The sequence below is a fragment of the Stegostoma tigrinum genome, chromosome 16 (assembly GCF_030684315.1).
Source record: "Stegostoma tigrinum isolate sSteTig4 chromosome 16, sSteTig4.hap1, whole genome shotgun sequence".
Taxonomy (NCBI): Eukaryota; Metazoa; Chordata; class Chondrichthyes; order Orectolobiformes; family Stegostomatidae; genus Stegostoma; species Stegostoma tigrinum.
The window spans coordinates 27237330-27381508 of NC_081369.1; the positions used below are offsets into that span (position 1 = coordinate 27237330).

General features: G+C 40.5%; 1 protein-coding gene across 1 annotated transcript; it reads right to left on the reverse strand.

Annotated features, from left to right (window-relative positions):
• Nucleotides 1–15525: 15525 nt before the first annotated feature.
• On the reverse strand, nt 15526–114734 carry nkd1 (NKD inhibitor of WNT signaling pathway 1). The gene is made up of 10 exons (XM_048547109.2): nt 114544–114734; nt 114386–114418; nt 114145–114257; nt 66078–66135; nt 44105–44211; nt 37224–37319; nt 23752–23890; nt 19586–19670; nt 19127–19257; nt 15526–18490 (listed from the first exon to the last, which is right to left on the reverse strand). Exons 1-10 carry the CDS (start codon nt 114566–114568, stop codon nt 17901–17903), a joined length of 1377 nt encoding a protein of 458 aa, XP_048403066.1. The 5' UTR covers nt 114569–114734; the 3' UTR covers nt 15526–17900.
• Between the last annotated feature and the right edge of the window lie 29445 nt (nt 114735–144179).

The following is a 144179-nucleotide window of genomic DNA, read 5'->3' on the forward strand; positions in this document are numbered from 1 at the left end:
ATTGAAACGTCAAACTGGAATTACGCAAGATGCAGTAAGAAATGAAAACATTGGACTTCAAAACAAATACAAAGACTTGAAATAGAAAGAGAAATGAGATAAACAAAGGGAGATGGAATTAAAAAGACTTAAATTTCAAAGAGATGGGTAAGTTAAATAAATTTAGTTGGCCACAAAACAGCTTAGGGAAAGGAGGAATCAAAAATCTGTGGTTGGAAGAGGAGCCAGTTTTAGAAAACAGATAAAAAGGCTGTCAAATTAATAAAAAGAAGCTGGAAGTGAAAAAAAGTGTGAACAAACGCACATTTTCATTGAAAAAAGATTAAACATACCAAAGCCAACAGGTGACAATTAATTCGGTGACCTATCACAGTAGTAGGAGTGTGTAAGGAATTATCAGAAAATGAGGTGAATGGAAAGGACGTAGGTATTAAAATTGTAGCAGTGGTTCAAAGAAAATGTGTTTCCTGGAATATACTAAAATGGTTGAAAGAGTAATGAAATATCTTTTTTGAAGATTGATAGGGAAAATCAGGCCGCTGGAGATTTTCAAGCATTCGTCTCAAAACAGGAGGTGTTTCCTTATGCTTTGAATCAAGACAATGAATCAGGAGTACAGAGTCCTCTCCCCATCCCACAGATCCCTTCCTCCAGCTCCAACACTCTCCTTCCACCTGGACCCCTTCCTTTGGCTTCTTACCTGCACTCAACTTGCTCATCGAGAACTGTCGACATAATATTAGTCACCTCAATTTCTCTGCCCCCCTCAACCATTCCAACGATCTCTTCCTGAACTGATTACACTCTGTGCTCTCAGATCCAACCCTGATCTTGTAAATAAGCCTGGTGACAGTGGTGGTGCTGTTGTTGTCCAGCAGACTGACCTCTACATTGCAGAGGCTGAGTGCCAGCTCTCAAATACCTCCTCCTATCTCCCTCTTGACCATGGCTCCACCATAAACATCAGGCTACCATGTACATAATAGTCACTAACCTCATTCCATCTGGTGCTCACTCCCTGACTCCCTCCAAGCTCATTGTCTCCCAACACCGCAGAGTTCGCTTCTACTGCCTTCCCAAAAATCCACAAATAGGACTGCCTGGGCAGGTCAATTGTTTCTGCCTGCTCCTGTTCCACAGGACTCATCTATTCCTATCTCGATTTAGTTGTTGTTCTCTTTGTGCAAGTTTCCCACTTACAACCGTGAATTCTGTGACACTTGATGTCAATTTCAGAATTGAGTTCACAAGCTCCAGCCAGCTCCTCATTACCATGAATGTGCGATCCCATTCCACCTCCATCCACCATCAGGATGGTCTCACAGCACTCCTCTTCTTCCTGGAAAATACACCTGAACTGTCCCCATCCACCACTGCCCCCCTCCAATGCGCCAAGCTTGTCCCCAATCTGAACAAATTCTCCTTTAACTCCTCTCACTGTTCTGAAGAAGGGTCACTAGACCTGAAATATTAACTCTGATTTCTCCCCACATATTTAGCTAGACCTGTTGAGTTTTTCTAGCTATTTCTATATTTGAACGAATAAAGGTATTGAGAGACACTGGAGCAAATGTAATGTTTTGGTATTTCTTATTGTAGACTGAAACGCAAAAAAGACCGTTTTAACCAAGGCCTGTGGAAGGGATTGCTTCACATTTTAAAAGCAAGTTGCTGACAAGTATTGTAAACACTGATTATACTTTTGCTCATTGAGGAGAACGGGGAGGTTACTGCAGATAGGCTGGCACGAGTGGACATGGACAAAGTGAAATTCAGCAGGCAAGAAGTAGCTGATTGGTCTGTGAAGCGGTAGTTAGTTGATGATGATAAAGCCAATCATTATGATTAGCTTCCAGGTAGAAGATAGAATTTATAAGCATTTGGAGAGGTGAGGAATAACTAGGGATGGTCTGCATGGTTTTGTGTGAGAAAACGGTGTCTCACAAACGTGATTAGGGAAGTAACCAAGACATTTGATGAAGACAGAGCAGTAGACATTGTTTACTCAGACTTTATAAATCTTTGACAAGACTCCGCATTGTACACAAATTAGTAAAGTTAAATCACATTGGATTCAAGGCTAGCTTACTAATTGGATACAAAATTGGCTTAACAGAGACAGTGTGTGTTGGTGGGGGATTGTTTTTCAGACTAGACGCCTGTGACTACCAGCGTGCCATAGGGATCTGCTGGGCCCACTTTTGTTTGTCATTTACATAAATGATTTAGATGAGAATATAGATGCACAGTTAGTAAGTTTGTGGACAACGCTGAAATTGGACAGGGAAGCAGGTTAACTAAGATTACAAAGAGACATTGATCAATTGTGTCAATGGGCTAAAAGTGGAAAATGGAGCTTAATTTGGATAAATGCGAGGTATTGCATTTTAGTAAAACAAACAAAAGCAGGACTTGCACAATTAACAGTAGGGCTCTGGGTACTGTTGTAAAACAGAATGGCCTAGGGGTACATAATTCTTTGAAGTTTGCGTAACAAATAGATAGGATGGTTAAGAAGCTGTTTGGCACACTTGTCTTCATTGCTCAGCCCTTTGAGTATAGGAGTTGGGGCTTTATATAGACAGAATGTTGGTGAGGCCTGTTCTGGAGCACTACGTCCAGTTTTGATCATTCTGTGCAAGAAACGGTATTATTAAGCTAGAAAGGGTTCAGAAGAGATTTACTAGGATGTTTCCAGGAATGGAAGATTTGCATTATAAGGAGAGTTTGGATAGGCTAAGTGTAGGAAGTTGAGAGCTGACCTTATAGTGGTTCATAAAATCATGAGAGGTAGAGATAAACTGAATGGCAGGTGCTTTATCCCTAGATTGGGGGATTTCAAGACTAGGGGGCATATTTTTAAGATGAGAGGAGAAAGATTTAAAAAGACATAAGGGGCATTTAAAAAAAACAGGGTGGTTTGTGTGTGGAATGAACTTCCAGAAGAAGTGATGGACATGGGTAGAGTTACAATGTTTAAAAGACATTTAGATAAGTACATGAATAAGAAATGTTTGGAGGGATATGGGCTAAGCACAAGCAGGTGGGACAGGTTTAATTTGGGATTATGGTCACCTTGGACTAGTTGGATCAAAGGGTCTGTTTCCATGCTGTACGACCGTATGACTCAATGAATTGCTTTGTTAGTATTTACCATTAGATTCACTTGGAATGAGTTGCAGGATTTAGGACTTCTAAACGAACATATTAACACGAGGGGAGAGGACAACAAATTAATTTTTAAAAAAGTTAATAATCCAAAGTTTAGAAATTACACCTCGAAACTCTACCTTTAATTTCCAAGACCAAACTGACCTGTGTGTGAGAGTTGGCAAAAAAAATCACTTGAAGAAATATTGATCACGAGAACACACAAAAAGATCCAAAACGTTATTGCAGGAGACAAAGTGTTAAAGTTGTTATCTGTTTCTTGGGAACTATTAATAGCATGGTTCACCGGACCTTATCAAATCAAGAGCTAAATGACACGAATGGGGAGGCAATAGCCTAGTTACATTATGACTAAACTATAAATCCAGAAACCCATGTAATGTTCTGGGGACATAAGTTCGAATCCCACTCTGGCAAATGGTGGAATTTGAATTCAACAAATCTCTGAAATTAGGAGTCTAACGATGGCCACAAAACCAATGCTGATTGCCAGGCAAAAAGATCTCACTAATGTCCTTTAAGGAAGGAAATCTGCAACACTTACTTGGTCTGGCCTACATGTAACTCCAGACCTGCTGCATTGTGGTTGATGCTTAACTGCCCTCTGGATAATTAGGGATGGGCAATAAATGTTGGCTTGGCCACTGACAACCATATCCTACGAAATAATTTTTTGAAAATTATGTAGTGAGAATTCAGGACAAGAGGTGTGTAATGTCAATGTGTTGGAAATATATTACAATAGGGCTGATAGTCAGGAGAAAAGTGTACTTACTGTATGATGGAAGCAAGGAGTAAAACAGAAATATTAGATATTAGATTTTGTTGATAGTTCAAATGTTGCAAATGGAATTTTATTGTGATTATTTTTTTAAAATACAGTAAACAAGTCTAAGCTTTCTGTCAATTTGGTATTTAAAAATTAAGGTAAATTGGAGAGCTGTGTGTGTTTTGATAAGGCCTTTTTAAAGATTAAAGAAAAGGTTCCTGTATTGCTGTGCAATGTATGAACCATATTGTTTTATTTCTTGATCCTTAGAGCTGCAAGAAAAAGAACTGTTTTTTTTCAAGATAAGAATTTACCAGGACGGCTGTATGATTTCACAGAAAGGAATTTGAAATCTGTTACAATCTCTGTTTCCTTGTAGCTGTGGGTTCCTGCAAAGTACAAATGATCAGCAGCTTAGGAGTTGTCGACAAGTGAAACTGATTGGCTCTCAGCTGATTGAGCAGGTTGGAACCGGAGATAGCGGGAACTGCAGACGCTGGAGAATCCGAGATAACAAAGTGTGGAGCTGGATGAACACAGCAGGCCAAGCAGCGTCTTAGGAGCACAAAAGCTGATGTTTCGGGCCTAGACCCTTCATCAGAAAAAGGGGGAGGGTGAGAGTATTCTGAAATAAATAGGGAGAGAGGGGGAGACAGATCTAAGATGAATAGAGGAGAAGATAAGTGACTTGAATGTGGACTGTAGTCCATTGGGGGTGATCTGGTTCTGTAGGCAGGTATTAAGAAAGGTGATGTGGCTGTAGTACCTGGTTGGCTTCAGGGCGTGGTCGAGCAGTTTCAAGGCCGAAGAGATTACAAGAGAGTTGCAGTGGGAGAGAGATCCACTGAGGTTTGTCCAGAGAGAGGATGGTAACTTCTACAAGGTTAGGTATCCCTAGAAGTGGCTTCGCAGTGAGGTTAAAATTGTATCAGAGATAATGCTGCAGAATCTGAGAAACAAAGTGTAGAGCTGGACATCAGGTTGGAACCGGAAACAAGTTACAGAGGTGTGGACACACCGAGAGACAGAGACACACAGAATGATTTGAAATTGTCCTCCACAGCAGATGCTGTCAGTTCTCTGAAGTAAAACAAAAGTTTAAACTTGAAGAAAACTATTTAACTTGCTTGCAGCATATAACTTCTAAATTGATAAAGCAGAGACATTTTCCACGTGAATCAGTCATTCCACATGTCTTACAAGTCAGTGGGAGCTTCCAGAGAAAGACAATTGAACACCAAGCACCTGGCTAACTGAAGAACAGTCATCTCATCATAGGAATCAAGAAGCAGAGACGACTGAATTGACTTTCCAACTTTTCTGCCAATAATCTATCTCCCTTATTGACAATAGAGTGCTGCAGAAACACAACATGCCTTGAAGCATCTGTTGAGAGAAAACCTGGACCATGACAACTAGACCCTCATCTTCCCGCTGCAGATTTCCTCTCCAGTGCTATCTAGATGTCTTGAACTCTAGCACTAGGCAAATAAATGGCCATCTAGATGCATGGTCTTTGCACCAGTGAATAGTGTCAACTCACTGATTATACCATCCTCTGCTACCACTACATTCCTGTTTCCTCCTACTATTTGAATAGTTTTTTGTATCATATTACTGTGCTTGATTAGATCATCCAATCTGCAACTCCCCTTCTCATCCAACAAGCTGAAAGAACTTCAAACCTGTTTGAACAATGGAAGGGTTAAGGCTTCTCTGCTTTTGTTTCTGTGTTACTTTATCTGTTCTATACACAGTTACACTCCTTGCCCAAGACCACTGACCACATCAGAATACTCAATCCAAAATGGATTTATTTCCTCTTAGTTAAAGAATCCAAGTAATTTTCTCCCTCATTGATGCAATCCAGTATGTGTAGTTTAGCCTCCAGCTCATGAATTTTCAGCAGTTTGCACTGGATCATATTGGCAACCAGGTGGTCCCACGTGCTGCAGCTGTGACACAGCACCCATCCTGCTATCCTTAGTATGATTTAATTAGCTACTTGAGCAAATATAACATTAAGAAAAATAGTTATGTTTTAATACATTTTATAACCTTACCACTAGTTGCAATGTTATTTTGAATCTTAGGAACTGAATAAACACTGCATCAATATATTGCACCAGTCTACTGTGCTGGTTATTGCAAAGCAAGCCTATATACATTGCACAACACTCTTGCCTTCCAAATGCATATTCCTTTAAACTAATAGATATCTATCAGAAGGAACACTACAGCAATTAGATCTTAGTTTTATGCATGTTCCATCTACAGGGAATTGTGTTTCATAATAGTCCAGTCATCCACGGTGTCTGTGAACACCAAAACACTTTGTCGGCAAAGGCCCTCAAACATATCTCAGCAACTATTATTTCTTCCATAGTATGGCTTTTATTGCATGAAGCTTATCTCAAAACACACCATAATTACATTGCTCCATAGAAGGGATAAGTATATTGCAAACACAAGTTTGAAAATATGCCAAAACGTATTGTGTATAGTCAAATAACAACGTCAAACATCAAGCCATATCATCAGTTTCTCAATACACATTTTGGCAACATACTGCAACTCATAACCATCTTCACACTTAATGAATATTTCCATATGATGCTGATAATAATGTTGTTAGTACTAAATTACAAAGAAACTAAGCATAATACCCAAAATATTACTTTATTTCAAAAATAGAAGCATTGAAGACAGCAGTCAGCTTTTTTTTAACTTTATTCTATGTTATCCTATTCTACTTGTACTGTAGAAGGTTGGAAGTCCTTGCTGACATATAAATTATGGGGAGTTCTGATCAGATTTCAAAGTAACATCGAGCTCTGAATTCTCCAGAGCCCCAAAGCAGCTGATTTGCATTAAACTCTGACAGACAGCTAATGCGACAATTCAGCTGCTTCCAAATTAAAATCAAACCCCAGGATATATATCAAGCAGGTAATTCAATATATCCCAGTGTACAGGCTGAGAGAACTAGCCGCATGTCTATCATTTAAACCCTAGACGGATAGTCTTCTGTTCAAATCAACCTAATACAAGCTGAAAGCGAACTCTACAAGTCTGACACTATTAATAGAAATTTTAAAATGTTGAAAAAATATAGAATAACACAACTTTATTTTGGTGAAAATCACTCACTGGGCAGACTTTTCACTTGTGCCACAAGATCCCAATGTCAGGAGGAAATGCAAGCCTGGATCCCAAATATACCAACACCAGGACACTAAGAGTGAGTTGTGTGGAGGCAGGCAATGGAGTGGCTTCCTCCAGGAGTCCCGTCCAATGAAGGATGGACGACAGTTCTGTGAGTTAGGATGACCAAGAGGAAGCCATCCAGCAGTAAAAGACAAACAGCCCACCAGTGGATTTGGGAATTGAAGATATGTGAAGAAGTGATGCCTCAGCGTAGAGGTATCCTGTTAAGACTTGTGAAAAACTTGTAATATAAAAAGTAGCCACCATCAGACGATCAATGCAGATGGGAATCTTCTCCTCTGGCTACACTTGGGGTCACCATTGGACTCATGGCCAGACTGTGTTTGGGTGAGGCAGGGGAATAAAAGTGTTTGGTAAATACAACACTCCAATCCTCGAATCCATTTCAATTCATTAGCCAGTGTTCCCTCTTAGCACGGGGTCTGATTGTTGACAAGTCAATTCCAAACACTAAATATTTTGAGTCCAACTGCTCAGACACATTATGACTCACCTGTGGAGCAGATGGGATTTGAACCAACCTCTGGTCCAGAGTAGGGGTATCATCACTACACCAGAAGAACTGTCAGTCATCAATAGTAGATTGGTTTAAATACGCCTTTTAAATCAGTAACCAACTACTGCACATGGTTAGCCATCACATTTCTCAACCAATATCTTAATAAAAATGACAATATACAGGGGGGTCCCCGAATTATAAATGTCTGACCTACAAATGCATAAACTTACAAATGCGATCGCATATCGGTGTAATTTTAAATATCAGAAACATGAACATTTCCTCTACTGCAGATAGCACTTTATATTGTTGTGCATGGGATCCTGACTTGCATACAAATCAACTTACAAATGGACTCAAGAATGGAACTGTTTGCAACCTGGGTTCTGCCTGTAGTAACTTTGGTTTGGTCTTATTGCAATCAGTCAGGCATGTTGGGATATTTTATAACAGTAAAATTGTATTTAAAGTGACTGCTGTTATAGAGAGCTTTGTTAACGTTATATGCATTTACCCTTCATTTATTGAGAGAAACAGTATGTTAATGTTAATTGCTTATTGTTACACACGTCACAGGATAAATCTTCTCCCATACACTTAAAAGCAGTTTGTGGATTTTTGGCACCAATTCATAAAAGGTGCCATATAATCCAAAGCATCTTACAAATTGATGTGGGTATTGAATTTTGTTCATTAAACTATTTGGAATGAACAGGAATAATATGTTTTGGAGACACTGATAAGAGGTTAATGAATTTAGTTAAAATTGATTGTGGATGGAGTTTTAGATAGAATGACAGCAAACCTTTTCAAAAATTAATAATATATAGGTTTAAGCTGTTACAAATTCAGCAGTGAAAAACTAAATTTGATACAGCATAAATAGATTCTTGCCGCTGAACTTCTGCAAAAGGAGAAGATGTAATGAAATTTAAAAATATTTTCACATCTATGATTTTAGCAATATATCCATACTACAAATCATTAAATTGCTGTTAATATAATCCTTCATTTCATGGTGTACAGGTTAAACTACATCCTTTGTAATCCTCAAAGGATGTAATTTTTTTAAACAGTATTCAGATAATGTGAGAATTAGGAAAAGGTCACATTGAATGAAACCTTTACCCTTTCAGACATTGCACAGTTTGCAAAACCTGTCTTCAGTTAAGTAGAATTTCTACACAGCAAGATTATCTGAAGGCTTACAAAAGATTTAATCAAACTGGTCTGAAACAGGATCTGGAGGGCAAGTGGCCAATTTAAGTTGATTCTTCCAAAATACAAAAAATGCCACTCTAGTTTGATGAGGTTTTTTTTAATGTTCCTCAATTTCCCACTGGAAAATAACACAATGCATCATACGTAATAGCTTAGCAAAACAACTAAAAAAGTTATGTTAAATATGAATCAAAACTCAACCTCATTATTTAGCAGCACATATTGGATTTGTGTGGATGTGCACTTGATTGTAAGTAAAAGGTGCTGGGTACTCCTGCAATTTGCAGTGCATTAAGGGAGTTAGCTAGATACCAAGGGCATGGCAAATTTCTCCCCAGGAACCTGGGGTGGATTATACAATCAAGACAGCAAGTGAGAGATATAAAGATCGTCACCTTCATAGGTCTCCTGGATTAAGTCAGAAGTGCTGAAGGCTGCAGATAAACTTCCCACCTAAAGTCCCCTCGAGTCCTGTTAGTGGCTAATTATTTGGGATTTGGTTTAAATAAATTTTGGGGGGCTTGCTACAAACTTTAATAGGAATTGGACCTTTTCTGATTGGGCAAACTCTCGGGCACAAATGTCACACTTGCTGAAAATAGCCGTCTAACCTCACAATAGCCTCTTTCCCTTTGCCTGGGCCTGATCCCAAAGAGCTTGGCTCATTGTTCTAAGAGCTCCTCCACTGTCATAGACCCTGGGCTAGCCACAATGCCAGCAGTAACCAATACTTACAATGCCCCTATTGGGACTGGAAAGCTGCTAGTCCAATGATTGACTGGCAGCCTTTGTGGATGGGCACTACCCTGTTAAAGGCATGGGTGCTCCAGTGTCAGGTAGTCATTTCTTGTTGATATTTAATCCAGGTGTAGAGCTGGATGAACACAGCAGGCCAAGCAGCACCAGAGGAGGAGGAAAGCTGCCATTTCGGGCCTAGGCCCTTCAACAGAAATGGGGGAGGGGGAACGGGGTTCTGAAATAAATAGTGAGGACAGACAGGTCAAGGGGGCGAGATAAGGCCTCCTCCCACCTCAAGAACCACTCCCATTTCCTACCTACTAGCCTCATTCCACCCCCTTGATCTGTCCATCCTCCCTGGACTGACCTATCCTGTCCCTAATGCCCCACCTACACTCATTTTTACTGGCTCCACCCCCCCGCCTCTTTGACCTGCCTGTCACCTCTCCACCTATCTTCTGTCCGCCTCCCCCTTCCCCATTTCTGGAGGAGGGTCTAGGCCCGAAATGGCAGCTTTCCTGCTCCTCTGATGCTGCTTGGCCTGCTGTGTTCATCCAGCTTGACACCTTGTTATCTCAGTTTCTCCAGCATCTGCAGTTCCTACTATCCCTGATATGTAATCCATTCAGGGTTTTGGAAATGTCATAGTGGTGTTGCCACCAACTTCTGCGCTTTACCATAAATATCATGTATCCAACATCCTGCAGTGCCTTGGGTAAATCATGCAAGTGGCTGGCATTGTGACAAAGATGACAAGCAAAGAGCTCTCACATTTCATTTCTGGATTGTGACAGGATAATTTCCAAGATGTCCATGAATCCTGCCTGATATTTTTGGCTCAGAGCTACAGAAATGACAAATTAATAGCTCAAAACCACCTCAGAACTATTTGTATCCATGACTGTACATGAAATAATAATTTCAATTATTTGTGTTAGAAGATTTAAGATCACTAAGAGAATAAGAACAAAATAATTAGAAGCAAAAATTATATATTTAAACCATGACCCTGCTCTGCTATATGAAATTTATCCATTCTCATAAATCCTCACTTCTGTGTTGATCAAAAAAAAAACATTAGTTCAGTTTTGAAAAAAACTCGATCACTACTGGGGCAGAGAATTCCTTAGACTGATCATTTTCTAAGAAACAAAACCTCATCTCAGTCTCTCAAGGGAGGTAACTAATTTTAAAACTGTCTCATGTTCCAGGTACCCTCTACAAGCGAAATATTCTCTCAGCATCTCTGTTAGGGCCCTTCATGATGTTATATTTTTCAAAAAGATCACCTCATTCCTCTAACCTCTAATGGCTATAGACTTAGCTTGTTTAATTTTTTTTCATCAAAAGATGACTCCTTCATCCAAGGAATTGCATGAGTGAACCTTCTCTGACCCATCTCTGAGGCAATTCTATCCTTTAGGTAATTAGACCAAACCCCCACCCCCCCCCCCCCCCACCACTGCATCCCAAAACCAGCCCCAGCCTGTTTCTGCTTCCCTAACCTGTTCTTCCTCTCACCCACCCCTTCCTCCCACATCAAGCCGCACCTCCATTTCCTACCTACCACCTCATCCCGCCTCCTTGGCCTGTCCACCTTCCCCTCCCTACCTCCTCACCTCTACTCTCCTCTCTACCTATCTTGTTTTCTCTCCATCTTCGGTCCGCCTCCCCCTCTCTCCCTATTTATTCCAGTTCCCTCTCCCCATCCCTCTCTCTGATGAAGGGTCTAGGCCTGAAACGTCAGCTTTTGTGCTCCTGAGATGCTGCTTGGCCTGCTGTGTTCATCCAGCTCCACACTTTGTTATCTTAGACCAAAACAGTTCACTGTATTCCAAATGCAGTTTAAGATTGTGTATAAAAGTGAACAGTTGTGGCAACAATTTCATACTTTCATATGCAAATCCCTTTTTAATAAATGCCAACAAGCCATTCACCATCCTAATCGTTTGCTGCTCTACATACCATCTTTTTGTGATTCACAAACAGGAAACCCAGATTCCTCTGTACCACAGACTTCTGCAAATTCTCTCTATTCAAATAATATGCTGCTTTTCTATTCATTCTGACAAAGTAGTCAACTTCTGTTTTTCTCATACTAAAATCCATTAGCCAAATATTAACTCACTCACACAACTTTCTTGAATAGAAAGGGATTGCACAACTCATGTAGCCTACCTAAATCTCTGTAGACTCTATGTCCTCTCGACAACTTTCATTCCTACCTATCTTTGTATCATCCACAAGTTTAGCTGCCATAAATCTGGTCTCTTTATTCACGTCATCGATTTAGTTTGCAAATAGCTAAGGCCCCAACACCAGAAGGTGTGGCATTTCTAACTAATGCAAAGGGCTTTTGACAAAATTAGCACAGCTGTCCCACAGACTGGTCAAGCAATACTTTGACATTGTCTGTAAGAATTGATTCCACGACTATCACTATGTTCCAGACACCACCTTCACCATCCCGTGTCCTATTCCAACTGTGGGACAGGCCTGCCAGAGGTGGTGGAACAGCGGGATATATTCAGGCACAGGGAGTTAGCCAGACTGTTTTTGATATGGACTCCTAACTCAATAAAGTCTCATGTCATTAGATCAAACATTTACGTCAAACTCTTACAATTACCATGTACTGTTCCTCTAGGTAATGAATTAATACATCAGAGGAAGCACTGCAGTGTCAAGGGCACAAGAATGTATTCGGAGTTGGGGATGTCCATCACTAGCTGTGGCTTGTTAGCATGACTACTGGCTGGGTTCTAAAGGCTAGAGCTACTAGACAGGATCTGCTACGAGGGGAAAAATCTACTTGACCTTGTATTCAATCTCCCTCATGCAGATGCATCTCTCCAGAACAGTATTGGAGGGAGTGAACACTGCATAGTCAACATGAAGGAAAAGTCCCACCTTCACAATGAGCAGAGCCTTCGTCGTGTTTGGTGGTAGTATCATTGCACTAAATGGAATAGCCTTCAAATAGGCCTAGGACCTCTATGAGACCCTGTGGGCCATCAGCAGCAGCAGAATTGCAGGCAACCATCAATCTGTGGACTGAAGGTCTGACCAATCACTCACTCTACCACTCCCACCAAGGCAGGGGATCAATAAATGTTGAAAGAAGAGAGCAGGGCTGCATGCCAAAAGTAGCATTAGTCACACGAGTGTCAACATGGTGAAGCTACAACACAGACCTACGTTTATGCGAAACAGCAGAAACAGTATCGGATAGACAGGGCTACGTGATCCCATAACGGATTAGATTTGAGATCTGCAATCCTGCCACATCCAATCATCAATGGTGGTGAACAATAAACAACTAGCAGAAGGTGGAGACTCCACAGATATTCCTAACTTCAAATGATGGGGGAGTCCAACATATCAATGGAAAAACAAGGCAGAAGGCATTTGCATCCATCTGCAGCTAAAACTGCCAAGCTATTGATCTATGTAGATTCCTCCAGAGATATTCAGCATCACAGGTATCAGTTTACAACTAATTTGAAATGCCATTCTCGATATCAAGAATTGGCTGGAGACAATAGATATTGCAAAAACTTTCCATGATAAATCTGAAGGTATGTGCCAGAATTAGTCACGCCCTAAGTCATGCTATTCCAGTACAACTACAATACTGGCATCCATATGACAATGTGGAAAATTGTCCTGTCCACAAAAAGCAGGGCAAATCCAATCAATTACTACCCCATTAGTCTACACTCAATCATTAGCAAAGTGATGAAACAGGTTGTTGATTTTGCTATCCAATGACAATTACAAGCTCACTTTGATAGTAAACTATTCAACAGTGTATATTTAAGGAATAAAGCACTTTTTTTAAAAAAAGAGATACATCTAGTTGAACCACTGCATGACACTTGGACAAACATAATTGGGATCAGTTGTAAATCAGATCAACTGAAAATGTGTTAAATGAGTTAAAATCTCACTATTTTATGAAGGATGCCATCTGCTTATACAGGCTTGGGGAGTTCGAGGAGTATTGGGATTGCCACTGTAATCAAGAGTCAGTAAAGTACATTTTATTCTACCAAAGGGTTCTCCCTAATGAACCATTTGGTTTGTGGATATCATCTGACTGAAGGTGTTATTTTAACAGGCAAAACTGAAAAGTGAGTTACATTTTATCTGGAGGCTACAATGAAAACATTTTTTTCCCCAAATCTAAACACTGTTAGTGTACATGCAGCTCAGCCCCATTCTTCGGTTTATATACAGTTCAGTCTGTATAACAAGCAGTGTTATACTTGTATAAGATTGTAGCCTGTTGCATAACCTACAATAATACATACTGCCTTAGGATACAAGTTGAAACTGCAGGCTATGATACAGATTTCCCAGCCAACAAAATTTATAATCTTTGTTAAAGATGGGTCTAACTTAACTGATTGAAAAGTATACAACAGCAATTACTTACTAGCTTAATGGTGATTGAATGACACCATCGGGAATTCATTTGTCCAATATCGATTAAAGGTTTCTTAAATGAGTACGTTGTCGGTATGGGGGAGCTAGTTTGGAGAATGGATTGAGAATGATATAATGGAAAACTCAATTCTTATCAGTTCATACTAAACATGTTTGAAGCATTTACAATAGTCATGTTAATCGATTGTGCTCTCATAATATTAATCTCTCGTTCATTCGCTTTCGACCTCAGTAATATCTCCAGCCGGTGTTCCTGAAATCATTGGCATTGACGAAAATGTTAAATTGAAAACAGAAGTAGACAAAAAGATACAAAAATCTAAAAACATTAATTATTTTTGTAATAACAGCACTTGCTTTTGATGCTGTATCAACTATTCAAATGTCTCAAATTAGTTTCTTTAATCGTTGGTTATATTGCTCTCGATGAACATATGGTTACCCTATAAGATTAAAATGAGCCTGATAAATCAAATTCTCAAAAACTTTAATTGATTATAATTTATTTATATCTCTAAAATAATTCACTACGTATTGCTATGTACAATTTGTAAGTGTTACTTTTGTAAACATAATTTTCATGATTCTGTACTTCCAATAGGTCCCCTTTCATTTAATGTTATTTCACAACAATTACCAATTGCTGTGCACAAACTATTCCAGATGCACTTGCAATCTATTGTAAATACAAAAAAAAGACTGATTAGGTGTTGAATTCTGGTTGCTTGTGGGTTCCCAATTTTGATACTTCAATAGACTCAAGTGACTACATTCAAAGAAGCCAATTTGGAACTTTAAGCACTTTCATCATTTATATTTTATATTTATATTTAGTACTGTTCAATATTCTCTTCTCAAAATGAAGAACAGTAACATATTTTAAATAATGACAATACTAAACAATAACTAGCCTCCAAAATCATAAACCTATAAAATTTGGTTCTTAGTAACCATAATTACACTGAAGACGTTTCCTCAAACTGTCCCTGCACCAGAGGTATGGTGGCCCTTAAGTTAAATCACCACCAGTCATCTCTTTCCCTAATGAGAGAGCAGCTCTATGGTCTGGTAAGACAATGGCGACTCACACTCACATTAGCAGTTTATGTCTTTGATTGACTTGCAGGCCTCGTGTCCAAATGTTCCTTTTTTTTGCGAGATAAATAATGTAAAAACTTTGTGACAGTGTATACAATATTTCTTATTGGGTCTCATGAGGGTCTGCAGAATTGCCAAAATGGTGGGAAGTCATATAGATCAAAAATCACTGGTCCCCAAGGACCCATAGTGAAATACTGCTGAACAATGCCAAATAATTAGTCTCTGGGACACAGGTTTGTTGAGGTGTTTAACTAATTTACCTTTAATGAAAAGGGGTTCCTGTTGGCACAGTTTTACTATTAAATAAATAAAGCATTTAATCAAAACCATCTATATATACTATACAAAATACTGAAAAGATATATTTAATTAAAGGGATACCAAAAAAACTTATTTCCGAAGGGAACATGATTGCGTTACACAAATAGTTTTACAACTGAATGGTACAATATGTAGTCAATGCAAATTTAAACACTGTTCTTCTACATGGCTGTCAGAAAACACTACACATGTTGGGAATGTACACAATGTGTAAGATATACTAGTGATGGAAACAAGATTGCATTAGACTCAAGTTTGTTAACACAGGATTGCTAATAATTAAAAAAAAACTATGACACCAAAAAAAACCAATATGCTTAGCAGACATGTCATTTTCAGTCCAATATATATTTTATAAATACAAAGTATACTTAGAAGGGAAAGACCGCTACATGAGCAGTGTTTGTAACATACCTAGCATCAAGGTACAACTCTGTCTAAGTTCATATAAATGAAAAAGTTCATGGCCTCCTTAATTCCTTAGTAAATCTGAAAAGAATCCTTGAAATATGCTTAGAATTTTTTCTTCAAGGACGTTGTTGCAATAAAACAGCATATTCTTTAAACATTTCCTTCTATAATTTGAGAGTGGTGATTTCACTGCCCACGGCACTGTCTTTTCACGCCTATAGAAACTGGACGTGTCTTTTTTCACAGCTGTGAAAGAAAGCCCAATTCACACAGCAACGTACTGCAGGTGATATATCAGAATAAATGTGAACATGGGGTAAACATACCTACTTCAGTCTGTGTTGTTCTACTCTGCATAACACACAAAGCTGTGTCAGTTTAACTGACACAATTTCCAAGCGGACTGTAAAAGGTTATCCTCCCCAAAATCAATCATTATTGGTAATACATCACATGACCTTAACGGTAACAATAGTCTACCGTGTGATTTAAGTTTATTTTGCTGCTTAATACAAGAATAATTCTCTAATCAATTTCTGATCTGAAACAAGCATTGAAATTTACTACTAAGCTTTTTCTGATGCAAAACTGATTTTTTTTGCAGGGACATCTTCATTGCTGTGTGTAAAGGGCTGAACATTTAATCATCAACAGCAGCATGCAGTGTTGTAGAATTCCTCTGTGGTACAGTTGAGACACTATACAATTATCAGGATATCTCACTCGTTCACAGCCTTCTTCCATTTGTGCAAAAGACTCACCACAACTAACTCCCAACAGGCTTCTGAATATCATTATAGGTGAGGTATCTTCATTTGATTATCTCCTATGCTAGTTCAATAAAAGTTAGAGACACTACTTGAAAACTGAAGTTGGCTGTATCAAGTTGTGTCCCATCTTCCCTGTGCACCACTCATGAAGAAGTCCATTGTCATTCCTCTCAGAAAAGACTTCTATTTCAAGAAAAAGTCAAACCACAGTTTTAAAAGAAAATGCACCTGAGATAGAATATATACTTGTTAACTTCTCTGAAATGTGTATAGAGCATTGCACCTTCGGTGTCACACAGTCCCATAACACAGGGTCAACTGTTATGGTGACCTTGAATTTCTCCAGTTGGTGGGACTGGAGTGACAGAATTTCAGTGCTATAATATTGGGGTTAGTTGCATTCATACACATTCTTAGAACTTCCACTGCATACATTTCTGAAACGCATGTGAGTGACGACATCCAAGAACTTTAGACGGTAAGCCTCCAATGTGCAACACTGTGCACTAACTACTGCACAAAGTTTTGAAAAATTATGCACAGATTTGACTAAGCCATTCACTCCACATATATGCAGTCAGATTAGAACCAACCTGGGAGACATGCCACTGTCTTTGATATTTCAAAAGAATTCGAACTGGTGTTCAGTCACAAAACATTCAAAATCAACAACTGTTCACCAGAAAGAAAATGAATTTAAACAATCAAATAAGGTACGAAAAAAATGCACCATATCTCAGCACAAATCTTTCAGAACACTTAGCAGCGTTTCTTTCCTTTAGGCTACATCTCAAAAAGGTAGAAAACAATTTGACTCCAGAAGGAAGAATTAAAACTACAGTATTATAACAACTGTAGAGTTGTCAAATATGGTTAACATGAATCTTAGTACAGAAAATATTTCATATACAGAAATGCAAATGATACTCCGGACAACACAAAAAAGTTACAAGTATGCAGGACATTAAAACCCCCGGTGGCACATTTTAAAGGTTAAAGAAAATAAAATCTGAATTAACACGAGAGGTAGCCAGCTGTTCAAAAGTCTTCGAGTTTCACTTCATGTCATTATTATTCACTGTCAAAGTAATGAACTTTGCATCTTATAATTAATATCAACAATACTGTGTGGACTGAAGGTGATAAAATCCAGTCAGAAATCTCTCCTTCAAACTGAATATTGTGGCTTTTAGTTCTTATTGAATATCCTGGTCTTCCCTGTTCATGTCTGGTAGAAATGATGGTAGTGGTGATGATGTTCATGGTGGTGATGATGTTCATGTCTCTGAACAATCCGACCAACATGGCCTTCGTATAGCATAAGGGAAGGCAAATCCCTCACATGCTCTTGCTCTACTACTCTTGAAGGGGGCTGGAAGGCTTTATACACTTGATGGTTATCCTTAGATCTTTGTTTGTGTTTCTTGTGACTCTGTTGATGTTGTTGACCAAGCTGCATGGGTAGATATGGAATATTTGGGCTGACTACAACAGGAGTGGAGGTCAGTGGCATGTAGGGGCTCTGTGAAGACTTGTTCTTGCCAATCCTTCCAGCCTGGACTGACGCCATCATATTTTTGCTCAGGGGTCTCGGCGACTTGACTAAGTGCTTGCTACTATCCTGATTACGTAGTCTTTGCTGTAATTCAATCATCCGAGTGTATGAAGAATGATTAAGGTGACTGTGCCCTGCATCCACAGTTTGAGATCGCCTATGGTGACTGTGCATGACCTCAGGATCATGGGAACGGGATCTGGCATGTTGAGAAGCTTTCACATGATTTTCCTTTCGAGATGCCACTGGAGGTGAACCTGTGGAATAAACACTTAAGATCAGTCTAAAACTTAAAGATGTTATTTATTAGGGCCCAAATGCCAAGTCCATCTTTGCATTTTGTTGCTTGCCCTGACTTTATGCTTTTCTCCCCCCCACACAATGCTTGCTCTAATTTGTCTGATCAATATTGCTCACGAACCAGTGCTTGTGAGGTATATGTAATAACCTAAAAATATACAACCTCCAGGCTATCCTCTGTGCTGTAACATGTCTCCTACTTGTTCATGTAAGCCAAGATTGTAACCACTTGTACAAGTAGTCCCATCCAACCCAGTATGGCCACTGGATATCAGTGGTCAGACAGACCCATGGGAAATGGATCGAAAGAGGGAGAGATAATGCACTCATGACCTGGCTCAGACATCTGATACTGCACTTGCCCAGAGTACAAGAGTACCCAATTAGCACAGTAGCCAGGCACAAACATGACAAATAATGCAATGGCCCTCGAAGCAGGTAAAATTTCTTTTGGCACAAATGGGGATTGGCTGATGCATTCCAGCCGAGAACTGAAATCTACCCTTGATGTCGAAACACAGAAATAAGTAGCCACATGTCTCCTGCAAAAGAATTACAATATCTTTTTTCTGTTCCAATTTAGATTCTTGTACCTGGTCCAAATTTTGAGGTGTAGTTTTCTATCCCTGCCAAGTCAAGGTAATGGTTTCTCCTTTCTATGTTTTCATCCACACAGTGGCGATGGCAGTTATTTTGTGGGGGATGCTGGTCACTGTTGTGACGTCTGAAAGAGAGTAACTTGATATATACTCATTGCATAGGAAATTTAATCCAGGCAGTATTCAAGTTGTTTGTCAATCAGTTTTTGCAGGCAAAAGATGACAATAATTTTTATAGGATATCAACATACATCGTGGTAAACTGTGAAGCACTGATGCAATTAATTTTTATATTGTAGGGACATTTCAGTGTAGAATAAATGGGGTTGTAAAGCAATAACATGAAATAAAGATCATCCAACATCATCATAAGTAAACGGTGATCACAGAGACTGTCTAAATGTCAGTGAGTTTAACATTTCGAGAAGAAATGGAAAGCTTTTCTTTCATTACCTGAGGGGAGCACGGGTTTTCTTCTCAAAATTCTTTGACTCCTCCGTACATTTATTTTCAGGCCTTTGCCATGAATTGTTAACATCTAAGATGGAGGAGGAGGTCAAAAGAATCAGCTCTTTCACTTGTAAATACAGTTTATTTTATAACCAAATATTTATAAGCATGAGAAGTCACATCAGGAATACTGACAAGAGAGTGGAACTGTAGCTTCAAGTAGCAAATCCTGAATTTCGGCCAATCACGTCACCCACCCTCTCCCCATTTTTGACCTTGGCCAGAACATTACAGTGGGTCTGTATTGAGGCCAGTGTGTGTTTTTTCAATGGACGGAGAACAGGGTTAATACAGTCCAGCAGACCCATAGGTAGGCTGCTTCTACCAGATGTTAAAGACATGCAGGAATAGATAATCTTCCTCACAACGTGGGGGAGATTATTTTTGAGGTTTTCTACTCCAAACGTTAATCTGCTATCAGTAACCACAAATTGACCTAGTTCCAATTTGAATATTTCAAATGCCTCTATGTTTGCTTACCAGCTGGCAGCATATTTAAACTTGAAAGATTGATACCTATTGATTCTGACTGAATGAACTAAAACCACATGCGTACTTACTTTAATAAGCCTATTTATGTTATGAGAGGGGTCTTTTGGTGCAGCGTTAGCGATCCTGCCTCTGAATCAGGAGGCCCAGGAACGGGTCCAATCAGCTCCAGAGGTTAAGATACACGTTTGAGACAAATGGGGGTTGAAACCAGGACTCCTAGCTGAGATAGGGACACTACCCAATGCACCACAAGAACATTAATGCTTAAACAGGGACTTGAACACTGGATCCTCAGATGACAAGGGCTATACTTCACCAACTGAGCTATCTGAGCCCCATGCCACAGATATAGGCTTGGCTCATTTGGTAGTACATTCACGTAGAAGCCAGGAGCACAGGCAGAAATGTTGAGCGGAAAATTCACTGCCGAACTATAAGTGTGCTACACTGTCAAAGGTGACACCATTCAGATGAGACGTCACTGAGAAGCTTAGTTAGACTCCACTTGGAGTACTATGTGCAGTTTTGGTCTTCTCTCAGGACGAACATTAATGCCCTGAAGGGTGTGTGATAAAGATTCACCCAACTTGCTCCCAAGTTAGTGTGTCTGTCCTATGCAGAGAGATTGGGGAAACTGGGCCTGTATTCTTTTGCGTTTCGAAGAATGCCTATCTTTTGTTTTAAAACGTTGAAAGCAAATTTCACCATCTACCACATATGGGATTTGAACTCTCATCTCTAGAACATTGGAGTGGGCCACTGGATTATTAGTGCAGTGACATTCCCACCACAATACCACCTCTACACTGAATAAAGAACATCTCATACTATAAAATATTTTAACACATGCTCCCTGAAAGTTACAAGACCATGTGACAAGCAAAGGTCCAAAGCACATAAGTCAACACATTTAAGTCATGTAAGATCAAGCAAAAATATTTAAAGGAGACGTGCATTTAAATGAATCATCTGCATATTCTAAAAGATATCAAAGGGGGCATTAGAGCTAATTCCATTTAATTCCCTCTCTTGCCACAATTAAATATGCCAAGCGAGCACTAGGATGGCAGATTTACCCATGATTCACGGTGTCAGATGTTAACTAGTCATAGGGAAGAAAAGCTAGTGTCCCTTCCTGAGAGCACTGTGTACAATTCGGGTTGCCTCGCTATGGAAGGATGTTATTAAAATGGAAAATGGAGAAAAAAGATTTGCAAGGACGTTACTGAGACTGGATGGGTTGAGTTCTAAGGAGAGGCTGGATAGGCCTCTTGGAGTGTCGGAGATAGAGGGGTCATCTAATAGAGGTTTATAAAATCATGAGGGGCATAGATAAGGTGAATAGCCAAGGTCTTTTCCCCAGGGTAGGGGAATTCAAAACTAAATGGTGTAGGTTTAAGGTGAAATGGGTGGTGTATATGTGGAACAAGCTGCCAGGGAAGTGGTAGATACAGGTACTGTTAGAACATCTAAAAAGACATTTAGACAGGTGCATGAACTGGAAATGTTTAGAGGGACAAAGGCCAAACACAGGTCTAGTCAAGTTTAAGAAACTATAGGACTATGGTTCTATCTGTCCTACACGTGACTCTAGACCCACAACAATGTGACTGGCTGTTAACTGGCCCTCTACACAAGTTGTGTTGAACAATAAATGGTGACTTGGCCTGCAACGTCCGCATGCCATGAAGATGCAAATCAAAGCCTGCCATCCTCCTAGCAGTCAGAATACCCTCAGCCTGTGGAAATTCATGGTGCCAACTGCATTTTTAGTCATTTCAGCAAACTAAAGAATGACTACAAGGTACGATGAATGGTCCCTGATGACCTGGCTGAGAATTGACTTGAGCAAGCCACATAAGACGTGTGTGCTCTCTGCTGTATGAAAGCCACATTATAAACATGCCACTTGAAAGATTGAAACAATACCTCCAACACTTTTTCCACACTAGGGGAGCCGGGCAATGTCTTTTAAGGCAGAGAGAGAGACACACAGAGAGAGAGAGAGAGAGAGAGAGAGAGAGAGAGAGAGAGAGAGAGAGAGAGAGAGAGAGAGAGAGAGAGAGCGGCAGACAGACACAGAGAGAGAGAGAGAGAGAGAGAGAGAGAGAGAGAGAGAGAGAGAGAACGAACGAGAGAGATTGGGGGCCAGAGCGACAGAGACAGAACACAATATTCCCGTCTACATCTTCTCCTTCTCTGGTGTGAATGAGAGTGAGTGGGGAAGATGGCGTTGGCATTAGTGACACTGTTAGAGCATGAGCCTTGATGGGAGGTAGGTTCAGTTGCAGGGAGCATGAGCGTGAGGTATTGAAGAGAAGATGGTGGCATTTATGCTGAGCATTTCTCCATGACATTGCCCTGATCTGGGTGGTCGGGTGTTGCTGCCTCCATTACTGGACTTCAGGGAAAGTGAAGTCTCTAGTCAGCACCACCTCTCCCAGCAGAACTTCCATGCCACTGCCCACAAAGCAGGGCATCATCAATTTCCCTCCGTCTTCCAACTCCAGGGCAAACATCAGGAACCATGCAGGGTTGGCTGACTGCATTTGTCCAGGTATACAATAGGTTTTTAAAGATGGCCCTGGCAAGGGAATGCCAGGGAATTCTGGGATACACTGAGTGAATATTGTTCCTGAACAGGAGGTGGTAAGGTGGGGTGGAAATCAGACATGAGAGATGCCATTGGCATGTCGTATTAATAAATAAGAGGAGTTTGATCAGAGACATGAAGAAAACCCATTGGGTCTCGCAAAGAGAATCAGTCCAGACCATTGGGTGTGGCTCACACTCAGGCCAAACAACTTACAATTCAGCCCAGACAGTTGGTAAAAGGTGACATTTTCAGAGCTGCAATCATAATTACTGATGTGCCACAGGGATCAACACTAGGTCCACATTTATTTACACCCTATATTAGTGATTCAGATAACAAAAGTGAATGTATGATGTGTAGGTTTGCAGATGACAAAATAGATGGGAAAGTAAGTGGTGAGGGGTGACTGTCCTAAAAGGGGTATAAACGAGTGGGTGAAAATTTGGCAGAAAGAACATTCTGTGGAGAAATATGCGGTTGTGCACTTTTGCAGGAAGAATGCAAGAGCTGAACGTTATTTAAATGCAGAAAGCTGCAGCACTGAGGGGTTTGTGAGGTTGGCGTATCCTGTGCATTGTACAGAACATTCACAAGTGAAATATATGTGGTGAAGCCTCCACTCAGTTCTGAGACATGTCCAGCTTGAACACGGTACATTTTTAGCCATTTAATTTAATTGCACACACTCTTTTACATTCCTGCATCTTGAAAGGCTTAATTAATATTTTAAATATTAAGTGGCAGGGGTGCAGGGAAAAGACATTTCAGAACACCCTTCTTTGAATGCACCCTGACACAAATTGCGAGCTGACACAAAACAGAGTATTTTGGCCTTATTATGTATAATTGTTGAAGCAACGATGAATCCAAACCTTTGCAAAGATCGCCTATAACCTATTTAGCTGAAAGCGCGATCTTCACAAAGATCTGTCAATTTAAATTGAGTATTTTGACAGAGGGTTCTGGGAATTCAGATTACATAATCATTCATTTGTACATAAGTGTGATAAGCTAGTCTGACCTGTTTGATTGTCTTTATTTTTCTGGCTTGCATCAGGCGTCACAGTTAGCTTTACCCGCAATGTTTTACTGGAACTCGGTGAGTGGTTCACAGATGCATCGACCACCTCATAGATTGTGTGCAGAAGACTAGTGATATCCTGCAAAGGTAGTAAAACAAAAGTGGTATAGTAATTTTTCAATGACGATGCTGCCTAAAATACAGACATTGATAAGTTGAGCTCTGTTGAGAGTTTTTATAGCATATGCAACACCTTTATGAATGTTAAAATTAAACGCAGAAGAAAATGAGGAATTATGTACCCCAGTCAGAAAGCTGCATGTTAACTTAAATGTTCCAAAACCTAACAAAATAACCTGGCAGGATGACTTCAGTCGGAGAACAGTATTCTTTTACCGATCATGGCAGCATTCCCTGTTTCCTTCACTATAGCCTTTGAATGAGACTGTCAATATAAGGCCAATCTTAGCTATAAATTCAAAATACAGGAATTTATTTCACTCAGTACGATCACAGTCAAAGATAGCATTGTTGAAAATACAAATACATCTTATTCATACCAAGAACAAATATGGCAACTTTCATGTTGGAAAAAAAAAGAAAGTGATGCAACGTTAGATTCGTCATCTTTGGTCAACTAAGAATGTCAACATTGACAAGGGTCTAGGCCTGAAACATCAGCTTTTGTGCTCCTAAGATGCAGCTTTGCCTGCTGTGTTCATCCAGCTCTACACTTTGTTGTCATTGACAGAGTCAAGTTGGGTGCTATCTTCCTAGGATGACATCTAAATTGGAGGCAAGCCTGGAAGAGGAAGTCACTTCTGGCCAGGGATGGATTGAGTTTCCTTGCAAAAAAATCATTAAAGATGGATGTGAGCTCCTATTAAACAATGAATCTTAGGAGCAGGCAGGACATTCTTGTCCCAGAAGGGACCGGACACAATAATAAAGGCCATTTGGACAGCCATTTGCTCACTGAAAGTGTGGAGGATCACTCAGCCTGTGCTAGTTGTCTCCAGTCGCCTCTGGGGGATACTCTCATCTGCTGTTGTCAGATGTGCAGAACACAGTGAGACAATGTTGGACAAGGTGGACGGTGTATGGCCAGAAACTGATTCTTCTCATCTCCAATCACCGTCGTAGCGGACAACAAAAGGAGGAGAGTCTGCAGCATTTCTCAGCTCCAGCTTGTCCTCTTTTTCCACCACCGTCACATCAGCGACTGAGGTCTCCTGAAATGGAGAACAGTGTTGACGCTCTGAAGTTGCTGAGCTCAATGTTACCTCCTGAACATTTGAATTCAACAATTCACAGCCCAAACTGCATTCTGATTTCATCCACTACTCCCCTCTGCTTCATTTGTATATGATGACTCAGCAGAGATTTTTTTAAAAAAATACTCTTCACATCTAATATTAATACCTATTCTTGAACTTTATCTGTCTCCTCATTCCATTCGCTCTCCCTTCGTCTTTTATTCCAGGCACCCTCACCATCTATTTCACTTGCCACTCCTTCCCTTTAGACAACAACATCAAAATAGATTATTTTCCTGACCTGTTCAGTTAATGAATAAGTTACGCTACACTCAAAATGTTAACTCTTTCTCTGTTCACGGATGCCTCCAGGTCTGCTGAGCTTCTCTGGCACTTTATTTCACATCTCCAGCTGATATACTTTTATTGAAGGTAAGACCGCATATTAAGATAACAGACATATGGGTTTGCTCTCAGCAAGGCCCATAATTGAGCTTCTCTCCAGAAGGCTGAGATCACAGGAGTACACAGTGCTGTTCACATACAGTTGAGAGCAATTACTGCACAGACAAGTTTCTATTTACACAGTGTGACTAATGCAAATGATCATCATACTAGCAGAATCCAAGTTAAGCAGGATGCTTTAATTAACGAAGCAAAAAGAAATAATGTCTTAAAATGTCCAACAAAGTGTGTCCCAAATAGGAAGCAGCAGCCTTGCAACAAGCAGTTGTGTTTTTTTGAAATTATATTCAAACAGAAGAATAGTTATCCGTAGTTCTGTCAGCTCGGAATGTGTTTCCATTGGGTGTTACCGTGGCCCAGTGTTTATTACTGCTGCCTCAGTGCCAGGCACCCAGGTTTGATTCAGCCTCGGGCATCTGTCTCTGTGGAGTTTGCACTTTCTCCCTGTGTCTGTGCGGGTTTCCTCCGGGTGCTCCGGTTTCCTCCCATAATCCAAAGATGTGCAGGCCAGGTGGATTGGCCATGCTAAATTGCCCATAGTGCCCAGGGATGTTTAGGTCAGGTGTGTTAGACGTAAGAAATGCAGGGTTTCGGGGGCGGGATGCTCTTTGGAGGGTGGTGTGGACTCATTGAGCTTAATGGCCTGTTTCCACGCTGTGGGGGTTCTGTGATTCATTACCTTTTTCACGAGGCTGTGTGCATTTGTCTTACCACTGGCCTCTTCCTGCTCTATGACACAGGCTTTGGGGTCAGTTACAATCATCACCTACACATTCCTCATTAGAGGAGGCATCTCTATTGCTCTATCACAGCACTGGGGAAGGACGTTCCAATGGCATGGACTCCACATGAATCATGACAGGTCCAGAGTCCTGGCGTATTGTGTAATAAGGGCTGTGGATAGCCTGCAAACTGAATAGTTGTGGGGGTGGGTTCAGTTGCATGAAAAACTATGGAAAAAGTGGTGGTGGTGGTGGTGGGGGGGGGGGGGGGGGGGGGGCGCAGTGCTCAAAGGTTAAAGTCTCCAGAACAAGTAAAATCAGACAGAGAATATCGAACAGGTCAGAAACTTAACTGTTGGCACAGCAGATAAGGAGACAACTATGCAAAGGCAGAAGTCAACACAGGACAAAAGGTGTTGTGTTGCAGTGAGCTTATAATGCAGGCAGTACATTAAACAAGGTAAATGAGCTTGTAGAACAGATTGAAATGGGTACATACTATGTTATGTGGACCACAGAGACATGGCTGCAAGAGGACCAGAGCTTGAAACTAAATACCCAAGGATACAGTCCTATCAAGAGGATTGCCTGACTCGGTGGGATTGCCTTATTAGGAAGAAATGAAATTAAAATCGATAGCAAGAAGTGATCTGGAGTCGGAAGGCATAGAATCTGTGTGGGTAGAATTGAGGAACTGCAAAAGGGGAAAGAAGGCCCTGATGGGAGTTATTTTTAGGCCTCTCAGAAATAATCAGGATGTGGGGAAGAAAATAGAAAATGCATGTAAGAAAGGCACTGTTATAATAATCATGGGGGACTGGGAAAGCCAAATTGGTAGCGCATCTCAAGAAGAGGAATTTGAGCAATGTCCACAAGATGATTTTTTTGGAGGACTTAGTGATATCACCAAATCCAGGATTGGCTGTGTGTAATGAAGCAGACTTGATGAGGGAGCTGAAGATGAAAGGCCTCTAGGGGGCAGTGACCATCATATAATGTAATTCACCCTGCAGTTTGAGAGGGAGAAGCTGGAATCAGAGGTAATGGCATTGCAGTCACCTTCACACAGTTGTAAAGGCACTAGGGAGGGGCTGATCAGAGTGGATTGGAAGGGAACATTAGCAGGGAAGATGGTGGAGCAGCAATGGCAGGAGTTTCTGGGGGTAATTTGGGAGGCACGGCAGAAATTCACAAGGAAGACACATAGGAAGGGGAGGATGGGGCAATCATGGCTGACAAGAGAAGGCAGGGGCAGCATAACACAAAAGAAAAAGCAAACAATGTGATGAAAATTAGTGGGAAGCTAAAGATTGGTAAACTTTTCAAAAATAAAATAAAGAGGATAACTTTAAACGAAAAAGCAATAAAGGGAGAAGATGAAATATGACCACAAACTAGCTACAGATATAAAAGAAAATTGCAATTTTTTTTTAAAAAAGATATCTAAAAAAGTAAGAGAGAGGCAAGAGCCTAGATCTTTGTATCAAAGGGAAATTCCTGGGACTTTCCAAATCAAATATCAGTGGCTTTCTGTATGTACTGGTGAGTCACTGACATTCTCAGTGGAGCTCTGGAACAAGCCGCTTGCAAAGGAGCTCAGGGGCCTGGGTGAACTACAAGGCAACTGGTGCACAACTGTCTCTCATTCCTTTCAGGCACAGATATCGAAAAGCTGCAATATGTACGACACCACCGTGATGAGTCAAGGGCAGCTGACACCTGTAGATTCAGGTTTTGGCCACTGTTCATCATCAGTGTAGTCCCCGGTTAGCTGGATCAGGTTTCTCTGCTGTCTATGCTGCTTCTTTATTCTCTATTCCTAGCTCCTTCTCAGCTAAATGCTGCTCGGAGTTTTTTTTTGGGGGGGGGGAAGAGAATGGGTCGTTGTCTGTTACTCAAGTGACGGTTTCAGGAGATCTCTGTATACAGTGGATTGATCCATATGGCCATCATTTTCTTTGATGGCTGCTGTTCAACCCAGCTCCATTATGGCACTGCTGTAAACCTAGCATCTCTGCTCCCTGGACTTCCTTGTCACACACCGTCAGATCCAACTGATATGGCCTCAGAGGGCAGCTCCATATTGCAAAACATATGTGCAAGGAGACAATTGCCTAGAACATGCAAAACAAGTCAGTGCACTTTCTCAGACACTGTGGTGAGCTCTCCTTCAGCAAGGAACTCAACTGCAGTCACCTTGCTTTGAGATGAAAGTCCTGTCACCCACCCTCCTTACCCGCCACAAACCACTACCCAGGAAACTGGAGCCCCCAATCCTGAAAACTGTTGCATTCCGCCATCTGGGCCCCTTTTTAAGGTTTGAATCTTTCTCCAATCCTCCTGGTGCAGCCATATATTGAACATGATGGAGGTGCCAATCAGCTCACAATGTATTATGCCTCCATGCCGATGTGAGATCCGTTGCTATATAGTGCCATCAGTTCTGGAGTATCGCTGGTTCACTGGGAGCGGTTTTCTAAGCTCTATCATTTATAGGTTTCCCCTTCAGTCAATCAAAGAAAATTCAAGTGCTAATCCCACACACTGGAATAAAATTATCCTCCCTCTTTAGATACTGCTTTTTTGACACTGATTGCCACTTCATTGTACAGAAATTATCGTCAAAAGAAATGAAACAGACAAATATATCTGATTCTCCCCCAAGTAACCCATCAACCTCGACTCCTTCCACACACACTGCCAAGATTCGTATCATTTGTTACCCTAGAACTTCCTGCTTTTCCATCAATCCCAGTCTTGTCAATGTCGTTTTCCTATTCTCTCAGCCCTCCCCTGCTGAGTCCTGACCCTGATCCCACCCATTCTCCAAGCGACCTTCACACTGTCGGTGAACAATTTTCCAAACTCTCCAGGAAGAACGCTCACTGGATCAGTCAGTCACTGAAGAGCTGACTGATGAGCTTCTCAGTGAACCACAAGATATCACTGATGACCCGCCCTGCCAGAAGTTGCCAGCCACAAGCCAGTAGTTCCTGGTTCTTGGAAGTTGCCATTGGATGCCCAGGCTTTATGAACTTAAACAGAAATACTTCTCATTGTGGGGTGGGGGGTCTCTGGGAGGGTCTGACCTCCAGTGGCCAATGCCCTGAACCTTACCCAGTCCCTGATTTACCGCAGTTTTGGGCAAACAGAGGCCTGCCCCAAGAGCTAACTGGCAGATTATCCTCACTTCCGAACCTGGAAACCTGCTTCTCTCGAACATCTGGCAAGAGAGCAGATCATTGGCCCAGTGATAACTTGACCCCTCTAGGTCACTGTTAATTCACCTCATAACGGGAAACTAGGGGGGCGGGGAACATGGCAAATCAGGGATGTCACCCATCAACTTTCACACCCAGCACTTAAACACAATAGTGTTAGGGAGACAAATGAGGAGGGAAACTCACCCCAATTGTTTGCTGTTCAAACCACTTTCATTGCCACTTCTAGACAGGGGACTATTGCGCTCTGCAACTAGGCACATCAATTTGCCTTTTAAGGTTGGGTAGCCTTGTTGCAAAAGTTTACTTTGCCACTGAGATTCTGAAAATTAGACTCTTGCCCAATTCAGTTCCCCTGCCTTGCCTCAAACCAGAAAAGTCTATTTGCAAAGTTGGATGTAAGGGGATAGCAGTACTAATTGTTGGGCAAGAATTTCTCTGGTAACTAATGGCAATGTATCTACAATATAACAAAATGAGAGGCTGGGTGAACACAGCAGGCCAAGCAGCATCTCAGGAGCACAAAAGCTGACGTTTTGGGCCTGGACCCTTCATCAGAGAGGGGGATGGGGTGAGGGTTCTGGAATAAATAGGGAGAGAGGGGGAGGCGGACCGAAGATGGAGAGAAAAGAAGATAGGTGGAGAGGAGAGTATAGGTGGGGAGGTAGGGAGGGGATAGGTCAGTCCAGGGAAGACGGACAGGTCAAGGAGGTGGGATGAGGTTAGTAGGTAGGAGATGGAGGTGCAGCTTGGGGTGGGAGGAAAGGATGGGTGAGAGGAAGAACAGGTTAGGGAGGCAGAGACAGGTTGGACTGGTTTTGGGATGCAGCGGGTGGGGGGGAAGAGCTGGGCTGGTTGTGTGGTGCAGTGGGGGGAGGGGACGAACTGGGCTGGTTGAGGGATGCGGTGGGGGAAGGGGAGATTTTGAAGCTGGTGAAGTCCACATTGATACCATTGGGCTGCAGGGTTCCCAAGCGAAATATGAGTTGCTGTTCCTGCAACCTTCGGGTGGCATCATTGTGGCACTGCAGGAGGCCCATGATGGACATGTCATCTAAAGAATGGGAGGGGGAGTGGAAATGGTTTGCGACTGGGAGGTGCAGTTGTTTATTGCGAACTGAGTGGAGGTGTTCTGCAAAGCGGTCCCCAAGCCTCCGCTTGGTTTCCCCAATGTAGAGGAAGCCGCACCGGGTACAGTGGATGCAGTATACCACATTGGCAGATGTTCAGGTGAACCTCTGCTTAATGTGGAATGTCATCTTGGGGCCTGGGATAGGGGTGAGGGAGGAGGTGTGGGGGCAAGTGTAGCATTTCCTGCGGTTGCAGGGGAAGGTGCTGGGTGTGGTGGGGTTGGAGGGCAGTGTGGAGCGAACAAGGGAGTCATGGAGAGAGTGGTCTCTCCGGAAAGCAGACAGGGGTGGGGATGGAAAAATGTCTTGGGTGGTGGGGTCGGATTGTAGACGGCGGAAGTGTCGGAGGATGATGCGTTGTATCCGGAGGTTGGTGGGGTGGTGTGTGAGAACGAGGGGGATCCTCTTTGGGCGGTTGTGGCGGGGGCGGGGTGTGAGGGATGTGTTGCGGGAAATGCGGGAGACGCGGTCAAGGGCGTTCTCGACCACTGCGGGGGGAAAGTTGCGGTCCTTGAAGAACTTGGACATCTGGGATGTGCGGGAGTGGAATGCCTCATCGTGGGAGCAGATGCGGCGGAGGCAGAAGAATTGGGAATAGGGGATGGAATTTTTGCAGGAGGGTGGGTGGGAAGAGGTGTATTCTAGGTAGCTGTGGGAGTCGGTGGGCTTGAAACGGACATCAGTTACAAGCTGGTTGCCTGAGATGCAGACTGAGAGATCCAGGAAGGTGAGGGATGTGCTGGAGATGGCCCAGGTGAACTGAAGGTTGGGGTGGAAGGTGTTGGTGAAGTGGATGAACTGTTCGAGCTCCTCTGGGGAGCAAGAGGCGGCGCCGATACAGTCATCAACGTAACGGAGGAAGAGGTGGGGTTTGGGGCCTGTGTAGGTGCGGAACTGGCAATGTATCTCCAACCAGGTTAGAAACGGTCAGGGAATACAAGAACGTGCACAGCAACCAGAGGAATTCTTACCCTGAGTAAGGATAGGATCAAGACTGGCTGCAATACCCAGAGTGCATTTGCAGTGCTGACAGTGAGTAACTAGATTCACAAGAGAACAGTCATTTAGGTGTGAAACAGGTGCTGCTGCTTAGTTATAGGGTGCAAGATTGGATTGTCTCTAAATGCTGCTAATCAAAACACACAGTTTTAAAGGGCAAAGTAAACTTAGTGTTATACTTTTCATGAAATATCCACTTGTCATCCTTTTAAGCTGGTGACAGCTATTCTTACAGTATTGCAGATCATAACCTTAAAGACAATTTAATTAACACAAAACATTTACAATGCAGAGAGTGTGAAAGAACCCCAAACCAGGATGAACAACATCAACATCAACAACGATCAATAAGGACTTTATACTGGAACATTTAGAAAACACTGGCAGGATCAGACAGAGTAAGCATGGATTTATGAAGCGGAATTCATACTTGACAAATCTGTTGGGGTTCTATGGAGCTATAACTCGTAGAGTTGACAAGGGGGAGCCAGTCAATAATATATTTGGTCTTTCTTGGCATTTGACAAAGCCCTGCATAAGAGATTAATATGCAAGATTAAAGCACATGAGATTGGGGGAAAAGTGTACTGAGATGGATAAAAAATTACTGGTTGGTAGAAAACAAACAAAATGTAGGAATTAACGGGTCCTTTTCAAGTGGGCAGGAATTAAGTATTGGGGTGCCACAGGAATTGGTGCTGGGACCCTAGCTATTCACAATATATATTAATGATTTAGAGGAGGGAGCAAAATGTAACATCTCTAAGTTTGCAGATGATACCAAGTTGGATGGGAGGCTGAACTGTGATGAGGATGCAGAGATCCTTCAGCATGATTTCGAAAATTTGGGTGAGCAAGCAAATCAATGACAGATGCAGTATAATTTGGATAAATGTGAGGTTATTCACTGTGGAAGCAAAAACAAGATAGATTACGACCTAAACGGCTGTAAATTGGGAGACGGGAGTGTGCAGCAGGACCTGGCTGTCCTTGTGCACCAATCGCTGAAGGTAAGCATGCAGGTGCAGTAGGTGCTACAGAAGACAAATGGTAGGTTGGCCTTCACTGTGAGAGATTTTGGAGTACAGGAGCAGGGATGTATTGTTCCAGCTAAACAGGGCCTTGGTGAGGCCACACCTAGAATATTGTGTGAAGTTTTGGTCTCATTTTCTGAGGAAGAATGCTCCTGCTCTTCAGGGAGTGCAGCGAAAGCTTACCAGCCTGATTCTAGGGATGGCGAATGACGAGAGATTGACCGGGTTAGGACTGTTTTCACTGGAGTTCAGATGAATGAGGGGTGGGGATCTCAGACTCAAAATTCTAACAGGACTAGACAGGGAAGATGCAGGGAGGTTGTTCCTGATGGCGGTGTGTCCAGAACCAAGTGGCACAATCTGAGAATTCAGGGTAGACCTTTTAGGACGGAAATGAGGCGATTCTTCATCCAAGAGTGGTAAGCCTATGGAATTCATTACCACAGGCAGTAGGCAATGCCAAAACAGTGAATATATTCAAGAAACAGTTAGATATGGCATTTGGGGTGAATGGTATCAAAAGGTTATGGGGAGAAAGCAGGGTTAGGCTATTGAGTTGGATGATCAGCCATGATGATGGTGAATGGCCTCCACCTGCAGGAGGCCCCTCAAGCCTGCTCCTATCTGCTATGTTTTTATCTATTAGTGAAAGTGTGTTTTTATATTCAAATGATCAAATACGAGATTAGTAGTATGATGCTGAGAGCGCTACACCTGTCAACAAAATGCGATTTCTAACTGCAAAACATCACAGTGAAAAAACTATTCAAAGTCAAAGTGCAATTCTGTCCTTCATAATGTCTACTTTTACGTCCGAGAACCTTATTGTTGCACAGTGCAAACAACCCACAGGCCATGAATAGGTCTGCAAAAGGTACAGATCTGTTTTTTTTTTAAAGAAAGATGATGCAGGCTGTATATGGAAGTGCTGCTGCAATTATTCCTCATTGCCCCCTCCATAGTCAAAAAGCAGCATTCACCTTTAGTGATGGCAACTTTCTTCTAAGCAGAAGCAGCAAGACTTTCAGATGTACAATGTCTTCAATGTGTTCTCATTGTTATATCAGATTTAGATTTGGTAATATACTAAAAATACAAAGACAAGGCTTCATCTGCTTCCAATTTATAAGCCTCTTAATTGTACAACAAATTACACTGTAGTGAGATGTAAATGACCAGGCAATTTTAGTCAGCAAAAGATTTTAATCATTTTTAAGAAACACAGCAGTAAAACTTTTGGATCAAACAAATTAGATTTAATAATTTTAGTCCCCAGTATTTTTGAGAGGTCCCTGTGAAGGTAATTACAGCATAACTAATGATTCTCAAAAGACCATAAGAACAACATCAGTGAGGCCTTCAACAGCTTCCAAAATAAAGAGTAGCAGTGAATGAGATTACCTGTTACTTTTTAAATTCACAAAGCCTGGCAATTTATCTTGGAGCATAACAAAGCATTGCAAAATACTTTTAATTGGGACTAGTCTATAAAGATGATGTTTCCTAATTAATCTTCCAGGAGGTTAATTTCCCAGTGCTCCTTTTGCATCCCAGATTAGCAAATGAATCTTTTAAAAAAGGAAACTAGTAATTTGGATAAACATTATTAATCAAAAGCCTTTACATCTGTAAAGGGTATTGTCTTAAATGAAAAAAAAGTGTGTAACAAAGCTTCATTCTTCATGTAAATACAAAGTAATATGGATGATAGAAGTCTGATCTAAAACCAAATCGGCTGGAAACGCTCAGCAGGTCAAGCAACGTCTGTAGAGGAGGACAGGGGACCATTTCTAGATCCAGAACCCTTCTTCAGAACTAGATAGAGAAAGAATAGTTTTTAAAGGAAGTTCAGAGGTGGGAATACAAGAAAAAGAAACAAAATAATCGTACACAGGATGGATTAAAAGATGTATTTTCCCAGGCCAATGCAGAATGGGACGGCAGGGGAGAGGCAGGAATATGAATGACATTTTGCAGTCTTTCTAGCATTCTGTCACTGGTAGGTATATTGCAGCATGTGTAAAGACAGCCAGTTAACTGGAGGTGATCTCCTGTAGGTCATCACAGCTAGTACCTGAGTGTCTCACTGACAAGGCCTCAAGCAGCAATGAATACAGCCAACCTCAATTCGGTAAGTGTATCCCTGATCAGCTTGATGGACCTTCTGGGTCTCGATCATGTTACTATCAAGGAAAGGCTGCAACATTGACACACGCAACCTTGACACACCATCTGTTGGGATTGTCACATTTCTCCGTCTACAATGTGCCTTTGCAAAGGAAGTCTGGAGAGAAACGCAGTGTTTTTTGTCAAGGCTCGTCCTGAGCATTTCCGTAATGCAGGAGTCTGTGCTCTATGGTCTGTTGCCCAGGACGCACACCAAGACAAACACTACCGCTCCTGAAGGACCATCAACTCAGTGAAAGATGCTCTTTGGTCTGTCTGAAACTTGCTGGTCTTCCAGTTGAAAGAGTTGACCCCGAGTGAGTGTGTGTTGCAGACTGGCACATTCCAAAGTCCAGGACTATGTGCTGAGGGGACGCACTAATGCTAGGGGCAGAAAGACTACTGTCTGAGGTCTTTCTGCCAAAGTATAATGAGGGTCTATTCAGTTATCAAACCTGATGCCTCAGATAAAGGCATGTTGGTTAATTATAAGTACAGAGAAATCCAAACCCCAATGTTTGTTTTCTTGTCTGTAAGTAAAGATGATATAGATCTGAGAAGCATCATTAAATGTATACTACATAAAGATTTTCTTTTATGAATACTGTATATTTTTGCAATTTAAAAATAACTGTCCTTAATTGGACACCAAGCTGAGGCAGCCATTTTCATGGCCATCTCCCCAAAGATTGCAGAGTCTGTCTTGTTATCATGGTCTGAAAAGCTGAAGTAAACTCAGCCCTCAATCATGGATTTACGATGGTGCAAGGCAAATACTTCCTGGGTGGGGCAAGGAAGAGGCTGCCTGCCAGATGAGTTGGGGATGGGTGGGGTGATAGAAGGTGGATAAAGAGAAACAAGGCTCTTGTCCTTTCCCATGGACATTGGGACTTCAAGTATGAGTGGGAGTGCATGAGAGCTCGCACGTGCAGGCGAGGGGGGGGGGGGGGGGGAAAGAGGGAGGGAGATGGTGAGTGTATGAGAGTGAGTAAGAGTGTACGAGAGCGACGGCGCAAGTGAGCATACCAGAATTCAAGAACGTGAGAGAGAGTGTACATGAGCGAGAGTTGAGAGAATCTGGAGACTGGGAGTGAGCTGACAGATGCACACACCCCACCCACACAAAAATCTATCAACGTACTGCATCTGGAGACAATGAAAATCCAGGCCGATGACAAAGGACGCTCATTTTTGACCAATTTCTTATATATTCCATCTACAGTGTATGCCACTGGAGGAGAACACAAGGTTAACTTTAGTTCAATCCAACTCTGTAGTTTGGACCACAGCCCCTCCTCCTTCCCTGATGGGGTATGACTGGGGGCCTGCTTTCTCTCTCAAGTTCTTCTTCTCGAGCAAAAAAGGAAGGTTTTATCAGTTTGCTCTATTGTTTGGTAATTTTCAAAATGTCTTTTTTGGTAATTTCTTAGCATTTTTTTAATGCCTCAATTGTGTTTTTCGATCCTTGTTTTGTGCGTCAAACTCAACAGTCCCAAAATGTGCATTTTAGTGCCATGTGAGAATAAATTTAAATGTGACTCCTCATGATAGTAGGTTGGACATCCCTGTTCTAAGGGCACCTTAACACTGGGAAATTTTGAGCTCATAGCAGGCAGCAATCGCCACCTTCTAACAGATGGTCTCATACCTCCCAGTGAAACCTGTCCATTTCCCGAAAATATATGGACATTTTTGGAAAACTCTTACTCTGCACCCAGAGAAAAGTTCTCAGGTTCCACTGAAAGTGATCCACATCAGTAACAGCAAGCAGTTCTCTGCAATGAGACGCAGCCAGAATATTTTGCATGCTTGAATCCTATTTAAGCAATATAAAGCAAGCAAGAACTTACGGGATATTTTTAGTGAGATGAACAAGCTCTTCAAGACAAAACCAATGCAATTATGACTCAGCAGCAAGTTACCATTTATTTAGCTGCACGAGTGCCACTTTTCTGGTTGCAATTTTTCTAAATATCTGCACGAGAAGGCTCAACAGATCTGTTGGAATGGAACAAGCATTTTTTTTAAATAGATGTATATAAAACTGATTAATAGCTTGCCTAAGTGTTGGCAACATGATTCAGCTGCAGTATCAAGACAGGAAAATTTTGCCGAATAGCTTATTAATCCACTTCAAAATGTGACAAACTTCAGCTTTATTCCTTGCTCGCTGGAACCTGATAATATATTTGTCCGCAGTCAGCAGGCACTTTTTTTTATTGAAGTGACAGACTGGAGATACCATAAACAGATTACCAAAATGACCTTGATGTATTCAGTAGCTCAAAGTCTCATATTCAAATATTGGTCTGCTTAAGTTTAACAACTGTCAAAAGGCAGTCTTACATTTGCAATATTCTACTTTAACATTCACATTCAATTACAGCAGGAACGTTTTAAGACAAACCAGGATCCAAAGAAAGTTATATCTTTAAACAATAAAAGAACAAAAATGTGGTGAGTCATTTGTTTGGTTTACCTCACGAGTGACTTTCCCATTGTTATCGAAGTCATAGAGTGTGAAGGTCCATTCTTGCCTGTTGTCATCTTCTACTGAAACATCACATTCCAACTCCTATAAAATGCATTTTAAGAGCAACTTTAGACTTTCTCTTAGCATTATGTCTCAATACATTCAACACCAAATTAAACAAAGTTCTAAGGCAAAAAATGGCCAATGTAGAGGACAGCTGCTTGTAGGAAAATCTACATTAAAGCAGAAGTGTCCCAAAACGGAAATGGACAGTGCAGGACCATCATGTACCAATAAAAAGGTAAAGGGTAGGATAAGTACATCAAGAGAAACCAGTTGTTGAGGCATGTACAGGAAAGAAAATGAAGTTTTTTGCATGTAGAGGACTCAAAAGAAACTCTAAAGGCATAAAGTGCAGGGAATTACCTAAAAAAATGAAGCAAAGAGGGGTCAAGATAAAATGCTGCCAATAAAATACGGGAAAATAAGAAAAGATGTTTTGTAAATTTATCAGCAGCAGGAAGATCACTAGAGAAAGAGTAGGGCCCATTAGGAAACAAAGTGGTAACCTGTGAACGAAGCCAGAAGACAAAGTTAAGGTTTTAAATGAGTATTGTGCATCTGTATTCACTGCAGTGAAGGATGATGTAGGTATATAAATCAGGGAGGGGGACAGTAATATACTTGAAATACAGTGATTCACTTAAAATTAGCATCAAGAGGGAGGATGTATGAGCAAATTAACATGCTTAGAATTGGATAAATCCCCAAGCACAGGTGAGATTTATCCCAGGCTGCTGTGGGAGGCCTGGACAGAGATTGCAAGGGGCACCGCCATTAATTTTCAAATCCTTTCAAGCCTCAGAAGAGGTGCCAGAGGACAGGAGGACAGCTAATGTGGTAGCGTTATACCTGAAGGATGGTAGGGTTATACGAGGAAGGGATGGGCCAGTGAATCTAATGTTGTGCTAGAGAAACACTTGGAAAAAGTTCTGAAGGACAGATTTAATCTCCATGTGAAGAGGCAATGATTAAATCAAAGATAGTCAACATGGCTTTGTCAGGGCAGACCATCCCTGATGGTTCTGACAGAATTTTTTTTTGAGGTGGCGACTATGTGCGTAGATGAGCATAGTTCAGTTTCTGTGGTCTACATGGACTTTAGTAAGGCTTTTGACAAAATGTTACATGGGAGACTGGTCAAGAAATTAAGACCCAGTGGGATCCAGGGTAATTTTCCAAATTGGATCCTAAATGGGCTAGGTGGGCAAGAGAAAGGATTTGGTCAAATCGCGTTTTTGTGACTGGAAGGTAGGGTCCCGTGATGGGCTGCAGAGTTTTGTGCTGGGTCTCTTGCTGTTTGCAACGCTCATTAATAATCAAGACCCAACGTAGAAGCTTTGATCAGTCAGTTCACAGGTGTCAGGAAAAGTTGGCGTGGTAAAAAAAAAGTGAGAAAAGCCTCAGACTACAGGATGATACAAATGGGCAGAACAGTGGCAAATGGAATTTAATTCTGAACAGTGAGGAGACGCCTTTTGGGAAGGCCAACAAAGCAAAGGAAATGTGAAATGACTGGCAGAACTGTAGAAAGTAGGAGATTTGAATCTTGGTGTGCATGCACAAAATCTAGTAAAAGTCATTAGAGTGTGGGATCATGGATAATCTCTCTTTTCTTACTTGTGGATACTGGCACTAACTACAGCGTGTACCAGTATCATCCAGGTACAAACTGAAGTTCAGGCCTTTGGCTTTTCTAGTCAGTGTATCTCAGTTCCATGCCAGCAGGAATGCTACAAGCTGAGTTGCTGCTGCACTTTGCTCCCTTATCAGAAATTCTATATAATGAATGAGTGAGGTGTAGAGCTGGATGAACACAGCAGGCCAAGCAGCATCTCTGGAGTAGGATTCTGCTGTGTTCATCCAGCTTTACACCTTGCTATCTCTGATTCTCCAGCATCTGCATTTTCCTATTATCTCTAATGAAAGAGTGAAATTGGTTTGAAATGAAACTATCTTAGGCTTGGACCTAGTCAATGTACCAGCAGTTAAGTGGCCAACATCATTTAGTGTCATACTCCATCAAGGAAGAAATCAAACGAGACTGCTAAACAGGATTGCTTCCAGTCAGAAAAGGTTCCTGTTTATGCCAGTCCATATTAGGTGAGTTTAGATCCAAGACAATGGATAGCTCCATCTGTAGAAAGCCATCAGCAAGGCAAGTAGAAATGGGCATTGTTCAAGCTTTTACATGGCAATGGGTATTAAACATGACAAAAGGTTCAATAGCAGCTGAGACTCCAGTTCAGGCAAGTGCTACAGTTACGAATCAATATTAAATCCAACACCAGAAAAGATACCAATCTTCAATGTCAGCCAGCTGGAAATGAACTTATGAAAATGTGTCTTCCAAGTAGTTACTTTGCCACTCGAAGATCCATTCTGCCCATCTTCAGAAGACTACTCCCAGATTCTCAGGTTCTCTCTCTCCACAAGTACTACTGATTAATAATGACGGACATGATAGTTCTACTTTTGCAAGCAGCACATCAAATGCTTAAAACATACTTTATAAATGATTTTCCTATTTCATCCGCAGAATATTTTATATCAAATGTACTTAACACAAACAATAATGGACTAATATAACTAAGATGCCATTGTTGTCCATTTTGGTCAGAGGAATAGAAAGGCAAATTATCTAAATGGAGAGAAACTTCTGAGTGCTTCATTGCAGAGGGATCTGGGTGTCCTTGTACATGAATCACAGAAAACTAACATGCAGGTACAGCAGGTAATAAGACAGATAAATGTAATTTTGGTATTTATTGCAATAAGAATACAATATAGAAGTAGGGAAGTGTTGCTGCAACTGTAAAAAGCATTAGTGAGATGGCACCTGGAGTTTGTGCACAGTTTCGGTCCACTTACTGGAGAAGGAATGTACTGGTATTGCAGACAGTTCAGCGGAGATTCACCAGATTGATTCCAGAGATGAGGAGTTTGGTTTATGAAGTGAGATTAAGCAGTTTAGGCCTGTAATCTCTGGAGTTGAGAGGAATAACTGGAGATCTAATTGATGTATACAAGATGCTAAAAGGGATCAACAAAATAGACGTAGACAGAATGTTTCCTCGCGAGGGGGCAATCTATCATTGTTTTAGGATAAGGGGTGGCAGATTTAAAACAGAAGAGGACAAATTACTTGTCTCAAAGAGCAGAGAATCCGTGGAATTCGTTAACCCAGAGTGCAGTGGGCGCAGGGGCTTGTGTAAAGTTGAGGAGATAAACAGGCTGTTAATTAGTAATGGGTTGAAGCTGTAATGGAAAATGGGCAGGAAAGTGGAGTTGATGAGAACAGCCATGATCAAATCAAATGGCGAAGCAGGCTTGACACATGACTCCTGCTCCTCTCAGTTCTTATGTTCTCATCTGCTCTCGCTGATTTGCACAGAGGACCAAAAATCAAAAACAGAGCAGAAATGTGAAACCAGGAAGTACTTGCCAAACTAACAATTGGATAGAGATAATGGGAACTGCAGAAGCTGGAGATTCCAAGATAATAAAATGTGAGGCTGGATGAACACAGCAGGCCAAGCAGCATCTCAGGAGCACAAAAGCTGACGTTTCGGGCCTTTCACAAAAGCTGACGTTTCGGGCCTTTTCACAAAAGCTGATGTTTCGGGCCTTTTCACAAAAGCTGACGTTTCGGGCCTTTTCACAAAAGGCCCGAAACGTCAGCTTTTGTGCTCCTGAGATGCTGCTTGGCCTGCTGTGTTCATCCAGCCTCACATTTTATTATCTAACAATTGGATAGATTCCAGTTATCACCCAAATGATTCCATCACAATACAACAATTTTTCACCCAAGTGATGCTATATCATTAACTGCTTTCCAAGTATTGCGTATTCAGATTTATACAGCAGCCTGTTGGTAGCATTTAGTTGAGATCATACAGCTGGTAAGCAAAACTGCTGCACAAACATGTCAGGATTGATTTTATATACAAATACAAAAAAGTATTGGTGCCATCTGTACAAATTTGTACAAGAGCTCATCCTGAACATCAGTTAAAATCTAACAAGCAACTGTGTTTCTTTGAAATTATGCATGTTCTGCTTTGCAACTTGGCACAGAATTTCTCCACATCTGGCACTAACATTGCAATATTATGAACGCTGGGAACAACACTTAATTCAGTCAAGAAAAACCTGCACGGAAAACTACCAGACCTAAAATTTGGGCACAAAATTGGCAGATAAAGTACAATGTGGGAAAATGCAAACTTGTCTACATTGGCAGGGAGATGAGAAAAGCAGCACATTGTCTGAACAGAGGGAACTTTGAGGTACAGAGGGGTCTTCTCTGCTATATGTGAAACATGAAAGGTTAATATGCAGGTACAGCAAGTGATTTCCTCTTATTGCAAAGGGACTGGAATATAAAAGTGGAGATCTGGACCACCATGGTGAGTTTTTTGTCTCCTGATTTAAGGAAGAAGTAAATGAGTTAGCAGCACCTCAGAAAAGGTTCACTTAATGGATTCTTGGGATGAAGGTATTGTTTTACGAGGAAAGTTTAGACCGGTTGTGCCTGTATCCATTGATTTTTGGAAGAATGAGAAGTGATTTTGTTGAGACAAGTACGATCTTATGGGTGCTTGACAGGGTAGATGCCAAAAGGACATGTCCTGATGTGGGAGATGCCCTCAAGGAGGTGCTGGTGAGCTGCCTTCTTGAACTGCTGCAGTCTTTTTGTGGTAGGTAGACCCAAGATGCCATTACAAAGGGTGTTCCAGGATTTTGACCTAGTGACACTGAAAGAATGGCAATATATTTACACTGGATCTGCTGCAAGATCGAGTGGGCTGCTTTATCTTGAATGGTGTCAAGCTTCAAGTGTTGTAGGAGCTGCATGCATCCAGGCAGGTGGGCGGTATTTTATCTCAGTCCTGCCTTGTGACCTGTAGATGGTGGACCTGCTTTGGGGAGTCAGGAGGCAAGTTTCTCACAACAAGATTCCTAACTTCTGACATTTTCTTATAGCCACACTATGGCCAGTCCAATTGATTCTGGTCAGCACTAACAACCAGGACGCTGATAGTGGGGTGGTAATGTCATTGAATGCAAAGGCATGGATGGTAGGATTCTCTTCTGTTAAAGGTATTCATTGCCTGACGCTTGCATGGCATGAGCATGACTTGCAACTTGTCAGCCCAAGCCTGGATATTGTCCAGATTTTATTGCATTGGAACACAGATACTGAAGCAGTCTGTGAGTCATGAATGGTGCTGAACATTGTGCAATCATCCAAGAACATCCGATTTCTGGCCTTATGATGGAGGGAGGATCATTGATGGATTAGCTGAAGTTGGTTGGGCCTGGAACACTATGTTGAAGAACTCCTGTGGAAATGATCTTTAGCAGAAATGACTAACCTCCAACAACTACAACCATCTTGCTTTTTATGAGGTGTGACTTCAATTGCTTTCCCAGATACCTACTGAGAAGAACTTTGCTAGGATATTATAAATTCGGACCAGCGCAAGACAATAGCGCTTCACAGGACACTCCACAGCACTGAGGATGTCACCTAGTAAGGGGACAAACCGTCTATTAAACCTCCCAACTCAACAAACACACCAACATCTACAGCCAGCATCAGAGCTACATATCTTCACTGAAACCCAGACTCCAAAGATGTGCAGGTTAGGTGGATTGGTCATGAAAATTGCAGGGTTACAGGAAGGGAGCGCGTCTGGATGGGATACTCTATGGAGGGTTGGTATGAACTCAATGGGCTGAATGGCCTGCTTCCACACTGTAGTGATTCTATTCAACTGTATTTTCCACAGAATGGTAATCAGTCTGTGACTGTCACACCTCACCGTTATCTTAAAGAGCCCTACATGTGGGCTTCTTTGGAAATATAGCACATCCCTCAATTATGACAGCTCCCTCATAGTGCAAGATAATCGAAGAAAGGCAAAGCATACCTATTTTTTCCACAGCCATCAGCAGTGGTATTCTGTGATTTGAAGATTCAGCCATGTAGGTAGGGTTAGGTTGGGCTGCGGGTATCAATTCTGAGAAAGGGTTAGTCAAGGGTCCCAGGTGAGTGGATCTTCAGCAGGGGACAGTTTAGTTGAGGGTATACATAGTAAGTTAAAAGGAATCAGTTCAGTTGTTACATGAGAGCATTTAACAGTCTAACTTTTCCTGAGTAACTATTTACTTAATTGCAGTGGAATCCTCCAAACTCTGGTTTAAATGGATGCTTTTGCAGGGCTCCAGGCAGAGGCTGACTACCCATTGGAATCTTCAGTTTCCCCAAAAAACTCCTTTAGAATCTGCAACGTTGTGTACTCTGCAAGGTCCTAATGCACAACTCCCATTCACATTACAGAAACAACCACCTGGCCATTAGAAAATGCAGGCCATTCTGTTTAGGTTACAACACAGCAAAGACACCTGGGGAAGTCTTTGCTTTCTATTTCTTCAAGGGTGCAGGCCAGGTTCTGCTCATCTCTAAATTGCCCTTGAGAAGTTTGCGGTGAGCTGCCTTCTTGAACAGCTGCAATCCACATGGGGCTGGTACACTCACAGTGCTGTTAGGAAGAGAGTTACACTCAATGACTTAAGCCTCGTGAGGCTATTTCAGAGGGCACTTAAGAGTTAATCGCACTGCTGTGGGTTTGGAGTCAAGTTTAGACTGGATGAGGTGAGGATGGCCAATTTCCATCAACAAAGCAAAGTGAAGTGGGTTAATACAACAATCAAGAATGGTTTGTCATTCTTTGACCACATTTTATTCCCAGGTTTAATAATAGGTGTCATTGTGTACATTTTGCTCATCCATAACAAAATCTGTCTACACAAACACTCACTTCAAATTTCAGTTGTTTCTTCACACCACTTTGTCCAGTTCCTTCTTTTTCCATTTTCTTTTCAGTTGTAATATTGAAGTCATCAGTGTTCTCTGGAGGTAGGGCAACTTTAAATTAAAAGAGAGATAAAAACAAGTGGTTAATTTATTCCTAACATGTAGTTAATTGACTATAAAGAAGTACCACTACCTCCAGTAATTTATGCACCTAAATTTGATCATTTTGGGGGTGGCACAGTGGCGCAGTGGTTAGTACAGCTGCCTCATAGTTCCAGAGTGCTATTCCAGCCTTGGGGAACTGTTGATGTTGAGTTTGTACGTTCTCCCTATGTCTGCATGGGTTTCCTCCCAGTGCTCCAGTTTCCTCTCACAGTCAAGGATGTGCATATTAGATGGACTGGCCGTGCTAAATTGCCCATAGTGTCCAGGGCAGGGATGTGTAGGTTAGGTGGATTAGCAATGGAAAATGCAGGGTTAGGGTGGGAGGAGGTGGTGAGTGGGATGTTTCTCGTAGACTCAATGGTCTGTTTCCACACTAAGGATTCCACTCTTTTGATAAATATATATGTATCCTGAAAACTCTTGAACATACGAACTTTAATCCTGTCTACAAAATTATCACCCAGAGTGCTATTAGGAAGGGAGTTACCAGGATTTTGACCCAGTCAAAGTGAAGGTATGGCAATATATAGAGTCAACTTGGTGTGTGACTTAGAGGGGAACTTGCAGGTAGTGGTGCTCCCATGCATGCGCTGCCCATGTCCTTCAGGATAGTAGTCGTCATGGGTTTGAAAGGAGCTGTTAAAGGAACCTGGTGAATGCTGCGGTGTTTCTTGGAGTGGTACACATTGTTGCCATGGTGTTACACTGGTCAATATTTAAGGTGGTGGATAGGGTGACAATCAAGTGACAGCTTTGACCTGGAAGATGTAGAGTTTCTTGAATGCTGTTGGAGATGCATTCATCCAGGTAAATAAAGCATATTCCATTGCACTCCTGATTTGTGCATGGAAGGTGGTGAACAGAACTTGTGGAGTTGAGTTATTTGCCTCTGAGCCACTCTTACAGCCAGAATATTTGTACAGCTGGTCCAGTTTGGTTTCTGAACTTAACAAACTTTTCTGAAATTAACAAAACTAAATCAATCATAAAATCAAAACATTTTTCATTTAAAGTGTTTAAAACTGCTATCGGAAGTGCTGACTGATTCTTTGCAACTACTGCTGCACTCCTCATGTCGTGGATATACAGATTAGATAGACAGAGATTAGTTAGGTAGTTATTTTGTTTATTGGAAAACCATCAGTTCCCAAACTGTGACCAGTACAAACAAAATAATTCAACTTAATTCATAAAGAGCATATAGCTTATATGCAGTCACGAAAATAAAATGAAAGTATAAAAGAATGAAAGGAGAGCACAACTGTGACCATTTCAGTACGTAAAGTACTGTATTTATTCGCAAAGTGCAGGTCTACTTAGTAAACAGAATCGGAGCAAACGTATTCAGTTTTTTGCATTTTCTATTTGTTACTACACTTCACAGGTTGCTGTCATAAAATCAGAAACTCAGCAAATTTGGCACCATTTGTCAAAAGCGAAACAGCCCAGGGGTTTCTGGTGAAGAGTCATATTGAATTTGAAGCATTAACTGTTTCTCTGTTGATGCTGCCAGACCTGCTGAGTTTCTCCAACACCTTCTTTGGTCTTATTTCTGATTTCCAGCATTCGCTGTCTTGTGCTTTTAATTAATACAGATTTGTTGCCAAGTGGACTTTGTTAAATTCTCACTCACTTACATACTAATGAGTTTTTTTTTAAAAAGTGATTTGGATTATTAATAGCTCAAGACTCCCAACCTCCTGCAAACAGGATAGTATTCAATGAGTTCACTAATTTCCTTTAGGGTAGGATAATCTGCCATCCTCACCTGAGCTGATCTATGTGTGACTCCAGACCGATGGTAACATGGTTGGCTCTAATACCCTCTAAAATATCTTAGCAAACCACTCCATTGTGTCTAACCTCCAAAAAGTTTTATAACAAGGAATAAGTTGAGACAGATCACGCAGCATTGACCAACACATCAGAAATAACAAATTTTCTGAAGAGGGGTCCGGACCGAAACATCAGCCTTCCTGCTCCTCTGATGATGCCTGGCCTGCTGTGTTCATCCAGCTCCACACCTTGTTGTCTCAGACTCCAGCATCGGCAGTTCCTGCGATCTCTAAATGCATACACAAACCTTGTCAACTCTACAAAGTTCTCCTTACTAACATTAGGAAGCCTGTGCTCAAATCAGGGGAGCTTTCTCACAGATTAGCAAAGCAACAATCCAACTAAATAATTCTTGAGGAATCATGTTGCTATATTATGGCATAGATTCCTAGCCAGGCAAGTTTGTACCTTTAAGATATGATAGGACATTCCAACATAAAGACACTTGCCTCACCTTCAATTTCTCTGCATCATGGACTCCATATACTGTCATCAGTCAGTCAATTGTGTATGTAATGTACAGTAACATCAGTAAGCACAGCATCCAGACTGAGTAAATAATTAATTTGTGTTGTAAAAGCACAGCAAGACATCAATCTCAATAAGAATCAAAATCTGCAGTATATATTATGCCACCCAATATACAGAAAACACAAAACACATCATCATATATTACAGACAATGCCCCCAAGCACCACCATCTCCACCTCTGGCCAGATGCACTTCTGTTAACAGGGCAGGCTAACCAGCATTGTAGCATACAGTTGGGAGGGAGCTGCCATGGAAATTCTCAACATTGACCCAGAACACAAAGGCATTTCATGGCAGCAGGCTTAACATGGGCAAAGAAATGTCCTACTGGTTATCATCCATTGCCCCTGATCCTCAGCTGATGAATCAGTACTCTGTCATGTTGAGCACCACTTAGAAGATACATTGAAATTGACAGGGACCCAATATACTCTGGAAGGGGAATGTCAATGACAATCACCAAAGTGGCTCAACTGCTAGAATGGGCACGTGGCAGGTGATGAGCTAACCAAAAAAAAAAGAGAATGGTGAAGATGAGATCAAGAGCAATGTATAAGTAGCAGGTGCATCTATCCATGACAATATTAGCAAGAGCGACCACTGCACAGTCCTTGCGGAGATGAAGCCCTGTCTTCAGAGAATACACTTCATGCTGTGTGGAAGTAATGCTGAATGGAATGGAAATTCAACAGATCTAATAATAATCCATCTAATAATGAAGGGTAGCCATGAGTACAGATAGTTTGTGCTTCAAACTAGCTATGTTCCTAGCCAAGCTGTTTCAGTACAGTTACAATATTTTCAATGTTCAAAATTGCCTTGATATGTCCTACCCACAAAAAGCAGGACAAATACAACCTAATCAATTACTACACCAGTCTACTCTCAGTCATCAGTAACAGTGAAATACAATGTCATCAAGGGTGCTAATCAAGTGTCAATATGGAATTGGGGTGGGGTGTGGGGGGTGGGGGACAGTAAGGGGGTTGGTATTCACTCAACTCGTCAGACTCACACTTGGCACAAAAGGAAGATGATTGTGTTGTTGGAGTTCAATTCCAGGACATCTCTGCAGATTTTCCTCAAAGTAGTGTCCTCGGGCCAACCATCTCCAACTCCTTCATCAATAATGCCCCCTGCATCATAAGTGGGGATATTCAGAAACAATTGCATAATGCACCATTCACAACACTTTTGGATACCGAAGCAGTTCATATCCAAAGGTGGCAAAACCTGGACAACATTTAAGATGAAAAGTAGCTAATAATGCCTCGCACTTTCATGCTGGGAACAATGGCTACATCCGGTGCATGAGCTAATGCAACATTTCCTAACATATTGTAAACAGCTTCCCATTCCCCGTACATAGTTGTATATGCATTAGGACAATGTCCTAGTTTCCAAAAGATGATCTGAGCTATCCCAAGAGAAACAGAACTGACGTTGTAAAAATCCTCTCTTTACTATGGGACTAACTGTAATGGACGTTAAGATCTGAAGGGATTGACTCCCTCATCCTCCCCCAGATATTGTGGTATGTTGTTTGGGTTACCATTAGAAGCATCTTTTCTTTCACTGCAAATTAAGCAGCCAAACAGTACTGCAACAACTTCCGGAAACCACTAACTATTTAATTTAGATTTTGAGTCAAATCCCATATTCTGACCTCGGTATTTTTATTTAATTAGGTGATGGAATGCCAAGGAAGTGCAAGATGGCAATTGCTAGATTGGAATTTTGTTATGGGTCATTCAAATATAGCTGTAGAGAAAGGCAGAAGACACACAAGCTATTTAGGACAAAAAAACAAAAGCTTCCCAAGACCACCTCCCCCAAACCCCAAACAAAAAGATTGTCACTTTGCCGAAATAGAACTTTACAATCTTTCAATAACAACAAGATAATGTCTGCAGCTTCCCACAAACTAAAATGTGGCAACCTAAATGTACTTGCACTATTTTATTTTACAAGTTTATCCTGACAGAACAGTGTAAAATCACAAATCAGTGCCATGGATTTTACTCTGAAAGATGTTAATTTCAATCTTATTAGCTTCTGGAAAATGCATCCAAAGCAGCAGATTTTACCTTTTTTTGTGAACAGTGCATCGAACAATAAGTTGGTCTAATCACTGGATCTCCAAATGGCATGTTCAGAACACAGTTTGGGCATTCAATGGGCACCAAAATACAACAATGTTTGGTAAATGAAGCTCTGGAGCCAATAAGCTGAAAGGTAATGTACTGCCATTATTGCCTGCATTTGGATTAGTCTGTAACCTTTTCAATCAGTAAAGTAAGCAAAGTCGCCATAGGTCCAAGAGGACCAGGAGGCTGGTCTGTCATTAGAGAGACAACTGCTGGGATTTAAACTAAACAACCGGCTCATGATATACATGGGTGGCTGAGGCCTTTCTCCATGGAAAATTCAGTAGTTGACTTGACGTCCATCCATTTTTTTGTGCTGGAGTCACAATTGGCTTGGTTTAGCTAATGCCCAGCTGGTGAAGATATCGCCGTGTCACGCAAATCATATTCCTCTGGAAAGTTAAGGTCAAGAACCTTCACTCTCTTGATCCCGATTGATCTTGGAAAAATAAACTCAATGCTCACATTCTGTTTTTGTTCCTCGATCTCTTTTTGCACAACTGCTCTCCTTGATGATTTTCTACAGTTCGGTGGAATTTTCCACTGTTTGCCCATTTCTCCAGGTCATCCAGACACAGAAAACTTTTGTTACGATTTGACACATGGAGAAAATACAAACTTCAATATCATCTGAAAAATGTGAGCAACAGATTTGTTTTAAAAAAAGTAGGAAGCTACAAACCGTGCCCCCAGGGAATTCTGATCATCAGGCTAATCAGAGATGCTTGCTGTGCTCTCTGTCAATCAATCTGAACTTCTGTGAAGGTATATTTTAATCATTGCAGCAAATCAACACCTTTCTGCCAAGCTGTCTCATCTTAGTTTCTGGATGGTTAGCTGGTCATTTCATCGTTGAGCACTGTACTGAAGACCCCTTTCTGTCTCTGCTTCACACAAACTAGCCTAGTGATGTGTCAGCAGTATCTCTAGGCTTCTCACCAGCAGTCTGCTTCATTGCAGTGTTGCTACTGCCATCCCTGACAACTATTTATGGCCTTCCAGGACATGCCTTGCAGGTGACTGGGCTAAATGTAGCAGGTTTTCATACCCAAAGATACAATGCTTTAGAGTTCCAGCCTACAATGATAGCAATCAGGCAGAAAAATGCCACGTGAACAGGAATCTTTCTAATTTCCCTTCACCACAACTGGTGTTACGATGGGGAAATCAAGCATGCAGTAGGAGTTAAAGCTCCCAGTAAGTATATTGGGCTGCATTACTTTGAAATCCTGAGTCACAGCCAGCAGCTCCTTGCGTGCCATATTAACAGCATAGTCTTCCAACGAGGAGTATTTTGCAACGAATATCTCAGGATTAGTATGTTATTTTGAAATCAAAGAGTTTTCCTGTGATGGAGAAGCTCCTGATAAACAGTCCCAGTAAACCTTGCCAACTGGAGTGGTTCCAGGTAAATATGAGCAAAGGTTAACTTTAGCTTAGTCTAGTTTTGGGCCTGATTTACCACCAATTCCAATTAACTTGATGGTCTATGAAAACAATATTTGTTGAACACTTTTAAATTAAAAGCCTCTAATCATTTCATTATTCTAGAAACAAATTAACATATTAGCCATTACTCATTTTTTGTGACTCATTTATCAGAAGGAATGTCTGTTATGCATAGTCTTAAAAAAATACATTATTGGTAACCTGCCAACAAAGCAAATAATTTTGTAAGATGGAAGCTGTAGCTGTAGAATTCGGCCCGCCCTTAAATTAATACAAATCAAACTCAAATCCTTGATTTGTATGATTGAGAAACTCTTTGGTAACTAATTAAGGGTGACACGGTGGCTCAATGGTTAGCACTGCTACCTCACAGCACCAGAGGCTTGGGTTCGATTCCATCCTCGGGCGACTGTCTGCATGGAGTTTGCACGTTCTCCCAGTGTATGCATGGGTTTCCACTGTGTGCTCTACTTTCTTCTCACAGTCCAAAGATGTGCAAGTCAAGATGTTTGGCCATGCTCAATTGCCCATACTGTTCAGGGATGTGTAGGTAGGTGCATTAGCCATGGGAAACGCACAATTACAGGAAAAGGGTAGGGGAATGGGTCTGGGTGGGATGCTCTTTAGTAAGTTGCTGTGGATTTGTTGGGCTGAAAGGCCCGTTTCCACACTGTAGGGATTCTATTAACTGTGTTAAAGCTTTAGTTCATTTCATGGCGCATTGCCTTGAGGTGACACTGCAAACACTTGATCACTGAACCTTGCTATTAACAACTGCGCCTATCCAAAATTTGTCAAGGTCATATAATTTCAATGTATCCTACTAAGTGTATCTCTCAACATCCATTTCACATTTGGACCAGCCAAAAATAGCCTCTCTCGTAGTCAATGAATGATACACAGCCCTCACTGCTTTGCTAACATCATTGCACTACAATGAGAATCTTTACAGGTGGGTTTCTTTATCTGCTTCCTACTTAAAAAAAAAATTGACAATCTGTCAATAAGCCTTTTACCTTCGGGTTTTATTTCAATATATGAGTTAGAAGTATGATTGTTTTAGGAGTCAACATCATTGATAAAACTGCCTTGTGATATTTGTAAACCTTGTCTTGATTCCATTGTACATATCTAAGCAAACACCATAGATGACAACAAATCCTCTTTTAAAGACTGGTATAGTGTAGAATAATTGTTATTTGCTGCATAGTTGAATAAATCAGTAGTCATTAGTAAATAGAAATTACTTGGATCAAATGAAAATTTTAGATACCTGTTGTGAAAGTTGGAAATGATTAAAACTCCACTTTCTGTAATGGTGTACTAAATCTGCTCCCCAAGCTAGATTTTTAAACTAGCTGTGTAATCCAGTTAATCACATAAATATGGAAATAAACCATATATTCCATTTCTACCCGTTTCATTTAATCCTTACTGAAACCTTATCAAAGGACAACAGCTATATTGAAAAAAGGAATCTGCACAACAGGAGTTCAGAAATATATATGGAACATAAAAGCAATGAATTATATGGAAGTATGACACAAAGTTATTCTGATTTTTCATTAGATTCCTATGGATTTGTGATTTAGAGCACAGTTATACAGCTGCTTGCTGTGAAGTGAAGGGAAGTAGTGAGACATCACCCATGGATTGCACTGCAACCCTCTTTTTGATTTCTTCCTTTACTTTCAAGACATCAAAAGGCAGGGCTTTCTGCACATCAAGTCAAGTTGCCACAGTCTCACCAGACTGGAATTCCCTCCCTAATGGCACTGCAGTCTACTTACAGCACACAGACTGCAGCAGTTCAACGCAGCATCTCCCATGACAGCATGAACGAGAGCCTGGTGGTGATTTAACCTGAAGGCCACCAACCTCAGGTAAGGGCAGCGGTTGAGATGGAGAGTCCCTCATGGTAACCTTAGCTGGTGTCAGGAATTGAACCTACACTGTTGGCATCACACTACTTCGCCAGCTAACGGAGCTAAAACAATCTCATCTCTGCATGTACTTAAGCAACACTCCCTTGTCTCTGGTAAATTTGATTGGGAATGCTTTACGATAGTTCCATGCCTCCATTCATATCCCACATTTATGGCTACTCTTTCGTGTGCTTATGTGATCATTCATGACTGCACACTTCCCTGGGGGCAGTGCTTCATTCTTCCTATGTGTCATACAAAAGAAAGCACATTTGTTTAAGGATAAGAGATACCTCATATTCCATTAACTCACAAACTCTGACTCGTATCGTATTGGACTGGTGGTAGTCAAGGTTTTAAGAACGGACTGCATAACTTTAGATGTTGCAGTGAAGTCTATTGAGGTGCTATCCACAAACATTCACTCACACCCACCACCAACACTCAGTAGCAGCAGTGCGCACTAACTGTAGGATATATTGCAAAATTCACCAAATATCCTGAGATAGCACCTTCCAAAGGTCAGGGGCAGCAGAAGCATGGAATCACCACCACGTGCAAGCTCTCTAAGGTGTTCACCATCATTGGAGGTATATTGCTGTTCATTCACCGTTGCCGGGTGAAAATCCTGGAATTCCCTCCGTAATGGCATGGATAGTCTACCTGACAGTAGACAGACTGCAGCAGCACAAGGCAGCAGCTCTCTCCCACCCTCTCAAGGGCAACTACGGATGGGCCAGCCAGCAACACTCACATCCAATGAGTGAATAAGTTATGAGGTGGTATGGTGGCAGTGGTTAGAACTGTTGCTTCACAGTGCCAGGGATTAGTGTTTGATCCCAGCCTTGGGTGATTGTCTGTGTAGAGTTTGCACACTTTCCCAGTGTACATGTGGGATTCCTCTGGCAGTGCAAAAAAATGTGCAGATTACATAGATTGATAAAAGCCCCAGGTGACAATGGGGTCTGATGAGATGTTCTTTGGAGGGTTGGTGCCTCTTCCTGCACTGTAGGGATTCTGAAAAATTCCAGGAGAAAGTGGCCCACAGCAGGGCAGGGACAGCCAGGAGAGGTGGCATGGCGCTCAATATTCAGCTCCTCGGCCCTTACGAGGGGATGCTGGCTTTGGCTGTTCATGTGGTGATATTGAAACCTCCATGTCCTGGCAACCAAGAAAGATGTGAGAAAGTGCTGCTCTCCCATTGCTCCTGCTGTGGAAGCATTCTCATCATGTCCAATCTCCTACCCTTTGTTTGTGACACAGTCTCCCTGTTGTCTCCCACTGCTACTAGTGGCAGCTACATTGTTGTGGTAGCCAAGAGAGCAGCCTCACTACACATCCCCTCCTTCACTTTGGAGGAGGGGCTGCTCAGTTTGCATGCACTGGCATCTTTGCCTCCAGCATCCACCGTGAGCCCAGATCTTGATACCTCGGGGGGGCAGGGGTACTTTTTGCTTGATCACAATTGGAAGCAGATACATCAGTCCTCAGTGTCTACAGTGAGAGAAAGAAGCAACACCCTAGGCTTCTGGCACTCAGACAGGACAGCAGGCACCTGCTCAGTCCCAGGCAGGAGAGAAATCCATGGTGCTGGCAATTAACAACTTCATTCCAATGCACAAGCAAACACAGGAGTGTTGGAGGCACTGGAGAAACTGACGCAAAAGATTGCAGAACTATACCAATGCTGTGTGTACCAGGCTGCCTCCAGCACATGCGAGTCTGGTTACCTCCACAGATATGTTGGCAGCTGCCATGGAAATCCAAGTCTAGTACCCTCAATGTCTGCTGGATGTACTTACAGATGAGCACTCCATCACTCTAACCAGTGATGCACACCACCAATTGCATGGCGCCAACAGCAGGGAGGGAGGGAAGAAAAAGAATCGAGGGACCTACACTTCACAACTGCTGCCCGCCCCTCACATGGATACTGGGCTGTCCCAGCTGGCAGCCAGCCAAAAGAAGAACCACATACAGGCCCCAGTTCAAGGGCACGACACATTCAGCATGTTTGCGCCCTCTAACCTCAACAAACCACCGCACCCGCCCCCACCCCAACCCCCACCCCCCCACCGTTGCTTGACTAAAGCCCTAAGGTCAATGGGCTCTACCATACGACATGCTCTCTCCACCCCTGCTAGGGAGCCTGGGATTGCAGCCAGTCATGTGGGATAGAGAGGAAGGTGATCTTCTGAAGGCACATTGGTTGGCACGGGTGAAACATCACTAAGTACATTCCCACTTCTGTAAACATATTCACTGTTTAATCACTAGCTGTGTGAGCGAATATCTATCTAGCAGCAACTACAACATTTAAGATATTAAGCTGACCCTTCCTGAACACTACATTAGGTTGTACTGTCCATTATGTGAAATGGACAGCTCCTGCATCATGCGCTGGCTATAGCAACATGGAAAATGTTTGCAACTCTGGCAACTAAGATGAATCTTCCAGGTCACAATACATTGTTTGCGCAACAAACCATTAGTGGCATTGATACTGGAAGCTGCAGGGTGTGCTTGAGTGTTTGGGCCAGGATTTGTAGTCCATGTAGCAGGTCAAGGACTAAACGTTACATACAGTATTTAGTGAGAGCACGTTTTTCATCTGTCCTCAATGGGTGCCTGTGTAATGCTATTGTCCTGTGAAACACCTCACACAGTCTAAAACTGAAGCCCTTTCCCCTCACAAACAAAACACTGCAAGCTACAGAGGTACAGCAGCCCCAATCCTGATCATCCCAAGTGGCCAACTGACTATGCCTAAGTCCATGGACTGATATGGGGGGAAAGTGGGGCAGTCTTTGACTTACGGTGCCAGAACCCCACACTGAAGGGTGTCTCCCTTGACTTGACTGAGGACTACGCCTCTTAGATTTGCTGGCGCATAGTGCATGTACAAGATTAACATCAGGCAGTGCCATATAGCGACACATCCGTCCCCTCGACTGGTGAATGTGGACAAACATGACAAGCTGCCTCACATTTTAAAATCAGCGCTAAAAGTCAAGTCACAACAAAAGAACTAGGAACATCTAAGCTCTGGCTGAAAGGCAAAGTGCAAAATGCAAAGCAAGGTATGGACACTACAAGAATCCAAGCAGGTGCGAAGCGAATGAGTGTGAAGAGATTGCTAAGGTAGGGCCCCGAGATGCTGGAAAATATGTGCCTGTTTCTGCATGCAAAGTGTCCTTGTAGCAGCATTATAATTAAAAGTATCAGCGTGCTACAAAATGCAGCATGGAGATCAAGAACTGGGTTGCAAGTGGGTCAGGGATGTACTAGGAGGGTTGGAGGAGGCTGGTACGCATCAGATTCCATGGACTGGGAGGGAAGTGAGCAAGTGCCATCACTGTCCAGACAGTATGCACTGCAAGATTGCTGACTGGTGCCCAAGATGAAGAGCTGAAGGAGCAAGTGGCGAGGTGCAGTTGCGAGGTAAACACTCCAATTTGAGTCAGGAACTGTCGTCACCTAGTTTCAATTTGATAGGTAAGAGAATGGGAAACTGAATATTAATGAGGTGAGATTAGCTAATAAATGAAATATTAGTTCATACTAATGCATTCAAATAGACCTTTCGCTGTTCACTCGTAACAATCTCATTCAACACTTCTTTATAAAATGAGGCATTTTACTCTTGACATCAAGAGGCTCCTTAATGCCAATTTCACACAGGTTTCCCAACATTCTTCACCAATGCCCATTACACCCAGTGCCTGGGAATATTCCACCCATTTTATACTGTGTTGGTAGCAATAAGCATTTTACTAGGACAATGCTACCAGTCAAACAGAAAGTAGAGGGTTGATGGAAAACTTGGCTGAGAAGCAGCTAGTTAGTTCATTATTCTTGTGACTTGGTGTGATGCTAGATAATATGTATTGGCTCCATTACAGCACAACACAGTCTGAGGAAAGTAAAACTCTATTAATTAATTCATGTTCCAAAATTTCCACTGGCTACATCTGTGTTGATCAGTTAACTGACCACGATTCTCCCACTTCAGCACATAAAATCATATCTGCGTCTTTGCAATGATAAAATGTTTGCGCACACCTTGATCTTTCTTTATGGATTTAATTGGACCAAGATATGTTGTAAGAATTGCAAACTGTAGCCTGGATCATTCTAAGTTTGCATTGCCAATTCTGTCTTATTCACGGTTTATCCTATTCGGTAGCAACTGCCAAATTAAATGCTTTATTTCACATTTTCACTCAAAACACTTTGATGCTTTTTTCTCATGCTAAGAAAATACATTTTGGCCATAGATCAGACAGGATTAAATGCAGTAACTAATTCATTAAGTTAAAATTTAAACACTGTTTCTATGTTAGCCAGAACAGTGAACTTTGTTTTGAAGATCAAAGAAGATTCCAACCCTTCAATCACCAAAGCCGAAGTAAAACTATTCCCAGCATGCTTCTTTCAGCTACCTAAAACTTTGTGATGCCATTGTTGGGAACTTCTATCTAAGAAATTAAGCAAAATAAGCTTTCAGGGTTTAAAAATTATAAATACTTTAACAAGGCACATTCATTTTTATAAGAATTCAGTAATGATGCCCAACCTAGGTTCACAGGAAAAAACTTTAGATATCTTGGATGCAGCCTGGGCAGAGCTGATCAATCTGACATTGGAACGAAACCCAAATGCATAACAGAATTAAAAGAAAAGAGGGTTTTACTATCAGTAACACTGGTTTATTCAAATTGTTACAGTCACAGTCAAATGTGACATTACAGAAAATCAAAATCCTCATCCTCACTATCAAAAGTGCTCTTTAAAATTCCTCTCAAAATGAAAATAGTGCCTGCCTGTTTATAATACAAAATATTCTTCATGCCTACTGCTCTAATCAGGTTCTGAACATTTGTACATGTAGTAATTAGCAATATTTTTAAAAATAAAAGTTGCCATCCAAATATCATGCTGCGCTCAAAGCACACTGCCGTTATAACTTCTAAGATGAAATGGTGCCATGACAGTTAACATTAGATTGCTGAACTTCCAACTAGACAGTATGAATATAACAGTCTGAACTATGCTGTTCTAAGAAACATGGAGCGGACACCAGTTCACATTTAGACCATTGCAAAGAACGCTTCAAAGCAAAAACAAAAAGTAAGACTGGCTCCACCCTGTAAAAACAGCCTGATAATTGGCTGATCATAGATCACTATTAATGTTCGCCGTGGTTGAGTGTGATTGATGTGGACAGAAGTGAAAAATAAATATAACTATGGAACAGCAACTTGAGAAAAGATGCAACATGTTTCCTGACTCTGTCCTCACCAACCTTCTTCACGACTCCATGAAATGTAAGTGCCAGATATTCGGCAACAAGAGTTAAACAAATTATTTTCACATACCCAAAACTAGTTAAGAGTTATAGCCTTCAAGTTGGAGTTCCACTGAGCCAGCATTTGCTCATGTGGTAAACATCAAAGTTTTGAGCTTTCGTTCAAAAGAAATACTAAAGTGCCAATTTCTCACCAAACCATTCCTTAATTCAGAAACCTGCTACCTCACCTCTCTGTTGCCTAAGACGATATAAAAAAAAAATTTTTATTGATTAAAATTTTATTCTTGTATATTTCATCCTGTAAAAAAAAAATGTATATTCATAATTTTTACAAATCAAAAGAGGAAATCTCCATGCCAAAAAGGGTTATTTGTAAAATAGGTGTCATTTTAATCAGAATATATACTTTTCATTCTAACTAGAATTAATTCTCAACTTAATTTTTATGTCACTTTTCCCCCCAGTTTAATGAATTTATAAATTCATCTGGCTCAGATATAGGCGTTGGTTTTCACCGACTCAGGATAACTTAGTCACCCTTGGTAGGTGGGAACCAGTTTCCAGATTCCCAGCCCCAACAGCAGGCTTTCTGATTTCAATAGGGCCTTTTAAGCCATGACTGATTCTGGTTGAAAGCCTGCACCCAGCAGTCCTAATCTGGCTGGCTCCACTGCAAAGGTAAGCACGACCTACTCTATCGCAATTTTCAAGGATTTGGGCCTTTTTTTTAAATGGAGGTGTTTTGTGGTGCCATCAAGGGATCACAAACCATAGTGTGTGAGAGGGAAACATTTGAATAGTATGCTCAACTGCACCTCCCCATGCACAGCTCTCCTCCAAAACGCCAGAACAGAACTCCCGACATATTCCCTACAATCCATCATCACCCCCCAGCCCAACCCGTTGCCATGGCTTCCCATTCAACCTCACAGCTGCCAGATTAAGTAAGTTTGATGTTTATGCACCCACTATACATGTAACGAAACAATGAACCCTGTAGTTACAGTTGGATGTGTCAAAATGATTTTAAAAAGTAACTGACAATGTTCCACTATGTTAAAAAAGAATTATTTTTACTACTGCCCAATAATAGCGGCAATCGTTCAGACCCTTTTAAGTTTAAAGAACTGAAACTGCGGTATGCTGAACCCTCTTAGCCTTGTTTAAATAAACACTGAAATTGACAGTGAGATCAGACAGCCAGGAGCTACAATTTAGGGAGGACTCAGGTGTTACAAGACCTAAATGGCCTCGAGGTTCATTTGACTCATTGTTGGGATGAAAGGATTAACTTATGTAGATGATGTTAAGCAGGTTAAGACTACATACGTTGGAGTTTTGAAGAATGAGAGACAACCTCATTGAATAGGAGTGATCTTGCAGAGACTGGACAGGACTGATACCCAAAGGATGTTTCTATTTCTGGGTAAGACTAAAACCATAGGACATAATTTAAGAATAAGATGACTCCTTTTTAAGGCAGAACAGGATTGACATTGTTTCACCTAGATCTCCTTTATTGTATGGACAATTTCCTTTCCCAGAAGACAATGGAGGTTTTAAATTTATTGAAGGCTGAGTTACCTACATTTTTGGTAAGCAAGGAAGACAAGGTGATTATATGATGCAGACAAGAAAGCAGAATTGTTACAACAAACCAATCTCATTGAATGGCAGAGTAGGGTTGAGGGGCCAAAAGTCCTACTCTTGCTCCCAACTCCTATGTTCCCATAGTTTCTGAAGCTTATCATAAAAAAATGCAACTGTCAATATAGGATTTACTGTTTCCGCATAAGGAATTCACAGAATACAGAGATACGGACAGCAGAGGCATATGTCAGCACAGTCTTGGTAAGCCGAAGGACCTGTTCCTCTGTTGGTCTGTTCTTCATACATTCAAAAGTAGGCGAATAGTATCAAAGCGCTGTTGCCTCACATGAGGGGCCATAGGGGTTTTCTACAGATTTTCTTTAAGTGAGAATTTGTTTTTATAGAATCCATGTGCAGACTGCGTAAAAATATCCTGACTCTACCCGACAGTTAACCATACAGTTAATTAATCCCTAGTGAACAATTATCTCACAGTTATTAATATAACATGAGGGGTATAGAATGGTATGGGCAGGGGTATTGAGGCACCATAGAGAATGGGAGGGATCATGATCTGACATCGTTGGGGTATGGGGTGTGGGTGGGACTGAGAATATAGTGACAGATGGAGAGCTTTTTCTCCACCCCTCCTCAATTACGATTGGGTTGAAGTCCCACAACATCAAATCAGTAATGGCACACCTCCACAACAGACAGTCCTGTGCCCTCTCCAAACTTTTTCTGTTATTGGCTGGCCCAATGGCAGGTGACCACCCCCTACCAACATAGGTCCTGTTCTGGAGCATACTTTCTCCTGGGGTGAGCATGTCAATCTGGAAGCATCCCACTATCTGCCTGGAGGATGAAAATCCAGGTCGAAAAACTGACAATTGGTCAAAGTTTTTGTTTGATTACCTGCAGTATCGTGTCTAAGATTGGCACCAATTTTCACCACTGTAAACCAGCACAACTTTTTGTAATGCTGCCAGTTTTGGACTCCTGCATAGTCAGGGGAAAGTTCTGTTTATTATCCATAGTTGAAACACACTTACAGAACTCTGGAACTTTTTTAAATTATTACCATCCTTAAAAAGCACTTTTTGAAAAAAAATTACCAAGTTTAAAATATTTACTTCATATATGTTATGCACAAAAAGCAATATGCAACTTTCTCTTTGAATTCAAATAAAATCACAAAGCTAATTACCAAGCTCATGCCAGTTTGGCTGTAGTTGAACTACATATTCTACATCACTGTGAAGCCCTAAAACTTTCACAGCAACCCAAGGCATGCAGTATTACTGCCCTAGGAGTTACTGTCCCATTCACTATCAAGTGAAGTTAGGCTGATTCTTCACAGACATTTCCTTAGACTTCATTACACCCCCAACATCCTTGACATAGTTTACAAATCCAAAAATAGAAAATTCATCAGTGTTTCGGAGGAGGACTATTTCACAGATTGATTACACCTCAAGTACCAGATATAAATTACACAGAAGTAATTTTTCAATCAACTGGCTTGTTTACAGAATGAAAATAAAAGGGTAATTTTCTGGCTGGCAAAACGTAACAAATGGTATGCCACAGGGATCAGTGTTGGAGCCGCACTTTCTTCCAATGTATCAAAATAATCTGGATGAAAGGATTGCTGGTGAAGTTGCTAAATTTCCTGATGACACAAAGATAGCCAGGAAAGTATGTTGCGAAGAGGACATAAAGACATATGTTAACTGAGTGGGAAATATCTGACAGATGAAATGTAATGTTGGAAAATATGAAACTCGCAATTTTAGCAAGAAGAATAAAAAAATGCATATTATCTAAACAGGGAGACACTGTAGACCTCTGAAATGCAGACAGATTCAAGTGCCTGTGCTCAGGTTACTAACTGTTAATATACAGGCATAGCAAATAATCAGAAAAGCCAATGGAAATGTTATTTTTTATTGCAAAGGTAAGGAAAGTAATGAGGTTCTGCTTCAGTAATACAGACAGCACTGGTGAGACCACATCTGGTGTATTGTGTGCGCTACCGGTCACTTCACTGACGGAAAGATGTTAATGTACTGGAGTCTATTTAGAGAAAGTTTACAAGACTAATACCTAGAATGGGCAAGGTATCTTAATCAGGAAAGATTGAACAGGCTTGGCACGCAGCTGCTGGAGTTAGAAGAGTAAAAGTAACTTGACTGAAACACCACCTCCCTCACCCCCATCCCAGACCCAAAGAAGATTTCCATCCTGGGCCTCCTGCAGTGCCACAATGATGCCACCCGAAGGTTGCAGGAACAGCAATTCTTACTCCGCTTGGGAACCCTGCAGCCCAATGGTATCAATGTGGCTTTCACAAGCTTCAAAATCTCCCCTCCCCCTGCTGCACCCCAAAACCAGCTCAACTTGTCCCTGCCTCCCTAACCTGTTCTTCCTCTCACCTATCCCCTCCACCCACCTTCTGCCGCACCTCCATTTCCTACCTACTAAGCTCATCCCGCCCCCTTGGCCTGTCCGTCCTCCCCAGACTGATCTATCTCCTCCCTACCTCCCCACCTACACTCACCTTTACTGGCTCCATCCCCATCTCTTTAACTTGTCTGTCTCCTCTCCACCTATCTTCTCCTCTATCCGTCTTTGATCCACCTCCCCCTCTTTCCCTATTTATTTCAGAACCCCCTTCTCCTCCCCCATTTCTGATGAAGGGTCTAGGCCCAAAATGTCAGCCTTTGTGCTCCTAAGATGCTGCTTGGCCTGCTGTGTTCATCCAGCTCTACACCTTGGTATCTCAGATACTCCAGCATCTGCAGTTCCTATCATCTCTGATACTTAGAAATCTTTTTCTTAAATATAATTCAGTGACTTGGCCTCAACAGGGCTGCAGTCGAGAATCCCACAGGTTCTCCACCCTCTGAGTGAAGAGATTTTTCCTCATCCCAGTCCTAAATGGCTTACCCTGTATTCTGAGGCTGTGACCCCCGTGTCATGGACCCCCACCCCCAAGACAAGGGAAACGTCATCTTTGCATTGTCAGTGTAGATCCTGTTCAAAATTTTAAACATTTTAATGAGATTCCCCCTAATTTTTCCAAACGCCAGTGAATACAGGCCTGGCTGACCCAGTCTCTCCTGACACGACAATCTTGCCATCTCAGGAATCACTGCACTGGATGGGGGAAAATGATGCTTCGAATGGTGGAAAAATCTAAAACTCAAGGTCACTGTTTAATAATAAAAGGAATCCCCGTTTCAAACAGAGATAAGTAGATCTTTGCCAACTTCCTCACAGAGAATCCCGTATCTTTAGAACTCTCAAAACTCAGTGGAACAGAATATTTGAATATTTTTCAGCAGAGATGGATGGATTCTTGATAAGCCGAGGGTTGAAAGGCTATCAGCACTCAGCAGGAATGTGGATTAAACAGCTGAGCCACTATCTCACTGAGTGACAGGGCAGGTTTGAGAGGCTAAGTGACCGACGTTGCTCTGATTTAGTATGTTTGCACATAATTATTTTGAAACCTTGTTTAAAGTCAATTTTGCATGCACAAATTTGATATAATTAGTATTATTATTCTTAACTCCCCTTTTCCAGAACAAATAAGCCATGAAGAGTTCAAAGTCACAGACTCACAGTTGAAACTGATCAGCAGCAGTAGAAGAAAAATGGCCTGATGTGTGAAGCATGACGCCCCCCTCTCATCTCTTCTTCTCCGTCCACCCTGACCCCAAGTTAAATAGCATGAAAATTTGTGCTTCAAACTTTCTGCTGAGACCATGGTGACGACACTTTATTAGGTACGAGGAGAGGTTGGATAACTTGCATTGCCTTCACTGGAAAGACAGCGGCTGACAGGCGACCTGATAGAGGACGGAAAAATTATGAGCAGCACAGCGAGGGTGGATAGTCAGAAGCTTTTTCTCCCCAAGGTGGAAAAGTTCAACCACAAGAGGTCACAGGTTCAAGGTGAGAGTAGAAGTTTAGGAAAACATTTTTCACAGAGGGTGGTGGGTGCCTGGAAGGCACTGCCGGTGGAGGTGGTGTAATTAGGTACCTTAGCAACGTTTAAGGCATATTTTGATAGACACGAGAATGGGAGGCGAATAGAATGATAGGGGCTGTGTACAGGCAATAAGTAGCGGTTCTAAATAAGGGCTAGGAGACAGTGCAGGCTTGGTGGGCTGAAGGGCCTGTTCCTGTGCTGTATTGTTCTTCATATTCCTATTTTAGAGATAAAGAAAAGCTTTGGTCTTATGATAGCAGTGGCCAAGTGTATGATTATACGTCATTATTTTATAGATCATCTGAAAGGAGTATTAATCTCTAATATCTTAATGCTAGCATAGACCTTAGATCAAAAACATTGCCAGATTTTCATTAGATAGGCACACAGACACAGACACACAAAAAAGTAATGTTCACTGAAATGAACCTGAAGGTTCTAATAATGGCACAGATCTTTTTAATAATAATGTGAAATAAAAATAAGCTTTTTTTGTCAACATTTTCTAATTTTCTTTAATGATGCATATTTTAGATTAAGACATCCCAGAATGTTCTAGTAAGTGAATACACTTATCAGAATAACAAAGGGCAGTTACTCCTTTAGGTATGTAGAGTTTAGCTTTTACAGCTGTCTCACAATCCAAATCTTCTGCTCATCTCCAATCTCGCAACAGATAAAAGAAATCAGCAAACATTAAAGATAGATGAGCCAATGGATAAGTTGTGCAAATGATTATCTAAGCAACAGTTCATTGCTTTCCCCCCTCTACTTTAAATAACACCTGACCTTTACTGAAAGCCAGCCTTCTTCCCTAGAGATTTGCAACTAATACAACTGCTCAAACCATTAAAGTCTACAACATGGATTCCCCACATTTTGGCAGGGTCTGGAAAGATCCACTGCTGGAAGACTCCATCTGTCTGACCATGTATCACCCTGAATGTAATAGAGATGAATGGTGACAGCTGCAGAGACTACCTACACCAGATAAATTTCAGCAAGCTGTTTGGCCAATACTTAAGTTACAATTTCAGGACCTGCAGATTAAACTTGGCAAGAGCGAGTGGGTCGCGGGCTATGCCAAAAAAAAATTGCTCAGGAAACCTGGTGCCTGAGTACAGATGGGAAGACATTCATGTGGCTTGAGTTGCACTTTTCCCAGGGGATAGGCTGGTCTCATGGCTGTCTGCACCCGCTACATGCTCAGGTGACAAAAAACACAGAAAATACACTCACATCATCACACAAGAAACAAGAAGGAAACAGAGCCTTAAACAAGAAGAATCAGCACTTCTGACTGGAAGGCTGTATCCAGCAATTCCTAGGAAATATAAATGTCAGGTTGCTTTTCTCGCCCAGTTACTTGTCTATTCTTCCACACTCCCACACTAAATTGGGAAAATATATGAGTTCCATCCGAAGCAGCACTTTGCAGCTCTTTGCACTAATACACAATGCTGACTTCACGTTAAGTGTCATTGTCAGTACTTTGGTGACTTGGTCCACGTACCAGAGTTTGCTGCCATAAATCAATGCAAAAGGTTTCTGATTATAATATGTATTGAAAGCAATTAGTAGAAGAAGATAGGGCATGTGGACGCCAGATAGAGCAGAATGGATGGCAGGAATAGCAAAGAATATAAGAAATGGTGAGGGCACAGCTGGGAAAGAGAAAGAGGAATGATGGTAGTGAATAAAGGGGAATGTTGATAGCAGCAAAGTTGTGAACAGGAAATAAAATTGATGGTAGAGAAGAAGGGAGAAACAGGCAGCAAAGGGCTGGAAGAATGACAAAAGCAAAAGAGCAGCAGTTTGTGATGACATGGGGATGAGCTGAGACAGTCACTTTAGACTTGGGAATGAAATGATGGAGAAAAAAGAGGAGGTGGTGAGCGCAAAAGTATGAGCATGAAATTAGAGGTCGCAGTGACATCACAGAGATGATGAAGACAGAAAGCAAAGTGAAACTGGTTCCATTCCACTTATCAGCAAATGTTGTCAAATGGTTGGGAGCTAAATTTGAAGTTTTAGTCAGCTTTTGCTTTTCTAAGAATTCTGGTACCTATCAACATATTTACACATGCAGTTCTTCTTCTCACAATTAAAGTGTTTACAAGAGGTCCATTTAATATCACACGGAAGCTACTGTTCAAAGCAATAAAGATCTGAAGGCTGAATATACTGGAACAAAAAGCACATTAAAGTCTTCACTTCTAGGCAGATTACAGCTGAAATGTTGACTCAACCCTATATAAAGTAGCCACAGAGACACATCAATCAAAACAATAAATGAAATCCTATGCTTAGTAATACCAAACATTCTACACAACTTCATCAGCTTAGTTATAATAACTGACATTGTGATTTCACAATTTGAGAAAACACTAATGATGTTAGCTCAGCAAATTGTTTAAAAAAAATTCCAGTTTATTTAGGCAGCTGTCAATACCAATTAATTGGCAATGGCCAAAAGAGTTTTTATGACAGGAGGTAAAATAAGCCTGATGAAGTGTTTTTGTACAGTGCCTCTTAATGCTTTCTAAATCAAAAGAAAATAACAGCAATGTGGAAATGTAATTTAACCCTTTCTAACTACTGAATTAGATTTGATAAGCAAAATATTCATGCCGGTAATTGTTATGACTGAGATGCAGGAAAAGGTGTGTTAAATAAAATCAAGGAGATGATCATGTTGAAGAATGAGTTGATTGTAAAGGGTTTCAAACGTCGAGACCCTTTTTACCAGTGATGACCAACATAGAACTGTGCTATATGTTTCACAGTGACAAATAATGTGCAGCATTACACGTTCACTGACAATGCACACATCCAAGTTGTCAATTCATCCACATATTTCAACTTATCTGAACATGAATAAGAAAGAAGAAATGATACCTAATTATGCCAGCTCTGAAAACTTTACAAATCAACTGTACCTTTTAGACTACATAAAACAGGTAGCAACTGACTCACAATTTGGATGTCAAATGAAATAAATATGAAACATAACTAAAATAATTTACCTTCTAAAGGATAATGTTCTTCACTGTATCCTTCTCGGCTATATTCACCAGCTGATCCCTGCAAGACACAACACAGTTACCTTCAGGTGTGAAGCTCTGAGGTTTTCCACCAGTAAACAGAAACCAAAGAACAGAATATTGTGGCTACTGTGCTGGGAGATGTGAAGTTAAAGCAGAAAAATGCTGGAAATACTCAGGTCAAACTGCTTAGTAAATATGGAAAGAGTTAGCATTACAGATCAATGATAGCATCTAGCTTAAAAAAATTGTAGGAGTTCCAGTTCTTATAACAGAGCTATATAAACTAGAAGTCAGCAAACACACTAGGCTTACATTATCGGAGGGCTCTTACATCAGTGGCAGTGCCCCTACCCCTGGACCAGGAGGCCAGATTCAAGTTCCTCTCATCCTAGGGGATTGTAATGACATATCTGAACAGCTTGATTAGAAAAGCACTTAGATACTTGATCAACTCTTAGTCAATCATCAATGATAAATTATATGGTGAAGGTTTTCCAAAACGCTATGTTAATTTTCAATTCTGGTGCCTTGATCCATAACAGTTCTCTTCATGTGGTATCAGGAGCGAACAAGAAAGAAATAGGATCATGTAACTGTCCCTCACCTGACCAGAAAACTCAACAACAATCCCAGATAATGAAAGAGAGAGAGATAGGCCAATTGATATACAAAAGACAGGGAGAACTAAACCTTCCTTCGGAAAACAGCGATCTTTGCCTCTGAGTAAAAGCAAAATATGTTCCAGTGAACTGCCTCAGTTTACTTGTTAGGATGGAAACGGACTTTAAGTTTGCAAGTTAGGCCATACAGTTTCCAGCTTCCGCAAGGTATGTTTATCCTTTTCTGCCAACTTCAAATTCCTACAAAGGACCCTACTTGTACCCATCCACCAGAGATCAAGCTCTTAATGAATACATCTGATGTTTGGGACAGAAAAGTATTTCTATATTAATGTGCTTCATGGCTTGCTGTAGTCATGTGACCTCTACCATGTGACACCCACTGTAGGCACCCAGGGGCATGGACAGAAATAACTGGACTCAGCGCTGCTCTTAGCCAGGTGTGTTCCTGCCCCATCTTTCCACCGGCACAGGGAGCCTTCCCCTTACCCGAGCACAGAAACATTAGCTACTGACCTGAACAAAGTGCCGCTAACCTCCCAAACTGAATACAGCAGCAGCACACATCAAGAACTAGACCATAGCACTGCCTCCCCAACAACCCAAACCCTTCCTCAGACCGAGCACAGCGGGTCCCTTGATGCCTCTGGTCACATGTACTGAATCTCTTACGTACCCCATTGTGGGCCCTGCACACACCTATCTTAAAGCAAAATTAATAAAGGCACAGCACAAACAATGCTGTTGGCCTGTGAGTTTGTAACATGGTGTCAGGATTGAAAGATTTGTTAATGACCTCTTGATAAAAGTACAGGTCCACTGCTCAAATCGCCCTCAACAACCAATTGGTCTGTTTCCAAAGCACCAAGGCCTACATCTGCCCTTTTAACACTGCACGTCCCATCATTCAGTGACACAACTGCTCCTTCCGGGTAAAACCATCACTTGTTCTTCCTGTACAATGCTCATGAAAGTGGTCTCCTTTTCATTAGGAACAGATGCAGATTGGGGAACTCTGATGGTAAAGACCATTATCAATCATCAAGAACGACTCTGAGTTTTAGATCACCTATTGCTGAATTATGTCTCCCAGTTCCACTCTGGCCTGTGTGCTCAACATCCTACGCTGCTGCTGAAGCTTAATGAAGCTGGATCAACTTTCCATTCTTTACAACCTTCTAAACAGTAAGTCCAGCGAGTTTAGATCATTGGGAAACTGACAACTCTTAACATCCGTTCTTTTAGCAAACAATTAGCTTTGCTGCTTCTGTCAGGCTTCAAAAGCCTCCTGGAAACCCATCTATTTAGCAGTCTTCATATACCCAAAACTGGCCTTTGCCTACTGCTAATTGACAATTCCGTAAATTTCACCAAGATGTGCTGAACTTCAGGGGGAGCATTTTGAACCAGGTCTTCATCCAACGATAAAGGAATTTATGCGGAGTGATTTAAGTTTAATAGGTGAAGATCATACCAGCCAGAAATTCCTGTATTTAATTCATAGCCTCGGATCAGCAATAGCCTTCAGTCAGGAGATACAGTTGGTCTCAGGGAGTATGGAAAATCAAAAATAAAGCTCAGTTTCCAACAAATGAATCATAGAATCCCTATCATACGGAAGTAGGCAATTTGGGCCATCAAGTTCAGAACAATCCTCCAAACAGCATCCCATCCAGACCCACCTCCCTACCCTATCCCCACAACCCTGCATTTGCCAGGGATAATTCACTTTTCCTGCACATCCCTGGACACAATGGGCAATTTAGCATGGCCAAGCCACCTAATCTGCACATCTGTAGACAGTGGGAAGAAACCGGAGCACTTGGCGATGACACTGGGAGAAGGTGCAAACTCCATGCAAACAGTGGAACTAAACCTGGGTCCCTGGCACTGTGAGCCAGCGTGTAGATAGTATGCGGAAACAGAATCTGGGTTGGCTGCAAAGATTTCTTCAGATAAAGGCAGTTCATAATCAATCATTCATTCTTTTGAGTTACTCATTAAAATTGTGGTTACTTGAGGAGATACCAAAGGATTGTCTGCACCTGTACAATTATACTCCTGCTGCAGCTAGCACCTTCAGAAGGCAAGGGAGAAAATTGACGCCCTGTATTTCCTGCGAAATTTGCAAGATGGGGGAAGCAATAACATTCCTTCCTTCTCTTTAAAACACATTTTTTCCACTATTCAAAGCCTGAGTTTAAAATATGACCACTGCTCAAAAGCCACAGAATATAAACATATCGCGCACTTCTCACATTGACCTCCCACAAACCAAAACATACACTTCCGGCTAGGTCACCAAGGACCAGGGATGTGCTCAACTACCCAGATTTCCAGGGAAAACAAACAAACCTTAAAGATTACAGAGAAGGCTGAACATTCCTTTTTCAGGCTTTTCAAGGAAATTAGGGCACATTCACTGCTGAACAATTTTTTTTAAAAAAGCATTAAACATGTAGATGCTGCTTTCCCTCTAAATGTCAAATGTTACCAGACATGGCCTTTGGACACTGAGCTACAAATGTGACATCCAGACACCAGCCTAATAGACAACTGGGCATAAAATTGGGCAAATAGTTGATGGTTTAATGCTACAAACAGCCAAGAACATGGAAAAAGCCAAAGAGATAAGAGGCCTCATGAGGTAATTGGCCATTGGCAGGGGCAGTGGGTGTGAAATGAGAGTGGGTGAATTTGAGACTGCTGTTGAGAATTTGAAGTGCTTGTGGGGCTCCCAAGACCAAGAGGCCTGGGGTCAGTGTAAAGGCAGGGAAGGAGCAAAATACAGCCCCCTTGGTGAGATTCATAGATCCAGAATGTAGCTCAGCTCATAGTACAGGGAAGCAGCAAGCAAATTTGACCAAAAAAATTCAGTAAAATCCAACCACAAAGCTGACCTATCAGAGAAATGTCAGGCCCATGAGGAAACTGGCCAGGGTCAGCGAGGTATTCCTCCAGTCGCAGGTTGGATCTCCCTGACAATTGCAGGACAGGTTCACTCTGAGCAACGCATAAGTGGTTTGATCACTCATCTTGCATTGATTACAACTGGAACTAGATGGCTCCAAGGTGGCCTTATAAAAACATATTCATTCATGGAATCTGGGTATTTATTGACCTGCCATTGAATGCTTTGCTAGGCCACAGAGGCTAGTTAAGTGTCAACTACAATGCTGACAGTCTGGAAAAACACACAGGCCAGGTTAGGTAAAGATAGCAGATCTCCTTCCCAAAAGGGAACTAATGAACCAGATGTGTATTGGCAATAAACTATTACTATTTCTAAAATTCCAACTTTTTTAAAACTGACGTAAATTTCAGCAACTGCCATGTGGGATTTGAACACATCTCCCCAAAATAATAGCCTGTGATGCTGGAAAGCCAACCTAATGGCATAGTATCCATCACCTCTCTCGATATCATGCTCTTTTCACATGAAACTCTGACATAACTCAAACCCTCCTGATGTCTGGAAATTAAATTCAGCTCTCTAAGGTTTTTTTTGTATTTGTCGTTATTTTTGACTATGAACAGAAAAGGGGTGTTTATTAAAACCAGAGACTATGAAAGGAATTGCAGCACTTTAAAAGCAAGTTGCTGGAACTTGTTGAGAGAGAGTTACATTTATGCTGCTGTCACTACTTGGAAAACAAAGAAGAGATAAGACACCACAACACCGGGGTACGTACAGAATAAGATTCATCCAGCAATAGAAGGTTGATCAGTTTGTACAGTTGCAGTCAGTTGTGGATGTCAGAAGTCTGGCCTGACCAAAAGCCTGATAACAGTTCTCTGAATGGCTGCCGAGCAGGCGATAAGCTTGGGTGTTTACAAGAGGTGAGAGAAGCCTCTGAATTGTTGAAGGATCAGATGTTGTGTCTCTTTCTCTGCAGTAAAAGTGACTTAAGCCCAAAATAAAAGCAAGTTATTTCTTCCCAACTGTTATGGAAAGCTATAGCCTGTAACCAAAAACTCAAAGACTTTATATGTGGTGAATCAAATTACTATGTGCCTCCTGCACAAAAGTGAAAGTAGACTGGAGATCAGGCGGTCTTTGGAAGCAAAAGGAACATCGTCAAATCCTGTAGTCTGGTGCCAGTGAACCTTGCTTCCCCAGTAACATTCCCTCTACCCATAACACTAATAAGTTTTTCTTTGTCTACGCCCATCCACGTGTGCACAAAGGTTTTAAAAGAGAATCGGAGTTTCAACTAGCAGAGTCTTATGCTGTTCATTTGTTTTGCTTGTGGTTAGTACTTGTTTATATTGAATAGTAATCCTTGTTAAGGACAGGAACCTGGTTGACATTTTTCTGTTAGCCAGAGTCAATTGGACAGTCAAACTCGGGAGTTTTGACTACATTGATTTAATCATTAGTGGCAATCCTAGAAGCTCATGTATCAGCGCACCTTCCCAAGTGGGTTATGACATCTTGGAAATAAGCTGTATCAACAATAGTCAGTATGCTGATGTAACATCCTGCATATACCGTTCGGCCAAAGCTATAGGAATTTCTGAATGTGTACATTTTCTACAATAGTTACCAAAATACAGTAACCAGGACATGATCACCATGCACCGTTTAACAAAATAAAAGCAAACAATACATTTGGAGCACTTACATTTTCAGCTGCAATATAAACCTTTGATACAATTAAGTTAGATGATGCAAGTCAGAAAATGGAACAAAAAGCGACATTCTAACAACGGGCCGAGAGTGACGGTGGAATCACAGGTTTGGCACACTTGTATCAGATGGCAGCAAGTCCATCTCTTGCCATTCACTCTGCCCTGATTACTGTACAAAAAAAGGAGTCAGTCACTTGGATCTACATGCATGATGTGTTGAAAGGATCACAACACTGAACTGATAAAAGAATTCAATTTGTAAAGCACGCCTAGAGAGGTTTATCAAAATCCCACAAGAAGGGTCAGGCTCATCACTGATCAGATTACTAAGATTTTCGGTACAGTCACTTGACGTTGGTCCCATAGGCTCCTCTCACTGGGTGGTCAGTCTTTTAACGTGAAAGACAGTGCATTGACCTGGATTCTTTCATGTTTGAACTGTATGTCTTGTCATTTAAACCAATAGTGAATGTTTATTAATAGGATCATGGAAAAACTACTGACACCACGTATGCATTGCATTTCTCAGACGATTCAAGCAACATGCACTGGAGATACTGTGGCCACAGGCTTCTATTTATGAAGGATGAAATTACAATAGTTAAATCTATTTTGGCCACATGCAAGGACTGAAAAGCAAAACATGTTTAGTATCTTCTCTTTCTACATTCCAACAATATTTCACAACAAGCCTTGTACAGAATTCTCATTTTATACTCGTAGCAAACAAAAGTCAGACGCCAGGATAAAATAGGAAACACAGCCTTATACTTGCATCAATTTCTTCACTGAAATTCATGGCCAGAGGAAAAGACCCATTATGTAGCAGGGAACTGACCAAATTTAAAATCAAGTTTAAGTGTAACACAAAATGTTTAATGTCCAACTTATTTATAGTACAAACTAACATGACAAAATATATTATGTTCATTTAGAATCTATTTATATGAAACATAATTGCCTTCAATCCAAATATTTTACAATTAAAATGCATGACAAGAGGCTAGATCTTCCACTATTCAGCAATTTTGAGAAAGCACATCAACATAAAACAGGAAAAGAAATGCAATGAAATATATTGCACTTTTTTTAAAAAATGGCTTAATAGTAACTTAATTTTCATTTGCTTTGCCAAAGCATGAGGGATGAGACACGGAAATGAACAAACCCGAGGGCGATTTTAACCTCACCCTAACCACCCTGAATCAATGTGAACTGACTAGTTATGGTTTTTACATGTTCAACAGAACAGGCTCAAAGGGTACCTAACCAAGAGGGCAACGAGATCCTTTTTTCCAAAAATACCCATGTCAGTTCGAGATAATATTGTAGTTGGGCTCTGATGATCTGAAGAATGGGCTGAATTGAAAACAGCCTGCCCGACTGACCTAGAGAATAAGTGAGGCAATTTCCTTACGCAATCAGGAGTAGCGGGTGAGCTCCTTTGTGGAAGCATTAGGCAATGCCTGCCATGGAAATCATACTTCCCCCAACCTTGTCCTAGTCCTGACTTTGCAAAGTCCCTATGGAACAGTGCTGGTGACATACTTGTACTCAGGTGAACGGGAAGGTGAATCAGTTGGAACAGCATTCATACAAGGTCAAAGAGTTCAAAAAGCTCAACCCCATCTCTCTACACTACTGTTCACAAGTTGAAAAATAGGATCCACTTAAAATCAGGAGCCAAGAGATATACAGAATACCTTGGAAGTTAATTGCTTATTGTGTTCAGAGTCAGGGTGGAGGGATGTGAATGGGCTGGTCCAGCTTAGTTTCCATTTGGGAATGACTTGAACTAGAAATAAGAAAAGACTGACCAATGAAGCTTAAAGGTTTAAATAGCAATTTAGTCTCACTTTCAAAGTCAAAATATTACGTTTTGAAATAACGAATAGTTAATTATGCTTTTACTGAATTAGCATGCAACTATCTTTTTAATGATTTACGAGCAATGATAAACATATGCAAAATGCTATGGTCAGTAATAGTGTCAGCCTCACCTCTGAATCAGAGACTGCAGTTTCAAGTCCTACTTCAGAGGTTTAAGCACATAATCTACAGTAGCACCTCAGTGCAATACTATGGAAGTGCAATATTGTCAAAGGTGCTGTCTCTCAGTTGAGAAGCTGAACCATCTGGATTTTTCATGAATGTAAAAGCTGCAGTAGCTATACTGAAAGATGAGCAGTGTAGTTCTTACTGATGTCCTAGCCAATATGTATTCCCCCACTTCTACCTACAGAAGCAAATGACCTGGTCACTAACACATTTATGGGGTCTTGTTGCGCGCAAATTCCCACATTACAACAGTAACTACACTTCCAAAAGTACATTATTGACTGTAAACTGCTTTCAGATGTTCTGTGGTAAAAAGGCACCATACAAATGTAAGCTCTTTCTTTTACTAGAATCCAATTTGTCATGATAAATAAAGGTGAATCTGGTAAACAGAGTACAAATGGACAAACTTTGACTTTTTGGTATGTTTGATTTGACAAATTGGGGTAAACTTCAAATTCATAAAATTTCTAGCTGTGGCAACTTTGAAGCAGCAACATTTGGCCAGTAATGTGTATGCTCACTGTAATTGAGCTCCCCAAGGTCAACATGGCGTGAAAGATCTCTACAAAGTATCCAACATTCTTATGTGCAAAGCTACAGAGGACAGAATATTTCTAATAATAATAATAATAATAGTAAGGGTTTATCACTTGTGTTTGATCATCTAATATTCTCAACATAATTTTTGTCTGTAACTGAAATCATTGTTTTATTTATGTCTCAATCCCTAAAAGTTAAACAGATGTGGAACAGCAAGGTTTAACCACAGCAAAATTCAAATGATGTTTCTTAATAGCTACGTGATCCAATAAGACTTTAACGGCAGTGTCAGAATTTGGATTATGGACAAATATACCAATACGTCAAACACACAAATTTTATGTTATATGGTTGATTTTGAAAGAGTCAGCACATTTTGACTTTTGATAGCATTCATTCATGACATTTTGTCTTTAAATCTACCAAGCACAACAGAAAACTTGATATTTCCCAGGAATTTAAAAAGGGAGTTACAAAATTGACCCTGATTTTAAATTCCAAGTAGGTAGCAAGGCAATTTAGGAATTTTGCCAAATGGACTGAGACTCCAATTACTTCAGCCCCTGGAACTCAGAACCCACTGGGCTACCTCCACCTGTCATGAGCAAGAAACTGGCAGGGGATAAACAGGAAACTAGACAACTGTGTGGCCTCCTGCCCGAACCAGGTAAAAATGTGTCAAATTCCAGCCCTTGTGCCAAGGAGGTGCCCTTGTCGAGCAGAGAAGGTAGAAGTTCAGAATGGTGAATTCATGCCAGCTTTCCAGTGTATAAAACAGATGTTGAGATTTTAACTGCCCACTTGACAGTGTGTTTAAACTTTACGGTGAGTTTCTCTTGATCACACAAATCAGGCAGGTAGAGCTAATATTGTCTTTTTAAAAATATGTTTTAAAATATTTTACCTCATTTACAAAGAATCAGATTAAAATCGAGTGAATTGTCTCCATATCTAATACGTTTTGCCAAGGAAACCAAGATTGTGCCATCAGGGATGCTGAGCAATTCAAGATGTGGAAAAGCACCAGAAAAACAAAGCAGAGATGTATTTGGAATGTTCAGTACAAAAAAAATATATATTTGTTGAAAAAAATCTGATTACATCTGGTTTACATAATTGCAGCATACCTATCTACTACCCTCATTTAGCCATCAGTACTCCATAATTGTCAACATTGTATTCATAGTCGATTATCTTCCAAATAAATTTACACAATAAGACGACTGTAATTTTCATAATCCTATTCAAAACCACCTCTGTAAAACCACGTTCCAGATTCGAATTTTAATTGCTCATCCTTTTCCTTTCATTTATGAAATGATTTTTAAGGATGATTTATGATAAAGCAATGAGATAACTTACTTACTAATGATTGGTGATCATCTTTCAACCTGCATGTGTTCAATGTTTTTGGGCAAGTTCTACAGCAGATATGAATAGAATTTCTCCAACAGCTGGTGGGGAATAGATGTGCTAACTGGAACGGAGATAATTATTCCTTCACTAAATTCACTATTTCTCTTTCGCCTGCTAAGTGTTATGTCATGAAGAACTCAGTGATCAATAAAACAAGGTCTGATCCTGCAGATAGTTGACAAACTTTCAATCTGCTACTTTGTAAATTAGGTAACTAAAAGATTTAAAGAGGGTCATTGAGTGGAAACTGATAGTGGCTTGAATGACATGAACTATGATAGGAGGTGCGGCAAAATGATGAGAAGTGCATTGAGGTCTATCTCAATGGGCAGCATGATATCTCAGTGGTTAGCCCTGCTGCCTCATTGCCAGGGACCCAGGTTTGAGTCTAGCCTTGGGTGACTGTATGTGGCATTTGCATGTTCTCCCTGTATCTGTGTGGGTTTCCTCCCACAGTCCAAAGATATGCACGTTAGATGGATTGATTAAAAATGGCCTACAATGTCCAGGGATGTTTACACTAAGTGGGTTAGCCATGGTAAATGTGGGGTAATGGGGATAGGGTGAGAAGTCTTTGGAGAGTTGGTGTGGACCAGATGGGCCAAAAGGCCTCTTTCCACATTGTATGGATTCTATAAATCAATGACATGATCAACTTGCTGCATCTTTTAATTAAGGTCCAATTGCCAAGCAGTGGGAGATGAGGGCAGCAGCTCAGACAGATCAAGTGAGAGGCGTTAGAGAAAAGATGGTGGTACAATACTAGAAGAGTGGAGCAGGTAATTGACCTTCCTTTCTACATGGTCAGGCACTCCTTTGGGCTGAGAGTACCGTGACCTAGATGGCAACCTTGGACCAGGCTGGCAGGGTCCATTGGTGTGGCCTGCACTGCTGATCCGGGGAGAAGAGGATGTCCCATATTGGTATTAGCATGTTCCATAGGAGCTCCAGGAACCCTCCACAAGAGGGGCATCAATTTCCCCTTGTGTGCCAGGTCGAGGGTGAACATTACAAACTGTGCGGGGCGGCTGACTGGCAGAACTTGTTCAGGTATACAATTGCCTTTAAAAGAGGCTGCCTGGGATGGCACTCCTTTCCAGGATCTAACACTGGTGGGTGTTTCAGGTGCAACAAATGGTAGAATGGAACTAGAATTGGACAAAAAGGGTGCAATGGGAGCATGGTGGGTGGATAATTAAGTAAGTTTGGTAAGATATGATGAGATAGAGCACTAAGCTTTGTGGTGAGAAACCACTGACAGAACTCATAAGATTCAGCCCCTTGTTTGTCCCTGCCAGCCCAGCGTAAACAGGCCATGCGGGCAGTTAAATTTATTCAACTTACTTGCTCTCAAATTCTGCCAGCAATTCAACATTCTGAACATTATGATAATATACAGAAATTGTGGAGCAGGGGTTAACATCCTTGTCTGAGCCAGAAGCACAGGCTTCAAATGCCACTCTAGTCTTGATGATATAGGAAAGTGCATTTGTGAAATGGTCCGACAGGTTGCGTATCAACCTGCAAATTCTTCTGGCATACCAAAGGCAGGAGCTAACTGGAAAAGATTCCTAATCAGACAGGTGCTGGAAAGAATGTTTCAGCCTCTGCCCTCATAATCCATAGCTCCAGATGACGACATATTTGTAAACACGCATATTGTTCACAACAACTCAGATTCCATAAGCGAGCATCAATATCGTCCAGTCAGTTTGCATGATCCCTACCCCTCCTTTCTTCTTTATCGTATCTTCCTCCTTTAAAGACAATCCTTGAAAAACCTGCTCTTAGGATGAAATTTTCACAGAAATGGTAGCGCTCCATGCCTCAGCCAAGAAATCACAGCACTCCGAATTCAGAATTCCTGCCTCTAATAGCCACCCCAGCCTCCAACCCCACTGCATCCTGAACCCTATATTTTCACAGGGTTGGGGGGAGTGGGGTCAAGTGGGGAGGTTGTGTGTAATTTACCGACATGTCTTTGATTTACAATTGCGGTTGCCTTCATTCTGAAGCAATTTGCATTACTAGAATGATATCTGCAATACTTTAACACCATAACATATAGGAGCAGAATTAGGCCATTTGACCCATTGAGTTTCTTCTGCTATTCACTCACAGCTTATATGTTTCTCAACCCTATTCTCCTGCCGTCTCCCTAGAATCCTTCATCCCCTTAGTAGTCATGAACTAACTAGCTATCTCTGTCTTAAACACAGTGACACTGCCTCCAAAGCACAGTGCGGCAATGAGTTCCAGAGACATACAATCCTCTGACCGAATGAATTCATCCTCATCTCAGTTCTAAAAGGTCACTCATCAGTCTGAGGCCCTATCTTTGGATCCGAGACTCTCTTACCAGTGGAAATGCCTTGTCCACATCCACTCTATCTAGGTCTCCCAGTATTCTGTAAGTCTCAGTCAAATGCCCCCTCTCATCCTTCTAAAATCCATCGAGTACAGACCCAGTGTCCTCAAACACTCCTCAGGTGACAAGCTCTTCATCTACAAGATCATTCTTGCAAACCTCTTCTCGACCCCCTCCAAGGCCAAACCGTCCCTCCTTAGATATTGGGCTCAAAACTGCTCACAATATTCCAAATACGGTCTGACCAGAGCTTTATACAATATCAGTAGATTCCTACTCTTGCATTCTCGTTCTCTTGAAATGAAGGTGAACATGTTCCTAACTACCAACTGAACCTACAAGTTGACCTTAAAAGAATCCTGCACTAGGACTCTCAAGACCCTTTGTGCGTCAAATTTCAAAGCCTTTTCGCCGTTTAGAAAACACAGTCTGTGACTCAATTCTTCCTACCAAAGTTCATAACATCACACTTTCCCAGATGGTACTGTATTCCATCTAACACTTTTCTGCTCATTTTCCTAGCCTGTCCAGGTACTTCTCCAGCTTCCCTGCCTCTAAAATTCTACCTGTTCTGCCACCTATCTTTGTGTCATCTACACATTTAGCAACAATGCCCTCTCAGATGTCTAACAGATTTGTGAGGCATGACATCACACCGAAGTCACGTTGATGCACATCCACTTTACCATGAACTTTCAAGTACTCCACAGTCTCATCATTAGTAATGGCCTCCAAAATCTTACCAATAATCTAGATCAGGTTAACCAGACTTTAACTTCCTGTCTTCTGCCTCCTTCCCTTCTAAAACAGCAGTGTTACATTTGCCATTTTCTAGTCCTCTGGGATGTTCACTGACTCTGAAAATTCCCAAAAGATTACCACCAATGCCTCCACAATCTACTTGGCTATCTCCTTCAGAACCCTGACGTGTAGTCCACCCAGTCCAAACATTTTAACCAGCTTCAGGCTTTTCAACTTTCCCAACACCTTCTCCATATGAAGACTGATGCAAAGTACCAATTTAGTTCCTCCATCATATCTTTGTCCACCACTACTATTTCTCAGCCTCATTTTCCAACAGTCGAATATCTATTCTCGCCTCTCTGTTACCTTATATATATCTAAAAAAATTATTGCAATTTTCTTTTATATTGATATGCAGCTTACGATCATTTTATCTTCTCCTCCCTCTTATTACTGTTTTAGTTATCCTCTGCTAATTTGAAAGGCTTCCTAATTCCCTGGCTTCCCACTCAACTTCCCTACATGGTTGTTTGTTTGCTTTCATGCTGTCCCAGACTTCCCTTGTCAGCCATTGTTACCTCTTCCTCGGCATGAATTTCTGAAGTGCCTCCAAAATTATCACCCGAGACCGCTGCAATTGCTTCTCCATCATCCGTCCTGCTAGATATTCAAGGTAAACATTTAACAGTGCCAAACATCTTTGGAGAAGTCAGGAATCCCTTGGTAAATACCCCTTTAAGATTAAACACAAAATGTGCACATAAAAAGTGGATAAGTCTGTGGAACTGTCAAACGGTCAGGTTATTCAAACCTGTGCTCTTGCAATCTTGAAAACAGTTTTTAGCTGTTAAACAAAAGTGCTTGCAATGATAATGCATGTTTATTGACATAAGCCTGAGAACTATCATTAGTCCCTGCCTGCTTTCACCACTTACGAGTGTTACAGTGGGGCTTGAATGTTCACAGTTAAATTGACAACTCCAACTGGTTATGAAGGGATTAGCTGTCTGTAATGATCAGTTATGAATACAAATGTTTTACTTTGTAATGGTTAAGTACTTTTAAAGACTTTTAAATGTATTGAATGGGTTTTTAGAAAAAAAAAATCAATAAATTTTTAAATAAATATCATGACGCATAATGGCAAATACACAATGTCTGTTAAATACTTAGAACTTTATTTAATTTCATCTCAGCACATCTCCTAAGGTCTACCCATAGTGGATGGCTTGGCAATAGGGAAGGTGCAAGATATGCCAGTGTATATCAATGCATGCCAGCACATCAGCACCTCAATTGGCCCCATTAGCACCCACCTCCCAAAATAAAAATCCAGCCATTTGGTTAGATTTCTCTTGTGTTGGGAAATTTCCTAATTCTGAGTTCTGGACTCAGGACTCAGGAGCAAGATCTCAAAACAAGTGTTTGGTCATTGATCGGAATCTTTCCTTTTGTGTCTCAATGTCAAACTACACTTGACAAATTCTGTGAAGCGGCTTGGGTTTTTATTAAAAAAAAAACAAAGGCCCTATATAAATCCAAGTTTGCTTAAATATTACAGTAGATTAGAAAAACATATTCATTGACATTCACAAATGATGAAAAGTAACATCAAATTTGAGCAGCTTGCAAAAGGATAAGGCATTTAATATCATATGAATCATATAACATCGTAACTCAAAACCATCTCTCAGGAGATATTTGTTTCCATTTACAGTCACCACACACATTGCCTTTCTAACCCCCAGCCAGAGTCCATTCCAACAGCATGGGAACTATTAAGGAAGCATAGCCAAGGTAGCTAGGGGCCTCGTTGGAAATGTGCCCATTTCAGAGGTGCTGATGGGCTGGCATGCTTTGATATACACTGGCATATCGATGAAAATTATGTTATCACATACAGTACAAGGCTTTAATAGCCACAGGCTGCCATTTGAAATTAACATTAGTGTGGCTCTGAACAAACATACACTGTAAACGGGACTCATTAACCTCATTTCTACCCAGCGTGAAACCACTTCTTGCTTGGCAATGAACACAGCAGTCAAAAAAATTGAACAGTCACCCCATTTGCCAAAACAAACATGCATAAAAGTTACAAGTTGCCTCATCACATGGATGGCAGAAGATAACTAAGAAAATTTTACTTTGCTTTTATTCTCCTTTATCACACCTACCTGCATCCCAACCACCCTGCCACTAAAGGGTGACAGAAATCAAGAGCTGGTTAGCACTGCAGCCTCACAGAGACAGGGACCTGGGTTCGATTCCAGCCTCGGGTAACTGTCTGTGCGGAGTTTGCACATTCTCTCAGTGTCTGCGTGGGCTTCCTCCGGGTGCTCCGGTTTCCTCCCACAGTCCAAAAGATGTGCAGACTAGGTAAATTGCCCGTGGTGTTCAGTGGGGTGTGGGTTATAGGGGGATGTGTCTGGGAAGGATGCTTCAAGGGGTAGTGTGGACTTGTTGGGCCGAAGGGCCTGTTTCCACACTGTAGGGAATCTAGTCTAATTATTCTGAACAGAACTCATACAGTATCTTTAAGATCTCTGTTGAAAATCAGAAAGTTGAGAGAAAAGCTTGAAGAAGGTCACAACTTCACACATGAAATTCTCGAGTGATGGGAGTGTTGCTGGGCATACTGCAATGCAAGGAGAATTGCAGGCTTTATAAAAAAAAAATCATGGGAATATTTCTGTTCCATATGATTTGGTTCTTGTACTCCAACAGCTGGATGGATAGGACTATCACTTGTTCCACAGTTCAGCACCAACAAGAAGCTCAAATAAATGTGACAGTAGACAAGTCATTGAACAGAGATATTGCTGGTTCACCAAAGAGCAGATAATAAAATGTGAGGCTGGATGAACACAGCAGGCCAAGCAGCATCTCAGGAGCACAAAAGCTGACGTTTCGGGCCTAGACCCTTCATCAGAGAGGGGGATGGGGTGAGGGTTCTGGAATAAATAGGGAGAGAGGGGGAGGCGGACCGAAGATGGAGAGAAAAGAAGATAGGTGGAGAGAGTATAGGTGGGGAGGTAGGGAGGGGATAGGTCAGTCCAGGGAAGACGGACAGGTCAAGGAGGTGGGATGAGGTTAGTAGGTAGATGGGGGTGCGGCTTGGGGCGGGAGGAAGGGATGGATGAGAGGAAGAACAGGTTAGGGAGGCAGAGACAGGTTGGACTGGTTTTGGGATGCACCAAAGAGCAGATTGGGTTTGGAGAGGAGGGGGAGGAGGAGAACACCTCTTCTTACATGTACTGTTCTATTCTTTGTTCTTTGTGTCAACAGGACACAGGCTGGGTCACCAGTCCTGTTGCCAGGCATTTCAGTCTGTGAAGGAAAACTCATTGGTGAGTGGCCAAGGCGTTTTTCAAACAGATTTTTTAAAAAGAAGTGTTTTTTAAAAAAAGTAAGTATATTACAAACAGTTTTTTTTCACAAAGGAACACTCTGTGCTCAAACATACCATGACATTACACCAGAACACTAAACTGTGGCAATAAGGGTAAATCATACTGGCACAGGATACAATTATGTTAATACCATATAAAGGTTAGACTTTTGCCTTTTAGATTAGGTTCCTTTAAAATTGGGTCCAAATGAGGGTCATAAGCCTGCACTATGTGGGAAACTGGAGATTGACCAATACAGGGGAACTCAAGGAGTGGTCACAGAGTGGGAAGCTGTCCCATTAAAGACATCAGGTAAACAGAGAGAGAGCATACATCTCCACTTCAAGATGCAACCCCTGCATATTTTTATTTTTTTTAAATTAATAACACTTACCATCCTTTGATTATTATATGTATTTTGTATTTTTTTAATATTGGCAGCCAATTCCTTTTCATACTCGCTCTTTGCTCCTACTAGTGGCTTTTTCACCTCCCCTCTGAATCTCCTGTATGTTACCGTATCTTCTTCCTGACATGTAAGCACACTTTTACCGCATCATCATAAATCACTATTTTTTAATCATACAGGGATCTAAGTATTTGCTTACCCTATGTTCCCTTCCAAGGAACATACCTTGGCTGTGCCCAAATGCTCTCAGTTATTTGACGGTAGCCCATTGTTCAACTAATCTGGTCCATTTGTTAGTTCTTAAGCAAAGGTCAGTACCTTTTAATGAACCCATGGTGCCTGACAAAACATCAACTTTGCTGAATGCATGGTCTCACAGAGAACTACATGACATTTAACCAATCATTAGTGGCTCTGTTTTCTAAAGTTGCAGTTTTACCACTGGGACAACATCATGATAATACTTAACTGTGTTCATTTGCATGGTTATTGTAAGCTTCACTGTACAAAATAGAATTCAACACAGAAATAATAACAATAAGATCGCTTTCTTGTTGCAATGAGAAAAGCAGCTATTCATGTTGATTGGAACTTGTTCTCTCGTAATCAGGAAAATGTACACAACCCAGACTCACTCGTCATAATCTAAAATATGACTGATTTGTAACTTTGAAGAGTTTGCGATTATCACCTCATTTTGGAAAATGTCATTAACATAATTCAGGTCCACCAGGATTTGTCACCATAACTGACCTGACATTAAAGGAAGACTGAGGCCCATAAGCATGGGCCCATCTTTCCAATTCAAAGCCAATGAATCTACTGTGAAAATCAAACATTTTATGGTTCAATTTGTGTTTTGACATTTTGAATTTTCAACTATTTCCTTTACGTGTGCAGCACAAGTAAGATTATCTAATATCATCCATTTGTTGTGCACTTGGATGTCAAAGGAAGTATAACAAGAGCCTTTTGCAATTCTGTGGCCTTTCAACTCAAATCTAAAGAATTATTCCTCAGAACATCAGGTCTGCAACATTCTGAGCAACACAGATTTGTCTAAATGTTATTATACCTAAATTCTAGAGCACAATGGCACAGAAGACAAAAGAATTCTTAGGTTCCATTCCCCTTGGAAAACCAAGGTACTAGCTTGCCACCCATGTGACTTTTGAGTTTCTGTGGGTAGACATTATTTTCTGGTTCAACCCATATAAAGTAGTTCCCTGACTCCTGTTGAATAATTTGACTTTTGTTCCTTTACATTCTCACGTGCTACAAGCAACAAGACTATCATTTTTCACTGATTGTTACTTTATTTATTTTGTCTGTTCCAAACACAGATGTTTGCACTAACTTAAATAGCGTCTAAGCTTGGCAGTACACCCAGGTCAGCACGTATCTGCCATGGATATGACACTTGGAAAGTAAAGAAAAGAATCCCAAATTGTAATGAAACATACAAGATTCTGAGGGAGCTTGTCAAGGTAAATCTGCAGTTCTTGCTATCACCAAGGTAAATGGTGAAATGCTTCCACTAGTTGGGGAAATCTCAAAACACAAATACCGTTACAGAATCAGGGAAACACTTACAAAACAGATGCAATGGATTCCCCCACACGCCCCTCACAGAGCAGGGAATGTCTGGAATTCTCAATCCCTGCAAGTTACGGTGGCGAGATCTCTGCAAGTATGTAAAAGAGGAGGGAGATACATTTTTGAAATATCAGGAATTGAGAGCTGTGCTGAAAGGGCACAAGAGCAGTTCAGGTCTACAGCGGATCAGCCACGATCACCCTGAATGGTATGGCAGGCTTAAGAGGTTGAGTGGCCCACTTATGCTCCTATTTCTTATAATCTTGACTCCTTTGTCAAAAGAAAAGTCTGTCCTGCTCAGCCTCTTCCGCTGTGAAAGAGGACTCTGAAGACCAAAATCCCTCAAAAGGAAGTTCCTTATCACCATCTCAAATGGGAGATCTTTTCGTAAAAAACTGTGCCCTCAGGAGATCAAACATTCTCTCAAACTATTCTAACAAGCAAATTTAGAATCTTATATGTCCCCAAATCAGGACTCATTCTCCTAAACTCCATTCAGTCAAGGCCCAACCTGTTCACCTTCTCCTCATAAGACAAGTTCATCACTCCAGAAATCAGCCAAGCAAACCTTCTCTGCATTGCTTCCAATGTAAACCTATCCCATTGTCCAGGAGCCCTCACAAACGAGCATGATGTCTGTCAGGTTAATTAAATTTTCAGATGACCCAGGAGCCCAATTTTGGGTCCACACTCCAGCCAGCACACCCACTGTCCCCCCCACCCTGCCCCGCAGTGGGGCCACTTTGTTGCACGGGGAAATGGAATTCACAGTTGGCGTCCTTTTCCTTCCTCTGCCACTAGTGGTCCACCTCACGGTCAAGCTGCTGAGCCTCGAAGTGACTTGTACCCTGACAGATCAGAAGAAGCATGATGACACTGCTGCCACAGTAATGCAAAGTACTGCAGATACTCAGCTGTTCTGCCAATGTAGTGTAGGTTGCTCAGGTGGCCGGGTCGGCGGGAGAAAAAGGGTGATGGAGAACCTTCTTCTTGCTGATTTTTAAATGACAAGCCAAGCTTCAGATAGGAGGTTGTAAAAAGGTTGAGTACCCTTTACCTGTGCTCTGTGAAGTGCACCAATCATCCACAAACTGAAGATCACAAATGTCAATGGTAGGGAGTTTTGCTTTTGCCCAGAAGTGACCAAGATTGAAGAGCTTGCCATTCAGACAGTATGGGATGCTGACACAGTTTTGTCAGTCATCTTGGATGAGCAGGATGACAACTCTGGTGGATAATGTGACCAAAACTGTATGAAGTATTCTAGGTGGAGTTCCATCAATGCCCTGTACAGGAAACTTTGATGTTCGATACTCTACCCCAGCTTATAATAAAGGCCAACATTCCATTTGCCTTCTTAATTACACACTGTAACTTCATGCTGACTTTGCAATTCTTGTACTGCAATGTCTGTATTACCTCAACATTTGAATAATATTGTTTTTCTATCCTCCTGCCAAAATGGACATCACCACATTATACTCAGTCTAAATCCAAATCCTTTGGCTGATTCAATGGTAATCTCCTCATAACTTGCTCCCCGTCCATCTTTGTATTATCAGCAGTTGGACTACAATACTGCTAATCCCTTCATTCAAATTAGTAACACAAAACAAAAATACTGGAGGGCCAAGCACTGAACCCTGGGGCTCTCCTTTAGCTAGTCTGCCATCCTGAAATTGAAAATTATTCAGCCAGAAATTCTATCTGCAGGCCTAGTCATGCTAATATCTGAACCCATGGCCTCCTATCTTGCGGACTAACCTTTTAAATAGCACTGTCAAGTTCTTTCAAAAATATATCAGATATGCTGCATCTGTGATTCCTCTTTTTCTGACCTACATATTACACACAAAGAACTCTGGTTAACTTGTGAAACATGATTTTTTGGTCACAAAAAGATGTTGACTGCCTAATATTATGACTTTCTAAATGATCTGCTACTACCTTCCCAAAGACAGGCATCCGGCTAACTGTCCAAGAATTTCTTCCTTTCTTCACCTGCTTCTTTCTTGAAGAAAGATATTTAATTTTCAGTATCCCAATCCACTGGGACTTTTCCTGAATCTTGGGAATTGTCAAAGACTACAACCAATGCATCCATCATCTCTTCAGCTATTTCTTTCAAAGCACATCTCTAGAGGACTTGTCAGCCTTAGGTCCGTTGCATTTTCCAGTACCTTTGCCTCTCATGATAGTGGTTTGCTCAGTTCGTCTCTTCCTTTTACCACATGATTTGCTTCCATTTGAGATGGTCTTTGGGTCTTCTACAGCGAAGATGAATACAAAATCCTTGTTGAAAGCCTCTGGTATTTCCTCATTTCCCATCTTTAACCCCCAGCGTCACTCACTAAGAAACTAATACTTTAACCACAAAAATACATTGCTGGAAAAGCTCAGCCGGTCTGGCAGCACCTAAGAAGAAAAAAAATCAGAGTTAACATTTCGGGTCCAGTGACCCTTCCTCAGAACTGACAGTTGCTAGGAAATTATTGGTTTACATGTAGGACATAGGGAGGGGGAGGGGCGGTAACAACAGATGGGGATGTAACCCAGGCAAAAGGGCAGTTGGATAGACAAAGGAGTGGATAACAATCGGGCTTGGAGGGTGAATAGTTATCGATGGGGACTGTTAGGTGACTAGCAATAGGTAGTGTGTAATGGCAGGCTATGTGATAAGGCCTGGTGTGTGGGGGAGGGAGCTAGGACATAGGGAGAGTTTATGCACTAAAATGATTGCAGCTGTAGACTGTTAGTGCATTCTACTGCCTCAACACAACAATTTATATTTACTATTTTTATAAAGCACCCTGTGGGGTCAAAATATCAAGTGCTATCTATTTGTACAAACCCACAACTCATATTTCATCTTGTGTTAGTTGCGGCGTGAGGGAGTGAAGGAACAGTGGATCAAGGTGTCCTGGAGGGAATGGCCCCTGCAGAAGGTGGACAGGGGAGGGGAGGGGAGGGGAATGTGTGTCTGTATGTGCACCAGCAGAATACTTCAAATCTATTACTTGTTGAATCTTTTACTGCCTTTTTACATTTCTTGTTCATTTACTCTGGCTGACCACAAATCTTCACAACATTGTACACTTTTTAGTTTACTATTAAACATCCTTGATTTCCTTGGTTAGCCACCATTGGTGCATTTTTCTGGTAGTCCTTTACCCCAGTGGAATCCATATTTGTTGAATGTTATGAAACAACTCCTTAAAAAGTCTGTCACCACTTCTCCAGCATCTTCCCTTTAGTTTACTGACCTGGACTACTTCAGCAAACTACAACTTCACAATCTTCCAATAGCTCAATAGAGTTCAAAACATGAGTTATGGACCCTTGCTTCTCAAACTGAAGCCAAAATTCTATTGCATGATGGTCACTCTCACCCAATCGTTTACTGTGGGGTATTTATATTATCCTGTCCCAGTGTATATTACCAGGATCAAAGTAGCCTATTTCCAAATTAGTTCCAGACTATATTGTTCTAATGGTGTGACCTGAAGATACTCAAATGAATTTATCCTTCTATAAAACTTTGCCAATTTGCTCTGTCCAATTGACATAACAATTGCATTCATCCAGGGTTAATGCAGTACTTCTTTTGTAAGCCTCAATTCTTTCTCTGCTCCACTACATAGCTACCTTTAGGTGGTCTACAAACCGCTTCCATTAATGACCTTTCTCCTGGATGAAATAATTTTACGTTTATTGAATCTTGCTTCAAAACACACTTGGAGCACTGTGTATGATCCTAACCATCACATTATATCAAAAGGCACTGTACAAAAGTGTATATTTAAATAATGATACCAGAAATCCAACCTTACACCCATAAAGAAAACAAATTTGAACAAGAGGAAGGAGAGAGAGAGAGACAGACAGAAAAAAAAGAGAAAGCAAAAGAAAGAAAAAAAAGACATGTGGATAGGGATCAAGCAAGCAGGGGGAGGGGGAACATGGGAAAGTGGGTGGGGGGGAAAGCTGTAAAAGCAGGAAGAGTTGGTGAGAATTCTGAGACTAAGCTTTAGATGCTCACTCCCTCCCCAGAGGCTTATCCATAAAGCAGGCTGGGAGAAGAGAAGAACCTAAGCTGAAGGGCAACCTGCTCTTTTTTTAAAATTTGAGAAGTCCATCTCAGGCTGTGCACATCCAGAGGCAATAGTAAAGCATCACTTAAAACTCCTCATCACAGGCCCAGGATGACCAGGACATGGGACCTGGTCTGTCTCTTTCTAGCTTGCTTGCTCCCTATCCACATAGGAATCAATATGGTCGAACAATTAGTTTAACCATAACATTTTAATGGTCACTTTTATTAACTACTTATTAAAACGTTTCAATTTATTCATTGAAATGGAGTGTTTTTCTGGCATTCAGGTTTGTTGTTCTCCCAAATCTTATCTTCCTGAAATTTACTCACTGGCACCCCCGAATGAGAGAAAAGTTGAAATATGGCCTCCTATACACAGTGGTTGGATAGTCCCCCTTTAACAGATATCAGGGTTAGCTTTTGGATCTCTTCCGTACAATTGCAGAAAACCTGAAATGTCCAATGATTGTCCTGACACCGAGAATCCAAACCAGCACTGGTCATTTCAAATACTTAAGATTATGGACGAGACATCAAATTAAAAACATGATGTCAACAATACACATAATTGTCAAATTAAGATAATTGATTTCACTTGTTCTAACATTATTATGTGCTGGAACAAAGAGACATGCAGTTTTATGACCTAACCACTTCACTTTCTGCAGATGTCCAAAAATATGACTAAACAGAAGATGCAATAAGAGTTGTGGGTTTATACAAATAAACAACACATGATATTTTGACCCCACAGGGTGCTTTATGAAGCTGGAGAAAATACATTGTTGCACTGAGGTGGTAGAAAGCACTAACAATCTACAATTGTGCTCCAGAATATTTCCTGGTTTGTTTTCATTTGCCGTGACAGATCTTTGACGATAGCAACCTTTATTGTTCATTCTTTTTATTTAGTATAGAATTGTACATGTTGGCAAAAAAAAGGGCCACATTTGTGCACAGTAAGTCCCCTTCCTAAAATTATGTAAAGTTAATCATTTTTGTGTACAAAAGTCAGCTTTAGTTCTCAGTCTTTAATAATAATAGATATACCTGCCCTTTATGCTTTGCCAACATGGAATAAAACAACTGCTCAGATAATAAATTATAAATCTTCAAGCTACCTTTCATCATAAACCTATTAGAAATAGCTATTTCACTGAACAAGGTTAAATAACATACCTTTTGTACACTTTGGAAAGATTAAAAAAGGACTCTTAAACATTTAAATTACCGGAAGATTATTTCTAATTCTGGACATATCTAATTCCAGATTGATCACAGAATAAACAATACAGCCAGAGATTTCAAAAACAAATACCAGTGCTGGCTGCTCTTTTCTCAGCTCCAATTCCCGATCATGTGCCAATTGTCATAGCTGACTTTCCTGCTTGATATGTACCCTACCCCCAACCAGCACATTTTTTCAACCATCTGTGTTTCTAATCAATGTGTCAGCTACAGCAAAGCCCAGATGATGAAAGGGAAACATCTTGACTCCAAAAACCTACTGGAATGGCCGCTTGACTGATCAAAGCCCAGAGTCATTGCTGCTTGCACTGTATTAACTTAATGAATGCCAGTAAGTGCTCAAAATATTTGATAAACATTTTTTCTGATTCCACAAAGTTTATAAATGAAATTTAGATTTGCATCCAGAACTTAAGTTCTGTGCACATACAACATTGAAGAAAGAAATCCAAAGCTTCAGAATCAAAATCAGCACCAGCTTATTGGAGAACAGAAAACCACTCCTAAATAGGGCAGATGAGACTTTTTTCATACATTTAGAAGCACTGGAGTTCAAGAGAAGAAAATGCATAACATCCTAAAGCATTAAACTGCTTGTTCTCTGTTTCACTCTCTTTGCCCTCCAGTGCTCTATCTAAACTGTCAAAACCATCAGCTATTTCTAATACCCTTTAGGTATTCTCAGTCAGGTCAGAAGACAGCTCAGATCAATTAAGAATGAGCAACCTTTCACCTCCCAAGAAAGTAAGAAAACGATAGTGAAACAAGCTTTGGACAGGGGAATAGTCACAACTGCAAGAGTACATTGCACCAAATAAACCCATGCTGCAAAACCCATTCCAGCAAGGTTAGAAAAACGTAACACAACTTACCATCGAGGTATTTCAACATAAATCATACTTGCACAGCACATGAGCAAGTTTGCTAATCATGAACTTGAATGAATAAAAATTTCACAGAATATGTCTGATTCTTCAGAGTTTAGTTGCAGTCACTTTACCTGTACCCAGAATAAGTTCATCAATACAGTTAAGCTAATCTGCTGTTTGCAGGTCAAGAACCAAAAAGAGTGGCTTAAGTTAGGGCTTTTAGCTGGCGTTGGCATCGGAGGACATAGTGCAATTAGCATCGTGATCATTCAGAATTTTAAGAGGGCAATTTTAACTGTACCCATTCATGTCATCAGGACAAGTGTTATTTAAATTGTTACATGCTGAGAAGAATAGTAACTGGAACCCATTTTAAATTGCTTAATTGCTGCTTAATCAATCAAGCTTCTTTACATTTAGTTCCATCAGGTCCCAAGAACTCAACGGTAACCTTGCAGCCTAGTAGAGATGTATCACTGTAGCTTCTCTACCAGACAAGACTGGGATAAAGAACCAGGGTCAAAAAGTGCCCAAAATGTCATTTTGGCATCAGAAGGGGACAGGAGTTGCCTGAAGTCAGAATTGCTCAGTTTCTAATTTAGGTGACTACTCAAGCGTCCAAAATCTTCCAGAGTTTTTAACCACAAACATATATATATATATATATATAAAAGATTGATAACAGAATAATCAGTCATATTAAAAAAGTCAACAAATGGAGGGGTATATTATTCTTAAATTTTCTGTTCACGTTTGCTCTTCATTTATCTACAATTTATGAATTCTGTTACAACCTATTGACCTACAATCATATTCCAGGGTCACTATTTTGGGCCTAATTAACGGCTTGCTTACAAGTGCATTGATGTATGGGCTAAATGTCAAAACCACTGAAGTTAAAGTTTTGGTATCTAAAGACCAGTGGGTCAACTTTGTGGACATGAAAGATGGGCAATTCATAAAGGGTGATAAGCAAGTGAGGAAACGCTGACTGAAAAATATAACCAATCATTATAACTGAATGAAATCCAAACAAGTAATCTCCTTAGAGTTCAGGGCTTGTTATATTTCCATTTCTCAACCGGGATGGTGCTGCAGGAGAATCAAAATTCCAATACCGTTTCCTCTCATATGCCAAGTACTGCTCACTCATCAATCCTTACCTTTCTGTTCCAAACTGCCTCCAAAGCATCTTCATGTTTAAACCCCTTCATGATCGTGTCCCCAATTGTTGTAGCCTCTTCTTGTAAAAGCACCCTCCCTCACAGAACTTAGCATTCATTCATCTCTGCTGCCCTGTCACTTTCAATGGTATTTCTCCTCCTGCCAAATCCCACCTTTGTGCAACATTTTTTGCCTACATTAAAGATGGTATATAGATGCAAGTTGTTGCTCTGGATTGGTTGGACTGACTTTCATTGCGCAGCCATGTGAAAGTATTTAGCTTTTAAATCAGCACAAGCATGTAACAGTTTCATTCTGGTCTTTAACTCACTTTAAAATACAAGTTAACTGTATTCCAGGTATATAAAATGTGTACTGCACCTATAACACTGATGTGTTACAAATACAATTTAACCTGCCATAATAGTGATAAAAGACAATGGATTTTCAAATTCCATTCTTATAAACCTAATTAAAAAGTAACATTAAAATTCAGAATTCAAAGGACAACAGAAATATTTGCTACTACTGAAATTACAGCGCATCTAGTAAACAACTATGGTCTTAGGTGAAAAGCTTTACACCTCAAAGACAATCCAAGGAATCAAACTGTCCATTCATTTCATCTTCCTTTTGAACTGAACACTATCCTTTTTCAACTTTGTACATATCATGTGGAGGTGCTGGTGATGATCTGGGGTGGGCAAAGTCAGAAGTCACAAAACACCAGGTTATAGCACAACAGGAACAAAAACAGAAGTTGCTGGTAAAGCTCAGAGTTCTGGCAGCATCTGTGAAGAAAAAAAAAGTCAAACTTAACGTATCGGGTCTGGTCATTCTTCCTCAGAATCAGGGAAAAACTTCTGTTTTTGTTCCTGATTTACAGCATCTGTAGTTTTTTCAGTTTTTATTATAGTCCAACAGGTTTATTTGAAATCACAGGCTTTTGGAGCTCTGCTCTTTCTTCAGGTGAAGTGGAGAGAACCACAGAGACTACATCCTGGTGGCATGCGACTTCTGACTTTGTCCACCCTAGTCCAACACTGATACATCCACATCATGTGTGTTTAGGGTGGGCGTTCATATATTTTTTCCTCAGGGTTAGCAGACAGTAAAATTGTTCTTTCCTTCACTCCAGAAAATGTGGCAATAAGTTGTTTCTGGTGAAGTAGTTAATTACATTTCAGCTGGAGCTAAAGCATCATGCTAAAAAATAATCTTTGTTGTGCCAGCCAAGCAAGTTGGAAAGAGAAGGGTTGATTCACTCCAGTTCACCTGGTAATACAACACTCGTTCTAGCACTCCAGCAAACAAGGCCTTTTAAAAAGTGAACTGCATTGTCTTTAGACTTAAAAGTTGCAACTGAGTCAAAGCAAAAGGGATTGATCATAGGGGGAATTTAAAAACAAAAGGACTGGCTATAATGAGATCTGATTGTAACCTCTCCTTTGATCACAAGCCCGCATCACAGAAACATCCTGCATCCCTTTTGAAATTTCTTGCACTGCATCAATGGATTGGTTTTAAGTCATTCTATTCTACACTCAGTGGATAGGGTTAATTGGTCGATAGTCTTGCAAAACATCAAAGAAAAGACTAGACTATAATCACAGCAAACTCAGCAAAGATCAGAAGAACTAATGGCTCCTCCCTCTTCAACCAAACTATTCAGAAAGGAACTTAGTGTCTGCGTTTTACAATCATATGCTTTCCTTAATGCCTACTCATTAAACAATGAAGACCCCTCCTTCACCATTATCCCCTGAAAAGAATTATATAAATGGAGAAGAGTGCATTTTTTCACCAGGAGGTGTGAAATTTCAGTTTAAGTGGCTGGATTTTCACATCGTCCTCTACAGCTTCCCCAAATCCACGCTTCTTAGATCTATTTACCCAAATTCATGCTTGCAGCATTTTTTTTGAGTTACATTTCCACCAGTCGTCATGCTATACTTCTAATCATCACAAAATATAATTGTAAATTAACCAGGGCAAAAGGCCATTTTCCTCTTAACATGCAAAAGTCACAAAAGCAAGTGTAATAACTCAATTTTTTCCACCAGATTAGGTCCATTTGTTTTCATTTCTTGTCTACTTAGTTAAATTATTAAATCAGTCTCCTGTGAGTCACTGCAGTCACTAACTTCTCAACTGGAGAAAACTTCTGCAATTCAACATCATCTAGTTCCAGAACAAATGCAAACTGTTGTTTTTAAGTTCCTTTTTAACTTGTATTCTGTTATTTGTGGGTGTAATTAATAAAAATTAATCTTTGGATAAACATGTTAAAATTCATAAAAGATAACAGGATTTTCTTTTACTTTATCTGCATTTGCTTTTACATATTAAACATTTCAATGAATCAATATCCTTTCCCAAAGCATATTCCAAAATTGACAAATAGCATTCTGTGGAAGTAGAGGGCTGGCATTCTGTGCCTAGCTTCATTAGATCAGGGGTAAAACATCCATGGAATTCTCCAAACATGTCCATATACAAACTTATGCCAACAGTGCCCGCAACACATGGAATTTCGACACACTAAAATAGTCAATGCAGAGTGGGTTAACAGGTATTGTATCCCAAGTAATATTCCACATTCCAGTGTCACTTCACGGAAGTATAAACTTATAACTGTCTCCACTGAGAATAAAGCTTCAAATTAAATGAAAATCTAAGAGACTAGTCAAATCTCTTAATGAGTGGAGCCTTGGGATTGTGCAATATTGATCTGAAAAGGGGAAAAATCAAATGCAATTAGAACTTTTTCTGTACTAACAAGTTGCAGCCTCAATAAACTAAATGTCTAATTATGAAAAATCTTTCGGAACCATTAAAGTGGAGTATCATGGTGCCACAATGTCCCTTGTGCGTTTGCAAAATAGATCAAATGAACTTGCAATCGGACTTTTCACTCCCCCTTCAGGAATATCCTACCAATCAACAATAAAAATTATGTTAAAAAAGACAATATATTCACTGTGAAATAATGCCTTTTCATGGATCCAGTCTTTGTGCCTTAAGCTTATGTGATACAAACTGTTGATTCAAAGTGAACTGATGATAAATCCATCCTATGCATCAAATTCTACATAAACATTTATCACCAAGTTACATTGTTTGCTCAGTGAATGAATGTATTGGATTGTTTGGTAAGAGAGAACAAACAAGTTCCAAATTTTAATCCAGGTTTGTGCGAAGGTAGTTGCTCTCCAATCCGGGAGTGAGGTCGAGGGAATGCAAGCTCAGAATCAAAAAAAAAACAGCAGCCCAGGCCCGATTCCTGCTCCTAAGAATTGACTGGTGACACCAGTTGGAAAGACAAGATCCCTGCATTATGACCAGGAAGAAGTAAATGGGGATAATGAAATGTGAGGCTGGATGAACACAGCAGGCCCAGCAGCATTTCAGGAGCACAAAAGCTGACGTTTCGGGCCTAGACCCTTCTCCTGAGATGCTGCTGGGCCTGCTGTGTTCATCCAGCCTCACATTTCATTATCTTGGATTCTCCAGCATCTGCAGTTCCCATTATCACAGAAGTAAATGGGGAGGCTGATTGGCTTGGCTCATTCACAAGTTAACAACCAGAATTGTCAACATTCATGAAGCCATGTCCAAGCATTACAATAGTACTTTGGGAAAGAGGATTGAAGTAGCTGGGGGGTGGGGGGTGGAAAAGAGTGTTTCACAACAATAATGCCAGAAAACATCAATTTAAGATTATTTGCACATTTGCTCCAACCTTTCTTTCCCAAAGATACACGTTGATGCTATGGGATTGTTTCACTAGTGCAAGTTGCTGTCCAATGCCTTATTCAAGTGGATAGTCTTTATCCATGAACTGGCAGAACCTGCTGCCAGCATCTAATTCACAATTTTGGTGAAAAGAATACTACAGCTACCATTGATCCCATTCTAACCCAGCATCCACAAATGCACATTTCTACTAAGAATCAAATAATGGCAGTCCAAAATGCAAGTCACTAACTTCCCAACTGGAGAAAACTTCTGCAATTCAACATCATCTATTTCCAGAACAAATGCAAACTGTTGTTTTTAAGTTCCTGTCTAACTTGTATTCTGTTATTTGTGGGTGTAATTAATATAAAATTAATCCTTGGATAAAATGTGTTAAAATTAATAAAAGACAACAGGATTTTCTTTTACTCTATCTGCATTTGCTTTTACATATTAAACATTTCAATGAATCAATATCCTTTCCCAAAGCATTTTCCAAAAAATTGTTTCTCCTGCACACAGCCCATGAGCATCACAAGCAGGTTGCAGCAAACAACTGGGTAGTACTGGGCATCTTCCAGCAACGGTCTAATTCAGTTGCACAACAGACTGTAAATTTACAAATGGAGTTATATGCCAATGTTTTTCTAAACAATTCAACCTAATTTACAAATGTGAAACCAGCAATTTGGAGGCGTTAAATTTGACACTATACAGTTCTGAAGCATCTAATCTTCACCTGTAATGTATCAAGAAGTCAATCCTCCAAAAAAGTGTCATCCCGCAGTGGAGTAGTGCGTTGGAAATCAAACCTTGCTATTCCCAGAGTTATTACAAAATTTAAAACATCTTATTGTAGCACACAGCGTCCCTAAGTTACCTGTTCGATAGACTGGCCTCAACAGAAATCAGGGACCAGGTTTCTAGACTTAAGAACTACAACTTAGTGCAAATAGATTCTAACCACAAGTAAACAATGAACTGTTGACATATAACTGCCCTAGACAAAATTCTAAATTCCTTCCAACTCACTACACACACACACAGAAAATAAAATTGGTGCTTTGAGTGGACAGAAAAATAAGTTAATAAGACCAGCCTTCAAGATTCAATGGGGCTGTTCCTCAGGTTTCCCCTCTGATCTTATCCTCAAGATTATTTCACTTCCTCAAAAGGAGGCACAGAGTCAGTGAAAAGCAATAGTTGACAGCAACCGGAGGCAAGAGTGAGCGAGCGCAAGCGAGCGAAAAAGGTTTCTACTGTATTATTCACAACCAGAAGCTGTTCAGTGGCTTAAGAACCAGAGTTATAGTCAGGCATCCACAAACCAAAATCAGCTACCCATTGCCAGTTGAATTACACTTTGAACGTACACATTGAAGTCATGCCATCTCCTCTTACACTTTCCCACATGACTTTCCTTTTTAAATTCATGACTCCAGCCAGTGAAGAGTTTGCTTCTGATACCCATTGATTCCAATTTTGCTAGGTGTTCGTGAACACTCAAATGAATGCAGCCTTGATACCAAGAGCTATCACTCGCACCTGAAATTCAGCTCTTTTGTCCATCTTTGAACCAAGGCTGTGATGAGGTCAGGAGCTGAGTGACCCTGGCAGAACCCAAACTGGGTGTCACTGAGCAGGTTATTGTTCAGCAGGTGCTGCTTGATAGCAATGTTGATGACACCTTCCATCACTTTACTGATGATTGAGAGCGGACTGCTGGGGTGGCAACCGGCTGAGGTTGGGTTTGTCCTGCTTTGTGTGTACAGGAAATACCTGAACAACTTTCCATATTAACATAGTTAAGCTGCAGAGCTGGGCTGAGAGGTGGCAAATGGAGTTTAATGGGGACAAGTGTGAGGTGATGCACTTTGGTAGGAGTAACTAGAAGGCAAAGTACAGGGCTAATGGTAAGATTCTTGGTAGTGTAGATGAGCAGAGAGATCTCGGTGTCCATGTACACAGATCCTTGAAAGTTGCCACCCAGGTTGACAGGGCTGTTAAGAAGGCGTACAGTGTTTTAGCTTTTATTAATAGAGGGATCGAGTTCCGGAACCAAGAGCCACACTTGGAGTATCGCGTACAGTTCTGGTCACTACATTATAAGAAGGATGTAGAAGCTTTGGAAAGGGTGCAGAGGAGATTTACGAGGATGTTGCCTGGTATGGAGGGAAGGTCTTACGAGGAAGGCTGAGGGACTTGAGGCTGTTTTTGTTAGAGAGAACAAGGTTGAGAGGTGACTTAATTGAGACATATAAAAAAATCAGAGGGTTAGATAGGGTGGATAGGGAGAGCCTTTTTCCTAGGATGGTGATGGCGAGCACGAGGGGGCATAGCTTTAAATTGAGGGGTGAAAGATGTAGGACAGATGTCAGAGGTAGTTTCTTTACTCAGAGAGTAGTCAGGGAATGGAACGCTTTGCCTGCAACAGTTGTAGATTCGGCACTTTAAGTACATTTAAGTCATCATTGGACAAGCATATGGACGTACATGGAATAGTGTGGGTTAGATAGGCTTCAGATTGGTATGACAGGTCAGCACAACATAGAGGGCCAAACGGCCTGTACTGTGCTGTAATATTCTATGTTCTATATTGTCAGGTAGGTGTCCACATTGTAACTGTACTGGAAACGCTTGGCTAGGAGAGCAGCAAGTTCTAGAGCACAAATCGTCAGTACTATTGCCGGAATGTTGTCAGGGTCCATAGCCTTTGCAGTATCCAGTGCCTCCAAAATCGCTCCTCGATAACACATGAAGTGAATCAAATTGGTTGAAGACTGGCTGGGGGCCAATTTAGCAGGCCAAGACGGACCATCCAGTGCACTTCTGGCTGAAGACTGATGTGAATACTTCAGCCTTACCTTTTGTAATGATGTGCTGGGCTCTTCTATCATTGAGGATGGGGATTTTTGTGGTCCCTCCTCCACCAGTGAGTTGTTTAATTGTCCACCACTATTCATGACTAGATGTGGCAAAACAAAAGTAAACACGACTTAGTGATTTTCAGCAGCTTTGTTTTTTGAACGCAATTCCTTCCTCAGTCCTTTATTATTAAATTGTTATTTTCCTAGTTCAGACCACAATCAAAATGAAATAAATAACAAAAAAAGTGGTTTTTGCAAATGATTCTTCATCTGAACACAAGCTTTTTTCATGATGTTCAAGACACCACATCATCAGCTCATATTTCAGAAGGATGTTACGCCAACTACATTACACAATAACATAAAAAGGGCAAACAATGATGTTCATCTCAAATTTTGCAAATTTTTGTAATCTGAGATCTTGAACTAAAAGCTGTGCAGACGACTATTTCAAACTGACAGTATTGTTTGCAGAAGTCTGGAATCACTTTCATGTAAGAGGAAAATTTAGACAACATCCAGACATTTATCTCAAAGTTTACACTGTTATCTGTTAGCGTTTTTCAGATGTTACGAATTATCGGGGTCAGCCAAGTACCACGGCTCTAAGTACAAAAGCTCCAAAATAACGGTTTCTGCGCTGGTCAAATTCTGGACAGAAGCTACTGGAATAATGCCTTAAAGAATAATCTTCTTAAATAATAACTGTTCAACAAAACACACAAGACAAAAACTGTAGCAACTGACCTACCTTGCAACCAAATAATAATTTACTACAATGTGCAGGATACAACCCATAAGCCACAAAATGCACTGGTCATAATCTAAGAATTTAAGTAGGTGAAAGTCCCAGAAGACCGGAAAACTCACATTCAAAAGTGGATGGAGACAAAAAAAAATACAGGTAACTATAAGCCAGTTTAGTTAAGATCCATTATTGTGAAAATGTTAGGAATCTATTATATAGCATATAATTGCAGAGAATTTAGAAGCACATAATACGAGCAAACAGTCAACACGGTTTCACGAAGGGGGAAATAATGCCTGAAGAAATTATTATAGCTCTTTGATCAGGTAACAAGCAGGACAAATAAAGAGGAACCAACAGACATGAAGCAGTTCTGAGGAAGGGATACCGGACCAAAGCGTTAACTCTGATTTTCTCTTCACAGATACTGCCAGACCTACTGAGCTTTATCAGCAACTTCTGTTTTGGCAACAGATGCGATATATTTGAATTTCTGAAAGATATCACATGCATTATGGTACTTAATAACGTAACAATCCATTCTGTTTGGGGGGGGTATTTTATCAGCAGGGAGGGTTGGCTAATAGAAGACAGGATTGGGATAAAAGGGTCATTTTCAAGATGGCAATCTGCAACTCGTTGAGTACCACAGGGATCAAAAGGTGAGGCCACAAGTATTTAAAATACATGTTAACGACTTGGATGACAAAAGTAAATGTACCAGCTATTTACTAAGACTAAAATGTACTAAGGCAAATACTGAAGATGACAGTCTACACAGGAACACAGACATGTTCAGTGCATAGGCAAATAAACTTGACAGATGGAATATAATGTGGGAAAATTAGTTTATACATTTTGACAGAAAGAATAGAGGAAGTGAATAAGACTTAAGTAGGGAAGAAGGCAGAAAGCTACAGCACAGAAGAATTCGGTAGCCCTTGTGCTTGAATTTAAAAAAAACTACTCTCCAACTTCAGCAGGTAATATGAAACCAGTCTCCACATGAGCAACAAAATGTGAGGCTGGATGAACACAGCAGGCCAAGCAGCATCTCAGGAGCACAAAAGCTGACGTTTCGGGCCTAGACCCTTCATCCCATTATTTCGCCACATGAGCATCCCACTTTATTTCATCTAATCCTATCTGAATATTCATTAATTCCTTAGCCACAAAATCCAGCTGCCCTGAGGTGGTTTTACTCCAGGACACCTTTAAGTGATTGACAATGGGGCTTGCATCTCCATCCGTGTGTAAGTGATATTCTACAGAACAGCTAACCAATCTGAGATAACAAGGTGTACAGCTGGATGAACACAGCAGGCCAAGCAGCAGAGGAGGAGGAAGGCTGACCTTTCTGGCTTAGACCCTTATTCAGCTGGCCGATCTGATTGGCCATTAGCTGTCTCGCCCCGGCAGTGCCAGAATTCTATTTTGGCCACTGCTGGGACTATGAGCAGTCCACAGTCCTGGCTCCCTGAACTCAAGACACATCTGCAAGTTTAGACAGTCCAACATGGCTGACCCCAGTGACAGGTGGGGTTAACACTAGAACATAGAACCCCTTTAGGAGGTTTAGAGGGGTGTAGTAAGGGGTAAGACTTCGACTGTGGCAAGAACCCTTGTTAGTAACATGAAACATCCTGAAGGAGAGATGTCCTTTCTTGCCCAATAGGAACCTGTGTATTGCAAGTTGATTGGATGCCTACTTCCTGCATTTAAACTAGCACAGCAGAGGTGAAATGAGGCTCGACACCTAAAGCAGGCATGCTGCAGGTATCTTTATTGTCCGTTGTAATACAGGAAACAGAGGCCAAGCCATCAGCTTTATCTAATAGATCTTCATCTCATTCAAATACACTGATGGAGACCATAAACTTTCCAGCCGCATGTGGTGGCAAGTCCTACATCCTCCATGCATGCAGGGTAAGAGAAAAAAAACAATTCTTTTTTATGCTATGAATTCTTTAAGAAAGCGCACACGTGAAGTTTGATCAAGGATAGAATTCTGCTTGGCTGAGGTGCCATCACTCCACTGTAGGATATTCTACAACACTCCCTTCCTCGGCTAACATAAACATTCCCCTGGGATGCCAGGCACTTGGCCTCCACCATGCACTAGTAAGAGTTAAAAAGAACAGTGGACGAAACTGGAAAGGCCTACAATGCTTGGTTCCTTGTATCTTGGTATCACGGACATAGGAAAGATCAAAAATTATTTTGTTTCAGGTGGAAAAGACACATATTTCATGATCACTAAAAAGACAGTGTTTAGGTGACAGTTATAGAGTCATACAGCATGGAAACAGGCCCCTTAGTCCAACTCATCCATGTCAACCAGGCATCCCAAATTAAACAAGCCCTATTTACCTGCATTTGGTCCATATTCCTCTAACCTTCTCTTATTCACGAACCTGTCCAAATGTCTTTTAAATGTTGTAATTGTACTCACCTCTACCAGTTTGACTGACAGTTCATTCCATATATGCACTACTCACTGTGTTGAAAACTTGTCAATTAGGGCTGTTAATCTTCCCCCTCTAACTTTAAATCTATGCCCTCTAGTTTTGGATCCCCCCCCCCCACTGTTGGGAAAAGACCTTGGTTATTCACATCTATGTCCTTCATGATCTTAATTACCTGTATAAAAAGGTCATCCCTCAACCTCCTATGTTCCAGGGAAAGTACCACCACTCTATCCAGCCTCTCCTTATAACTGAAACCCTCCAGACCTGGTAACCTCCTCATAAATCTTATCTGCACCATTTCCGGTTTAATAACATCTTTCCTATAACACGTTGACCAGAACTGTAAGCAGTATGCCAAAAGGTGCCTCGGTGTCCTGTACAACTGCAACATGATGTCCTAACTTCAACACTCAACGCTTTGATCAATGAAGGTGAGCAAATGCCAAATGACTTCTTCATCACCCTGCCTACCTGTGAAGCCACTTTTAAGGAAATATGTACCTGAATTGCAAGGTCTCTTTGTTCTACAACACTCCCCAGAGCACCACAATTATCTGTGCAAGTTCTGCCCTAGTTTGTCTTGCTGAAATGCAACACTTCACATTTACCTAAATTAAACTCCATCGGTCACTCCTCAGCCCACTTGTTTAAGATCCCATTAAACTCTTAAATATCCTTCTTGACTGTCCACTTCACGGCCAATTTTCATGTCATCCACAAGTTTACTAACCATGCCTCCTCCGTTCTCATCCAAATCATGTATATAAATGACAATAGTGGACCTTGCACTGATCCTTGCTGGTCACAGGCCTCCAATCTGAAAAACAACCTTCTACCAATACTGTTTCCTACATTCTCGCCAATTGGCTTGCTCTCCCTGGATCTCACGTGATCTAACCTTACCAACCAGCATACCATGCAAAAACCTTGTCAAGGGCTTTACTAAAATCCACATAGACAACATCGATCACTCTGCCCTAGTCTAACCTCTTGGTTATGTTCTCAAAAACAACACTTAAATCAAGTTTGACAGACACCATTTCCTATGCACAAAGCAATGCTAACAATCCCTAATCAGTCCTTGCCTTTATAAAATGTATTTAAATCCGGTCTCTCAGAATGCCCTCCAACTACTTCGCCACTAATGAAGTCAGGCCCACTGGTCTATTGCTCCCTGGCTTTTTCTTGCATTATATATTAAAATAATTATTGAAGACAAATCAGAACATCTTCCAAAGTTATAATTATCACATACCCAGTATTGCCCATCCCACTGCTGAATTTGGGATTAGGATTCTGTGTGATGAATGTAATTGTTATCAAAGTGTGTGCAGATTTTACTCCATTTTTCAGACTTTTGTTTTAAAAGTATCTTTCTCGACTGTCAGGAAAAAAAGCTGTTACCGTGCTGTAAGACAGTTTTAAGTAAAGGAAAGCATTGGGTATTCATTTGGATTTGAATACCATTACTGGACTAACAGTGGAGAAAATTTCTTACATCGCCACAACATTTCATTTTCCTTGTAGTAAAACATTAAAAAGGGACCAAAAAATCAAATGAATACACAAGTGCATCATCTACTTCCTTAAGAAAAATACAGACTTCTGTAATGAAGAAAACTGCAATAAGCCAGATCTCTTGATGCAGGAACTGCTAGATTTGTATTGCAATACAAATTCCACAGCACATATGGCATGCAACAATGTTTTCACAATGGATGCTATTGCCACGGCAAGAATGAGCTCGTTAATTAGTTCTCCATGGCTCCACAGGCAGCAATACAATCCCATTTACAAGGCAGGCAAAGTCAAAGACTGCAGTCAGCAGCTGCACTCCATTACAGTATTGGCCCATCAGTTATATGGCCAATATCATGTATTAATTTCTAACAGTAAAACTTATATGTATTTATTAACATCAGTCCATTGGGTGTGGATACCAGCTGTTCAGACACTGTGTATAATGTTCTTTTCCCCCTTGCACTTTACAATATGGGACTTCTTTCTCAATCCCCCAGGTTGTGCTACTACCTTGTAATTTCATCCCCTAATATATAGTTTTATGTTCAAAGTATGCTGTTCAACTTTTACTGCAAGTCCACACTAATGAAAGGGGAGAGCCTCCAGCAGAAATTGCGCAAAACCTCAATAGAATAGTTAATGCCAATTTCAAAAGAACAAGCTCTCAAATCATCCAAAATTCCCGTCATTGTAATTAATTTCTGCTGCATACTTTCCACAAGATGCAAGTGGCCATAATTACTGAATGACAGATTTTAAGTCATCACCAAACCAAGCAGACCAAATGTAAATTCTAACCCACTGGTCCATGAAGACGAGCGCTTCCCTGTAAAATGCACAACTCAGCAACACAGGGGTTACATCCTTTCTTCTCTTCAGCTGAGGCAACACATTGTATTGTTGTGGTCCAGCTATTTATGCAGTCAACAGCAATCTCAACAAAATAGGCCACTTGACTGAGGAATTCACAGGTCTTCTTTTTTAAAAAGCTGCACTTGTGAAAGCCAATGTTGTTTTGAATTTGAACGAGTACCATCTGTCCCTATACAGTACAGAAGATCAACCAGTAAACATATTCCAATGAAATTGGAAAATCATAGCTTAAGCAAAGAAAAAGTATTTCGGTATTAAAAAATTAATGCACTTGCTGACAAAAAAATGTATGGAGAACATTATCAAGTAACAAATTAATTAATGGTTTATTTAATGGCATAGGTTGAAGGTGAGAAGGGAAAGGCTTAAAAAGGGAACTAAAGAGGAGCTTTTTCATGCAGAGGGTGGTGCGTGTATGGAATGAGCTGCCACAGGGAGGGGAGGAGGCTGGTACAATTACAATATTTAAAAAGGTATCTGAAGGAGTAAATAAATTGGAAAAGTTTAGGAGGGATATTGGCCAAATGCTGGCAAATGGGACTAGATTAATTTAGGATATCTGGGCGGCATGGACGAGTTGGACTGAAGGGTCTGTTTCTATACTGTACAACACTGACTGTATAATGAAAATATTGCAAAACTCTCCATCTTCAGAAAAAATAGGTCAAAATGTGCCAGTACATGCACATTACATACAAAAATAACAGCATTCTGAAGTAAATTATACATAAAAAGTTTTTTTAAATTTACATGCTGTCTCCTTGGGTATTTGGATTGCAAACAGGAAGAAAATGTCCTTAAATTATGGTTTACATTTATGTGTGTCATTGCTAAAATCAGTTATTGGATCAGTCCCTCTAATATCTCATCCAAGCCATCGTTCTTGATCAAGGAGTCTGGTCACAACATGTCAGCAGGTAGGCTTATTTAGGAAGCATCACAGCTGACCCTAGTCCGGCACACATGGGACTTTGAACACACACTTTTCAATTAGGATTACTGGCTCATAATAACAAGTGCCATTTTAAAAATATAGACAAGAAACAATTCACAGTATTAGATTCCACCCATAAAGGTTTTATGCACTTAATGTCAATCCACTGGGTGAGTTTTAACGTTGTCAAAAGTCAATATTGATGAAAAACAAGACAGGGTCACATTTCTGAAACAGTTTAAAGATTATACAAGAAATTATTAATTGAATGACTATTTTCACACAAATACAAAATTTAAAAAAGTGAACTAGTCATTTAATTACTATCAAAATTGTTTCCGATCAATAAAGTCCTTAATGAGTAGCAAGCTGCAATCTGAGACTAGGAACGGAGAACAGGAAAAACTGGTTATTTCCACCACTCCATCCTTTGCACTAAAGCAATGTGATCAACTGCAGCACCCCCTACTGGTATCCCAGTTCAGATCAGAAGTCGAACCCGAGATTTCCTTTACTAAAGTGGCAATTTTCCATACTGTACAAATCTATGACTCGATAACGAAAAATTTGCAAAACTCTCCAAATTCAGAAAAATAAGTCAAACCTGCCAGTCATGCACCTTACATACAAAAATAACACAGCATCTTAATAGCATTCAATGGAGTTACATATAAAGCCATGGTGTCGCTGGAATAAAGCAACACCTAAATAAACAAATAAGTAAACATGAAGGGTCTAGGCCCGAAACGTCAGCTTTTGTGTTCCTAAGATGCTGCTTGGCCTGCTGTGTCATCCAGCTGCACACTTCGTTATCTTAATTAAGTAAACATCTTGGGTACAGAGTTTTATCCCTGAATGATTAACTAGTCTTTTTTGTCCACAGGGGTGTCTGACCTGATGAGTGTTTTAAACTTTTTCCATTTCTATTTCACACATTATTTCTTATATTTTTAACTCAAAATAAAACAGTTTGAGGTTAGAGTTTAATTATAATTAGTGTGCATTAAAGTTATATCAACACATTTTCATACAGATGTGGGAATATGGAGAGACCAAGTAAATCATAGAAACTCCCTTTAATATGATTAATGCAGGAGAGGAAAAAAAACATTATAATTTAGGCTACATTTCAGTTCCGGTATTTATTTAAACTTAGGTGAATAATCATCTAATGGTTGAAAATGATAGGTTCTAACAGGTAATTAAATTTACCATCAACATGTTCAAAATCTATTCAAGTGATTGAATAATTCCTGTGTTTGTTCTGTCTTATGTCAAGAAAAGTCTTAGCTGCAAGTTAGCTTCTGTGGTGACACCCAGGATAACAGGTACCCAAACTACCAATAATAACAAATTCTGAGGGTCTACTGAAACCTCAAACATAATTGGCAACTTAAAATGCACAGCTAAAATTTAAAGTCAAAACCATTGATCTTAGTTTGCCATCTTACTGACGCTGGACTTCAGACATATTGATGCAAAGAGGATACGGAAAGGGGAAGAAAAAAAAGACTGCATTCCCAAAGGTACATTAGACAGGAAATGTGACTTCATTGGCAAATGTTTCAACCACCAGAGAGATAATTCTGCATTGCTCACAAAGCAGTAATTCTTCCATCCATTTCAAAATGTAGGTTTTAAATCTCAAAAAAAACTAAAAGGAGGCAACAAGTTAGCACACAACTATATTCTGTTGTAAAAGTGTGTTTTTTTAAAAAAGGAACAGATAGCAGTGATTCCAGTTCCCATCAGTGTACATTATGCTCTAGATCTTCCATAGTAAGCACTCTTGAAATAAGCATTTCTTTTTATTCCTTTTACAATTAAATTCTAATATCTTATATTTTAGGTTTTAAATGTCTAAAACCAAACGGAAATGCATTTCCAGCTGTTGCCCTTCATTCAAAGGAGAATGGTCTTTGTATAGAATCTTCTCAGGCAGACCCTGTGCATTTTCAATGTGGCCCCAGCCCAAGGGACAGAGCTTTCACTGAATCCCAAAGGGAAGTGCAAAAAAAAGTTGTATAATAGTCTATATCCTGCCTAAAAAGTTGGCAGAGATTTCAAATTTCAAAATGTCCTTCTTGCAAAAACAAATATTCTTTATGTTTTTATATATTTCAATTATCAGTTCATTGCATCAAAATTCTGTATACTTTACAGATTCATAACTCTCTAGTGCTGCAGAAACCTACACACCATTCAGAACCTGGGAAGTTAAAACAAATCTCATTGTCTTTCTTAAAATTACTTGGAACCCGAATGCTCATGGCTTAAAATAGCTAGAACTATGCCTGCAAAAGCAGCATCTGTGTGATGTTACCTGTTAGCGCTGTTTATTCAAGTGTTGGAGGAGGGAACTAGTTCAAAGTAGCAACAAAAGCTGCAGTCCTAATGAACTGTATTCTGAAAAGCCAGGTCGTAAAGGAAACATGTAATCTTCCACATATACATTTGAATTTCTTTTTCCTCTCTCACCCTGAACTGTAGCTCAATTCGGCACAGGAATTTTTATTTCAAATTGACAATTCAATGAAAATTTCTGAATAAATTATCCTAGTAGAATTCTATCATGCTTATGATTTTTCTCAAAGCTGCCAGTCTACTGGATGTGTTCAGTAATCATTCTGTCAGAAAGGTAAGGGTTTTCCAGCTTGTCAAGAGAAGAAACTCCACATGGTTCAGCCTTTTACAAATTTTTTTGTATGTATTAACAGTGACATCCCTACCTCACAGCACTGCGTGGTCACCTTCACCACGAGATCAAGAAGGCAGCTCAACAATCAGCTTTTGAGGGCATCTGGATTTTTTTGAAAACAAAACAGCAGACATTTGCATGGACTTTTTTTCCAAATGGTTCGAAACCACTACCCAACTGAAGACAGCTAAGAAACAACATTATCCAATTCATTGATCTGTGCTGGTGGTGCGATATGAAGGTCTTAGTGGCTCAGAATGCCAAGTTACAGGTGCCAGTATTTTGTCCCCCAGACTAAAGACAACAGCATTTTTGCTAGTGGTTGGATCTTTTACAGCGTGTGTGTTCTTTTAAATCAGAAAAAGCAAGAGAAACCACACTGTAACTAGGAGGTGGCTATCTGAAAGGCAATATTCACACATTAGTTTTGACTGTTAATGTTTGGAAACAGAATTCACAAACATCAGTAATGTTTGGCTTGTAAAACTAGGATTCTGATCTTTTATGAGCACCCACTGTGCCTTGCTGATACCAATCCACAAGGCTTAAGTTTCAAAGAATCAGCATAGAAAGAGCCCTCTGAAAGAGCTATCCTATTAGTTGCACTCCCCTGTTTTTACCTATATGCAAATTGTTCTTTTGAAAAAATTATTTCCTTTCAGAAGTCACAATTGGAACTTCTCCCAAAACATTCTCAGGCACTGAACTCCAGATCTTTACATGCCTGTGTAAAAACATTTCTTATACTCCGCCTGTTTCTGTTGCCAATTATTTTAAAATCACTGGGTCTTCTGACTATCAACCACCTGCAGTTTCTCCATACTCATTCAGTCAGAAGCCCTCAAGTTAAATATTTTGCACAAAAGTACTTTATATCAAAAAGTAAACTGATGGGACGCTGACACTGAGCAGTGGGAATATGAAACTCACTGGCTCATGAAGCAGAGACCGCAAATATATTCAAGGTGAGGTTTAGTGCAAACGTAAAGGAAAAATGGAATTAAAGAATTTAGGAGCTGGAAGACACGAGTTAAGTACAGCAAGGTAAGCACATGGAGTACTCACAGTGGAATACAGCAGTTGAGCTGAATGACCTGCTTCCTTGCTGTAGATTTGATATGAATTTACACATGTATTACCAAACAAAACTTAATGGTTAAACTCCAACCTACTTTCTATTTTAGGACATAGTTATTCTAGCAGATTGAAGAAGAAAAACTGCATTAAAAATGCAGCATTTAGGTCCACTTTATCTGTGCAATTACTTGAAGAGGAAAAATGTGCAGAACTGTGGCAAAAGCAATTGGGAGTGGGGATTAGAGAGCTCACAGCATGATGGGCTGAACAGCTACTTCCCATAATGTATCATTCTTTGATTCTAGATTAGTGCATAATAAATGAACAGGAAATTCTGCATTTGACTTAAAGTTCCCAACTGCATTTCCAAAATATATTTCAATGCAATCTAATTCTGATGAATTCAGCATGATATTAGGAAAATGCAATTTTATAGCAAGTTATTGCGTGGTACTAATAAACTAACGCTTCATAATTTTAGAAGAACTAATTAAATGCTTTGGGTAAATTTTAGTTTTACACACATGAACTCTACACAAGTTGTAATTTCACATGACGTCCAACCTTCCAAGTACAATTTACACATTCATCTCCACTGAGTTGATTATACTGCCATTTTGCAGGCACTATTCATGATCTGAAAATCTATTCTCTCTTTAAATAGATACTACAGTTTTGCCTCTGCCACTGGACACTATAGCAAATATAAACTCAATCTGGTTAATTCTTTTGACCTTTCAGCAAGGTTGGTTAATGGGTTTCTACAAAGAAACCGTATGTAAGACATGTGCCTGTTAACAGTTTGATCATTTGAGTAAATAAAAGCCTACAATTTCCAGCCATGTTGAGTAACGAAGTACCCAAAGTTATCGATAAGAATTGATTGTTGTGTTTGTGGACCACTAAACAGCACCCAATATACGAAACAATAAATAATTTGAACAATGTTATCCATCATTGTCATTTATTTAGAATAGTCAGCTGCAGCACCATAATGCATCACATATTTCAAAAACAGGAATGCGGAAAGTAGAGACAGAATGCATTATTAAATAAAAATTCTCTCTTTTCACTTCCAAACCTTTTATGGCAGAATATTTCAAAGGTCCTAGTCAAAATGCTTTCTTCAAATGATCCTCACATTGTGATGCAAATAAAATGCTCCACGGAAAATCAGCAGTGATCAAATTTCCTCCAGCAGATTATAAAACTCTTTGGGTCCCCTTTCATCATACTGTGATCATGCAAGAGTCTCCAGTGAGTGAATTAAAAGATATTTTTAATTCATTCATGGTACAATTAAGAGTCAAACTTGAGCACAAAAAATAAGTCCAAAGCAGTGCAGAACTCCCTCGCTACTGTTAGAGGTGCCATTTTTTTCCAAAAGTAACATTAAACCAATTCATTAGGAGCCCTCTTAAGTGGATATAAATGTTTGTCACTCTGAAGAAGTAGAGTAGGGTATCCCTATTATTCTGGCCACTATTTAACATATAACAAAGATCACAAAAAAAATCATTTGAAAGTGCTCACTGTGTGTGTAGATTGATTGCAATGTTACATTGCAACATGGCCACAATTTGAAATTACTTCATTGGTTATAAAGTGTTTCACGCCTGTGCAGCAGTCATAACTGCTTTATAACTACAAGTCACTTTTCACTTTCCTAGCAACATTTCAGAATGAAAATTTCAAAGCGTAAATAGCATGTCTCCTTTCTCAGTCGACTCCAATCTGCTTTACAGAGAATGGAAGATAATGAAGTTAAATTGTTATATCATTTACACTGTTTTTGAAAACATGCCAGTGAAGTCATCTGGAGCTTGAAACAGATTAAATTGAAAATTACAACATTTTTGTGCTTTGTTATATTATCAAGGATTAAAGGGTCATAGGTTAGACATAGGACAAAAAAAAAATTGAGCTTGAGAAATATTTAATTTTCGTCATTTTGCCATTGGTTGGCCAACAGCTACCTGCATTTGAAAAAAAATTAATAAAAAACTTCTGAAGGAGGACAAAAAAAATGAAGAAAAATGTGCAATGCAGTGCAAACTTCCATCAAAACCCAGCTGACACTTTTCTGTACAATTTTTGCAGCTTACCCTATCCAACAGGCTCTTACTGGGACGACAGTGTACCATGGAAAATGCTTCAGTCACTTGAAACGAAACGTCATTGTAAACCTGTACAAATGCACAAAGCTAGATAAAAGGCAGCTGTAACATCTCAATATCCATTTGGAGTGTGGGTTGGGATAGTGATAGTTATAGTTTTTGACACCTTCCCCACAGGTGTAGGCTATTCAGGCTCAAGCTTCCTCTGCCTGTGTAGATCACAACAAATCCTCCTCCTCAATGCCACTTTGCTATGCTGCTATCTCCACACCCTTTGTTGATGTTGTTAGTATCTGTTTATGGTTCAATCTGTCATACCTCTGAATACACACTACAAACCTGCCATTTCACATTTTGACAGTGATACCAGGATGGTTTAGAAAAGATTTTGCTAGAGATGTACTCAGTGCAAACCGAATTAAATAAAAGTTGCCAAAACAAATTATAAAACATTTCTTGAAAACTGAATGACTATAGCGCTACCATTTATTTTATTTAAGAAACAGCAAAGGGGACCTGTGGCAATCATTAGAAATCTAATTAGCTTCTAAAACTGGTGAAACAGCACTTTGATATTTGTACGGTTATATACACGTACAGTCACTCCGCCTGCAATGCACAGTGAAAGTAAAAATTACAATTGAGAATTTCCACCAACCCAGTTGTTAAAAGTTCAAATGTCATTCTAAAGCTTCCTTACCAAAAAAAAGTTTTCTTTTTCATACACTGAATTGTACTAGGTGATTCCATAACCAGCATTCACTCCATTGAACATGTGGCAATTTTCGTGTATTAATATCACCACAGAATGCTGGTGGCTCTTTGATTACAAACACAACATAACCAACTCTGATTCTGTTCAGACCCACCATCTAAAAAGACAAATCTCCAACAAGGGTTGCTTGACCAAAATTAGAGAAGAAAATTTCACTGATTTCCTCCACCCATATTTCCCAACCCAAAAACAGAGACAATTTTATTTGCTCCTCCAACTCACTCCCACCACCCCCACCACTCCCATTCCCACTCCCTCAAAACGGACAGCTGCCTCAGCAGTGATCAGCAAACCCAGACGAGTGAAATCTAACCTGGGACCTTCATGCTCTGCATGGCCCAATACTACACCAGGTGGTGTAGATTTACTCACTTGAGCCACTAGGGACCCGTACAACAGCATTAAATAACAACACAGCATAATAGTTTTTGACACCTTCCCCATAATTTTTATTCCACAGGTAACACTGACAAGCCCCACAGAATTATAACGGACTGCACTCTGGAGCGGAATCCAAGTTGTGCAAAAGATCTCATAGTAGAGGCATTCAGATCCAATTAGGAATGTAACCTTTTGTTGCTGAGACCATTTTTAGTTTGAATTCCTAGCTTTCGATACCTAGGATAATGAAACCTATATGATTTCTAAGGGGTATGTGAATTACAACCTACAATTAAAATGTATCAGACATCCACGGTTGGAAAAAATACATTACACTTAACACTGATAGCCAAGTTTAACAAACTAAGGAATGGAATCTGCAGACTTATAGATCACTTGTCAAGAGGCAATTGGAGTTGCACGGCTTCTGTTACTTTTCACCCAGCACTCTGCAGGAACTCAGATACAGTTTCATTCCATTCACAAAAATCCAGCACAAGCTGATGAATTATTTTCTCCTTTTCTTTCCTGTATTAGTGGATGGGACAAGTTTGGGGGATGTTGGTGGCGGGGGGTTGCAGGGAAGGGGCATTTAAAAAGAAAATGCTTCTCCCAGTAGTAAGAAAAGTGCAGCAGCCAAGAAAGTCTTGGCTCCACGTGTGGATTCGTCTCCTGTAATCCATTAATTCACTAAGAAGGAGACCAGATGCAGGATTAGAGAAAATTCCAAGCTGCTTTATTACAGCCAGCATTCAAACCCAGCTTTATCAACAAATTATCATTCTGGGTAAATTCCATTCCATTAATTTATAAAAAGTAATAGATAGGGATTTAGATGATATTTAGATGCACCAGTTTTAAATCTCCTAAATCCATACTGCCTACTATTAAACAATGCAAAGTACAGCTATAAAATAGTCTTCAATGGAAAAAGTTGTCCATTAAATGTTGACATGCCTGCGACAGGTCGACTTTGTAAGCAACACATACAGCAAACAGTTAATGTACTTGAAATAACTTGTAATAACTTTTTCTTTGATACCACATTTGTCAATATGCTTACACAATTCAAATGTATTTTCCAAGTTTCCAAAGGATTAACTGTAACCACTTCAAAGCGTTGCCTCAACAATGACATCTGAATTGCAGCCTCATCACTCTCTCTCTTTGCACAGATAATGACCAAGCTCCCTTTTTCATCTTTCTTTCAAGCTTTCAATTACTTCAAAACAAACGATGTGCACTTAGTCAGATTTTGATCCAAAATGCTTCAATATAAAATGCAGCATGTGCTAATATCCCACTGCAAATTTACAAAGGGGGCAGAACATTTAAACAAACAAAAAAGAGATGACAAAACTACTACACACTCTGGACATTCATGCAACATCCCTGTCTCAGGAAAACACAAATTTTTAAATCAAATTTAGTACAACACAGAGCTCCAAAGAGATGTGGATCTCAGACTCACAGGCTGCTTGCCAGAATCAAGCTCCTTTGATGTAAGAAAAATATCCTCCAGTTTGAGTACTCTTGTAAAAGTGCAAGGCAAGAACTTCAAATAATATTTTCTTCAGTGATCACCTGGACTTTTCCCAAACTACTGGCGCCTGTTTTAACTTTTCAAACGATCCTCTCTTCATCTTCCACCCCATTCCCCCAAGAAAACTAATCTAGAGAATTGGCTCCAGACCTGACTCCCCATGAAAACCTGGGTCAAAAAATATTTCAGGCATCTGCACACTTTTTTTTTCATGAGTGGTTGGTGCAAATGAAAAGAACATCTTTCAGATCACACGTCGGTTCTGAGCTTGAGCAGCTTGGGCTGTTAAAAAGAAACAGGCATGCACAAATGGGAATTTCTAACACTTTCCATATGACATCTGAGTTGCGGCTGTTATAAAACTGTACCAATTGGTACCACGCAAAAATACCCCAATAATCTACCCAAAAGCTTTTTGTCAAAAAAATCCATTGAGGGAATATGCAGTCTCCAGAGTTTCATCAGCAGAACCCGGTAACAGTTATTTCTACTGCCACTAATTTCCAAAGATGTTGGAAGAGTGCAAGTTAATCTCCAACAGCTAAATATATTGGTGACTGGAGTTCAACTACCTAACCTCTATCCAGCCTCATCTCCAGGTTTTCAAATGAAAGCACAGACCATGGAAGATGCCTATCCCCGCTTCGATAAAGTGAAAGCAAATCGAGGAGAGCCGGAGGAGGAGAGGGGGCGCTGACGGTGGGGAGCCGGTGGAGGAGAGGGGGCACTGACGGTGGGGAGCCGGTGGAGGAGAGGGGGCGCTGACGGTGGGGAGCCGGAGGAGGAGAGGGGGCGCTGACGGTGGGGAGCCGGAGGAGGAGAGGGGGCGCTGACGGTGGGCAGAGGGGAGCCGGAAGAGGAGAGGGGGTACTCATGGTGGGCGGAGGGGAGCCAGAGGAGGAGAGGGGGCGCTCACGGTGGGCGGAGGGGAGCCGGAGGAGGAGAGGGGCGCTCACAGTGGGCGGAGGGGAGCCGGAGAGGGGTGCTGATGGTGGGCATAGGGCTGGAGAGGGGCGCTGATGGTGGGCATAGGGCTGGAGAGGGGCGCTGATGGTGAAGTAAAGAGGAGCTGATGTGGATATTGGAGGGCGCATGTGTTATGCCTGGCTGAGATGGGAGGCGGGGTAAAGGTGAAATAGTGAGTAGACCCCTACCGCAGTAGAAAGTCTCCAGCCTGCTCGCTGGGAGCCCGGGTTGTTCCTATGTTTGACGATCCAGTCCTCCAGCCCCTTCCGACTCAAACAAGCGTTCACCACAAAACTGTCACCTAGAGTCCAGACCAACAACAAAAAAAACCGTGAGGATTTTCTTCCAAACAGAAGCTATGGCCAAACATGGAGGAAACTTAAAAACTCACGTCAAGTTTAAAACTTTAAAATAGGAGAAAATGCCTACCTTCGGGACTTTCTCTGGGTTTGCAAACGGCGGCTGTTCAGTAAGAAGATGGAACAAAATGGGAATAAAAGGGAGGTTACTATGAGGAGTGGGTCTTTATTTTACAGTTAAGCGTATATGTTTTTAAAAAATGGTTGTAATGTCTTGGACTGGCTTACCATGTTTGGAGTGAAGTTTCCCCATGTCTAGTGCTCTGATGGCATCGGGCTGGGTTCCGGGAACATTGGGAGGTTTTCCCCGGGTTTAGAAATCCATGGTTTGGGTTCGGGGTAAGAAGGGGAGAGCTTGGCTCTCAATCCATGCTGCAGCTCCACTGCTGCTCCAGCTCGGAGTGCCCACTTCCCCAAGCCCCCCCTCTCTCTCTCTCACACACACACACACACATACACACACACAGACACAGACAGGGAGGGAGGGAGGGAGGGAGGCGGTAACAAGGAGAAATTCACCCACACCGCCGGCTGATTGACACCTCATTCAGCTCACTGCACCCTAGGGCCCCCGCCTACCCCCTTCTTTTATTGGTTGCTCGGCGAGCGGCAGATAAAAGAAAAATTGCGTTTTTCTACACTTCCACCAACCGCCCCCTCCCCTTGGAGTCTCCAAAATAAAAGCACTTCCATCAACTCACTTACAACAGCAGCTAAAGATCCAGCAACGTCAACACAGGCAGCACGCTTTATATTCGACACAGTCTAAACCCTGCTTAGAAACAGGCTGTAAAGATTCTTCAAGACAGCCCTATCGTGCAAGGGGTTATGTCCGTACCTCTGAGCCAGGGTTCAAATCCCACCTGTTCCGGGGCTGTGTGATGAGGGCGCAGAACAGGTTTGTTTAGGAAGTAGTTTTATGGACGATGGGTACTGAGTTGATGTTTTAGCCCTCGCATACTCTGTTCCCTCCTCTCTAGGATCGTTCAGTATCATTCGGCAGTGTCCTTCAGCTTTCAGGGATTAATCAATAATCTCCCCAACAATTGCTCTGAGCAACGCATAGGTACATTCATAAAAATAAAGTGTTTCATTGTTTTCACATTTTGATGCATTAGCTGTTAAAATGGTAGAGACCTGGGCTTTCTCTGGATCGTTGGAGCGGTAGATTCTGCTACACAACTTGCAGGAAGACACTGAAACACAACTGGTAATCTCAAAGGGTTCCTTCACTCTGTTAGTTATAACTTTCTATCTCATTCTTTGGCAAAGTCAGCAGTCACACCACACCAGGTCATAGTCCAACAGGTTTATTGGAAATCAGAGGCTTTCTTAGCGCTGCTGCTTTGTCAGAGGAAGTCCTTTCACATTCTTTCACAGGATATGGGAGTCACTGACTGGGCTAGCATTTATTGCCCATCACTAATTGCCTTTGAGAAGATGTTTGCGAGCTGCTTTCCAAAATGTTGCAGTCCTTGGAGTGTAGCGACAATCACATTACTGTTAGGAAGGGAGTTCCAGGAACTCAAGGCAGTGACAGTGAAGGAATAGCAATATAATTCAATGCGGTCAGGAGTTAGACCATTTAGGGCCGAGATGAGGAGAAACTTCTTCACCCAGAGTGATGAGCCTGTGGAATTCTTTGCGACAGAAAGTGCTTGAGGTCGAAACAATGAACATTTTCAAAAAGGAATTAGATATATCTCTTAGGGCTAAAGGGATCAAAAGGTATGGGGCGAAAATTGTGTGGAACAGGCTAATGAAGATCCTCATCCCTGGAATTGTTTTCATGTATCTGTTGTGCACTCTCCCCAATGTCTTGACATTCTCGCTAAAGTCTGCTGCTCAGAAATGGACACAATCGTCCCATTGAGGCAGAGCAAGTATTTAATCATTTATCATTTGCATTGGATGCCTGAAGTGTGGTTCCAACAACATGCAAAATACTTGACACTATCCAGGACAAAGCAACTCATATGATGCCTACTCCATTTACCAGACTAAACATTTTCTCCTTCCACCACCAATGCACCATGGCAGCAGTGTGTATCATCTAAAAGATACACTGCAGCAATTCACCATAACTCCTTTGACAGCTACTCCCAAACCCATGACCTCTACTACACAGAATGACAAGCGAGCAGTTACATTGGAACGCCATCACTTGCAAGTTCCCCTCCAAGCCACATACCACCCTGACTTAAATACAAGATCAGGAGTAAGTCATTCAACTCTTTGAAACTTCACTTTTCAATATTATCATTGCTGAGACTCAGTGCCTTATAGACTCTAGTGCACAGAAATTTAGTTTAAAAAGCACTGCTAGCATCTGTAGATAATCTGCAGTGGCTGACTTTGTATTTAAATGCAACAAGACTTGTACTCCAGTTTTGCTGAAATATATTTTTAATGTACTTGTTCTGCAATTACAGCATGAGAGACTTCTGTTTGGGAATTTTAGTTTGAGAGATGTGGCAATGGGGTGATCTTCAGGTCTGTGGATCGATTGAAGAGGCTGAGATGTACACCTTAAATGGAAGACATTTATCAGAGAGAAACCTTTTTTCATTTACATAAGGACCAAGAACCAGATTTAAGATAAATGGAAAAACAATCAGAGTTGACATGAGAAAAACCTGCTGATGCAGTAAGTAGTTAGATTTGGAATGCACTGCCCAAACATGTGGTGGAAGCATGTTCAAGCATGATTTTCAAGTGGATTGAATAATTATCAGAGGAGAAAGGATTTGCAGGGAAACTGTGAAGTTTAGGGCTAGCAGAGTTGGTCCGGCTGCAAGCCAGCATGGATGCAAATGGCCAAAAGGCCATCTGTGCTGTAACAATTCCAGCAGTTTATGATTCACTCCTACATTTAAACAGCTCCCCTCTTGGCTCAGCAGCTGTTAGCAGTCCCCTGCATACTTGTGAAAAACTAAAGAGTTATTGTCTTATGAAAATGAAAAGTTTCAGAGGGCTGGCAAGGGGTTTATTGAAGAGGACCTCTTTGACAGCCTGCTTTCCAGCCTAGCAAAGACTGCCATCCTCAGGTCAAAAGCTTAAGATCTGCAGACAGAGTAGGAGATCTGAATGTTTGCTACTCTTTCAGGATGATATGTGTGATCAGATGTTTGCATCTTGTCCAGTAGTACACATGTAGCCATTTGTGCAAACTGCTGAATGCAGTTTACTTAACCATCAATGGAAACCAAAGAAAGTCTCATACATGTATGGCACCTGTTATTGCCCACAACAAATTAAAGTACTTTTCAAGCAAATAAAATACTTCTCAATGTACTGCCTGTTAGAATATAGAGAATGCAGAGCTAATTAATATACCCAAGCCCCTACAGTGATGAGATAATGACTAGAAAATCTATTTTGCGATAGAACCACATAATCACACAATTTACAGTACTAAAGGAGGCCATTTGATCCATCATGTCTGTACCAGCTCCTGAAAGATCTACCCAGATAGTCCCATTCTGCAGCCTTTAATTTCATCACTTTCAAATATATGTCCAGCTCTCATTTGAAACCTTGGAATCTGCTTGTAGCGCCCTCCCAGACAGTGCATTCCAAATCCTAACAATTCTCTGAGCAAAGAAGTTTCCCTTCATCTCACTTCTAGCTCTCTTGTTTTCAATCTTGAAAATGTGATCCCTAGTTACTGACATACCAACGAGTAGAAACAGAATATTCTTCTTTATCCTGCCAAAATTGTTTATGATTTTGAACACCTCAATAAGGTTTGATATAGATGAGTAGGAAATATTGGTCAGTGTACCAATGATAACTCCTCTGCTGTTCTTCAAAATGTGGCAGGTGATCTTTTATACTTAACTGAGAGGGCTGAAGGAGGCTGAGTTTAACATTTCAGCCAGAAGGTTACACATCTAACAGTATAGCATGCACTGTCATCTCAGTCAGATTTAATCCTTGAAATGAGATATGGACCCTCAAGCTTTGACTGAGATGTGAGCATGCTGCCAGCTCAGCCATAGCTGGTGCCCACCAGATATGGATCCAAAACATGCTTGTTGGATTAAGCCAATTGTATTAGAGGTGATTTTGTCTTGGGAATTGTAAAGCATGTTTTTGCCTTGATAGCATTAGCAAATCTTAGTGCCATCCTATTAGCCATATTGCTGTTCACAGTGGTTACTACAGGGCAAGAGTGTAACAAGCACTGAAAACTGTCATAATTAGCAGCGCTCATAGCCTGACTGTCAATCTGCCTACAACCCTCATCTCTCCAGGTTTTGACACATTTCCTGCCTGCCCATGACTCCACTTGATGATTCGACCCAGAGACCTTGATGATTTCTACCCTTCTATCCTGCAGCACAAACCTGTGATCTAACGCAATAACTTACCTGTGGAGCACCCTACCGCAGTGCCATGTTCCACATCCTGATTTTTGAGGTCTAATCTCCCCAAATCTCACCGTTATCCCAAATGGGCAATCTTGAATTTAACACCCCAGCATTCCTGGGCATAAAGCAACATAGCGTGAATCATATCATTTTGTTTCCTGTTAGAAATAAATTGAGTTTCTGGAACTATTTCCACAGGAGCGTATAAGTCTGTGGAGAATAATAGGTCTATGAATAATTTTGCATTTTGAAGATTTCTGCTAGGGTGAATGAAGAAAGCCATTATGGAATCAGTGGTAAAGAATCATCAATCTACAATTGCCAGTTAAACAGCAAACAGAGATTGGGAAACAAAAAGCATTTATACAGTGAATTGTTACAGTAAGGGCAGTTTTCAATAGGCAATGACTGAGACAAATATGATTTGGTTTGCACAAAGAAGAATTGGTAAACTTTTGAAACAGTGATGCTATCAGGCCATAGAGAGACAGCTAGCCAGTGGGATTATTTTTGAATTGCATTAGCAAAGATTTTCTGTGACACCACAGCACTCCCAAACATTCCCCACTCTCACATCCACACCCCATCTTTTGTCCTGCTGTAGATAATGTGGCAACACTTCTTAATTTATAAATTAGTCAATGAATTAGTATTTTAGTGAAATATATGGCAGTAACATGGCAGTACAAACAGTTTGTAAAAATGTGTTGCATCTTAAGTCAAAATAAATTAAATAAAATGATTGTTTGAAATTTTTTGCAACACTTGCATGCATGGCAGGGAGACAATTTCCATAAGCAGACCAAATTTCCATTGTTCTGAAATGCCCACCCTTGATCATCTCGTGTGTCCAGACTTAATAATTATCCGAACAGCACAGTGAATCACTGCCCACTATTTGGTCTGGTTACCATGAATCTGTTTGATGACAATAAAACTGGAATGGGCTCATACGGAGTTAAAGTATTTTGTAGAAAGCATTTCTTACGTCATCGAATGAGTTGAAGGGGTCTTGAACGAAATAGTTTTTCATACATTTGGTGATACAATGTTGCACACAATGTAGACCTCATCCCATCAAAGGAATGCAGACCTCCAACCAAAACTGAAGCTCATGGAGAACAACTTAATATTTCAAAAGCTTCCACAGTTGCAGCTGTCACTTATTCAAAACTAAAGACACAATAATAGAAAGCTATTGCATAAATGTTGATGCAGAATTAGTTATATGGCAGCTGATTTCTGAGGAGGTTAATGCCTTGACAATATGCAAAAATATTATCATACAGATCAAAGTTTTGTACATTGACTAATTTCCAGAATAATTCAACGTAGCCTTGTGTCATGGACAACTTGTCTTCATACCTACATTTTGAATTTAGGCCAAGAAAACTATCTTCCACTCCAGATCCTGCTAGTTCAGAATTATCAGAAATAAAATCTGGAAATTTCCATATGTTGTCATTAAACCAGTTTCCTTCTCCAAGTTCATGATTTGTGATAGATCTGCACTTTATCACAGGGACAACTTCCATTTTGAAAAGAACAGAGAAAATGTCTAATCTTTTCATAATTGGTGTTGTTGATGTTATTGTTTTGTTAGAAAGGCATCTTTGACAGCAAAATAAAGTATCGACAGATGGTGCATGTATTAAATTTAAATTGTATTTAATGAAGTATTCCTGCCTCAAAGTATGTATATATTTTTTGTTTTGATTCAATTTACCAAAACTAAAGAAAACAAACAGTCCCTCAGATATTAGAATTAGAAGCTGATATGTTCAGACCCAGGAAATTCTTGGATTTTCAGAATTTCAATTCCTTTCATCCGTTAACTGGGGAACAGTGTGCTGTGGGCTCAGCGGATTGTATACTAAGAACTAACTTACTACAGTATGTCAATAATGTATCTATTTCCAAACATTAGTTAGTAGCAACTAAAAAGAGTTTATAACTTAGCTATAACAAGAATTAATTAGCATTACATGATTATAATGCACTTTCAAAGTTGAATGAATGACACAAGATTATATTATTATTTCAGTCATCACAGAATTAAAATCTACCTGACTTGGAGAGATACTGCCCCTTTAAATCAGGAGTCAATCTTATAGGGAAATAAAGCTTTAATAAACAAGCTACAGAATAGAAACAAAATTCTCACAAAATTGAATATCTTAATAAGTCTGCCAGGTTTATTTCACATTTTTAAATTGTTGAAATGGTTACAAACGTTCAGCCATTTCTATCATTTTTGTTTTGAAGAAATAAACAGCATGAGACAGACATAAACCAATCTTTGGCTTGAAAACATGACCATACCAGTGGAATAAAGAAGTCTAAACTTAAAAAGCCCATTTGGATCTCCCCAAGCAAACTACATGCTTGGTGTCTTCATGAAATATGAAATGATATTGAGGTTGGAGACATACTCGCTGAGCTGGTGGGTTTGGTTGTAAACGTTTTGTCACCTTGCTAGGTAACACCGTTGGTGCTCTGTCGGTTTGCTGGGGAGGTTGATATCACTTCTGGTTCTGTTTCTCAGTGGTTTGTATACTGGGGCTAATTCAATGTGTTGGTTGATGGAGTTCTAGTTAGAATACCAGGCCTCCAGGAATTCCCTGGCGTGTCTCTGTTTGGCTTGTGCAATTATCGATGTTTTGTCCCAGTCAAATTCATATCCCTCACCAAGAAACGCAACCAATTCTCACTTGTCTCACTATACATAGACAATGAGAGACACAAATTCAACTGAAATGATGCATCGATAATCACACAAGCCAAACAGAGACACGCCAGGGAATTCCTGGAGGCCTGGTATTCTAACTAGAACTCCATCAACCAACACATTGAATTAGACTCTGTGCACAAACCACAAGAAACAGAACCAGAAATGTTACCAAACACACCAATAAACCAAGGTATATAAATGACAAATGGGACAGAACACCAATGCATCACCGGAGGCGCACTGACGATGTTACCAAGCAGGTACATTTGAAACATTTGCAACCAAACCAATTGGTTCAGCAAGCATGTCTATAACCTCATCAACCCGAGCTATATATCTTCTCAAAAACTTTATGAAATGATATAGCTGATTCATTTGTATTTTGAGCTTCAGAAAAGATCATTTAATGTCTTAAATCTCTTTCCTATTTGGTTTCACAAGCACAAAATGTTTTTGAACTGATGACTCTACAACACTGAGCAAATGGCTCAGGCAGGAATGCTGCTGTTGGACCACTGTAATCGTAAACATGATTGGCAGATCTTGAAAAGACACCTATGATGGTGCTTTTCCAATACTTTGAAGTCCCTGCTGCTGCCTGTCCAAGTCCCCGAAACATATAGGAGCGTAGACATCACAGCTGTTTAGTAAACCATGACCTTTGTCTCATACTTGAGTTCCTGGTCTAGAAATACTCTTCCTCATTCAGTCAAAAACTAGCCATTTGGAAGCAGTGATCACCGACGTCTGAATTCACTGAGAGGAGCATTCCAAGACACAAAATTATGAACATTTTACAGCATCTTGCCATTGATCTTAATCAATGGGAGGATGTGTTTTGAAGCAGGAGCAGGTTGTAAAAGGATGTTCGTTTACCAAGTGTTCAATAGATGAACCATTTTGTCATATGCTTTGGAAAGGCATTGATAATGATAGGGGCCCAGCTTCTGTGTGAGTGGACACATATGTGCCAACTGCATCCTGCGAATCTATGACTGAGCTTGGAGTAGTTTTGTATTTGGTTTGAAGACAGCATAGTTCGAACAATTTCCCCTATATTCTGGAAATGATTTCCATGAATGTGAGTAATTTGCTGGAAGTAAGGTACAGTATTGCACTGAAGAAAATGGTGAATGTACAAATATGAATGATTTTATTGTCACGCGTACTTTACAGTGAGAAAAACTGTATGATACAGGGAACTGAAGAGAGTTCCTGCAATAATATATTCTGTTTGATCTCTGTTTTCACTGAGTTGGGTTTCTGATGGTTCTGTTGGTGAGGATCACAGCTTGCATGTTATTGTGAAGTAGGTGGTGACAAATTTCCGAGTGCAACCAAATTTGAGGAGGTTACTCTATATGCCTTTGCAGTTGACAGAAAGCAACTCCGAAAAGTGTCAAAGAATTTTTTCAAAACTGAATCATTTTACAAAGAAAATACTACAAAAGTAGCTGTTGTGTATCATCTCATGTAATTCAAGACCGTAGGCTGCTTCTTTGATCTCATGGATAAAGTGTTTTGTCTGTGTGTTTGAGAAAATTGGCAATTTCCCTCCATTTACTGAAGAATCTCTCATAAAAGAGAAACTTTATGGCACTCATTACTGAAATGTGTTGTGCTACAAACAGACAGAAAGTAATCCCCTTCTTCAGATTACTGAGTGAGTGATAAAGAACTTCAAAGAAACACTAGTTCCCTCCCTTGAGACATCCTCTCTGTCAACCTGAAAGCACAAACAATATAAAAATTAGAAGCTACTTGATGAAACTTTCTCTTCTAAACACAATGCCTCTCAGCAATGGGACCATGCGCTACCACCGTAAACCAGTTCAGACAATTTAGTAAGTAAATAATTTCAAATGCTGAGAGCGGGTGTGAAGGCAGTTTGGCTTCTGCATCTGTTTCTCCAAAATTCTCTTGGGTTCGTTAAGCTAATCTGTCTTTTAGGTCTATATCTGTATTTATATTGGACATTAGCCATTTACTGTTAAGAGCAAACAAAATGCACAATGTTCCTTGTAAATCAAAGACTAATCTGTCAATTGATACTGTTCACAGATCCCACAGGCTCCTGTCTGATATTTCCTGGGAACCCCAGAGTGATATTTAGTGTTGTGAAAGTGATCTGAGATGAAATGCTTCGTTAGAACTATTTGCTGAGCTATGTTCCATTTCTCTATCTTGCTGGCTATTCCAGTTATTTACAAGTGGAAGAAAGGGCAAAAATAGCAGCTAACTTTGGCGGGGAGCTAAGGAACGAGAAATACTGCTTGACTGTCTCTCAATTCCAGTGCATGTGAGCAGGAAAACAGTGAAGTTAACATTACTTGACGTAAGCTAAAAATTTATGGAGGGTCTCAAACAAAAGCAAATAGAGTGTGAATGTAAACTTGATTGAAGTGTGGAAAAGATGCTTGGAACTCCAAATAATCTAAAGTTTTTCAACACTTTCAATTACGTATGGTGTAAGTGATAACTGCTATGTCTCTCACAGTTTGCAATAACAATGGTTAAACACTTAAACCAATACTTAGCCAAAATCCTGATGTAAGCTCAAGATTGCTATCTAAGAATCTGATTTTGAGACCATATAAAATTCTTCCCTCATCTTCCATAAAGGCAACTACTTCTGCTTCTGTGAGAGAATAACACAGGTAGCATAATAACAGTCTTTGAGAAGAATACCATAAATGAATAGAGATAGTAGGAACTGCTGATGCTGTTCGCAACAAACAACTGCACGCCCCAGTCGCGAACCATTTCAATTCCCCCTCCCATTCCTTGAATGACATGTACATCCTGGGCCTCCTGCAGTGCCACACTGATGCCACACAAAAGCTGCAGGAACAGCAACTCATATTTTGCTTGGGAACCCTGCAGCTCAATGGTATCAATGTGGACTTCACAAGCTTCAAAATCACCCCTCCCGCTACCGCATCCCAAAACCAGCCCATCTCGTACTTGCAACCCTAAGTTGTCCTTCCCTGTCCACTCCTCCCAACTCAAGCCCCTCCCTCATCTCCTACCTACTAGCCTCATCCCGCATCCTTGACCTGTCCGTCCTCCCTGGACCGACCTATCCCCTACCTAACTCTCCACCTACGCTCACCTTTACTGGGTCCTCTGATGCTGCTTGGCCTGCTGTGTTCATCCAGCTCTACACCCTGTACCATAAATGAATTTTTATTGCTTAGAATGTTTTGGGGTGGGATATATTCTGGTCAACAGAGAAAAAAACATTATAGTCTGATAAATATTTTAGGATATAAGGAAAACTGACCATGTACAGTGGTGTAAGGTATCGATGTCCTCCTTTGACCAAATTTTGGAATAGAAACAGATGATTGTGGTTTGGCAAGGGAGACCACAGCTCTGGGAGATAGGCAGGAAACTGGAGTTCAGGTCATATTCATATCAATCATGAACTTGGCAAGCCAACTGAGCTACTCCTACTTCTATTTGTTATATTCTTCTGTCCTTAGAAAGGACAGATCTTCAGAGAGATGGTGTGACATATCGGGATGGTTATTCATCACGGGTAGTGGTGCAAAACTGATGGCATCTGTTGGGTCATCTGTTACAGAGTTTATTCCACGTGTGCTGTGCCTGATGGCAGGTCTTTGGTTTGTCATCTGCTGCTGCTGCTGCTTCAACCTGAGCTGCAGTCCTTGGTAGCTTTTGGTAAGATTAATGCCAGCTGCATGGATTCAGTCATTATTCTTCGAAAGCATGTGATTTCAAATAAACCTGTTGGACTATAACCTAGTGTCATGTGTTTTCTGACCTTGTCCAGCACAGTCCAACACCAGCACCTCCATATCATGGCAACCATCAACATTTTCTTAGTCCCAGCTGAGCATCTGTGACTTAAGAATTCTAACATATTTTATGTTATTTGAGACACTGAATGTGAGTTGATAATTTTTGGATGATTGCTTAGTAACATTTTATTGTAAGAATCAATCCTGAAGTGGTTACAATATCACATTATTTTAGAGTATAAAATAATTAACATTGTCAAATGTTTACTTACGGTACAGAAGAAAAACCTCGATGCTGTTGCTTATGCACTTTAAGTGTCACAATTTTCAAATGTATTTGAAGCGGTAGAGCATGAGGAGGTGATTTGAGGAGAAGGAGGAGCAGCTCGCAGGAGGACAAACAGAAAGTCATGGTACCAGTGGGGAAGGTCAAAGAGGAGGTTGATGCAAAGTAGGAGGAACTTGTGATGATGAAGCAGGAGATCTTCCTTGTTAACATTTGTAATATGGTAAAGTTCCTCGCTACATCCAAAATGCTGAAAGTTAAAATGTTTTGCAATCCCTTTGGGCATACTGAAGTGGACCAATATGTTAACTATGCATGGCTGAACAATTACAAACTTACAAGTCAGAAATTGAAAAAGTCCAATTTTTGACGATGGGTTTTGACTTTTTAAAAGATCTTTTTACCTGTTTTCTCAACTCCTTTTGCAGCCTCGTTGTTCTTCTTGCCTTGCTACTCTCACTTCCCGTTGATTACTGCGGTGTGCCAAAGCTTTGCGTCCACAACTATTGATTTCACCCATACATTACGAAAGCATTTGGTGCACTGAAGCTCCTCATTTTTGCTCTGACAGTTGCATCACAGAAGACCTCTGACCTTAGGATGCCAGACAGAGGAGGCATAGAGGACGGCCTTTTTCCGATCTGCAGCTATTTCTGGCCCCATGTAAAGGGCAGTTGTCACTATGGAAAGCCAGTTGCAAGCAGTGGGACTAACAATTGTGATTGGGAGGACAGCCAGCCACGGACCATAGGGTTGACTGCAGTGATTACAGCTGGGGAGAAGGTCACAGCAGCTAAGAAAGCAAGGACCAACAGCAGTGGGACACTGGTAGATGAACAGAAAATAAAGAAAATAGCTGGAATGTCAGGATAATCTTGACCAAAGCTGGAGGCAACCCATATTATGTATGGAGAGATTTTTAAGAAAATTCCAAAGCAGTAGTATAACTATCTGCACTTCCAGGCTCCTTGGTCATATTGAATGGGCAACATTCAGCACAATGAGAACAGCACAGACAACAAATGGGCAGGGGGCAAGTGATCATGAGTGACTGAGGCTGTAGTCCTCGCCACCACCATCGAGATAATGCAGCAGGCGATGATGTCCACAGTTTTTCTAACACCTTCCCTGCAGTCTACATTGCTGAACTGCTCCTGGTTGATCTCTCATGGTAGCACAGCAACATCTTTCACCCCAAAATACTCAGCTACATACATACTGGAACTAAACCACAGTGCGGGTTGGGATGTAGTCTTTAGCCAACTCCTGACTAACAGGTGAAATGCCCTTTTCCCAAACAGATTGCACAGTGAGTTAGACAGACTGAAATTAGAACATGAGCCATCTGCAGGAATGTCTCATGAATTGAGAGGTTTTTGCAACCAAAGGAATGGTGCAGCTTTGTTGGAAACTAGGTAAGAAATTCTGTTCAGTGACGACTTGACTGTTTTCCCAGTTCTGCGTTTTTCTTTTTCTTACCACCATCGTTAACACTTTCGTAGAGTTGCAAGTCCGGTGCAAAATTGTTGCAGTCCTGGAGGACAATGCTTGCAATCAGAAGCAGGCCCATACCAGTGCCAATTCACACAGTTACCCTGAAGAAAATCAGTCATCCTGTTGATGTGCAAGGGTCATCCCCTCATGTAATGGGGAAAACACCCACGCAAGACTAGAGTCACAAACGGAAATGAGAAATGAGATTTGTCTCAGAAAGATTCATGGAACAGACAAAAAGAACAGTCCGGTTCAGTTCCGAGGATGGGTCACTGGACCTGAGACGTTAACTCTGTTTTCTCCTCCACAGGTGCTGCCAGACCTGCTGAGCTTTTCCAGCAACTTCTGTTTTTGTTCCTGATTTACAGCATCCACAATTCTTTCGGTTTTTCATCTGGTTCCCCTTGTTGACAAGAGCTTAGAGTGACCTTAAAACCATAAAAAATCTCCAGTCATCTGTATTATCACTCTCTCAAATGAATTTACAACCTTTCAGAACCATGTGCAGGAGGAAGGTGAACTGCTACCATTGGCTGGCATCTTTGTGATCTGCTGGCAGCTGGCAGCTCTCAATAACATGGAGAAGCCACAGCTTGCATTGAGACATCTGCAGCACACTCTCTTCTCGAAGGGGCCTCCTGTCCAACCAGGGCCACTGTAGTGCACCCGTGATGAAGCTTTGACCTCTAAAGCTATTCAAACTGATAAGGCCGAGCAAATTTACCAGTATACAAAAGTTTGTACATGGAGCATATTGTTAGCCAGACCCTTAGCTTGGTGCTGCCATGAATACAGTCAGATCTGGGGCTCAGAGCTCAATTATCATTTCAAACTTTGCTGCATAAAAGGTACCAAGAGGTACAGGGCATATGATGCACTTTCAAAAATCTACGCTGATCACAGAATCACCGAATTGTTCCAGCACAGAAGGAGATCATTTCACTCATCGTGCCTGCAGCAGGTCTTCAATTGAGGATGATGAAAGTCAATCTCCTGTTTTCTCCCGTACCCTTGCACATTATTTCTATCCAAATATCATCTTATGAATCTCTTGAATGCCTCAGTTGAACTTGCCTCTGTCACATTTTGAAGCAGTGCACACCATACTTAAACGACTTGCTTATCCGAAAGGCTTTTTTTCTCTCATCCCCCTTACTTCTTTTACACATCACTCAAAATCCATGCCCTCTTGTCCTTGTTTGTTTATGAGCATGAACAGCTTCCCCCTAATTATTCTACCTAGTGTGCTCTTGATTTTAAAGGCCTCTTTCAAATATCTTCTCAGCCTTATTCTCAAGGGCAACGGTTTTTAAGTATTTTGTCATTTTATAAATAACCAAAACCATAAGTTTCAGAGCAAAGAAAAATTGTTCCATGTTATGTCAATAGGTGCCAATACTATATAAAATTAAGCCAATACAGAAATGGAAATTTGATTAGAGGAAGAGAAAACAGAAAGAGACATAGGTAAAGTATTCAAAGTATTGCTATGCATTCAGTCACAAGTAACTCACCTACTAGCGTGCTACAGCCTCTTCACCACCCAAAAGCTGCAAGCCAGGAATGTAATGAAGTATTCTCCACTGTCAGGAAGTTTGCAGCTGAAATAACACTCAAGGATTTTTGACATGAACCAGAATCTTTGATCGGCACTCCTTGCATCAGCTTAAACTTTAACACCCTCAACCACAGGAACACCAGGGCAGCTGTGTGTGTGTGTTATCTACTGGATGCATAGTACGAAATACCAGGACCTCTTTGGCAGAGTTTTCGAATCTGTGATGTCCACCTCCAAGAAAGCCAAGTGCAGTAGATTCATGTAATATTATTTGTAAGTTACACATTAATTGGAGGCAGTTATATGTCATCATGTCTACTTCAGTATAGTGTCAGAAATCTGAAAATCCATACCAGACAACCTTGCGACTGTACATTGACCAAATGGATTACCATAGTATAAGAAGTCCCATGACAACTTTCTGAAGTGCAAGTAAGGATAACAAATTAATGCTGGCTTCACCGACAAATCTATATCCAAAGAATGAATTAAAAATTTACATAATGCTCATTTTCGCAGATACGAACTTCTAAATACTCAATTATTAGTACTTAAACAACAGATCCTAACTAACTGCTAATTCAAGCAGGGACCTGCTGGCAACTTCTGAAGAAGGGCCTCGACCCGAAATGTCAAACTTTCCTGCTCTTGAGATGCTGCTTGGCCTGCTGTGTTCATCCAGCTCCATACCGTGTTACCTGCTGGCAACCGTTGAGTTCCAGAGAAACTGAGAAAGGAGAGAGCTATGCTTTGACAAATCCCAGCTATTAACTTCTTATCCTTTATTAGAATGCTTTGCCTTCCGACTTTGGTTTAAAAGTTTCAGAGGTCATTAAGAGCCAAATTTTACCTGTCAAATATAACATAATTATTTCTGTCAAAGTTTCATCTGAAAAAGAAGGTGCTTAATTTCAAAAGACTTTGGACAGTAAAGGTATTCAATTTCTGAAACTTTATTCATGGGTCACTTTGTTTCAAATGTCTTATGTTCCATGGAAAGATGTTGCATAATTCTATCCAGATAATGATACCAGCCTAAAAGTTGTTAATGATGACATGAGAAGAATACTTTAATGTATTCTTCTGAAATTTCATTCTTTGCTATTAGTGAAAATATTAATCCATTTAAAACAATGCCAACATCAAAATAGCCAACAAAGGGCTCCCACAGGAATGCATAAGCCTCTGTCACGAATGACAGCAGATGTAATTTTAAGTTACAGTCTCTGAAAGCTCAGGCTAATTTCAAGCAATTGCTTTCTTTGGCCAATTTTATGAAGAAAACAACTTGGGAAAATCCAAGTTTAAAGAAAGGTTTGGGAGAATTGGCTAAAAAAAAGTTTTCTTTTTCAATTTCCACAGCACCAGCAATGAAATCTAATACAAGGTCTCAGCATTATATCCACAAGCAATCACTCCCTCCACCACCAATGCTCAGTCGCATCAGTGTGTACTATCTACAAGATGCACTGCAGAAATTCACCAAAGGTCTTCAGATAGCACCTTCCAAACTCATGGCCACGTCCATCTAGAAGGACAAGGGCATCTGACATATAGGAACACCACCACCTCCAAGATCCCCCCCCCCAAGTCACTTACCATCCTGACTTGGAAATATATTGCCATTCCTTCACTGTTGCTGGGTCAAAATCTTGGAATTTCTCCCCTATTGGCATTCTAGGTCAGCCTACGGCTGGCGGACTGCAGCGGTTCAAGAAGGCAGCTCAGCACCACCTTCTCAAGGACAACTAGGGATGGGCAAGAAATGCTGGCCAGTTAGTGATGCCCACATCCCACAAATGAATAGAAAAAAAAATTGTTTCATTTTTGACATCATTTTTCTAAAATACTGTTGCATTGCTTTAAAAAGACTTCTAGCGACATCAGAGATAGGAGGAACTGCCAATGCTGGAGAGTCTGAAATAACAAGGTGTAGAGCTGGATGAACACAGCAGGCCAGGCAGCACCATAGGAGCAGGAAAGCTGACGTTTCCAGACCCGAAACCTCAGTTTTCCTGCTCCTCTAGCCACATCATATTTCTTTTCAATTAACTGTCAGTAATGTTTTGTATTATACCGAGTAGAACTCATATAGATTAGTTTATGCATGTATCGAGTATTGTGCAAGGAAGAGTGAACACATGATACCAGATGATGACAGGATTGGTAAAGGCCTTGCACATGTTAGGGATACCTCTCCTTTAGACACTCTTGCTAGTAATTACTTGCACACAATTTTCCTTCACATTGATATCATTTGAAGTGAAAGCAGCATGTAATGGACAGTTGATTCGGACCCACTAACTTGCAGCCTGAACCAAAATGTAGAAATCTACCTCTTTGGTCTCAATCCACAAATGACGGATAAATACTTAAGCAAAATAGCAGCATTCTGAAACCATAGCTCACTGCCATTTGGAAGCATGGGGATGGAGGAATAGAACTGATGCCTTAAGAAAAGCATTGTGTTCATAATACCTTTCCTGAACTCAGGGCAGTGCAAACGATTATAAAACCAAAGACGTTTTGGTGAAGAGTAATCTCCATTATAATTTAAGGAAGTATGGGGCCAAATTGTGCACAGTAAGCATATTACAAATGCCAGTCATTGAGTTTGTATTAAAAAACAATTTTTTGTTAGGAACTCTTTCGAACATACTTTCAACATAGAATACCCTCCTAATAACATCAGGCACTCATCCAACTTGGTATATGTGAGTTACATATCAGAAATTCAGAATCTGAACAGCAGTAGTTAAAACAAAATGCTATAATGAAATAGATGAGAATTATATCATTGTCTTGTCATCATCAATTGCTAAATCTGAAATACACGAACAAGATATTTAATCAATAGGAGAGAAAACACACTTTTATGTAAAATTATTCCTGATTACATAATGTGGCACAAGGTTCAGACATGGCAAAAAAGTTTTAAAAATCTTCTCAGCCTAAACATTTGTACAGTTGACTGGCAAATCATGAATACCGTGAAATGTCTTGATCACTGAAATGACTGGGTTTTCAATTAAATCAACATGATGAAACTTTAATTGGAAAATATAAAAGCTACTCGTGTGTTTAAGTGAACATAATAAGTAACCAGAGCCAATATAGTCTCATAAAACTATCAATAAATAGGTAACATCGTTGATGTCAATAACTCTAAGTTATTATATCATGTAAGTGCTCCCAGAGAGAAACAAGATTGGTCCTTCTTAAAAAATAACTTTTAAGGTATAAGTAGATAATGCACAATTGAGGATTAAATGATTTGGTGCTCTGTGTTTCAAGCTCAATTCTTCATTTCCTGTAGTGACGTTACATCTGATTTCATTTGTAAAAATGAACACTCCCTGGGGAATTGGCCTTTGTATGTCTCTTCGTTTCACTTTAAACATCATTAAATTATTATTTGAATATTTATTTCTGTATCATCTATTTTTGCGCTAACTCAAGCATGTGAATTACATTGAGACGTTAATTTATACAAGTCTACATCACGTTTACAGATTAGCTCAGATGTTGCCTTTGGTTCTATGCCCAAATTCTGTATAGAGCAACATATTCTTCTTTTTACTTGAAGAATTCTTTGTGTGAAGTAGAAATGCTCACTTAATTTGTAAATCTACTTTTCTTGTATTTCTGGTTCTTTCATTAAGCAGTCGTGTATTTATATAGAATAATGAATTGATTTCAGTAATGGCTTTCATTGTTGTATGAACATAAGTGACCAATCCACCAGCTACTTTATTTTACCTGTTAAATCTTGCACCAAAAGAAAATTCTGGCCAAATCAAAAATAATAACTTGTGGCCAAATATATCAATATTTCACTAAAAGAAATAGAGGACTGACCCAGCAGACTTGTTAATTACTTCCCCTGGAACCCACTATGGTCTTGTAGCAGAGTACTTTATTGCAACATTTGTTATTTTTTACGACTTAGTTCCTTTACTTCGAAAAGAAAATCAGCAGTTGGCTGCAATGACTGAGTAGAGGTTAAGGTGCTTATTTTACTTGGTCATAGATTCCATTTTAAGATGTTGGAAAATTTAAATTATGACCAACAGCCAGGAGACTGTAAGCTGCTTTATAAAGATTAGTTTTTCGTTGGTTTTCTACCAGATGTAATAAGATGGGCTAAAGTGTTCATGTATCTTATTTTTATCGAGGAAGGCCAGTTGGGATTAGCAATAATTTTCTCCATGACCACCGTCAAAGGGCATGCCAGGTAACAAGTGAGCCACCTGATGTCAGGTTTCCTTCCTTTGCATTAGCAAATGGCTCACAACCACACAGCCAAACCTGTTTAATTGTTAATTACGCATAGAACATGGTCCAATTCCACATATATCTCTTTCAGGACTACTGAAATTTTTATCAATGGTTTGAATACAGAAAGCACAGTTATTCTCAAGTATTTTCTTTGCTGGGCTCAGAATAAACTTAATCTAAATCTTTGCGATCCCAATTCCATTCCATACAAATTCCAACACACCAATCCTCTTGCTACCTCTACTCAATCCCACTAACGCTTTGTACATTCTATTAGCCATCTAACTGAATTCAAGATCTCCAAACTCTCAGCCCTCTCCATTGAATAACTCTACTGTCTTCTACAATCCTATGTAGCAACCCAAACTCTTGATTCATTGGACCTTTGATTACTGAGTGTTTCCATTCCCTTTGAATCTGAGGCCTGGAAAGAGACAACAAGCATGCATATTAGCTAACTAATAACCAGGACTTGACAAAAACATTCTCTGTGACAAAAATAAAGTTTTTTGTCATAAGATGTATAGTCTCAAGTAACTGGGATTTGAAGTGGATATGTCTCAAAATGGAAAACTGGGAACATTGCATCTGCATGATTGCCATTCGTCTGGTGACAAAAAATAGTGGCCGGGGAAGTATATTCAAAATGCCAATGATGCTGAAATATGTACAATTTCTGGTTATTCTCAGGTGTCATATCAAGCCATTATCTCTTTGTAGATTGGGATGTGAAGATTGCAAACATTTTGTCTGCTTGACTATGTCAAAAATACTGACATCAGAAGCTCATCTTTTGCATTTCCTATTTAGTGTCCACACTTTAAGGGATTCTGATATAAATATTCTGATTTTATTTGTTCATCTTCAATTCTAGTGTGTACTGTAGGTGGACAGCAGCTCACACTTTCCATGTGCAACATCTCAAAACAAAAGTTTGCAGACAGTGCACCATAGAAACAGACAACTCAACTGATTCATCCAAACCATCTGTTACAATCCAGTCAACAGTGAAACAACAGGTTTGTGAAAAGGAGTACATAAATCCATTCTGGACTGATTCCAGTTCCTTCATGTACTAAAAGAAAAAAATGTTATCTTCCCTTCCAATTTTGATTATCAATACATTTTATAAATGATTCAAAGTGAAATTACTGAAAATGTTCCTTTGTTCTCCAAAACACCTTTGATTAGTGGAGCAAGATAAACAGAGCGAACATTTTGAGTCTGATATGATTTGGCCAGAACTGAAGTTCGCTCTCTAAAGATATTGTGTTTCTCCAGCACTTCCTGATTGATTTCAGATTTCCAACATCATCTTTATTTTGCTTTTAGCTTTGGCTAATTTTCTCTTCAAAAGTACTGTAAACGTTTAAATGCAAAGAACTTGCTGTTGTACAAAAATAATAATTTTTTCAAAAAACAATAGAAAGGGAAACTTAGTTGAAAATCAGTAACCTGCAAGGACTTTGAATTCAAGGATGTTTTTTGATGAAGACTTTTGATATTGCTGGCTTGAAATGGATTGGGCAAATTTCTCAGCGGAAGGAATAATTTTTAAGGGGCCCAGAGAAGAATGATGGATGGGATGATAGATTAATAGAAATTTAGGGTGTTGAAGATCACAAATGGTGCATTTTCACAGGCAAAATGTATTCAGGGCACGTGGGGGAGAAAGCAAATAACCACAGAAAAGATTATGGCTTGGGGAGGGGTAGTTTGACTTAGTACAAAAGAAAGTGGTCAGTCAATGGATACTGATTTATTATTACAGCTACCCAAACATCCTTAGTAGTAGTTATGAGGTTGGTCAAATTCAGTTTCTGGTAAATAGTAAGACCCAGGTTGTTGTTAGTGGAAACTCAGTGTTGGTAATGCCAATGAAATTTATGGGTTGAAGTGAAATGACTCGGAAAAACTTTCAAAGATTGATGTCTTAAATGGTTCTAACAGCCTATGAATAGAAAAATGTAACTATGAGCACTTTCTCATATCAAAACATATGATAGTAAATAGTCCCACTTTTGAAGATGGTCATAACCTCGCATGATGTAGGAAGTGAATGTTAATTGCCACATATCAGCCCCAGTCAGGCTGTTGTCAAGGTCTTGGTGTATATGGACATAGACAGCTTTGGCATCTGAGGAGTCACGAATCGTGACATTGGGCGGTCATCAGCAAACATCCCACTGCTGACCTTATGATAGCATGCATGTCATTACTGAAACAGTTGATGATGGGGGTTTGGCTCAGACGACTACCATGAGGAACTTCTGCAGTAATGTCCTGGGATGGAGATGACTTGCCTTCAACACTTACAACCATTTATTTTCTGATAGTCATGACTTCAACCAGCTGAGAGCTTGCACCCTGACTCCTACTGACTCCTGTTCTGCTAGAGCTTCCTGATGCTTTGTCAAATGTTGCCTTGATGCTAAGTGCAGTTGCTCTCACTTCACCTCTTCAGTTTGGCTCTTTCATCCATGCTTGGATCAAGGCTGTAATATGGTCAACAGCTAAGTGGCCCTTGCAGAACCCTAACCTGAGCATCAGTGAATAGATTGTTGCTGAGCAAATGTTGCTTGATAGCACTGTTGACAACCCCTTCCTTCACTCTGTGGATGAAAGAGACTGATGGAGTAATAACTGGCCGGATTGAAATTATCTGGGTTTTTCAACAGGAAATACCAGGACAATTTTCCACATTGCCAGTAGAAGCTTTTGTTGTAGCTATATGAGAACAACTTGGCTGGGGGGCATGCATGGCTCCAGAGCACAAGTTTTCAATACTTTTGCCAGAATATTCTCAGGGCCTACAACGTTTGAGGTTTACCGTATCTTCAGTCATCTTTTGATACCACATGGTGTGAACTAAATTGGCCAAAGACCGACATCTGTGACAACGGTGCTCTCAGGAGGAAGCCAGGGTAGAATCCCTACAGTGTGGAAGCAGGCCATTCAGCCCATCAAGTCCATACCAAACCCAGGAAGAGCATCCCACCAAGATCCACCACCTTACCCTACCCTGTAACCTGCATTTCCCTTGGTTAGTCCATCTAGTCTGCACATCTCTTGACACATTGGCCAATTTAGCATGGCTAATCCACCTAACCTTCATATCTTTGGGCTGTGGGAGGAAACCGGAGCAGCCTGAGGAACCTATGCAGACATGAGAAAAACATGCAAACTCCACACAGATAGTGACCAAAGGCTGGAATCAAATCTGGCTCCCTGGAACTGTGGACAGCTGTGCTAACAACTGAGTCATTGTGGTGTGACAAAATTTCCACTTTGGCTGAAAATGGTTATAAATTCTTCAGCCTTGTCTGTTCCACTGATCACCATCTTGATCTCTGAGGTCCCCTATTGTTGAGGATGCAGATACTTGTGGAGGTTCCTCCTCCGTTGGCTATTTAATTACCTCCTATCATTCATAACTGGATAGCGTAAATGCACAGTTTTGATCTGATCCACTTGTTTCTGATGACTTAACTGACTAGCACCTGCTATTTCCATTGTGCAAGTAGTTCTGTAACTTCACCTCATTTTTATGTATGTCAGGTATCAGTTTTCACAGCTCGCATTGTTCATTGACCCAAAACTAACAACTGTGAAGTTACTGTCCTCAGTGTTGCCTCCTCCACTATTGTTAGTGTTGTAGTCCAAGGTTTGCCCATGGCCCTATAATGCTCAATGTTTGGGAGGATGGTGCACCTTCATGCTCCTCAGCTTATAGCAATGCTTGTGACCTGGAACCTGTCATTGTGGAGTTACATGTCACTTTCCTTGCCTGATCTCAGAAGGCCATTAAAGTTCTTCAGGCACTGTCCCTACATTCTACTGACAATGCAGTAGTTACTCACTTCCTGAGCTCCCGCTAGCCATGCCAGCTTGGTTTAGCCAGCTAACTAATCCAGCTGGATATTGAACTCTAATAAGATCCACCATCGCTACAAGTACCTCCAGGTGTACCTGATGGGCTATTAATCCCTTTCTTCCTTTGTAAACTACAGCAGCAACCATAATAATAGCTGCCAGATCCCTTTTAAATTGGATGGCCAGAGTCAGCTCTAACTTACTCTCCACCTCTACTGACTTTAATTAAATGGAAAACATGCCATCTGACCAATAACTGGAATGGATCCAACAGATGAAAATCTGGCCCCTTACATTTTTATAGCACCTTTCAAATCTTCAGAGCATTCCAAGGTGGTTTACAGCCAAGTTATTAATTCAGAAGTAGCCACTGTTATATGGGTAAACATAGCTGCTTACTTGCAAATAGCAAAGTCTCAAAAGTGACAATGAGATAACTGATCAAGTAACCTGTTTTGGTTGAGAAATGTCTGCGACAAAGATACAGGAAAAATTCTTTGCTTTCCTTAACATAGTGCCACAAGATCTTTTGCTGAGAAGGTGTATGTGGCAGGCCTCAGTTTATCCAAAAAACAATTCTTCTACATTTAGCTCAGCACCACACTGACGTTGAAGGTATACATGATGCATTCAAGTCTTAGACTGGGGCTTGAGCGCACTACCATCTCTTAACGGTAGCATTACTACCAATGAAACAAAGTAACATCTGCAAAACAAATCTCATTCCAAGTTTGCCTTGTCTACTTTGTATGGTTTTAATACAGTTGTCAAAATTAGTGACACCATCAGTACAAATTGATTTCCAAGCTATGCATAAGAAGAAACAAAGCATTTAGCCTGGCATCAGTATCCCCTACCTACTTCCTTTCCAAATCACAACAGCACAAGGAATGTAATGATTGTGAATATGAAATGAGGCATTTCAAGGGAGGATCAAGTTGGCTGCTGCAGCACTTGGGGGAGGAACCATTGAATTTTTCCATCATAAAGTTATGCATACGGTCTGTTGCAAATAACATCAGCAGTTTTCCACAGGAAAGCAAAGACGTTCACTTGCTTACCTTTTGTTCTGCAGTTGACATCCAAGTTTCCACTGGCATAAGTTCAAACGTGGTTGTCAGACTTGAGCTCTGCTGAAGCAATGTTTCTGTGTGGCCATGTCATTTGAATGGATTAAGAATGTCAGCTAGTGCCATAAGCCAGAAAGATTTGTTTAGAAGGCTTCTGAGTTGTGCTTGCAACAGGGTTTCTGTTAGCACCATTTAGAGTGAAACCAGCAGTTTAAAGGAAAGTGTAAGGAGCGCTTTGGTAGATATCCTTCTCTATGACATTTCTCTTTTAGCACACTTTCACTTTTCTAATCTGTGACCCAAGTGGCAGTTCCCCTTTTGAGAAGCTATCAATCCACTAAGCAAACCGGTTATCCACTAAAATAAATGGAAGAAAATATTGTATTCACATATCACCACATCCTATAAATAAGCATTTTGGTGCAGATCAGCTGTGGCTGGACTTGGTTAAGATAAACTTACCAGTCAGTTGTAATTACCTGTGCTCATTGAGCAAGATTTAAAGGTTATTTATGTGCATTTTCTCTTCCCAGCTTATTAAATAACTATAGCATATTTATATCAAACTGGTGGAGAGGAGTAAATTTTCTTGTTTTGAATCATACTTAATGGACCCATTCAACTTTCTGTTTATTTAACTTAATTTATTTAACTTAACTGAACTTTATTTAACTTAAATCGTTCAGAAGTTGAACAGGTTCCATTGGGCTTCACTCTGTCTAATGTTTCTATATTCAGTACACCTCTTGATACAATGGCTTCAGGTGCAAATACACAAATATCTAGCCCATACTCGAAGGCTTAGAATGAATAATGCTACATTTTTGAAGTCAAAATCTCTGTCTTATTTATAATGAACTATGAAAACAACTTTGAAATGGTCCTTTTTCAGCCAATTTGGGGTCAATGTGGCAACAATCTAGCCAGCAAATCTTAAGAAGACCAACGGTAAGAAACGTAACACCATATATCATTTTCTTTTCACATGACTTGGGGGTGGGGTGTTCATTTTGCTTCTTTATGGACTTTTAAATCAAGCAAAGCAAAGATTGAAGAGCGGGTTCTTGAAAAATTTGAAGAGCAACATGTTAACCATGTGTGTCAGGGAACTGGTTCTGGTTTATATCTGTCAGGCTTTGTAGTATAATAACATACTCTTTTGGTGTCTAAAATATGAAAACAATCCCTTTCAACAATGTTCTTAATTTATGTACCTTAAAGTACCTAATTTTCTTGACAATATCTATGAGATTCCTAGGGAACAATTTTCAAATGTTGATTTCTATGAAACAGGACTAAGTTAATTGACTTCAGCTGTGGCTCTGTTGGTAGCAGAAGGTTATAGGTACAAATGCTGAGAAACTGGCAGCCCCATGCCCAACTGACGAGCAGCTGTTATGTATCATGCATTTGGGACCTGAAAGAGTTAACTGAAATAATAAAATAAAATCCACCCATTAGAGTATAAAGGACTATTCCTAGACGAAGCCAGTCAGAGTTCCAGTTGTAGGAGTTCTGTATTAGCTACCAGTACGATGCAGGAATATTTCAATAGTAGTAATGTGAAATTACTGTTAATTTGAGCCTGATTTCTCAGGACACAATCACGTATCTCACATGTAATGAAACTAACTTTAAATGATCTGGAATAAGTCTATTTACTGTTTGTCAAGACTGAGACTCTCTCATGCCGAAGATCTTGTGTAGGCATCTTTCCCTACGTGATAGCAGTAGCCTGGACTAATTCTAGCACAATGGTTTGGTGCCAGTGAATCTACCATAGACATCCCAGATGGTTCAGGCTGATGACCACAACAACAGAAGATGCTGCACTGTTGGTTGTGCTCTCTTTCATCAGGCTTTAAACCAAAAACCAGTCTGCCTTCTCAGGTGGATGTAAAAAGATCCCACGATGCTGTTTCAAAGAATAATACTATTGGCATTTTTTTTACCTTTAATGAACATCATGAAAATTATTTTCTGCTCATTATTAAACTACTATCTTGTTGTAACCAATTGGCTGCTGTGTTTCCTACATTACCACAGTGGCTACACTTCAAAGTACTTCATTACAAAGAACAAAGAAGAACAAAGAAACCCACAGCACAGGAACAGACCCTTCGGCCCTCCAAGCCTGTGCCGATCAAGATCCTCTGTCTAACCTGTCATCTATTTTCTAAGGGTCTGTGTCCATTTGCTCACTGCCCATCCATGTACCTGTCCAAATTATATCTTAAAAGACGCTAACGTGTCTGCGTCTACCACCTCCGCTGGCAACGCGTTCCTGACACCCACCACCCTCTGTGTAAAAATTAGCTTTAAAGTACTGTCGGACATTATTTTGAATTTGAAAGACACTGTATGATTGGAAGTTTGTCTATTACTTTTCTTTTTAAATAAATAAGAAAAGAAAGATAAGCATTTATATTGCTCTTTTCATGGCCACTGGATATCTCAGAATGTTTTACTACCAAAGAAATGCTTTTTAACATGCAATATAATGTTTAAAAAACTGAGAAATCTAGTTTATTTGACTCAATAATTAGTCATTAATTATGTGAGGGATTTGGTGGGTGACAGTGACCAAGGGATGTTTTTGCAGGCAATAGTTAGTGTAGTAGAGCATGAGCCTTAGTAGAAGGCATGAGCAGTGGTGGAGTTACAGTGAGTGTGGGGTACCAGAGAGCAGATGGTAGTACTTAATTAGGTGGAGCGGTAAAGGTTGTTGGCCTTCTTATTTCATTTCTAGGCATTTCTCCAAATGGTTGAGACCTCATTGACCTGGATGGCAACTTTATACTAGGCTGGCAACTTTGTACTAGGCTGGCAAGGTATAGTGTCATGGCCTTCATAACCCATGGAGAATAGGATGGCCCTCCTCTGCATCATTCCGATCATTAGGACCTCCAGGCCCCATCTGCAAAGCAGGATTACCTTGTCTGAAGAAAATGTCATGAACCATGCAGGCAGCTCCAGAATGCTAGTACTTGCTCAGGTGCACAATGACCATTTAAGGATGGAGCTGTTGATGGAGATCCCAGGCTCTCCCAAAAGCACTCCAGCAGTGACAACTACTCAAAGCTATAGTGAAGGACAGAATTAGGCTCACATTGGATTAAACGGTCGGTGGCTTAATTAGTTAATGACATGGCTTTGAAACTATAGCATGAGAAAACTTATTAGGCTACACAGTGAGAAACTGTCCATGACACTTGATGAAAATTTCACTTTGCCCAAATATGGTAAGACTCAGCCCTAAGATTTTAAGCTTTCTACATGAAAACAATTCTAATTGATTCAAGCCTTTTTCCTTTACTTATATTTTCTAAGATTCACATTCTTTAGTGTTCACAAAATATTTTCTTTTACACCATATTGAAGCATCTGATAAATCAGACTGTCAGCTGTACTGAATTTGAACTTCTCTTTTTGGGTTTTCCAAACTATAGAATATTGTTTTTTCCAATAGGGAGCTCTGATTTATGAGATTTATAAACCCAGCTTCCTTTAGTGCCCTAAAATTCCAGGGGTCTATATATCTAAATAAGATCCACAAGCTCTTCATTGTTCATTATGTCCATCAATTAACTCAGGATGAGACTTATCATATCACTTCTCTAAAGTTTACACCTTGGATCAGGAGCTGATTTGCACATATGTTTATTGTATAGTCCCGTAGGAAACCTGGAAATTCTTTTGCATTTTGAGCTTAGGATATTCCTTGTTATGACCTTTTCTGAACTACAAACATGCTCAGCAGTACCAAGAAGGGACTACTATTTCAGACATCACAATTGCTATTTGAGCAATGGGATTCAATTTCATTTGATTTATTGGAAGACAGTTAGGCTTATCCCACCAGGTGAAGAAAAACCAATATCTTCCGCCTGTTGTTACAATAAAGCTGTGGAAAGATCGTACCAAAAAGACTGAATTGATATTAACTGTGATAATATGAGTTATAGATGAAATATTGCAAAAAGCAGTGCACATTGATGGATTTAGACAAACCAGCTTTTTTGCACACTAATCAAAAATTGTTGGGGATGAAAACTATCATGGCAGCTCAGTAAAGAAACAACAACTTGTTCTAATTTTACAAATATTTTTCCTATTGAAATCCATCCTGCCAGTTCACCATTGCTACTATTACCCAAGGTGAATTTTGACCACTAGTGGGTCTCAGTGCTCATGGAGTGAAAAGACCTAAGGATCAGACTTCCAATATTTAAACTTTGGAGAGGGAGGGAGGACTGAAATAGGAAGAGTAAGGGCAAGAGAACTGGGCTTGAATTCCTTGTGAAAAGGAGAATAACCCGTTGCCAGTTGGATACAAAATTGGCTTGAAGGTAAAAGACAGAGGGTGGGGGTGGAGAATAGCTTTTTGGACTAGAGGCCTGTGACCAGTGGCATGCCTCATAGATCAGCGCTGAGTCCTCACTGCTTTTTAATCATTCATATAAATGATTATGATGTGAAAATAGGAGATATGGTAAGTAAGTTTACAAATGATTCCAAAATTAGTGGGGTAGTGGACAATGAAGAAGGTTAACTCAGAATACAACAGGACTTTGATCAGACAGGCCAGTGGGCTGAGGAGTGGCAGATGGAGTTTAATTTATTTAAATATGAGGTGTTGCATTTTGGTAAGGCAAATCAGAGCAGCACATATGCAATTATGTTAGGGCCCTGGGGTGTGTTGCTGAACAAACAGACAGAGGGGTGCATGTGCATGGCTCCTTGAAAGTGGACTCATAGGTAGACCGCATAATGAAGAAGGCATTTGGCATGCTTGTCTTTATTGGTCTGTTCATTGAGTCTAGGAGTTGGGAGGTCATGTTGCAGCTTTTCAGGACATTTGTGAGGCCACTTTTGGAATGCTGCATTGAATTCTGATCTCCATGCTATCGGAAAGATGTTGTTCAACCTGAGAGGGTTCAGAAAAGATTTACAAGGATGTTGTTGGGATTGGAGGGTTTGAGCAGTAGAGAGAGGCTGAATAGACTGGAACTTTTATCTCAGGAGCTTCAGACACTGAGGGGCGACCTTATAAAGGTTTATAAAGTCAGGAGGAGCATAGATAGGATGAATAGCCAATGTCTTTTTCCCAGGGTAGGAGAGTCCAATAATAGAGGGTCGTAGGTTTAAGGTGAGAGAGGAAAGATTTAAAAGGGACCATAGAAGGTAGTGAGTGCTTGGAATGAGCTGTGTGAGAAAGTGGTAGCGGTGAGTAGAATTACTATCTTTAAAAGGCATTTGAATGTGTACATAAATAGGAAGGGCTTAGAAGGTTGTGTGCCAAATGCTGGCAAATGGGACTAGATCAGCTTAGATCAAATATCTGGTTGGCATGGACAAGTCAGCCTGAAGGACCTGTTTCTGTGCTGCATAACTCTATGACTAAAACAATTGCAATTTTGTTTTCAAAGAACTCATTATTCGATGCCCAAGACTTGGCCATTTTTTGTAACCAGATTACATTTTTTTTGTCACTCAGATTTTCTTGTATGCAAACTCACTTTTATGAATGGAAATTGAACACATTTCCATGGCTGGCTTGCTCTCTTCTTGTAGGTGTTGAGTCATTAGAAAGGAAGATTGGATTTCTGCACAATAATGTATGAAGAAAATTTGTTGAAGTTTAATGATCTAAACACAAAACAACGAGCTCACTGTGGAAAAAAATCTAACTTACTTTCTGAGATGAGGCTCATTTATCAGGCACTTGATTCCAACAAGTTGGATATCTCATTACAATGGTGATGCAGATGAGTACAGCTGAATTCAATGCAAAATCTTCTGTTTGAAACCTATTTTAAGTTTGTTTACATGCTCATAATGGAGAGCCTCTCATTGCTGTGAAGTAACCAAGGAGACTACCTGTAATATCCATATTAGAACAGGGAGCATTCACTTGGAATTGTGAATGGTGACAGCAACTATTAACAAGAGAATTATAGAATAGAAATAACAGGTTGCAAACTTCAGCAGCAAACCATGTTTTTATTCACAATAGTTAAGTGCTAAAAATACCAGTATTTCTGTATAAGAATAATTTTTTTTTAAAATAGGCTGAAATTTAACACTATTCATGATAGCTGCCAAACATTTAATAGCTTCATGACATTCTTCTGCACTTAAAAGAAGTACCTGCCTTATGGTAAGTGTATTAAAGCTACAACTGAAATACACAGAATTAAAAGAAAACCTTCCTTGTTAATGCCAACAGTAATTATTACTTTCTTGTTTCTAAGTTTAAGAGTGGAACATGTTTGCACTTGTTTTGCATCTTCACACTCATTTTTTCCCTTTGGAGAATATTGGGGAAGTTTGGGAAGGATTAGCAGTTCTTTAGGTTGAGGATGACTGGTTCCAGCTCTGGATTAAGTGATTCCGAAATGGCTGATAAATCCAATGTATGATTTTTGGACACTGTC

Excerpts from the sequence above, each read along its gene's own strand:
- nkd1 (XM_048547109.2), bottom strand. The coding sequence starts at position 114,568 with ATGGGGAAACTTCACTCCAAACATG. Across the intron at positions 37,320-44,104 it reads AGAAACAACTGAAATTTGAA|GAGTTGGAATGTGATGTTTC; the intron begins GTGAGTGTTTGT and ends TGCATTTTATAG. Across the intron at positions 18,491-19,126 it reads CACCTCAAAATTTGGACCAG|GTTCACCTCCAGTGGCATCT; the intron begins GTACAAGAATCT and ends TTTATTCCACAG.